The sequence below is a fragment of the Coptis chinensis genome, chromosome 1 (genome assembly GCF_015680905.1).
Source record: "Coptis chinensis isolate HL-2020 chromosome 1, ASM1568090v1, whole genome shotgun sequence".
NCBI lineage: Eukaryota > Viridiplantae > Streptophyta > Magnoliopsida > Ranunculales > Ranunculaceae > Coptis > Coptis chinensis.
In genome coordinates this window covers 68,259,716-68,403,894 of record NC_141456.1, presented here as the reverse complement: position 1 = coordinate 68,403,894, position 144,179 = coordinate 68,259,716, and the positions used below count along the sequence as shown (strand labels likewise).

The window sequence follows — 144,179 nt, the reverse complement described above, 5'->3', positions numbered from 1 at the left end:
CTGACGGGCTTGGGCTTCTCATGTTCGCCCAGAACACACCGCCCAAGTTCGTCAACAAATGGCTTATTCCACTAAAAGCCATTGTTGCACTACCGCCCTAATCCTAAATTATGTGTCAGCGTTCATGGGTTCCATATTATATGCTCGTTGGTATCCCCGTGTTTAAGATATCGAATGTCTGTTGATTAAGTCAAGTTACTGACAACTACATTAATCAACTTCTTATATCCTTGAGTAGTACCACTCAACCTTATTGTCATATTGGAATAAATCCACCTGCAGGGTTTACATGACAATCTTTTTGAGCTCCTCAAGGGGACATCATCAACCCGACTTCTTGCGGGACACAGATTCCTTCTATAATCAATAAAGACACCTTACATACAATGTCATTACCTAATCCATCGAGTTTGTTGATTCACAAATGAATCTCACTCATTGATGATTTAAAGCAATGTACAATGCATGTAAGTGCCCATTATTATATCCGGATTAGAGGACAAACATCCATAATAACAGAGGGCGCTTTGTTCTCTTATATAGTCAACATAAGGAGAAACAACCTCACTTGGTCCCTCGCTCAATACACACAAAGTGTACTAGTGTAATCCTATAGTCAAGATAGTCTAATACCAGATTATACTACAACCGCATTTCAATGGTTTGTCCAAATCCATCTAGGTTGTGAACGATTACTTATACTTTATAAAGGTAATCGATGATATGATCTTCTCGTGGTGTTCACACCATATCATCTACAACATAAAGTATTAGACACATGCATATAACTAATAACATATATAATATGCATAATAATTGCCCATATGATTCTCATTCAAAATATAAAGAATTAGAGTTAATACAAAAGTAATGCTTTTAGTATATAACCCTATCGAGGTTACTTTTTATTGCTTCAAGAAAATGTAAGTTTATCGTTAGATTTTTAAAACTTCCCTAATTTCACAAAAATTTGTATCCTTATTTAACATAGCTAATCTCGAGGAAACGGTGGTTTCTCTCTATATTTAGCATATTGATCAACGTGATGTTTAACCTTGGCTTTCTATTTCTTAGGTTGTGGTTTAACTAGCACTTCTACGTGTAGGATCTTCCTCGCTTCTATTTCGGGTATCTAGTTTAATATCCGTGTGTGGACTATCGGTGGGGTAACTATAGGCATAGTTACGGCATTATCAACCACTCTTCCGAACGAAGAGTGGTGATGGCATTTAGCTCACCCACGCTTGCATTTTCAAGTACTAGTATTACCGCTTTACCTCAAAGGCCGTGTTTGTTGTTTTATGATTAGGTATTGCTTGACCTGAAACACACCTTTGGGTTGTACTTTCTCTTGTGCTAACTGCTATAAGAAAAGTTGGATGGCTTGTAAAATCTGTTGTTGGGTTTGCATAGAGACGTCGAAACGATCTAGTTGTTGAGGAGTAGTTGTTACAGGTGGTGTGACAGGAACTATGTCACGTTGATCATTAATGGGTAGGTTTTGATAGTTATTATTTACCAGAACTATACCTCTATTAGCATTATAATTATTATTGTTATAATTATTATAATTCCCTTGTCTTTGTCCTTGCCTCGGTGGAGCTTGGTTGTAATTGTTTCTTGGCCTAACATTTTGGTTATTAAACCTTGGAGGTTGTTGATTATTTCGCCAACCGAGGTTGGGGTTTTGTCACCAAGGTTCGTTAGGTTCGCTATTAATGGAACAAACATTATCTTGTTGTGATTGTTGTTGTTCATAGGAGAGAGGACAATAGGAGTCAGGATGCTCTGGACTCAAACATAAATTACATTGATAGGTTTTGTTGAACGTAAATAACCTCTACCTTTTTAGTGAGATTCAAATAAATTTTAAGCTCGATCGGATTTCATCTCAAACATACCGGGCGCCTTAATCTGTTGTAGAAGAACTAGCTAAAACGGAAGATATCGTCATTACCCCCCGCCATTATTACGCTTTGTTTGATCTTCTAAAAATTTATAAGCCTCTCGAGGCTCCTTTTATTGAGGAAACTACCCCATTCATTATGTTAAGCACCTCTTTGTGGTGGTGTAAAAGTCCTTTGAAAAAGCCGCACCTAACTAACGTGTCTTTTTGAGAGGTTATGGTGTGGACACTCTATAAGAAGATCGGTGAAATGATTCCAAGCCTCTGAAAATGATTCATGAGGATTCTGTCGAAAGAAATGAATCTTGGAAAACATTTCATCTGTCTTCAATGGTGGGTAAAAATATTCCATAAATAGTTGAACAAGTTTAGCCCATGAGTCCACATAATTAGGCGCTTGGGCAGTTAACCAAGACGCCGCCTTATCGGCTAAGGTGAAAGGAAACACTCTCAGTTTAATTTGTTCAGCACCAACCGTAGGATGGTGGAATGTAGTAAGGACTTGGTCAATCCTACGCATGTGCTGATAAGGTTTTTCATGGTCTAACCAATGAAAAATGGGTAACAAATTAAATATATTTGGGGGGATTCGGAAATCCCCCACTGGGTCTGATAGAACAATACAAGATTTTGGGCTATCGTTCAAGGCTTTGTAAAATTCAGAGAGAGGAGACTCTTTTTCTTCAGCCATTATTTCAGGTGGAGTGTGTGGTCTATTAGCTAGAGGTGTAGTGAGTGGTATACTAGAAAGGCGTGTTTGTTGACATTGCCGGTTGATTACGTTAGGCGTTTTTCTTATGCCTGACCTTAATCTCATGCAAGGCTAAGACCAATCTTAACTAAACATGACAACACTCAAAACAATCCTATAATGTGACCTTGCCTCTTTTTTTGTGTAAATGAGATGGTATATGGATGATATAGGTATACGATGTAGATGGATGATGGTGGTTGAACAAAATAGAAGAATGATAGGATTGTATGTTTATATGAATGATAGGATTAGTAGGGTATCATTCCACTTTTAAGTGTATGTTTATATGAATGATAGGATTGGAAAGGGGGTTTGAGGGATTAAAAACTATGACTGTAGAGATTATAGATTCTTAAACTAAACTAAACTAAACTAAACTATTGAGAATTTATAAGAAAGGGAATTCAAGAGATTAGAATCCACCAATACTTTTGATTCAATGACCTTTTGCTTCATGGTTGTTCTCGACAAGTAGACTACAATTAGGTAATCGAAATGCGAGTGCTAATGCCCTCTTGGATGAAAACATCGTTAACAATTAACTCTACTTAAGGTTGTTCCTATGTTCATGTTACTAGTATCTTCTTTTCTTTTATGTGAGCTTGGGTAGCCATTCAATGAATCACCATCTAAGGCAAACACAAGGAATACTTCTCTTACTCTAAAACAATACACAACTAGAAGAAAAGTAGAGAATAATAGTATAATATTCAATTACAATAAATAAAACCCTATTCTAGCATGATATTCGACATAATAAATAAAAGCATGTCACTAGCAATAAATAAAACCCTAAACTAGCATGATATTCGATTGCAATAAATAAAAACCTTAATCTATACTTCCATCCCCCAGTGCAGGCGAAAGGGAACTAATAACTAAAAACATAAAGAACTAACCCCTGATTGAAGAACACCATGAACCGAAGAATCATTAAACCTTAAGCACCAGCTTTATCTTCTCCCTTGAAGGAGAAGATTAGCATTCCATAAAGAAGGAAAAACACGAAGAACGAGAAGAAGAATAGTCGAAGAACATAAGACTAGAAAGACTAATTTATTAAGACTCACCTAGTTAAAACCGATCTTTTATTATTAATCTCTCTGCCTTTTAAGTTCTCGAGACAAGAGTATTAGTGAATTGGCAAATTACATGAGGCACTTAGGTCCTCTATTTATAGAGGTTACAATGAGCTCTAGAAGCATTCCAAACCCGCCATTTGTTTTTCCTAATACAAATAGACTTTTTCGTGAGTACAACTTCATCTCCAAAACTGAGAAGAAATTGGCTACAAGAAAGTCGATCCATGCATCCGGACACACTATTCATGCGTCTCGGATGTGATCAATGCCTCCGGATGCTCGATCCATGTGTCCCAGACGCTTTTAAGCATATTTTGTCTCTTTCGCTCTATCTTTCTATCCTCTTTTAAGGGCATTGGTCTAAGCAACTAATCCTTTGGCCTCGGGCTTCCAAATAGGCTTTAAAATAGGTCCAAGTCGATCTTTTATAGCTCTAATTCCTGGCCTTCCCATGATTGTCCACGGCCTCCCATGTGATCCTCAATGCTCAATTGTCTCCGCTTTACTTCTTTTTTCTCTAATATTCTACAAAACTCTCTTTTTGACCTGTAGAATCATAAAACATAACTTACAAACAATATTAGTCCACAAAGATGGCTAAACAAGAGGCATAATCGAAGGTTAAATAGCACTTTTTGAGCACTTATCACAACTAGCCTTTTTGCTAGTCTCTTAGCAAATAAGATAAAAAATTAGATAAGTGATTAAAATCACATCCTAATAACAAAAAAAAAATCTAACTCATTTTCGCAGGCATTGCGACATTGCATTTACCATATGTAACAAGGCTTTTTAAACCTTTAAGTTCCCCAAACAAGACGAAGTTATAGTCTCGCGAGGGTTTTCAGGTGATATACCCACAAAATCAAACAATAGCATGTTCAAGAATGATAGTATTTTTTTAGAGAGAAATTCCTTACCCACTTAGTGTGCTTACTCCAACAGACGGTCTCCATTCTTGACTACATTGCTGCAAAGACTCATAGATTATGATGGAAGATAGTAAAAATTGATAAAATTTTCAATCAAGGCTTATGTGTGTACTTAGTCAATCTCCTATACTCTCCTATCCAAGAAACGAAATCCCTAGTTTACTATAGGTAGATAATCTCGACTTTTAATCCTCAATTTGGTCATATTCTCGGAAAATAATCTCTCGAAGATGGTCTACTATTTTACCTAATGTAATGTGGAGAAAAGAATAATGCATCACAACATCCCACATACTACCTTGAAAAATAGACTTCAATAAAAGTAGTCTCACCTGAAAGAATGTCAATCACATATGAAGTGTCGGGTCCTTCACTTTAGCATCTTCTCACCTATTCTAGACTTAAAATTTACCATCTTGAATGATAAGTCATGGGTTGTAAGTTGGCTTAGGTATTGGTTTATGAAGGAAAGGTAAAATGATTCAAATGTTGTTTCAAAAACTCTAAGGGTTTTGCTTCATTCTTTTCGAAATTCAAATTCAGATTGCAAAGAAAATTATTCCTTTGTCTTAGTTTTTCCATCCATTCTCGCTCAACTTAATTTTTTTATTTTTTTTTTAATTTTTTTTTTCTTTAGCTCAGTGGTATATCCTTGATTAGTACTGGATATGCCTTGTTTTCCACTAGCTTCTTTCACTTAGAACAAAATGATGGTATTCATTGTATCTCTCTAATATTTCCTTGTAATCTTCCTTTTGTGCTCTTTCTTCTTCCTTGTTCCCCTCATATTCTCAGAAACGTATGGGTATGGCTGATAAAGGTTTTTGGCTATACTCCTTGTCTGGAGTTGGGTAAAGGGTAAAGGGTTTTATGATAGAAAATGGCTTATTGTAAGGCTTAAAAGGGTTTAACATGATGGTCCTACTAGGTGGGATAAAGGCTAAATGGGTTCACTACTTGACTTATCAGTATGATATTCTGTTTCGAAAAGACTACAAGACCTAATGGCTATCTCCCCCAGTTGAGACTATATTACAAATCTAAATAAAGAACTAAAAGATGTTGAGTCACTAAGACTGGATTTTTCGTAAAGAACTCTCTAAAGAATGTGTATAAAGCTCAAGTCTTACAAGCTAAGTCTAAAAATTTTACTTCTAGTTTACTAGGGGTTTAAATCTCTCTTCTAGCAAAAGTACACAAAACTGACCAAATATTATAGTGGTGGTGCCTTGATAAAGAATTCTATCAACAAGAACTATGTCTGAGCATAATAAATAGTCTAAGCGGTAATGAAATCAATAATATCAACTATCTATCAAACTCAATACTAAATAATATAGAATATATATCCTAGACTCATCATTAAAATTCATTTTTCTCATGCTACTGATATAGAAACAAAAATATTTTGGTTTTTGAAAACTAGTTTTCGAAATTCATTTCTCAAGTACACCCTCCCCCAACTTAACATATGCATTGTCCTCAATGTATAGAAATTAAGTAAATGAAATGAATGAGAAAAAGGGAAGATGTTACCATTGATGCCGAATATCAAAATTAATCCAAAAAATAAGAACATTTCCTTTTACCAAGATTTTTTTTTTTTTTGTTAAAAATACTCCTTGATATGTCGAAAAGCTTACTGGTGAAGTTGCTTCTCTACCTTAAACTATTTTAGGTCTGATGATTGTGTGATAGGCTTTGTGGTTCCTCTGTGTAGAAGATTGACGAAAATCTTTTTTTTGAACAGGACAATAGTATCGATGTGCCTTTTACCACCACAATGATGATAATAGATGTCCGGCGACCAAGGCCAAGATGGGCTTATATAATCGGTTCACATACTTCTCTAGCTCGGACAATGATGGTGTAGAAGAGGCTTCATTAGTGCAATGCTTCTTATCAATATTGTCCACTTTCTACTTCAGAAGACTCGTTTCAGTTTCTAGATTCTGTTGTTTTTCCAAAACTTCTTTAAGCTGATTCTCTAGTAACTGATTTTTCTGGGCAGAAGTTTGTTGTTCATCCTGAAATGTAGAGTTAATTTTCTCAAGATATGATACTCTCTCAGTCAATTTTCCATTTTGCTCACTTAAATCCTGAATTTTTGCGAGATTCCAAGAACATGGCTAGCAACGCCTGTGGTGGTGGGGTTCTCGTGTTCATCACAGTTTTCTGTAGATTGAGCACTCTCAATTGTATCTTTGAATGGGAAGGATTCTTGTATCATGCTATATCAAGGAAGTACACCTCTTCACCTTCAGCGTCATCACAATCCTTATGCAATAGGTGAAAGATATTTATGTCCATGGACATCTTACCAAAGTTGATCTTCATTTCACCATTGTGACAATTTATCAAAGCTTTTGCGGTGGCGAGGAAAGGTCGGCCCTAGAATAATTTGAATTTTATCAAAGGCACCCGGTGTCTATCACAATGAAATCCACTGGATAGTAGAAATCGGCTACTTGAACAAGAACATCCTCAACTATGCCTCCGGGAATCTTGGTAGAAATGGGTCGTACTAACTTCAATTTGACTTGTGTAGGCTTTAGGTTCTCCAGTGCCCAATGCTTGGTACACATGATATGGCAAGAGATTAACACTAGCACCAAGGTTTAAAAGAGCATTACCCGTGAATTTTTCTCCTATCTTGCATGATATTGTAGGACTTCTTTGAACTTTGAGCTTGACCGGAGCTTGCCGATGGATAACAGATGTTGTTTGTCCAACTAGAAACGCTAAGCTTTGGAATGAGTACTTTCTTTATGTTGCATTCATCCTTCAAGAATTTGGCATATGATGGCAACTACTTAATCGCTTTAAGAAAGGGATATTGATGTTATCTTTCTCAAATGCCTCTTTCATCTCTAAAATTGCTTGCCCTTTTTGCTTTGAGTAAAACATAGGAAAAGGCGCTTTTTGGTACAAACACAACAAACATGTGTTTGCTCTTTAACTTTCTTTTGGCATTCTTGCATATCTTGTCTTGGTTATCTTGACAAATGAGAGTTGAAAGGATTTCTCCCACTTCCTTTCGTACTTCATTTGAAACTTGACCGATTGCTCTGTAACAATGTCATCATGAGAAGGTAAGTCAACCTTGTTGTCTATTTTCAATCCTGATCTGAGAGTAGTGATAACCGTAAAAATAGTAGAATCCTAAATATTAATGTTAACAACACTAATACGCATCTTTACCGTTCTTACGTTTAAATCAATTCTTCTTACTCTCAAAACATAATCATGCAATATAATGAGTAAGGATTCGTTCCACTCTTAACTGCCTAGACTTAAATTGAATTCAACTAATCAAACCCAAAAGGAACAATGGTGAGAGTAATGATTTGATGTAAAATTTCTATACTTGCCATTCCCAACACAAGAACAATAATAAGAACATGTCATTATGGAATAAGTAATTAACTTTATAAATCTAATAGAACAATAAGAACAAGATATGATTGAATGAATAACAACTACTTATTAATCTAATGAACAATAAAAACAATGATTCAATACTCAAGAAATAAACTAATTAATTAATGTAAAACTAAATAATGTAAAACTAGATCTGGATCTAAAAACTAATCTCTAATGGCTACTTTCTACCTAACCTAATTTAACTACCTAACCTCCTTTTTTTAACAAAGAGTCAAACTTTTGTTTTTATACTTTCAGATCCAAAAATCGTGCATGGGCTTGGAGCCATGTTTTGGGCCGGAAAATCGGGCCTAAAACCCAATTTCTTTAGTCCAAAATGGGCTCTTCAGCTGCAGTTGGCTTCGACAGATATTTCGTCCACTTTTGCTCCTCTGATTGGGTCAAGGCTAGGACCATTGGAAAGCTCTTTCCGAGCCGGTCCTTTTGACATAAGATACTCCCAATTCCGAGGTCTGAGTCCAAAGATACGGCCTTCGAAGTTCTTGTCGACTTGGCAATCGCTTTCAGCCCTCGCGGTTGACTTTTCAGCTTTTGACCGGGCTTTACAAAGGCTTTGTCTCCTTGAATCTTGGCCTTTATTCACAGAACTCCTTAGCAATGAACTTTGCTCCTTTATCTCGCTAAAGTGGCACATTTCTGCACATAATAGACTTTGAAGCCCGAAATGCATAAAACACATAATCAAGATAACTCTTAATTATTGCTCACATAATTGGTCTAAAAGTATGATGGTTAAGGGGTTAAAACTACAGTTTTGGGCTCTTATCAAACCACCCCCAAACAACATTTTGTTTGTCCTCAAGCTCAATATCTAATTCATTTTATTAGATTAAACCTTGAATCTTGTTCTTCATTTGATTAGATCAATAAAAGTAGTATTCTTTATCCATTTCATTTTTGTCATTCCAATTCTAGATCTAATTTCAATTCCTGGCCCTTATTTCAATTTAGTCATTAAATTAGATTTCATTATTGTTAAATTAAGTAAATTTCAATGCTTTATATTATGTTTAGTTTTAATCTAAATGGAAATGATTATGAATGATTCAAGGCTAAAACCTCCATTAGAGGGGGTTGTGAAGCCTTGATGAAAAGCTTGATTCCGATTATCATTAAGTTAAATTAGTATTTTCTATTCCACTCTGAAATGATTAGTTCACCATGAGAATGGGTTTAATTGTTCACATGCTAGTTATGAATTGGTAGCCATGTATAATTAGGGATTAGGAATAACCAATTGTTACGTGAAGGGAAGTTCAATTCGGGATTCTGACGATTATTCATGGTTAGTGGATTAGGTTGAGTTAAGGTAGAATCAATCCCCTCTAACTCCTTATCATAGAATCAACGTAGCATTCCCTTAGTATTCTGATAATCGACTAGTTGCATCTTGTGGGTAGTTGCATCGTGGTATAATTCCCTCGTAAAACTCTCATAGACTTAAAAGCGACTAGTTAGATTAGAAAACATCCATGCTAGGGAACTAGGAGTGGAAAACCGTGCTTCCATTTAGTGCAATTACCGTTGAGTAGAAGCTTTGATAATCAACCACGTAAAAGAATAGTTCTAGTTTACTTATGTTGTGAATTCATAGTTCATTTCGTAGGTAGACTACTCATTTAACTCTTATCAAATGGTGCCGCTGCCATCTTAGTTGCACTTTAGTATTGTTTTCATAATAGAATTAGTAATTTTTAAGTCACATTTCAACCACCCACCCTTGTTTGATTCATACCGTAGTTTGCCGTTTTCAGATTTTGGAAAATTTTGGCGAAAAAATACACCGAAGGCCAGCGCTTCAAAGAGAGCGACCAGCGCTATGTTACTGGAATTTGATCAATATAATTGCGCCAGCCAAAAGAGACCAGCTAAATTCTTACGGAATCTCGACTTTGCGACCGAAAGCGCCGCCCAAGATAGAAGCTGCTGTTTACCTGAAATTTCCGGATTTCCACAGTTGATTCAAACTTCGAGTTGTCAAGTTTTTCAGTGTTCTATTCTCTTATATACACTGAACACGCCACACAAAGACGCTATTCATAAAGCGAAAGGGACGCAATCGGTATTCCTTTCTTCCACACCTCGCATCTCCTCGGTAGAGGTTTATACTAGTACATCAAATTGTTTGGAGTGTTGCATGTTTAGTTAAGCTCGACTTAGTCTTGCATGAGATTAAGGTCCGGCGAACAAAACACCTAACGTAAATACACACCAACATCAACAAACAAGTCTATCTAGTATACCACAAACTACACCTCTAGCTACTATTCCACACCACCACCGATATAATGGGGGAAGAAAAGAGAGACTCCTCTCGAATTCTACAAAGCCTTGAGCGATAGCCCCAAATCTTGCATCGTTCTAGTAGACCCACCCGGGATTTCAGAATCCTCTCCAAATATTTTTAATTTGTTACCCGTTTTCATGGTTTAGACCATGAAAAACCTTACCGGCTACATCGTAGGGATTGAACAAGTCCTAACAACATTCCACCATCCTACGGTTGGTTGAACAAATTAAATTAAGGGTATTCCCTTTCACCTTAGCCGATAAAGGCGTCTTGGTTAACTGCCAAAGCGCCTAATTCTGTGGACTCGTGGGCTAAACTTGTTCAAATTTGTTTATGGAACATTTTTACCCACCCCCAAAACGGATGAGATGCTTTCCAAGATTGATTTCTTTTCGACAAAATCCTCATGAATCATTTTCAGAGGCTTGGAATCGTTCACCGATCTGCTTATAGAGTGTCCACACCATAACCTAGCAAAAGACACCGTTAGTTAGTTGCCTTTTCAAAGGACTTCAACATCACCATAAAGAAGTCCTTGACATTATGAATGGGGGTAGTTTCTTAAGTAAAGGAGCCTCGGAGGCTTATAAATTTTTAGAAGACCAAACTAAAGCGAAATAATAATTGGGGGTAGTGATGATATCCCCGCTCGCCTAGTTCTTCTTCAACAGTTAAGGCCCGGGTATGTTTGAAATTAAACACGATTCGAGCTTAGAACTCTAATTGAATCACTCACTAAAAAGGTAGAGGCCATTTCGTACAACAAAGCCAATCCCGTTATGAATGTAAATTCAAATCCATGTACTTTTCTGTTGGAGCCTCGAGCATCCCGATTCCCATCGTCCTATAGCCTATGAACGGGCTTGTTCCATTAATAGTGAACCTAACGCCCGCGGAGACAAAATCCCAACTTCGGTTGGAGAAATAACCAAAGCGTCACACCTCGAGGGTACAATAATCAATATGTTAGGCCCTCGCAAAGCTTTAACCAAGCCCCACTACGACAAGGGCGGTCGGGGTAATTTTAATAATTATAACAACCAAGTGCAACCTCGACAAGGTCAAGCACAAGGTCAAGGTAATTATAATAATTATAATGCTAATAGAGGTATCGTTAGGTAAATAATAACTATCAAAATCCACTGATAAATAATTCACGGAAATAGTTCCGGTAACACCACCCGTGAACACTACACCCACCCAACCGATCGTCTTGACACCTTTATACAAGTGAGCCAAAAACTTTTCCAAACCATGGCTCAATCCAACCAACGGCTTCTACAATCCGTAAATAATTTAACCCAACCCGGTTGGCTCAAGATAAAGCCCAACCCAAAGGTGTGTTTCAGTAACGCAATACCTAATCCTAAAACAACAAACCTGACCTTTGAGGTCACCGATAATATTAGTAATGAATATGAAAATGTAGGTGAGATAAATGCCATCACCACTCTCGGATTCGGCAGAGTGGTTGATAACAAGGTAACTATGCCTATAGTTACCCCACCAAGAGACTCTACACCCGCTATTTTACTAGATAATCGGAAATAGAAACTGAAGAGCCTACCATTTGTAGAGGTACCCGTTACAACACAACCTAAGAAACGAAAGCCACGGTTAAACATCCAAGTGATACCATTGCTAAATATAGACGCGAAACCACCGTTTCCACAAAAATTAGCCATGTTAACTAGGGATACAAATTACGAGGAGATTAGGGACGTTTTCAAGAATCTAACTATAAACCTTCCTTCCTCGAAGCTATTAAAAGCTACCATATCATGCTAAGTTTCTTAAGGAATTGTGTACTACTAGGCGTGAAGACAAATATACCAAAAGACGCCTTTTTAATGTAACAATTCCAACCTTATCCGAACATAATGGAATTGTTAAGTACAAAGGACCCCGGTAGATCCCTCTTGTCTGATGCACCTTAGGAGATTCCTATCTGACGACCAAGTATTATTAGACACGGGGGCTAGTGTTAACTTACTCCCATTTTATTTGTATAGACAAATAGGTCTAGACAAGCTGCAACCCACTAAAATGGCGTTGCAATTAGCTGATCGGTCTATTAAGTATCCTAAGGGTGTAGTCGAAAATGTGTTGGTAAAAGTTCGTGATTTCTACTATCCGGCTGATTTTGTAGTCCTCGATCTGAAGTCGCTAACGACTCATTCGATCATCATTCTAGGGCATCCTTTCTTGGCAACCGCCAATCGCCATTAATTGCGTGATGGTTCAATGTCCATGTCTTTTGGCCATCTTGCTTTGTTGAAGTCAATGTTTTAAAACAAGGACCACAGTTATCCGATTAGATCATGGATGGAGAGGTTAGCATGATCGAGAGCTTTGCTCGAGATTATTTCAACAACACGTTCCCGATAGTCATATGCCCAAAATTCTTTCCTTTGGAAAGTGAGACTCAATATTTCCATTCCTACACTAGTCGATACACATATTATTGATGAGGGGCGGGATAGATGACTTTCTCAAAGATGTAGAGGACTACCATAGTAATGTGGATATGACCAATCTAGATGAGGAATTTGATGAGTTTTTTTCGAGTAGGTGAAAATTCACCCTATCAAGAACTAACTTCCACAACATCCACCTCGACTCCCCTCCTTCCACCCTTTTCAAAGGAATCTTGAGTTTGCACTTTCGATCCTTTTGTTTCTCCTGTAGCTTCATAATTTTTTAAATCCTCCTAGCAAAAGGGATACTTGGAAGGACAAACTACTTGACACCTTCATTTTCAGAATTGAGGCAGTCCCTACACACACAATGAATGAGTTCGGTGCTAAAACCACATCCTCGGTATGTATGCAGGCTGTCTTTCTACAACTTATCCATATCCACCATATTCTCCACACCCATTCACTTTTCCACACTTATTTACTAGAACACCCACTCATTTCAAAAATTAAAAAGAAGGTGCATGATAGGTTACCTGATAGGGTAATCCGACTTCCCTTTCATATCACTAGGTTGAGGCATATAGGGAAAATTGGTGTTTGATTGTGTTTGGATATGTTTTACGGGATATTTATTTATGGAATGATCCACAACTATTTCGGTTGTTGATATATGATCAACTGCATGTTCATACATATGTTTTAGATAAAGTCTTGAGTATCGACTATAAATCGACTCAAATTTCTGTGTTGGTGCATTTCCTTTCATTCCAATATATTGGTGAGTGCACCATTAAGGTAACCGGCCCTCCCTATGGAGTGTGTGGTTTGTAAGTACGGATCCTAAGTCCACGGTTCACATAGTTCACGTTTTCCACTCTTGCATGTTTTCTCCGGATTTTTGAGTCATGTTTCTCTATGGTGTGAATTATGTCTTTATTGCTTATTGTTTTTCCTTCTAAAAATAAAATAAAAATAAAAAATAAAAAATAAACATAGTAATCTAGGAAGTCTCGGGAATCGACTTTAAAAGACCTTTGCTAAAACAAATTTTCTAAGCCGTTGTAAAAATTTGTTTGGGGGTGGGTGTTAAATGTTCCGTACTAAAATGTTTTATGTCCCATTAGAGTTGCTTAGGCCGTTTTATTGTATTACGATTCGGATTGACATAATCTATTAATTTAGATTTCATTCGTTTCGCGATAACTTACGTCATGCACGCATTTCGAGGCATTTTCCACTATCGTATGTCATCTGAAGTCGGAATAGAGTGTTTTATGGATCATTGGATAGGAAATTCTCTCCTGATCATTTCCATATCTCATTCAAGAAAAATCGGACCCGGTAACGGCGGGAATTTTGATTTGAAATTAGCGAAAAAATCGAAAAAATCAAAAATTTCGATTTTGGGCTTGGGCCAACCAGCCCCCGACCGGTACCACAAGGCTGCCTTACCTTCTCACGCGAACAGTTCATCGTTTTTCCTCCATTCCGCCATTAACAAGCTTCAAAACCTAAACAAAATAAAAAATTAAAAAGGAAATCCAATAAACCCCACGCCCCAATCAAATCCTAACCCAAATCTTCTTTACAACCAAACCACCACAAATCCCCCACCGATTTTAAGCACTACAAACCACCGAAGTTTATAAAATTTGGTGCTGCGCCGCCACCACACCACCACCACCACTGTTCCTTCAGTCGGTCAAGTTAAACCACCACTACCACACCCTCTACAAACCCCAAACCGTTATTCAAACTTCAAATGGCTCAACAACGCCCGATCATACAGAGCAAGTTTTCACTTGCCGACCATTTCGCCATTTTATTTTGGGTGTGAAATGGCTAGTAGAGACTGGAATAGTCTGCGGTACTTTCGACCGAAGCCTTCTACCACGAAGACTTGGTCCGGCGTTTCTACAACACTAGGGAGTTGGAGGGAGTAGGATTTTTGTGATGGTAAGGAAGAAGAGAGGGGAGTTGACTCTTTGGTTTGTTGGCTGAGATTCTAGGCATTCGCCTAGAATCTATCTGGAAGGCCACCACCTACGGAGAGCCTCGGTTTGACGGGGTAGAGCCGTTGATGGGCGTTCTTGTCATCAATGGGAGTTACAATCCAAACTCCCATTGTGTTAAGCCAGCATCCCTCGGGACCAACCAACCGCTACTGTTTCGGTGGATTGGTCGGAATGTCCCAGGTGGCAAGGACAAGGTCGATTGACATCGGTCGACCTGCCTCCACGTCCCTATGGGTACTCGGGAGCGGAAGTATGATTTCTGCATCCCGGAGTTTTTGCTGAACATTATTAGGGGTTCGAAGGTCTTTGGCACCTCTCCTCGTGTGCTTATTACTAAGATCATCTTGAAGATGAAAGCAACTCCCCATCGAGGAGGGATTTACATTACCCCGCGCACGTAACCAGCGTATCTATAGGGAGTGTGTCCAACAAGTTTGGAGGAGGGCTGAGGATAGAGAGGAAGAAGAAGAGGAGGCTGGGGGCGGGGATGCCTCCGAGGATGAGGAAGACTTGACTGCTTTGATCAGGATGCCTCTCGAGAGGTGTTGGTCGATCTGGAACGCATGGGTACTGCTTCATAGGGGCATCGCGTTCCCTAAACACTATCTGCAGATCTCCGAACTTCGACAGGCGACTATTCATCACAACCGAGATCCGCACCCGAGGAGGGAGGATGAGAGATGGGAAGCGGCGAGGGCTGAGATGGAAGCCAGCGCCAGTTTAGAGTGGATATGCTAGCGCGCTTCCCACCTCATACCCATTTCACTCTCACGAGGACCACAAACTCTACGAGACATGGCGTCGTCGGCGAAGGACGGACTATTTCTTCTTGGACCTTCGGAGCCCGGGAGCCACCACTAGAGATTGTGCCCTCCCTCCACCACCACCGGGCGAGGTGTTTAGAGGATGAGGAGTGATAGTCGAAGTTATTTTTTGTTTTATAAGTTGTTGTTTTATTTATTTTTGTTGTTTTATTGTAATGTAATTTTTTATTCTCGTAATTTGAATTTTGTAAGTGAAAGGACCTCCGGAATGAAAATTATAATATAAGGGTTATTTTCAAGATGTGTGCTTGTTTCATATTGATCCCACCTTCCCAACTTGTTTGGGGTGGTTTTATCATTTCAAGCTGTATTTTTATAAAACCCTAGTGTTAGAATTTCTTCATGGAGTAAGGTGAAAATATGGAGTTTAGGCCTATCTATGATTGAGAATCATTGTAGGATGAAATCTAGATTAAATAGGTACATTCAATCATAAAATCCAAATAAGAATCTTTGGTTTTGAATCGGAATCCGGGATATGAGTTGTTTCCGCTTTCGAGTTTGGAAATTTTAGGATTTTCGGAACCTGCCGTAATTAGTTTTGGCAACTTTCCGATCCATTCTAGCAACTTTAAACCTATATAAACTTGATACAATCTACCCTCACAACTCACACTACACCTAAACCCCATCACTCACCCTTCACACCCGCGATTCCCGTTTAGTGTCCATTTTCACAAAACTGCAACTTCGGGAGCGGCCAGCCCTAGTTGGTTGGCGCTCGCCAGCTACTACACTTCGGGTCGAAAAATTTGCTCGAGCGGCGCCAGCAATTCAATTCAAGCGACCCGCACTAAGTTACCGGAATTCTAAAATACAAAGAAGCCAGCGCCTCTATTCGCCCAATTCCACTTGACTTCTCCGGACCAGAAAAATTCCGGTTTTAGATGCGTTGTCTCCGGTCGTTTTGGAACTATTCCGACGTAGTTTTGAATGACATCTCCCATAATAATACCGAACAGTCCTTCAAGATTTGTTCCAAAGCACTACTTACGGTGCACGGTTTGTGCGAGGTGATCACATATGTTGGTTGGGAACCTCTTATGGTAAGACAGTTGAACTTTATTCTTCAAAGACTTGCATCTTATTTTTATAATAACTGCATTTTCTTTGAGAGACCGGATGGAGAACAAGTGTTCTCCATCAACATTGACGATGAACCAATGGAAATTACGGTGTTCTTGCTAGCATTTGTTCTTGGACTTGCTATGCCCGGCCGAGATACAAGACCCATGGTGCTATTGGGTCGATAATATGCATGTCTATACTTATGAGTCTTTGCCGCGAGGGCTTATGGGGCAGGCATTTTCCATTATTGAGGACCAAAGGGGACTATAACGTTGCCTTGGTAGCCCGTCCATGAACATAGGAACTGTATGTTTTGGATTATGCTAAACATTTTAGGGGAATGGCGTTTTTTCTTACGTGAATGGCGCCACTTGCAGCGTTTTTCCTTGCTTTAGCCAATGGACGCCCGGTTCTATGACCTTCCCAGACTTTGATGTCTAGTTTAGCACGAGCCCATACCATGAGGCATAAGTACCTTCTTATGCCTGTTCTAATTTCAATTATGCTATGTTTCTTTCCCGCTTTTTGTACACGTTTCACAGATTGGATTAAGGTAGACACGGTGCAACCCACCAATAGTATTATTCGATCTTTCCGTGCAATGACTTGGCATGGGTGGCGGATACAACCTCACCAGGTTGCACCCTACACCCCATCGGACCAAGTAGCACTTAATAGGTTAGCAACCATAGATGATAAATGGCGTGAAGCCCGCAAATTATCATAGCATGGCGGGGCCTTGATTTAAGGAACCTCACTTCTTTATAGAAGTAGAGGATGGCGAAGATGACGAATAACAACGGGAGTGGAGGTGCGTTTTAGTTACATTGAGTGTCCGCTTATGTCCCAAGCAATTTAATTATGTTAACCCCATAATGGGTGGAACTCTTCTAGAGTTCGTCGCTTTTATTTCCTATATTAGTAACGTTCTAACCTTGTTTTGCGGATGTTTCTAAATTTCCGCCAGCGTTTCAATGGTATTTTTCCTACCCTCTTTATTTACAATGCTTTGAGGACAAAGCATGCTTTTGTTTGGGGGCATAGAAACACGTGTAATTAAGGCATCCGCTAGGATATAAATATATAATATGCATTTGTTTTCTAGTTAAAAATTTCAAAAATTTAAAAAATATAAACAAATAAGTTATGCTATACATTTAGGAATATTGGTATTGTTTCTTTCTCCATGCTTTTAACAATCTAGAAGTCTCACATAGTCATTTGCATGATCGAATAATTGTTAGAAACTTAGGTTAATACGTAGGTAATAATCTTTGCATCTATCTATAAATATATTACATGAGTATCTATGATTGTTAGCGATAAAGTTTCTGAAATCTAGGCTAGAGTACTTATTCTACAAATCTGTGAGAATATGGCCTAAAGCCTTATATGAAATGAAACATTTGAGAAATGACACAAGGGAGAAGTAGAATCCGGATAGAGAAATCACACGTCCACTTGCTTGATCACTAAACCATATCCTAAGTGAGAATTTAGGCCGCTCTTTGGATCGATATAGCCGGAAATTCAAACCTATGAATTATTTTCCGCTAGTCGCCACTCGAGCCTTTCATTAGCCCTTCCATAAACCACAATTCCTTTACCTTCAAAAAAAAAAAAAATATATATATATATATATATATATATATATATATATATATATATATATATATATATATATATATATATAATATATCAAAATCAACCTACCCAATGAAGATAAGTCCGAGAATAGAATGAGTGAAGAAAGAAGAAGAGAAAAACCATTGTAAACAAAAATTAGTTAGTTGTTTGAGGAAAAGAAAAGAAGTTTCCATCCAAGAAGAAAAAAAAAAAAAAAAAAAAAAAAATAAAAATAGAAATAAAAAAACTCCAAAATAGAATAAAAAGGAGTCAAAAGCCAAAGAAAAAGGAAAAAAAAAAAATATGGCTAAGGATGGAAATAAAGTATAGAAGCAAAAAAGAAAATAACAAGGTTTTCTTTAAGTTACATATCTGAAGACTCTATTATCTCGGACTTGTCCTTTTGAATATCCATTTCCTTCCTTCTTAAACCATCTCCTAATCTCCGTGAAACACCTAATAAAGACCTCTAGCTCAATTAGGAATAGGTTAGTGTGATAGTAAGTGGCAGATATGTTTGATCGACCCCGACTTCCTTTTGTCATTGAGATTGTAAGGTAAAGTATGCCCATCGCATTAATCGGAGTAGCTTAAACTTGAGTGGAAAAATCAGAGTGTTGTTTCTTGACTATTATTGTGAGAACCTACTTAAGGACGCTATTCCGAAGTTCTCGAAAACAAACCCGCTAAACATTTTATAGTACTACTCATTGTATATATGTTTATTGTAGATGATTGATTATTATGCATATATTAATTTAGGGTTTTGACTGTAGTTATTCTTATGTAATTGCTAGAGATGTATTGATAGTTGAGCATGAATAAAGGAAACAATAGTTTTATTTTCTTAGTCGTTGTAGTATAGATGAAGTTTGTGAGTACCTTCATCGAAAACTCTCACGAGGCTATAACTTCGTCCACTAGGAATTCCTAGTGGTTTAAGGCCTTGTTGCATATGGTCAATGCAATCGCACTCAAAGAAAACGAGAATAGTTAGAACTCCATTTTTGGTCACTTATTCTAATTTCTCATATTTGCTTGAGGACAAGCAAAATGTTGTTTGGGGGTGGTTTGATAAGAGCCCAAAACTGTAGTTTTAACCCTTAATAATCATACTTTGTTAGACCAATTATGTGAATAATAAGTAAGAGTTAATACCGATTACGTGTTTTATGCATTTCGGGCTTCAAAGTCTATTATGTCTGCGAGAAATGTGCCATTTTAGCGAGATAAAGGAGCAAAAAGTCGTGAGAACTTCGAATGCCATATCTTTGGACTCAGACCTCGGAATTGGGCCTACCTTATGCCAAAACGACCGGCTCGGAAAGAGCTTTGCAATGGTCCAAGCCTTGACCCAATCAGAGGAGCAGAAGTGGACGAAAAGTCTGTGGAAGCCAACTGCAGCTGAAGAGGCCTTTCTTTAAATTTGAAAGAATTGGGTTTGGGCTGATTCTCTGGCCCAAACCATGGCTCCAAGCCCATGCACGATTTTTGGATCTGGATGTATAAAAACAAAAGCTTAGCTCTTTATTAATGGCAGTCAATAGTAGTTAGATAATAGTAGATAGCTTAGAATAGAAAGTAGCCATTAAAATAGCTTCTAGATCTAGTTTTATTTAATTGTTTTTGATTAAGTGTAGTTTCAATATCTAATTCATTTTATTAGATTAAACCTTGAATCTTGTTCTTCATTTGATTAGATCAATAAAGTAGTATTCTTTATCCATTTCGATTTTTGTCATTCCAATTCTAGATCTAATTTCAATTCCTCTCCTTATTTCAATTTAGTCATTAAATTAGATTTCATTATTGTTAAATTAAGTAAATTTCAATGCTTTATATTATATTTAGTTTTAATCTAAATGGAAATGATTGCGGAATGATTCAAGGCTAAAACCTCCATTAGAGGGGGTTGTGAAGCCTTGATGAAAGCTTGATTCCGATTATCGTAGAGTCGTCGTATTTTCTATTCCACTCTAGAAATGATTAGTTCACCATGAGAATGGGTTTAATTGTTCACATGCTAGTTATGAATTGGTAGAAATGCCATGTATAATTAGGGATTAGGAATAACCAATTGTTCTCGCAAGCGCAGTTCAATTCGGATTACGACGATTCGTCGTTAGTGGATTAGGTTGAGTTAAGGTGGAATCAATCCCCCTCTAACTCCTTATCATAGAATCAACGTAGCATTCCCTTAGTATTCTGATAATCGACTAGTTGCATCTTGTGGGTAGTTGCATCATAGTATAATTCCCCTCGTAAAACTCTCATAGACTTAAAAACGACTAGTTAGATTAGAAAACATCCATGCTAGGGAACTAGGAGTGGAACGAACTTCGTACTCCATTTAGTGCAATTCGCATTGAGAGTAGAAGCTTTGATAATCAACCACGTAAAAGAATAGTTCTAGTTTACTTACGTTGTGAATTCATAGTTCATTTCGTAGGTAGACTACTCATTTTACTCTTATCATCCACCTCTCTTCCCACCTTAGCTTGAGTCACAACAGCATAAGACTTTCAAGCTTGTTGGACTCCCGAAGTGTTAGTACTCTCTTTGTTATTGCTATTCCTTGGGTTTTGGAATTCGTAGAAGTCCATGCTTTGGTAGATTCCTTTCTGAACTCACACTGTGAACAATGGAGGATTTTACCATAAAAGGAAGAAAACACCAACTTGAGAAGATAAGAATTTCCACCCACCTTTTTTTTTAAAACTAAATTTGGTAAGTAAAGGGACTACAGGATCAATTGAGCAACTTAAGTTATTTCATACCCGGTCGCCCAAAAACTGGTCCCCATTGCTCAAGTCTTTGTTTAGTTGTTTAGCTGTTGTTTCAAACGTTAGTTGCAGTAAATAACAACCCACCTTTGAACCCTAATAATGTCCCCATACCGCCTGGATATATTACACTAAACAATCTAAGGCTCGAGCAATTGCTGAAACAAAGCTTGTCTAATAATCAAAATCAATACAAAAAACTAGCCATCAGAGTAATCGCCACGCCGCTGGCCCCACACATAATACACACTAAATGTCCTGACCTTGAATTCTATAACGAGATTAAAGGATACCCCTGCTTTGTGATAACTATAAAATGAATAGTCTACCTACGAAATGAACTATGAATTCACAACGTAAGTAAACTAGAACTATTCTTTTACGTGGTTGATTATCAAAGCTTCTACTCTCAATGCAATGAGATATAGTGGAGTAGAAGTTCGTTCCACTCCTAGTGCTCTAGCATTGATGTTTTCTAATCTAACTAGTCGTTTTTAAGTCTATGAGAGTTTTACGAAGGGAATTATACTACGATGCATCTACCCACAAGATACAACTAGTCGGTTATCAGAATACTAAGGGAATGCTACGTTGATTCTATGATAAGGAGTTAGAGGGGGATTGATTCCACCTTAACTCAACTTAATCCACTAACGACGAATCGTCGTAATCCGAATTGAACTGCTTTGCAGAACAATTGGTTATTCCTAATCCCTAATTATACATGGCATTTCTACCAATTCATAACTAGCATGTGAACAATTAAACCCATTCTCATGGTGAACTAATCATTTCTAGAGTGGAATAGAAAATACTGCGACTAATTTACGATAATCGGAATCAAGCTTTCATCAAGGCTTCACAACCCCCTCTAATGGAGGTTTTAGCCTTGAATCATTCCGCAATCATTTCCATTTAGATTAAAACTAAACATAATATAAAGCATTGAAATTTACTTAATTTAACAATAATGAAATCTAATTTAATGACTAAATTGAAATAAGGACAGGAATTGAAATTAGATCTAGAATTGGAAATGACAAAAATTGCAATGGATAGAAATACTACTTTATTGATCTAATCCAATGAAGAACAAGATTCAAGGTTTAATCTAATGAATGAATTAGATATTGAAACTACACTTAATCAAAACAATTAAATAAAACTAGATCTAGAAGCTATTTTAATGGCTACTTTCTATTCTAAGCTATCTACTATTATCTAACTACTATTGACTGCCATTAACACTGAGTCAAGCTTTTGTTTTTATACATCCAGATCCAAAATCGTGCATGGGCTTGGAGCCATGTTTTGGGCGTAGAATCGCCCAAAACCCAATTCTTTCAAATCAAAAGGCCTCTTCAGCTGCAGTTGGCTTCCACAGACTTTTCGTCCACTTCTGCTCCTCTTATTGGGTCAAGGCTTGGACCATTGCAAAGCTCTTTCCGAGCCGGTCGTTTTGACATAAGGTAGGCCTCATTCGAGGTCTGAGTCCAAAGATATGGCATTCGAAGTTCTCACGACTTTTGCTCCTTTATCTCGCGCGAAATGGCACATTTCACATATAATGGACTTTGAAGCCCTAAAATGCATAAAACACGTAATCGAGTATTAACTCTTACTTATTATTCACATAATTGGTCTAACAAGATGATTATTAAGGGGTTAAAACTACAGTTTTGGGCTTTTATCAAACCACCCCCAAACAAAGATTTTGCTTGTCCTCAGCAAAAGATGAGAAATTAGAATAAGTGACCAAAATGGAGTTCTACCTAATCTCGTTTCATTGAGTGCGATTGCATTGACCATATGCAACAAGGCCTTAAACCACTAGGAATTCCCTAGTGGACGAAGTTATAGCCTCGTGAGAGAGTTTTCCATGAAGGTACTCACAAACTTCATCTATACTACAACGACTAAGAAAATAAAACTATTGTTTCCTTATTCATGCTCTGCTATCTACTATCTATACATCTCTAGCAATTACATAAGAATAACCAGTCAAAACCCTAAGTTAATATATGCATAATAATCAATCATCTACAATAAACATATATACAATGAGTAGTACTATCAAATGTTTAGCGTGTTTGTTTCTCGAACTCGGAATAAGCGTCCTTAAGTAGGTTCTCACAATAATAGTCAAGAAACAACACTCATTTTTCCACTCAAGTTTCACTACTCCAAATGTACAAGTGGGCACACTTTACCTTACAATCTCAATGACAACAAGGAAGCCGGGTCGATCAAACACATCTGCCAATTTACTATCACACTAACCTATTCCTAATTGAGCTAGAGGTCTTTATTAGGTGTTACGGGGATTAGGAGATGGTTTAAGAAGGAAGGAAATGGATATTCTAAAGGACAAGTCCGAGATAATAGAGTCTTCATATTATGTAACTAGAAAAACCTTGTTATTTACTTTTGCTTCTACAATTTGTTTCCATCCTTAACATATATTTTTTTTTTTTTTTTTTTTTTTTTGGCTTTTGACTCCTTTTATTCTATTTTGGAGTTTTTATTTTATTTCTTTTTTTTTTTTTTTTTTTTTTTTTTGGAAACTTTTCTTTTTTTTTCTGAAGCAACTAACTAATTTTTGTTTACACGGGTTTTCTCTTCTTCTTTCTTCACTCATTTTATTCTCGGACTTATCTTCATTGGGTAGGTTGATTTATTTATATATATATATATATATATATATATATATATATATATATATATATATATATATATATATATATTTTATTTTTTTGTTTTGTTTTGTAACAGGGTAAAGGAATTGTGGTTTATGGAAGGGCTAATGAAAGGCTCAGTGGCGACTAGCGGAAAATAATTCATAGGTTTGAATTTCTCGCTATATCGATCCAAAGAAATGCCTAAATTCTCACTTAGGATATGGTTTAGTGATCAAGCAAATGGACGTGTGATTTCTCTATCCGGATTTTACTTCTCCCTTGTGTCATTTCTCAAATGTTTATTTCATATAAGGCTTTAGGCTATATTCTCACAGGATTTGTAGAATAAGTACTCTAGCCTAGATTTCGAAACTTATCAACTAACAATTATAGATACTCATGTAATATATTTATAGATAGATGCAAAGATTATTACCTACGTTATTAACCTAAGTTTCTAACAATTATTACGATGCAAATGACTATGTGAGACTTCTAGATTGTTAAAAGCATGGAGAAAGAAACAATACCAATATTCCTAAGTGTATAGCATAACTTATTTGTTTATATTTTTAAATTTTGAAATTTTTAACTAGAAAACAAATGCATATTATATATTTATATCCTATAGATGTCTTAATTACACGTGTTTCTATGCCCCCCCAAACAAAAAAGCATGCTTTGTCCTCAAAGCATTGTAAATAAAGAGGGTAGGAAAAATACCATTGAAACGCGTGAAATTTAGAAACATCTGCAAAACAAGGTTAGAACGTACTAATATAGGAAATAAAACCTGACGCAACTCTATAAGAGTTCCACCCATTATGGGGTTAACATAATTAAATTGCTTGGGACATAAGGACACTAACGAACTAAAACGTGCCTCCACTCCCCGTTGCTATTAATCATCTTCGTCATCCTCTACTTCTATAAAGAAGTGAGGTTCCTTCGCGTCCTGCCATGCTATGATAATTTGCCAGGCTTCACGCCATTTATCATCTATGGTTGCTAACCTATTAAGTGCCACTTGGTCTGATGGGGTGTAGGGTGCAACCTGGTGAGGTTGTATCCGCCACCCATGCCAAGTCATTGCACGGAAAGATCGAATAATACTATTGGTGGGTCGCACCGTGTCTACCTTAATCCAATCCGTGAAACGTGTACAAAAAACAGGAAAGAAACATAGCATAATACGTGAAATTAGAACAGGCATAAGAAGGTACTTATGCCTCATGGTATGGGCTCGTGCTAAACTAGACATCAAAGTTCTGGGAAGGTCATAGAACCGGCGTCCATTGGCTAAAGCAAGGAAAACGCTGCAAGTGGCGTCATTCACAGAAGAAAAACGCCATTCCCCTAAAATGTTTAGCATAATCCAAAACATAACAGTTCCTATGTTCATGGACAGGCTACCAAGGGCAACGTTATAGTCCCCTTGGTCCTCAATCTGAAAAAATGCCTGCCCCATAAGCCTCGTGCGGCAAAGACTCATAAGTATAGACATGCATATTATCGACCTAATAGCACCATGGGTCTTGTATCTCGGCCGGGCATAGCAAGTCCAAGAACAAATGCTAGCAAGAACACGGTAATTTCCATTGGTTCATCGTCAATGGTGATGGAGAACACTTGTTCTCCATCCGGTCTCTCAAAGAAAATGCAGTTATTATAAAAATAAGATGCAAGTCTTTGGAGAATAAAGTTCAGCCGGTCTTACCATAAGAGGTTCCAACCAACATATGTGATCACCTCGCAAAACCAAGCACCGTAAGTAGTGCTTTGGAACAAATCTTCGAAAGACTGTTCCGGTATTATTATGGGAGATGTCATCTCAAAACTACGCTCGAATAGTTGCAAAACGACCGGCATAACGCGAAAAAATGGAATTTTTCTGTCCGTAGAAGTCAGCGTGGCCGCCTTTGTATTTTAGAATTCCAATAACTTAGCGCTGTCGCTTGACTTGGGCGCGGCGCGGCCTGAAAGCAAATTTTTCTCGACAGAAGTGTAGAGGCTGGCTTCAACTAGAAGGCCGGCTCGAAGTTGTAGTTTTGTGAAAATGGAGACGAAAACGGGAATCGCGGGTGTGAAGGGTGAGTGATGGGGTTTAGGTGTAGTGTGAGTTGTGAGGGTAGATTGTATCAAGTTTATATAGGTTTAAAGTTGCTAGAATGGATCGGAAAGTTGCCAAAACTAATTACGGCAGGTTCCGGAAATCCTAAAATTTCCAAACTTCAGCGGAAACAACTCATATCCCCGGATTCCGATTCAAACCCAAGATCTCTTATTTGGATTTTATGATTGAATGTACCTATTTAATCTAGATTTCATCCTACAATGATTCTCAATCATAGATAGGCCTAAACTCCATATTTTCACCTTACTCATGCGATAGAAATTCTAACACTAGGGTTTTATAAAAATACAGCTTGAAATGATAAAACCACCCCAAACAAGTTGGGAAGGTGGGATCAATATGAAACAAGCACACATACTGAAAATAACCCTTATATTATAATTTTCATTCGAGGTCCTTTCACTTACAAAATTCAAATTACGAGAATAAAAATTACATTACAATAAAACAACAAAAATAAATAAAACAACAACTTATAAAACAAAAATAACTACGACTATCACTCCTCATCCTCTCTAAACACCTCGCCGATTGGTGGCTGAGGGCCACGATCTCTAGTGGTGGCTCCTGGGCTCCGAAAGTCCAAAGCGATGGAGTCCCTTCGTCGACACACTCATGGCTCGTGAGTTGTGTCCTCGAGGGCGAGTCCATATGAGGTGGGAAGCGTCTAGCATATCCACTCTAAACCGGGCTGGGCTTCCATCTCACCCTCGCCTGCTCCCCATCTCTCATCCTCCCTCACGGGTGCGGATCTCGGGTTGTGATGAATAGTCGCCTGTCGAGTCCGGAGGTCTCTTGCAGATAGTGTTTAGGGAACGATGCCCCTATGAAAACCGCGCCATGCGTTCCGCGTCGGACCAACACCTCGGAGGGCATCTGCATCAAAGCGGTCAAGTCTTCCTCATCCTCGGAGGCATCCTGCTGTCCCCGACCTCCTCTTCTTCTTCCTCTCTATCCTCAGCCCTCCTCCAAACTTGTTGGACACACTCCCTATAGATCTGGCGTGTTCGGTGCGGGGGTAATGCCGTAAATCCTCTCGCATTTGGAGCTGCTTTCATCTTCGGCATGATCTTGGTGATTAACACGGAAAGAGGTGCCAAAGACCTTCCGACCCCCTGATCATGCTTTCAAGAAAACTCCGGATACTGAAATCGTATTTCTGCTCCCCGAGTACCCATAACACGATGGAGGCAGGTCGGACCGATGTCAATCGACCTTGTCCTTCCCTAGGACATTCCGACCAATCCAATCGGGTCAGAAATTTGGTTGGTCCTCGATGATGCTGGCGAACACAATGGGAGTTTGTATTGTAGCTCCCATTGATGACGATAACGCCCCATCAATGGCTCTACCCGTCAAAACCGGGGCTCTGTAAAGTGGCCTCGGATGGATTCTAGGTGGAATGCCTAGAATCTCGGCCAACGATCGATGAGTCAACTCCGCTTCTTCTTCCTTACCATCACAAAAATCCTACTCCCTTCCAACTCCCCTCGGTGTTGTAGAACCGTCGGACCAAGTCTTCATGGTAGAAGTCTTGGTCGAAAGTACCGAGACTATTCCAGTCTCTACTAGCCATTTCGTCACCGTAAAACGGCGCGAAATGGTCGGCAGTGAAAACTTGCTCCGGTATGATTCGGCGTTGTTGAGCCATTTGAAGTTTGAATACGGTTTGGGGTTTGTAGAGGTGTGGTAGTGGTGGTTTAACTTGACCGACTGAAGGAACAGTGGGTGGTGGCGGTGTGGGGCGGCGCAAAGACCAATTTTTTTTTGATTTTTCGGTGGTTTTTCTTGGGTTAAATTGGTGGAGTTTGTTTTGATTGGTGTTTGAAGTCGATTGGGGTTGGGATTTGATTTTTGGTGTGGGTTGTTTTTAGTTTTCTTTTTATTTGATTTTTGTTTTAGGTTTAAGCTTTAAGCTTGGCGTTAATGGCGGTGGAAGATGAAAAACGCAATGAATTGTTCGTGAGAAGGTAAGAGCGCGAGCGCGCTCTCCATGGGCGCGGGTTGGGCCCAAGCCCAAAATCGAAATTTTTGATTTTTTCGATTTTTTCGAATTTCAAATCAAAATTCCCGCTTCGTTACCGGTCCGATTTTTGCGAATGAGATATGGAAATGATCAGGAGAGAATTTCCTATCCAATGATCCATAAAACACTCTATTCCGACTTCAGATGACATACGTGATAGTGGAAAACGCCTCGAAATGCGTGCATGACGTAAGTTATCTTAACGATCGAAATCTAAATTAATAGATTATGTCAATCCGGATCGTAATAATAAAATAAAACGCCTAAGCAACTCTAATGGGACATAAAACATTTTAGTATGCGAAACATTTAACACCCACCCCCCCAAACAAATTTTTACAACGGTTTAGAAAATTTGTTTTTAGCAATGGGTCTTTTAAAGTCGATTCGAGACTTCCTAGATTACTATGTTTATTTTTATTTTTTTATTTTTTATTTTATTTTTTAGGAAAAACAATAAGCAATAAAGACATAATTCACACCATAGAAAACATGACTCAAAAATCCGAAAAAACATGCAAGAGTGGAAAACGTGAACTATGTGAACCGTGGACTTAGGATCCGTACTTACAGCCACACACTCCATAGGGAGGGCCCGGTTACCTTTAATGGTGCACTCACCAATATATTGGAATGAAAGGAAATGCACCAACACAGAAATTTGAGTCGTTTATAGTCAGATACTCAAGACTTTATCTAAAACATATGTATGAACATGCAGTTGATCATATATCAACAACCGAAATAGTTGTGGATCATTCCATAAATAAATATCACAGAAAACATATCCAAACACAATGAAACACCAAGATTCCCTATGACTCAACCTAGTGAAATGAAAGCGAAGTCGGATAACCCTATTGTATAACCTATCATGCACCTTCTTTTTACTTTTTGAATGCGTGGGTGTTTTAGTAAATAAGTGTGGAAAAGTGAATGGTTGTGGAGAATATGGTGGATATGGAAAAGTTGTAGAAAGACAGCCTGTACACACTGAGGATGTGGTTTTAGCACTGAACTCATTCATTGTGTGTGTAGGGACTGTCTCAATTCTGAAAATGAAGGTGTCAAGTAGTTTGTCTTTCTGAAGTATCCGTTTGCTAGGAGGATTTAAAAAATTATGAAGCACAGGAGAAACAAAAGGATCGAGTGCAAACTCGAGATTCCTTTGAAAGGGTGGAAGGAGGGGAATCGAGGTGGATGTTGTGCAAGTTAGTTCTTGATAGGGTGAATTGTCACCTACTCGAAGAAACTCATCAAATTCCTCATCAAGATTGGTCATATCCACATTACTATGGTAGTCCTCTACATCTTTGAGAAAGTCATCTATCCCGGCCCTCATCACTAATATGTGTATTGACTAGTGTAGGAATGCAAATGTTGGAGTCCGACTTTCCAAAGGAAAGAATTTTGGGCATATGACTATCGGGGAACGTGTTGTTGAAATAATCTCGAAAAGCTCGATCATGCTAACCTCTCCATCCATGATCGAATCGGGTAATCGTGTCCTTGTTTTAAAAACATTGACTTCAACAGCAAGATGGCCAAAAGACATGGACATTGAACCATCACGGCAATTAATGAGCGATTGGCGGTTGCCGAAAGGGCGCCCTAAAATAATCGACAGAGTCGTTAATGACTTACTCAGATCGAGGACTACAAAATCAGCCGTATAGTAGAAATCCCGCACTTTTACCAACACATTTTCGACTACACCCTTAGGATACTTAATAGACCGATCACTAATTGCAACGTCATTTTAGTGGGTTGCATCTTGTCTAGACCTATTTGTTTATACAAATAAAATGGGAGTAAGTTAACACTAGCCCCCAGGTCTAATAAAGCGGTCGTCGTGATAGGAATCTCCTAAGGTGCATTGTCTGATGGGGCTAACCGTGGTCCTTGTACTTAACAATTCCATTATGTTCAGATAAGGTTGGGAATTGTTCTGTTAAAAAGGCATCTTTTGGTATATTTGTCTTACGCCTAATAGTACACAATTCCTTAAGAAACTTAGCATGGTGTGGTAGCTTTTTTATAGCTTCGAGGAAAGGAAGGTTTATAGTTAGATTCTTGAAAACGTCCCTAATCTCCTCGTAATTTGTATCTCTAGTTAACATGGCTAATTTTTGTGGAAACGGTGGTTTCTTTCTATATTTAGCAATGGTATCACCTGGATGTTTAACTGTGGCTTTATGTTTCTTAGGTTGTGTTGTAACTGGTACCTCTACAGTGGTAGGCTCTTCAGTTTCTATTTCGGTATCTAGTAAAATAGTAGGTGTAGGGGACTCTTGGTGGGTAACTATAGGTATAGTTACCTTGTTATCAACCACTCTGCCGTAATCCAGAGTGGTGATGGCATTTATCTCACCTACATTTTCATATTCATTACTAGTATTATCGGTTACCTCAAAGGCTGTGTTTTGTTGTTTTAGGATTAGGTATTGCGTTACACTGAAACACACCGCTGGGTTGGGCTTTATCTTGAGCCAACTGTTGGGTTAAATTATTAACGGATTGTAGAAAGCTGTTGGTTAGATTGAGCCATGGTTTGGAAAAGTTTTTGCTCACTTGTATGAAGGTGTCAAGGCGATCCGGTTGGGTGGGTGTAGTGTTCACGGGTGGTGTTACCGAACTATTTCCCCGTGAATTATTTATTAGGTGGATTTTGATAGTTATTATTTACCTAACGATACCTCTATTAGCATTATAATTATTCTAATTACCTTGACCTTGTGCTTGACCTTGTCGAGGTTGCACTTGGTTGTTATAATTATTAAAATTACCCCGACCACGTCCTTGTCGTGAGTGGAGCTTGGTTAAAAACTCTGCGTTAACTAACATATTGATGATTGTACCCTTGAGGTGTGACGTTTTGGTTATTCCGCCAACCGAAGTTGGGATTTTGTCTCCAAGGGCGTTAGGTTCACTATTAATGGAACAAGCCTATTCATAGGCTATAGGACCGATGGGAATCGGGATGCTCGGGGCTCCAACAGAAACTACATGGGTTTGAATTTACATTCATGACGGGGATAGGCTTTTGTTGTACGTAAATGGCCTCTACCTTTTTAGTGAGTGATTCGATTAGAGTTTTAAGCTCGAATCATGTTTAATTTCAAACATACCGGGCGGCCTTAACTGTTGAAGAAGAACTAGGCGAAATGGGGATATCATCACTACCCCCAATTATTATTTCGCTTTAGTTTGGTCTTCTAAAATTTATAAGCCTCGAGGGCTCCTTTACTTAAGAAACTACCCCCATTCATAATGTCAAGGACTTCTTTATGGTGATGTTGAAGTCCTTTGAAAAAGGCACCGAACTAACGTGTCTTTTGCTAGGTTATGGTGTGGACACTCTATAAGCAGATCGGTGAAACGATTCCAAGCCTCAAAATGATTCATGAGGATTTTGTCGAAAAGAAATGAATCTTGGAAAGCATCTCATCCTTCTTTAGGGGTGGGTAAAATGTTCCATAAACAAATGAACAAGTTTAGCCCACGAGTCCACGTAATTAGGCTTTGGGCAGTTAACCAAGACCAGCCTTTATCGGCTAAGGTGAAAGGGAATACCCTTAATTTAATTTGTTCAACCAACCGTAGGATGGTGGAATGTTGTTAGGACTTGTTCAATCCTACGCATGTCTTTGGTAAGGTTTTCATGGTCTAAACCATGAAAAGCGGGTAACAAATTAAAAATATTTGGAGGGATTCTCAAATCCCGGTGGAGTCTCCGCTAGAACGATGCAAGATTTGGGGATATCGCCAAGGCTTTGTAGAAGTCCGAGAGAGGAGTCTCTCTTTCTTCCCCCATTATATCAGGTGGTGTGTGTGGAATAGTAGCTAGAGGTGATAATGCATAGATAGTTATTTACTATGCAAGTAAAACACTAAATGAAGCTCAACGGAATTATACAACCACCGAAAAAGAATTTTTAGCCATTTTCTATGCTTTAGACAAATTTTGTCCTTATTTGGTAGGTTCAAAGACAATAATTTACACCGATCATGCAGCACTTAGGTACCTTCTCGCGAAGAAAGATGCTAAGTAGAGATTAATTTGATGGATCCTTCTCCTGCAAGAGTTCACGTTGGAGATTAAAGATAAAAAGGGAGTTGAAAACATAGTGGCTGACCACCTATCTAGATTAACCAATGATAGCAACAATGATTCCGATTCCATTTCAGATTCTTTTCCTGATGAGCACCTTTACGCTATCCTGTCCGCACCTTGGTATGCTGACATTGTTAACTATCTGGTGACTGAAGACACTCCACCCTTATGGAATAGAAATCAGTGGAAATTTTTTTAGCCCAAGTAAAGTACTATCATTGGGATGATCCTTACCTTTTCAAGTATTGTCCGGACCAGATTATCCAATGTTGCATTCCAGATTGGGAATAATCTGCAATTCTCTCTTTTTGTCATGAATAGTCTTGTGGACGACATTTTAGTGCAAACAAAACTGCATCTAAAGTATTGCAATGTGGATTCTATTAGTCAACACTCTTTCGTGATGCTTTTGATAATTGTAAAACTTGTCGTCGTCGCCAACATCTTGGTTGTATTTCTAAATGTAACATATGATGCCCTTAAATCCCATTCTCATAGTGGAGATTTTTGATATTTGGGGCATCGATTTCATGGGACCCTTTCCAAAATGTCATGGAATAGTCGCCGTAGACTATGTATCCAAATGGATTGAGACCATACCATGTCGTAACAATGATAACAAAACTGTTATGTGTTTCATAAAAGAAAACATTTTTACAAGATTTGGTGTTCCAAAAGGCATCATTAAAGATGGTGGGTCACATTTTTGCAATCGAGTCTTTGAACATATCATGAGAAAATATGGAGTAACCCACAAGGTTGCAACTCCATATCATCCCCAAACAAGTGGTCAAGTGGAAGTCTGTAATCAAGAGATTAAGCATATCTTGGAGAAAACAATTAATCCAAATAGGAAAGACTAGTCTCTCCGTCTAAATGATGCCTTATGGGCATATCGAACCGCTTTTAAAACACCTATAAGGATGTCACCCTATAGGCTTGTCTTTGGAAAACAATGTCATCTGCCAGTGGAACTAGAGCATCGCACCCTGAGGGCAATAAAAACATTAATTACAATCTCGATGTGGTAGGTGAAAAGCGTAAACTACAAATAAATGAACTTGAAGAAATTTGAAATGATGCTTATGATCTCTCAAAAGATTATAAAACCAACATGAAAAAAATTCATGACAAGCATATTTTACCAAAACATTTCAAAATTGGTCAAAATGTTTTGCCTTACAACTTAAGATTGCATCTATTTCCAAGAAAACTAAATACTCGATAGACTGGTCCTTACAAGATAACTGCAGTCACCTCTTATGGCGCTATCAATATGAAATATTAGAAGGATAACAACAATTCCAAGTAAATGGCCAGCTCCTAAAACACTACCATAAGTTACGGTCTACGGATGTAGAAGAAACCCTTCTTCATGATCCTATCTATGATGATTAAATCCTTTTTCCATGATGTATTTCCAATCCATTCATTCTCTTAGATTTGCTTCAATGGAATATATCATAAAAGGTAATCGGACCATTTACTTGGAGTGTGTGGTTGTAAGTGTCGGAGTCTTGAGTCCACGTATACCTTGTATATTTCTTGTTAGCACTTTTACTTATAGTTTGAGTAGTGTACCTCTATGAAGCAAGTATACATTTTTTATTTTTCTTTATTTTACATAATTTTTTAAAAATAGTTTTTTTTTAAAAAAAAACCCCAAAAATTTCATGTTAGAATAATTACATTTTTGCCTTTTAGTTAACCCATGTACATCTTGTTCTATATCTATCAACCCACACTCCAAACTTGTTTGGGGTGGTATATTCTAATCATGAAGAACAGAGTACAGGTTACTGCTGTTTTTGCTCATGTTCATATAGTAATCTCCTTCATTTTTTTTCTTCATACTTTGAGGACAAAACATATTTCTATTTGGGGGTGGTATAGTAACGTTCTACAAAAACTAAACATTTATTATATAGTGATAAGAGCCCAAAAATATAGTTTTAACCCCTTTACAATAATACTTTTAGACCGATTATATGAGTAATAAATAAGAGTTAATGCTGATTACGTGCTTTTATGTATTTCAGGCATTGGAGTCAATTATGTGCATAAATGTGTCATTTTTGTGAGATAATGGAGCAAGGGTTGGTTGTTAAGAAGTTCTTTGATTAAAGGCCAAGATCCAAGGAGAAAAAAGCCCATTTAAAGCCCGGTCAAAGCTAAAAAGTCAAAGTTAACGCAGGCAGAAATAGCGCACAAAAGTCAGTAGAACTTCTGAAAGCCGTATCTTTGGACTCAGACCTCGGAATTGGGACTACCTTAAGTCAAAACGACCATCTCGGAATGAGCTTTATAATGGTACAATCCTTGACCCATTCAAAGGAGTAGAAGTGGACGAAAAGGGAATTGAAGTCATTTCCAACTGAAAGCCCCTTTCTGGACTGAAGAAATGGGTTTTGGGCCGGATTTTCCAGCCCAAAACATAGCTCCAAGCCCATGCACGAAATTGGGGATCTCTTTCTACTCTTCAAAGGAAGAAAGGAGGAGACTCAAAAACTAGACCAAGATTAGAAAATAAATTTGTTTTAGACTCCATTAATTAGTTTTATTACCTTGTTATGAATTCAGTTTTGAATCAGTTTATTATTATTATTCATTAGATCAATAAAGTTAGTTAGCTATTGATAATTCTAGTTTCTTTTCATTAAATTATTTTAGCTTTAATTCATAGATTTAGTTAATAATCATTACTAGTTTTAATTCAATCTTGCATGATTAGACTTTCATTTTAAATCAAATAAGTAAATTTATATTCTTTTATCATGTCTTGTTATTGTTTTTATATAAATGATAGTTTAATGATTCAAGGCTAAAACCACCATTAGAGGGGTTTGAAGAAGCCTTGATGAAAACTTGATTATTGTTAGCGTAGAATAGTTCGTAATATTCTATTCCATTCTAGAAAGTAATTAGTTCACCATGAGAATGGGTTTGATTGCTTCATATGCTAGTTGTTAGTTGGTAGAGATTACCATAAACAATTAGGGATTAGAAACACCCAATTGTTATGCGGAAGAATTACAATTCGAATTACGAAAATTCCTTGCTAGTTGATTAAGTCAAATTAGGGTGGAATCAAATCCCCCTAATTCATTATCATATAGTCAATTTAGTATTTCCGTAGTTGAATTATCACATCTTGATTAGTATAATTTCCATCGTTACTCTCATCGACTTGATAGAACTAATAATCTTAGTTAACGTGAATTCTAAAGAACTAGGAGTGGAACGAATTCTCTACTCCAACCTATTGCAATGGCATTGAGAGTAGAAAACTTTGATACTTTAGAACGGAAATCAGTTTTAGTTTTACTTACGTTTGAGTCTCATAGCTTATTCGTAGGTAAAACTATCGTTTTTACATTTTATCAAATGGCGCTGCTGCCATCTTAGTTTCGTTTAGAATTGTTTCCATTAGTATTGTTAGTCTTCTCAAAGTCCCATTAAACTCACCCACCCTTGTTTGGTTCTAACCGTGTTTGTTTGGTTCAGAAACTAAAAATTTTCCCAGGAAAAACCTGAGCGCTCCCCGCGCCTATCCAAGGCTAAGTTTGAGCGCACCCTGCGCTGAAGCGCCTGGAACTCGAGTAAGACCTGAGTGCGACCTGCGCCCTAACAAGGCAAATTTCGAGCACCCCCTGAGCTGAAGTGCCTAGAACTCGAGTTAGACTTGAGCGCGACCCGTTCCCTATCTAGGCTATTTCTAAGCGCGACCCGCGCCCTCTTCTAGAGTAGCCCGATTTTCACAGGTCAGTTAAAACTTCCATTTCTTCAAGTTATTCAGTGTTTCTAACTTGTTAAATACACTGAGCACGCGAAGCAAGGAGGCATTCAGGTACTTCTTTCTTCCACTCCACGCAACCCCTGTTAGAGGATTTATACTAGCATATCAGGGTTGTTTTGACTGTTGTCATATTGTTTTTAATATTGGACTTAGCCTTGCATGAGATTAAGGTCAGGTAGAGAAAAAATGATTAATGTAATCTATCATGAACGTCAACACACAAACCTATCTAGTATACCATACAATACACCTGAAATAATGGCTGAAGAAAGAAAGTCTCCTCTCTCTGACTTTTACAAAGCCTTGAATGATAGCCCAAAATCTTGCATCGTTCTTGCAGACCCAGTGGAGGATTTCCGAATCCCCCCAAATATATTTAATTTGTTACCCGTCTTTCATGGGTTATACCATGAAAAACCTTATCAGCATATGCATAGGATTGAACAAGTCCTTACCACATTCCATCATCCTACGGTTGGTGCGGAACAAATTAAACTGAGGGTGCTTCCTTTCACCCTAGCCAACAAGGCGGCATCTTGGTTAACTGCCTAAACGCCTAATTTTGTGAACTCATGGGCCAAACTTGTTCAACTATTTATGAAACATTTTTACCCACCACTGAAGACAGATGAAATGCTTTCCAAGATTCATTTTTTTCGACAGAATCCTCATGAATCCTTTTCAGAGGCTTAGAATCGTTTCACTGACCTGGTTATAGAGTGTCAACATCATAACCTCGCCAAAGACACGTTAGTTCGAGCCTTTTTCAAGGGACTTTTACAACACCATAAAGAGGTCCTAGATATAATGAATGGGGGTAGTTTCCTCAGTAAAGGAGCCTCAGAGGCTTATAAGTTTTTAGAAGATCAAACAAAGCGTAATAATAACTGGGGGTAGTGACGATATTCCCCGCTCCGCTAGTTCTTCTTCAATAGTCAAGGTTGTCGGTATGTTTGAGATTAAACCCGATCCTGAGCTTAAAACTTTAATCGAATCTCTCACTATAAAGGTAGAAGCTATTTCTGTTCAACAAAAGCCTATCCCCGTCATGAATGTCAACTCTAATCCATGTAATTTATGTTTGAGTCCTGAGCATCCCAACTCCTATTGTCCTCTAGTCTTTGAACAACAATCCGCACAGCCGGACAATGTTTGTTCCATTAATAGCGAACCTAACACACCTTGGCACCAAAACCCCAACTACGGTTGGCAAAATAATCAACAAGTTACACCTCCAGGGTATAATAATCAAAATGTTAGGACAACAAACAATTACAATCAAGCTTCACCGACAAGGACAAGAACAAGGACAAGGTAATTATAATAATTATAACAATAATAATTATAATGCTAATAGAGGTTTCGATCCAGTTAATAATAACTATCACAACCCACATGTAAATAATCAACGTGAGATAGTTCTTGTCACACAACCTGTAACAAACACTCCTCCACAACCGGATCGTTTCGATTTATTTATGCAAACCTAACAACAGATTTTACATTCCATCCAACTTTCCTTACAGCAGTTAGCCCAAGAGAAAGTACAACCCAAAGGTATGTTTCCAAGTCAAGCAATACATAATCCTAAAACAACAAACACAGCCTTTGAAGTAAACGGTAATACTAGTAATGAAAATAGAAACGTAGGTGAGCTAAAGGCCATCACCACTCTTCGTTCTGGTAGAGTGGTTGATAACACCGTAACTATGTCTGTAGTTACCCCACCAATAGCCCCTACACAGGATATTGTACTAGATACCGAAGTAATAACTGAAGATCCTACCCCTATAGAGGTACCAGTTAAACCACAACCTAAGAAATAGAAAGCCAAGGTTAGTATAACACCCCGTGTTTTTATACGTATTTTTCTATTTAATTAATTAATTTAATTGTTTATTTTAAAAATTCGTCGGATTGGACTCGGGATACGTGGGCCTGGTTTTGGGCCCGAGTCGGTGTTGGGCTTGGGTTTCGGACCCAAGTATATAAACATATTGTTCTAGAGAATAGGGTTTGGAAGAGAAAAATAATATATTAAAAATGGAGGCAGAGAGAGAAGTTTCTTTGGGAGAGGGAGGAGCGACGATTACGACGAGGGATTTGTCGGGTTTTAATACAAGTGAGTAGAGTTAACTCTCACCACTACTAGAACTATGATTTTTTTTATCTGTTTAGAATTTATGAATTTACTGTCTATAGAAACTGATATTGTGTGTAGTTAGATTTTCTTTTCCCCGAACTTCGAAAGTACCGACTTTCGCATGAATCCTTTTATTGTCAAAGTTTTCTTCCCGTTAGATTTCTTTGATTAGTTCTGTTTTTTCTGTGTTGTTATTTTTCTTATAAATGGAAAAGCTCGTTGAACTGTTGGAGTGCTCGAACTCCGAGGTCGGCATGGGCGCTAGTGGAAGCTTGGAGCAAGCCGCCGATGGATGGAGGCCCAGTAAAATCGCTTCGATTTAAAATCGTCGAACAGTTTATACAACCGTTATTGTTGGTTTTCGTTTTTTATTGTGGATGATGGGGTTGAAGTGTTGTGGTATATTTGGTTGTGTAGTGGGTGATGTCGGCGCAGTGAAGCTTGGAGAAAGCTTGAGCCGTCGTTAATGGTGTTATTCGCCATTTATTCGGCCATCATCGCGGATTGGAACTTTTGTAATTTTGTGTGTTTGATTTTGTTGGTTTGAGGAATCGTGGTGGTGGTTGTTTGATTGAGTGTTGTAGAGTGGTGGGGGCTGTTGGAAGCTTGAAAGAAGCCATTAATGGCGTTAGAAAATTTGTAGATCTAGATTGATGAAGAGTTGGATTTAAATGATTGTAGGATTTTGGCTTTTGTAAAAGTCGGTTGGTTTTGATTTGGTGAAAAACGATTTGATGGAAAGAGGAGAATGGTGGCGGCGATTTGGTGGTCGGAAGGTGGTGGAGGAGAGAAGTTTGGGAGAGAAGATGAAACGAGAACCCATTTCGGGCTTGGGCTTGGTTCTTTGGGCGAAATTGGTTTATTTTGTTTGGTTGGGCGGATTAAACTTGGACCCTTTTGGTTTAGTTCGTGGACCGGTTTAAGTTAAAGCTTGGACCCGTTCTATTTTGTTTTGATTGGGCGGTTTTCTCTTATTTGTGGACCGGTTCAATTTAAAGATTTTTGGACCCGAACCACTTAACCTGCTTTTGGGCGGTTTTCTAATATAGCTTGGGACCATCCATTGGACTTAAAATAGATCTTTCCGGGTCTTTACATGTTTTAGACTTTCGGTTCTAAGGTTTGGGCTTGGCGATTAAGGTCCGAACCATTTCCTTAGTCACGAGCCCGTGAACCATGCACCTTTGACCTTAGCCATGAACCATGGCTATGACTCCTGAACAAACACCTAAACGCCGGTTTGACTTTGACTAGACGGTTTGACTTTGACCATCGACCGTTGCCTTTGACCTTTGACCATGGACGGTTGACTTTCACCTTTGACTTTGACTACGACAGTTTGACTTTGACCATCGACCGTTGACTTTGACCTTTGACCATGGACGGTTGACTTTCACCTTTGACTTTGACTTGGACAGTTTGACTTTGTCAGTTTGACTTTGACTAGGACAGTTTGACTTTGACCATGACATGTTGAGTTTGACCTTGACCATGAGGTGTTGACCTTTGACCGTTGACCGTTGACTTTGACTGTTGACCGTTGACTGTGAATGTTGACTTTTCCAGTTTTTCATATGTTTGCTTATATGGATATATATATAGTAATAAAATAATCGCCGGATATTGATAACTTGGTTGGTAAATTATCTAATTTAGATTTGATGTTAAACAAGAGAGTAAGTTCGTTCGGCGTCGGCTTTGCAACACAAAAAGCTTCATCGCTTTGGATACAATGGGAAAGAGTTGTTCCATTCGAAAGATATCCCGTCAGAAATCCCATTTGCTGAAATTAGGATTTTGACCGTTTTCAACCTAAATTTTCTTTTAGATGGGCTAAGGTTGGGACTTCGAGTTCTACATGAAAAAGTATATCTAAATACCTTAGTTTCTAAATAATTAAGTTACATGTCATTTGGATGAATGTAGGAAAACCTTAGCATTGATTATGTGGCTGATAAGAACTACCGAAGGCTTGATTCCAATCTTGAAAGATTTGGATACGTAGGCTGCTTTGAGCAAAAGTGCAGCCACTACACTATATCTATAATATATATATTAGTTTGTGTGATAACTATGTGGTTATGTTAGAAATTAATTGTTGTTTTGAGACTACATAAATATATATGTGGGAGATAGAAGTTGTATATGAATATAGACTTTAGTATATGTGGATATGTTTTAGACATTAGTGTGTGTGGACTTGAATTTGGGCTAATGAACTATTTGTTTACGATATTGTATATATGAGTATGGTTATATAAATTGTATTTGTTTGATTATAAGTCTGTTTACATTTAATGATATTTAAGTGCTTGATTTGCCTTGACGCGCGAAAGTGACTCTTTGCATGTGTGGTCTGTTTTGACATGAGTAATGCTAGTATAATTATAAGTGATAATAATGTTTTAATGGGTCGCCCACATCTTTAGAACTCTCCACGCCTCAGGATTTAGTAATGAGATATTATGACTTGTGATGTCATGTGATAGATGGGTATTCATTGAATGTGCCATGAATGACCCAATAGTTTGGACTACCCTAGAGAGGAACTAAGGTATTCGCCTTGCGGGTTGGTCGTATTCCTTGAATGTACGGGAATGTAGGTTTGGGTATTCCTTGAATGTGGCGGGAATGACTCAGGGCATTTATTGAATGTGCCATGAATGGCCCGTTAGTGTTATGATGGGTATTCCTTGAATGTGGCGGGAATGACCCAAGGTATTCATTGAATGTGCCATGAATGACCTGATATTTTGTTATGCCCAAAAGAGGCTTTGTGATTATGTGTATGGAAAGCCCAGAGATGGCTGTGACTCACAAGTTACGAGTTTACAAGATGAAAGTATGTTTCGAGGCGCGATATCTCGCTTGGGGCGATGTCTTGTAGTGGTACTTTCGGTGTGAGTGAAAGATGGATATGTGTGATTTGGCAAATGTGTGTAGTGCAAATCGTGGAGTAGGAACTAAAGGTTGGGCTGTGTCTTTGAATAAAGGAGTCAACAAGATAATTAATAAGCAAAGTAAAAATATTGATTTTACGTGTGATGGAGTTATTGTATGTGATGTATATGATTTCTTATGAGAAATATATACATGGTTTGTATAAGTTGATACTCACAAGGGATGAATGTACTCCTTGGTTGTGACTTTTTCTCGTTCTCATAAGTAGGCGAAAGTGATACTAAAATAAAAGTATATGAATTGTGTGATGTTATGGATATGAAGTGTGACGGTGAATAATACTAGTAAATGATTGTGAGTTCTATGTGATTGTGAATTGACTATAACTTGATATGTTATTACGAAACTATTAATGACTTGTGATAGTATGAGATCTATGATTATGCACGCAGAAACTTTATAACGTAATGATGTCATATGAATGACTACCCTTAATATAGGTATTATGATAAGTGGTATTCCCCGAATATGCGGGACGAACCAGGTTATATCAATTAGACTTAAATGTCTTAAAGGAGGTGTGGTCATGAATGAAATTTTGACTGGCTGAGATAAATCAATTTATTGTGATGTCTAACTCTGTTTTGCAGGAGGGTAGGATCTATTAATCTTTTCTGCAGGGAAGTAAATATCCTACCCTAAGACGACGTGTTGGCTTAAAGGTAAGGTATACCAAACTCATATTTAATTAGGTTATCATATGTGCAGTTAATAAATGAAATGTAAGTGGTATTGTATTGTGAGTTATTTTGGAAAGTGGGAATGACGAGTACTATTATATGAGATTCTTGGAATTTGTATGTTGGGGGTGAAATCTTACTTGGGAAGAAACTACACGCCGTTTTTGGAAAACGGAACTATATTGTCTTCCAAGTTGAAATTGTTTGTAATGTTATATTATTCATTTGAAAGATTATTATATATATTTGGTTGTTAGTCTACTCATACCAAAGAAATTCAATTTGTCAACCCATGTTTGCTTTATTTTGCAAACGTGGGTGTGTTCTTAGGGAACATAGATGGTGGAGTGCAGTGGATGAAGACACGTGACTTGGATTTGCTCTTGGAGTCTTCTGGTTTAAGTTTTTCGAAAGTGTATAGTTTTGAATTGAAACAAAGGTAATAGAGTTGGTTAGTAAAAAATTTTATTTGTAAATGAAGCGTTGTTCTTTCAGTTTTAATTTGATCTTAGATTTTAAATATTGTGGTTGATAATATGTTAGTGGGTTTTGTTTCACCCTGGGTTTCCAGATGATTGAATATCAGTTTTAATTTTTCTAGAAATTTGGGGTGTGACAGTTAGACATCCTGTTGATCCATACGCTAAATATAGAGAGAAACCACCATTTCTCCAGATATTAGCAATGTTAAACAAGGATACAAATTTCGATGAGATTAGGGAAGTTTTCAAAAATCTAACGATAAACCTACCTTTTCTTGAAGCAATTAAACAGTTATCTCACCATGCTAAGTTTCTTAAAAAGTTGTGCACTACTAGGCGTAAGAGAAATATTCCTAAAGACGCCCTTTTAACAGAATAGTTTCCGACTTTAATCGAACATAATGGAATCGTTAAGTACAAGGACCCTAGTCGTCCTACTGTACAATGCACCTTAGGAGATTCCCACACGACGACTGCGCTATTAGACCTGGGGGCAAGTGTTAACTTACTCCCGTATTATTTATATAAACAAATAGGTCTACAGGAGATGCAACCTACTAAAATGACGTTGCAATTAGTGGATCGGTCTATTAAGTATCCTAAGGGTGTGGTTGAAAATGTGCTTGTTAAGGTTAAGGATTTCGACTATCCTACTGATTTTGTCATCCTCGATATGAAAGTCGTTAACGACTCTGTTCTGATCATCTTAGGGCGTCCCTTCTTGGCAACTGCCAACGCGCTTATAAATTGTCGCGATGGTTCGATGTCCATATCTTTTGGCCATCTTTCTGTTGAGGTAAATGTTTTTAAAATGACGAAATAGTTCCCAGATATGACTTCGGATGGAGAGATTAGCATGATCGAGAGCTTAGCTCAAGATTATTTCAAAACCACATTTCCTGATAATAGATGCACAAATTCTTTTCCTTTGGAAGTTCCAACTTCGATGAGAACTCCCTGGAAGTCGAGGAAGATTTCCTTCGGCTCTTTTGCAACTCTTCCTTGCCACTTCGCGAGTCCTTCCCTGCCAACATCCATTCATCCCTTGACGCTATGACGGAAGATGAATTTTTCACCCTCTATCCTAGTGATTCTTTTGACCCACCTATTGAGGAATGTCTTACATATCTCAAGGCTTCTGATGATCTAGACCTCAGAGCTCTAGACGAGCCCCATTCATCCACCTCACATCATCCTGTCACTCATTCATCTTCCATCACCAATTTTCCCCACCTTCCAACTTTTCAAAGGAACCTTGAGTTTGTACTTGACCCTCTTGTTTCTCCTGTGCTTCATGATTTTCTAAATACTCCTAATATGAACATAATTCCCAAGGAAAAGGCACTTGACACCTTCATTTTTAGAATTGAGACAGTTCCTACCTACACTATGAATGAGTTCTGTGCTAAACCCACATTCCCATTCTTTCCATTCTTTCCTTCTAAAACTTATACATATCCAACATATCTTCCACAAACATCCATTTTCTCATGATCATTCACTTGGACACCCCCTCGTTCAAAGATGAAGAAGAAAATGTATGCTCGGTTATGTTCTAGGTCTATCAGTTTTTGCCTTCATTTCAGTAAGTTGCGTCGTAGAAAATCTTGGTGCTTGATTCTTTTTGGGGTGCATTCCATGTTAATTATTTATGGCAAGATCCATAACTATTTCGATTGTTGATATATGGTAAACTGCTTGTTCATTATATACATATGTTAGAGATGAAGTCTCGGAATCTGACTTTAAAAGACCCACGTTTAAAACAAATTTTCTCAACTCTGATCTATAAATCTTGTTTGGGGTGGGGCGTTAGTATTTACATCCTAAATTCTGTTCTATAAATTTGTTGTTTTGATGTTGTTTTTATTGTTTTTAGTAGATTGTATGTTAAGTTGTTAAATTCAGTAGTTAAATTTGAATTCGGTAGTTAATTGTTATTTAAATTTCGATTTTAATTTAATCTGGTTCTTTTCTATGCATGCGGTGATTTTTGCGTTAATCCCACCTTCCCGAATTGTTTTGAGGTGGTATTAATCTTTTTTTAGCATTGCTTTTATATGATCCACTATTTTAGAAGTAATTTTACGATAAGTTGTGGGAATGTTGCCGATATTGGCATGGCTAAGATCAGATATTATGGTAGGATAAAATTTCAATGAGTTAGGAAGTTGCTATTCTAAATTCAATCTAAAAGATATTAGGTTTGTTTTAGAATAATGTATATGGGTTGTTTCCATTTTAGGTTTTGGAAATATTTTGTTTCTGACAATTGCCTTAAATTTTTTTTTTGGCAACTTGTTAATTTGTTTTAGAAACTAAAACCCTATATAGACTTGCTTCATTCTACACTCAAACCTGAGCAGTCTTTCGAAGACTTGTTGGGAAGCGAGACCTACGGAGGTTGGTTTCGCGACAGGATCTTGCAGTTAGGATGGCGGCATCTACTGGTAAGTGACGACGACTCGTATTCACCTCGACTTCTTACTATTTCTACAATAATGTTAATTTCTATTATAACCAAGATGGAGAACAAAAATTCTCCATCGTAGTTGATGACACGCTACTAGAATTCAGTAAGTCTTTGGTAGCGCTGGTTTCGGGATTGCCTTTGCCTGATCCTATACACACGTGGGGATATATGACCGATAATGCATACCTCTATGACTATGCATATTTCCATGAGTATTATGGGGGAGGGGTGTTTCGTGTAATGGACCAAGGGCAATATAACATAGCCCTTGGTAGCCTGTCCTTGAATGTAAGCACCACCATGTTATTCATCCTGATGAATATTTTAGGGGAGTGGCAGTTTATTTTTGCAAATAGTACCGCTGGTGACGTTTTCCTTACTTTAGCTGAGGGACGTCGCCTATATGACATTCCCAGAGTTTTAGTGGCTAGTCTAAAGAGAGCCCATAGCATGAGGCATAAGTATCTTCTTATGCCTGTTTTGGTTTGCCGCATCATGCACGGTTGTTTACCTGTATTCTGTACCCAGTTCACGGATTGGGTTAGGATTGAAACCATGAGACCCATCAATTGCGTGGTTTGTTCATTTCACGTTATAACTTGGCCGGGATGGCAGGTGCAACCTCATTTGGTTGCTCCTTACACCCCATCAGATCAAGTAACACTCGACAGGTTAGCACGGGTTGATGATACACGGCGAAAGGCTTGGCAAGTTATCATAGCGTGGTAGGACGCAAAAGAACCGTGTTCCTATGAAGAGGAGGAGGATGACACTTAAACAATGGAGTTAAGGTAAGTTTTTAGTTTCAGTTCGTGTCTACTTATGTCCCAAGCAATTTGATTCTTATAACCCCATAACGGGTGGAACTCATATAGAGTTACATTTGTTTTTCTTTATCTATATTAATATATTTTAACCTTGTTTTGCAAATGCTCCAAAATTTCATGCGTTTCCATGGTATTTTTCTACCTTTTTTATTTCAATACTTTGAGGACAAAGCATGCTTCTTGTTTGGGGGTGGCATAGAAACACGCGTAATTTTAGACATCCGTTAGGATATATATATGTACAATATGCACTTGTTTTCTATAAAAAATTCAAAAATTCAAAAATAAAAAATAAAAAATAAAAAGTGATGCTATACACTTAGGAATATTGGTATTGTTTTCTTTCTCTCTGCTCTTAATAATCTAAAAGATTCACGTTAGCTTTTGCTTTAGAATAGTTTTTAGAAACTTAGGTTAATATGTAGGTAATAATTTTTGCATCTTTCTATAAATATATTACATGAGTATCTATGATTGTTTGGCAGTAAGTTTATGAAATCTAGGCTAGAGTACTTATTCTACAAATCCTGTGAGAATATAGCCTAAAGCCTTATATGAGTGAAACATTTAAGAAATGACAAAAAGGAGAAGTAAAATCTGGATAGAGAAATCACACGTCCACTTGATTGATCACTATACCATATCCTAAGCGAGAATTTAGGCCCTCTTTGGATCGATATAGCCAGAAATTCAAACCTTATGAAATTATTTGCCACTAGTCGCCCCTTTGAGCCTTTCCTTAGCCTTCCATGAACCGCAAATCCTTTACCCTTTTACAAAACAAAATAAAAATAAAAGTCAGCCTACCCACTCTTTGAATGAGTCTGAGAATAGAGATGAATAATAGAAAAGGAAAAGACCTTTGAAATCAAGAATTTGTTAGTCGCTTCAAATAAGAAAAGAAAGTTTCCATCCAAATAAAAATAAATAAATAAATAAAGAGATAGAACTCCAAAAACATAATCAAAAGAGTCAAAAGCCAAAGAAAAAGAAAAAATGGCTAAGGACGGAAACAAAGTGTAGAAGCAAAAGTAAAGAACAAGGTTTTCTCTAGTTACATAATATGAAGACTCTATTATCTTAGACTAGTTATTTTTGAATATCCATTTCCTTCATTCTTAAACCATCACCTAATCCCCGCAACACCTAAATAAGACCTCTAACTCAATTAGGAATAGGTTAGTGTGATAGTAAATGGCAGATGTGTTTGATCGACTTCGGCTTCCTTGTGTGTCATTGAGATTGTAAGGTAAATTGTGCCCACTGCACACTAGAGTAGTGATAAGAGCCCAAAACTGTAGTTTTAACCCCTTAATAATCATACTTTTAGACCAATTATGTGAATAATAAGTAAGAGTTAATACTGATTACGTGTTTTTATGCATTTCAGGCTTCAAAGTCCATTATGTGCAGAAATGTGCCACTTTAGTGAGATAAATGAGTAATGGTTGGTTCTAAGGAGTTCTGTGATTAAAGGCCAAGATTCAAGAAGACAAAGCCTTTCTAAAGCCCGGTCAAAGCTGAAAAGTCAAAGTCAACGCGGGCAGAAACAACACACAAAGTCAGTAGAACTTCCGAAGACCATATCTTTGGACTCAGACCTCGGAATTGGGCCTACCTTATGTCAAAACGACCGGCTCAGAAAGAGCTTTCCAATGGTCCAAGCCTTGGCCCAATCAAGGAGCAGAAGTGGACAAAACATATGTCGAAGCCAACTGTAGCTGAAGAGCCTATTTTGGACTAAAGAAATTGGGTTTTGGGCCTGATTCTCTGGCCCAAAACATGGCTCGAAGCCCATGCACGATTTTTGGATCTGAAAGTATAAAAACAAAAGCTTAGCTCTTTGTTAATGGTAGATAGTTAGACCTAGATTAGAATGAGATTAGTTAGCCTCCATTAATGAGTTTTAGAATTTCATTTCTTGTTTTAGATTAATTTCTTGAATCATTGAATATCATTCATTAGATAAATAAAATAGTTATTATTCTTGTCATTTCAATTTTTGTTATTTCAATCTATTAGATCTAGTTTTAATTATTGTTGGTTACCATTTCTTAGTTGTTAATTAGATTTTAATTATTGTTTAATTTAGATTAGTAAATTTTGAATCTTGATATTATGTTTAGTTTAGATTCATATGGAAATGATTGCATATGATTCTCGCTAAACCTCCATTAGAGGGGGTTGAGAAGCCTTGATGAAAGCTTGATTCCATTATCGTAGAGTCGTCGTAATTTCTATTCCACTCTAGAAATGATTAATTCGCCATGAGAATGGGTTTAATCGTTCACATGCTAGTTATGAATTGGTAGAAATGTCATGTGTAATTAGGGATTAGGAAGAACCAATTGTTCTGCGTAGCAGTTCAATTCGGATTATGACGATTCATCGTTAGTGAGTTAAGTTGAGTTAAGGTGGAATCAATCCCCCCCAATTCCTTATTATAGAATCAACGTAGTATTTCCGTAGTTGAATCAATTATAGTTTGTATCTTGTGGGTAGTTGCATCGTAGTATAATTCCCCCTCGTAAAACTCTCATTAGACTTAAGACCGATTAGTTAACTAGAAAACATCACATGCTAAAGAACTAGGAGTAGAATGAACTTCCTACTCCACTATATCTGTTCAATAGAAAGAGAGTAGAAACTTTGATAAATATAGACTCGTAATAAGTTTTAGTTTACTTACGTTTTGAGTTTCATCGTTCATTTCGTTGGTAAACCATCATTTTTATGTTTATCTTTTATGTTTTATCAAATGGTGCCGCTGCCATCTTAGTTACCTTTAACATTGTTTTCATAGTATAATTAGTCATTTTTAAGTCCCATTTCACCCACCCACCCTTGTTTGATTCATACTGTGATTGTCCGTTTCAGCATTGAAAAGTTCTGCAAAAAATTACACGGAGCGCGACCGCGCCCAAAGCGAGCGCACCTGCGCCCAAATGCCTGGAACCTTGAGCGCGACCCGCCCCCATATCGAGCTTGACCCGCCCTAAAACACTGTAACTTGAAGTTACACAGAGCGCGACCGCGCCCAAAAGGAGCGCGACCCGCGCTAAGTTACTGGAACTCTGAGCGCACCTGCGCCCAAGGAGAGGGCACCCGCGCCCTAAGCTGAAATTTGCCGGATTTCCACAGGTTTGTTTCGAACTTCGATTTTTCAAGTTTTTCAGTGTTTTAACTTGTTATAGGGTTTAGCGTAAACAAGACGTTATTCATAAGCAAAGCAAGGACGCAATCAGGTATTCCTTTCTTCCACACCTCGCATCTCCAGTTAGAGGTTTCTACTAGTATATCAGAATTGTTTGGAGTGTTGCATGTTTAGTTAAGTTCGACTTAGTCTTGCATGAGATTAAGGTCTGGTCGAAGAAAAACAACTAACGTAATTACACGGCAACGTTAACAAACAAGTCTATCTAGTTTCCCACCCACTACACCTCTAGCTACTATTTCACACACACCACCTGATATTATGGCTATAGAAAGAGAGACTCCTCTCTCTGACTTTTATAAAGCCTTGAGCGATAGCCCTAAATCTTGCATTGTTCTAGCAGACCCAGTGGGGGATTTCCGCATCCCCCCAAATATATTTAATTTGTTACCCGTTTTTCATGGTTTAGACCATGAAAAACCTTATCAGCACATGTGTAGGATTAAACAAGTCCTTACAACATTCCACCATCCTATGGTTGGTGCGGAACAAATTAAATTGAGGGTATTCCCTTTCACCTTAGCTGATAAGGCGGTGTCTTGGTTAATCGCCCAAGCCTAATTCGTGGACTCGTGGGCCAAACTTGTTCAAATTGTTTATGGAACATTTTACCCACCCCTAAAGACGGATGAAATGCTTTCCAAGATTTACTTCTTTCACGTAATCCTCATGAATCATTTTCGAGGCTTGGAATCGCTTCACCGATCTCCTTATAGAGTGTCCACACCATCACCTAGCAAAAGACACGTTAGTTCGTGCCTTTTTCAAAGGACTTCTACACCACCATAAAGAAGTCCTAGACATAACGAATGGGGTAGTTTCCTAAGTAAAGGAGCCTCGAGGGCATATAAATTTTGGAAGATCGGACTAAAGCGTAATAATAATCAGGGGTAGTGAGGATTACTCCCGCTCCGCTAGTTCTTCTTCAACAGTTAAGGCTACCAGTATGTTTAAGGTTAAATCAGATCTTGAGCTTAAAACTCTAATTGAATCCCTCACAAAAAAGGTAGAGGCCATTTATGTACAACAAAAGCCTATCCCCGCCATGAATGTAAATTCAAATCCATGTAGTTTACATTGAGTCCCGATCATCCCGACTCCCACCGTCCTATAGCCTATGAACATTCTTGTTCCATTAATAGTGAACCTAACGCCCCTTGGAGACAAAATCCCAACTTCGGTTGGATAAATAACCATCAAGTCACACCTATAGGGTACAATAATCAATATGTTAGGCCAACGCACAGTTATAAACAAGCTCCACCACAACAAGGACAGGATCAGGGTAATTATAATAATTATAATAAACCAAGCGCAACCTTGACAAGGTCAAGCACAAGGTCAATGTAGTTATAATAATTATAATGCTAATAGAGGTATCGTTCCGGTAAATAATAACTATCACAATCCTACCCATAAATAATCAACGCGAGATAGTTCCAAATACACCACTTTCGTGACTACTACACCCACACAACCGATCGTCTTGACACCTTCATACAAGTGAGCCAACAACTTTTCCAAACCATGGCTCAATCTAACCAACACATTCTGCAATCCGTTAATAATTTAAACCAACAATTAGCCCAAGAGAAAGCCCAACCAAAAGGTGTGTTTCCAGCCAAGCGATACCCAACCCTAGAACGAAGAAACACACCTTTGAGGTAAACGGTAATACTAGTACGGAAACTACAAACGTAGGTGAGCTAAATGCCATCACTACTCTCGCTTACGAAGAGTGGTTGATAACAAAGTAACTATGCCTATAGTTACCCCATCAAGATACTCCTCTACACCGGATATCGAACTAGATACCAAAATAGAAACTCAAGAACCTACCACCGTAGAGGTACCGCTTAAACCACAACCTAAGAAACAGAAAGCCAAGGTTACACATCAAGTCGAGCCATACGCTAAATATAGAGCGAAACCACCGCTCCCTCGAAAATTAGCCATGCTAACCCGGGGATACTAACTTTGAGGAGATTAGGAACGTTTTCAAAAATCTAACGATAAACCTTCCTTTTCTCGAGCTATAAAAAAGCTACCTACCCACGCTAAGTTTCTTAAGGAGTTGTGCACTACTAGGCGTAAGACCAACATACCTAAAGACGCCTTTCTAACTAAACAGTTCCCAACTTTATTCGAAAATAATGGAATTGTTAAGTACAAAGACCCTGGTCGTCCTACTATACAATGCACCTTAGGAGATTCTCACACGACGACCGCACTACTAGACCTGGGGGCTAGTGTTAACTTACTCCTGTTTTATTTGTATAAACAAATAGGTCTAGAGGAGATGCAACCTACTAAAATGACATTGCAATTAGCTGATCAGTCTATTAAGTATCCTAAGGGTGTGGTTGAAAACGTCTTTGGTTAAAGTCCAAAATTTTACTATCCAAACCGACTTCGTTATCCTCGACCGCGAAGTCACTAACGACTCTGTACCTATCATTTTAGGGCCCTTATTGGCTACTACCAACGCTCATAAACCGCCGTGATGGTTCGATGTCCTTGTCCTTTGGCCATCTTTCTCTCGCTGAGGTAAATGTTTTCAAAACGAGGACACAGATCCCGATTCATGTACAAATGGAGAGGTTAGCATGATCGAGAGCTTAGCTCAAGATTACTTCAAAACATGTTTTCGAGAAACAGATTAATAAATTCCTTTCCTTCGAAATTCGACTTTAACAATGACTCCACGGTAGTAGAAGCGAAATCGAAGAAGAATTCTGCAACTCTTTTGCACCGCTTTTTACCACTTTATGAGTCCCCTTGCCAACAACCATTCATCCCGTGATGCTATGACGGAAGATGAATTTTTCAATCTCTATCCCAGTGATCCTTTTGACCCACCTATTGAGGAATGTCTTGCATATATCAAGATTTCGATGATATGGACTTGAGAGCTCTAGCTGAGAATCATTCACCTTCCATCACTAATATTCCCCACCCTCCACCTTTTCAAAGGAACCTCGAGTTTGCACTTTCGATCCTTTAGTTTCTCCCCGTGCTTCATGATTTTTAAATCCACCTAGTAAACAAATACTTCCCAAGGATAAACCACTTGACACCTTCATTTTCAGACTTGAGACAGTCCCTAACTACACCATGAATGAGTTTTGTGCTAAACCCACATCCTCATTTTTTCCATGTTTTCCCTCTAAAACTTATCCCAATCCACCATATCTTCCACAACCATTCACTTTTCCACACTTATTCACTAGGACACCCTCTCATTCAAAGATGAAACATAAGGTGCATGCTCGATTATGTTGTAGGTCTATCCGACTTCGCTTTCCTTCCACTAGGCTGCGTCGTATGAAATCTTGGTGCTTGATTGTGTTTGGATATGCTTTCTGTGATATTTATTTATGGAATGATCCACAACTATTTCGGTTGTTGATATATGATAAACTGCATACTCATATATGTTTAGATAAAGTCTCGAGTATCTGACTATAAACGACTCAATTTTTGTGTTTGGTTCATTTCCTTTCATTTCCATATATTGGTGAATGCACCATTCAGGTAACCGGGCCCTCCCTATGGAGTGTGTGGTTGTAAGTACCGGATCCTAAGTCCACGTTTCACATAATTCACGTTTTCCACTCTTGTATGTTTTCTTGGTTTTTGAGTCATGTTTCTCTATGGTGTGAATTATGACTTTACTGCTTATTGTTTTCCTTTATATTAAACCTAATTCATAAAAAGCAAAAAAGTTTAAAGCTATAAAAATAGTAATCTAGCAAGTCTCGGGAATCTGACTTTAAAAGACCCACATTTTAAAACAAATTTTTACAAACCTGTTTTCAAAAATTTGTTTGAGGCTGGGGTGTTGGTTTTTCCATTCTTGATCACTCAAATTCCTATTCTTACGCCCACCTCGCTCCCTTGAAGAGTAGCTAGATTTCTTCTTGTTTGTTGTTTTGATGTTGTTTTTTATTATATTTAGTAGATAGGATGTTACGTTGTTAAATTCCGTAGTTAATTTTGACTTTTGTAGTGAAATGTTGTTTGAATGACAATATTAATATAATGTGGTTATTTTCATTGTGAGTGGTTGTTTAATGTTGATCCCACTTTCCCAAATTGTTTGGGGGTGGTATTATGTAGTCCAGCATGATTTTTATATGACCTCCTTTTTTTTAGAAGTTATTTCGGAGTCAGGGTGAGAATATTGCCGAATAGGCATATCTATGAATAAATATCATGGTAGGATGAAATCTCGATAAAATAGGTAGGTTCTATCCTAAATTCAACCTAAAAGATATTAGGGTTGTTTTAGAATCAAGAATATGGGTTGTTTCCGTTTTCAGGTTCGGAAATTTTAATATTTCTGGAAATTGCCGGAAAAACATTTTGGCAACTTCCTGATTCATTTTAGCAACTTAAAACCTATATAAACTTCATTCATTCTACACTCACAACCCACACTACACCTAACTTCCATCACTCACCTTTCACTCCCACGTTTCCCGTTGTTCGTCTCAATTTTCAACCATTTAGCATTGAGCGCACTCAAGCTTGTTGAGCGCCACCTGGCAAAACACAAAAAAAAAAAAAAAAAAAAAAAAACTCGCTTCAAGTGGAAGCGCGCTGCTACGACTTCCGTAGACCAGAAAATTTCCAGTTTTCTGGGTTGTTCCCGGGTCATTTGCAGCTATTCCAGAGCATAGTTTCGAGATGACATCTCCTACAATAATACCGAATAGTCTTTCAAGATTTGTTCCAAAGCACTACTTATGGTGCTTGGTCTCATGAGGTGATCACACACGTAGGCTTTGGGAACCGCTTATGGTTCTTGCTAGCATTTGTTTTGGACTTGCCATGCCCAATGAAATACAAGACCCATGGTGCTATTGGGTAGATAATATGCATGTCCGAGATAAGGTAAGTTTTAATTCCATTTAGTGTCCGCTTATGTCCCAAGCAATTTAATTCTGTTAACCCCATAATGGGTGGAACTCTTATAGAGTTGGGTTAGTTTTTATATTAGTATGTTTTAACCTTGTTTTGCAGATGTTCTAGAATTTCACGCGTTTCCATGGTATTTTTCTACCCTCTTTATTTAAATGCTTTGAGGACAAAGCATGCTTCTTGTTTGGGGGTGGGCATAGAAACATGTGTAATTAAGGCATCTGTTAGGATATAGATATGTATAATATGCACTTGTTTTCTAGTTAAAATTTTAAAAATTCAAAAATATAAATAAATAAGTTATGCTCTATACTTAGGAATATTGGTATTGTTTTCTTTCTCTATGCTCTTAACAATCTAGAAGTCTCATGTAGCTTTTGTATTAGAATAATTTTTAGAAACTTAGGTTAATATGTAGGTAATAATCTTTGCATCTATCTATAAATATATTACATGAGTATCTATGATTGTTAGCAGTAAGTTTCTGAAATCTAGGCTAGAGTACTTATTCTACAAATCCCGTGAGAATATAGCCTAAAAAGCTTTATAAGAGTGAAACATTTGAGAAATGACACAAGGGAGAAGTAAAATCCGGATAGAGAAATCACACGCCCACTTGCTTGATCACTATACCATATCCTAAGCGAGAATTTAGGCCCTCTTTGGATCGATATAGCCAGAAATTCAAACCTATGAATTATTTTCCGCTAGTCCCTCTCGAGCCTTTCTTTAGCCTTTCATAAACCACAAATCCTTTACCCTGCTACAAAAAACAAAACAAAATAAAAAAAAAAAATCACCTACCCAATTTAGAATAAGTCCGAGAATAGAATGAGGAAGAAAGAAGAAGAGAAAACCCAGTGTAAACAAAAATTAGTTAGTTGTTTCAGAAAATAAAGAAAAGAAGTTTCCATCCAAAGAAAAGAAAAATAAAAATAGAAATAAAATAAAAACTCTAAAAAATAGAATAAAAGGAGTCAAAAGCCAAAGAAAAAGAAAAAAAAATATGGCTAAGGATGGAAACAAAGTGTAGAAGCAAAAGTAAATAACAAGGTTTTCTCTAGTTACATAATATGAAGACTCTATTATCTTAGACTTGTCCTTTTTGAATATCCATTTCCTTCCTTCTTAAACCATTTCCTAATCCCCGAAACACCTAATAAAGACCTCTAGCTCAATTAGGAATATGTTAGTGTGATAGTAAGTGGCAGATGTGTTTGATCGACTTCGGCTTCCTTGTGTGTCATTGAGATTGTAAGGTAAAGTGTGCCCACTGCGCATTAGAGTAGCGAAACTTGAGTGGAAAAATCAGAGTGTTGTATCTTGACTATTATTGTGAGAACCTACTTAAGGACGCTTATTCCGAAGTTTGAAACGGACCTCGCTATTGCATTTCATAGTATTACTCATTGTATATATGTTTATTGTAGATGATTGATTATTATGCATATATTAGCTTAGGTTTTTGACTTGGTTATTCTTGTTCATAGCTAGTGAGATGTATAGATAATTTGGAGCATGAATAAGAAAACAATAGTTTTCTTTCTTAGTCGTTGTAGTATAGATGAAGTTTGTGAGTACCTTCATCGAAAAACTCACGAGGCTATAACTCGTCCACTAGGGAATTCCTAGTTGTTTAAGGCCTTGTTGCATATGGTCAATGCAAGCGCACTCAGCGGAATGAGAGTAGATAGAACTCCATTTTTGGTCACTTATGCTAATTTCCCATATTTGCTTGAGGACCCGAACTCCATTTTTGGTCACTTATGCTAATTTCTCATATTTGCTTGAGGACAAGCAAAATGCTGTTTGGGGGTGGTTGATAAGAGCCCAAAACTGTAGTTTTAACCCCTTAATAATCATACTTTTAGACCAATTATATGAATAATAAGTAAAAGTTAATACTGATTACGTGTTTTTATGCATTTCAGGCTTTAAAGTCCATTATGTGCAGAAATGTGCCACTTTAGCGAGATAAAAGAGCAATGGTTGGTTGCTAAGGAGTTCTGTGATTAAAGGCCAAGATTCAAGAAGATAAAGCCTTTCTAAAGCCCGATCAAAGCTGAAAAGTCAAAGTCAACGCGGGTAGAAACAGCACATAAAGTCAGCAGAACTTTCGAAGACCATATCTTTGGACTCAGACCTCGGAATTGGGCCTACCTTATGTCAAAACGACCGGCTCGGAAATAGATTTCTAATGGTCCAAGCCTTGACTCAATCAGAGGAGCAGAAGTGGACGAAACATTTGTCGAAGCCAACTGCAGCTGAAGAGCCCATTTTAGACTAAAGAAATTGGGTTTTGGGCCTGATTCTCTGGCCCAAAACATGGCTCCAAGCCCATGCACGATTTTTGGATCTGAAAGTATAAAAACAAAAGCTTAGCTCTTTGTTAATGGTAGATAGTTAGACCTAGATTAGAATGAGATTAGTTAGCCTCCATTAATGAGTTTTAGAACTTAGTTTTAGAATTTCATTTCTTGTTTTAGATTAATTTCTTGAATCATTGAATATCATTTATTAGATAAATAAAATAGTTATTATTCTTGTCATTTCGATTTTTGTTATTTCAATCTATTAGATCTAGTTTTAATTATTGTTGGTTACCATTTTTTAGTTGTTAATTAGATTTTAATTATTTTTTAATTTAGATTAGTAAATTTCGAATCTTGATATTATGCTTAGTTTAGATTCATATGGAAATGATTACGGAATGATTCTCGGCTAAACCTCCATTAAAGGGGGTTGAGAAGCTTTGATGAAAGCTTGATTCCAATTATCGTAGAGTCGTCGTAATTTCTATTCCACTCTAGAAACGATTAATTCGCCATGAGAATGGGTTTAATCGTTCACATGCTAGTTATGAATTAATAGAAATGTCATGTGTAACTAGGGATTAGGAAGAACCAATTGTTCTGCGTAGCAGTTCAATTCGGATTACGACGATTCATCGTTAGTGAGTTAAGTTGAGTTAAGGTGAAATCAATTCCCCCTAATTCCTTATTATAGAATCAACGTAGTATTTTCGTAGTTGAATCAATTATAGTTTGTATCTTGTGGGTAGTTGCATCGTAGTATAATTCCCCCTCGTAAAACTCTCATTAGACTTAAGACCGATTAGTTAACTAGAAAACATCATATGCTAAAGAACTAGGAGTGGAACGAACTTCCTACTCCACTATATTTGTTCAATAGAAAGAGAGTAGAAACTTTGATAAATATAGACTCGTAATAAGTTTTAGTTTACTTACGTTTTGAGTTTCATCGTTCATTTCGTAGGTAAACCATCATTTTTATGTTTATCTTTTATGTTTTATCAAGTAGCAAATCTTGAGCGGAAAAATCAGAGTTTTTTTGTCTTGACATTTATGTGAGGACCTACTTAAGGACGCTATTCCAAAATTTCAGAAATGGACATGTTAGTGCATTTCATAGTATTACTCATTGTATATATGTTTAGTCATAGATGATTGATTATTATGTATATATTAGGTTAGGTTTCGACTTGATTATTCTGTATTCATTGCTAATGAGATGTATAGATAATTGAGACAATAAATAAATAAACAATAGTTTTATTTCTTAGTCGTTGTAGTATAGATGAAGTTTGTGGGTACCTTCACTGGAAAACTCTCATGAGGCTATAACTCGTCCACTAGGGAATTCCTAGTGGTTTAAGGCATTGTTGCATATGGTCAATACAATCGCACTCGGTGAAACGAGATTAGTTAGAACTCCATTTTTGGTCACTTGTTCTAATTTCTTATATTTGCTTAAGGACAAGAAAAAATGCTATTTTGGGGTGGTTCGATAAGAGCCTAAAAATGTAGTTTTAACCCCTTAACAATAATACTTTTAGACCGATTATGCGAGTAACAAATAACAGTTAATATTGATTACGTGTTTTTATGTATTTAAGGTATTGGAGTCAATTATGTACAGAAATGTGTCACTTTTGCGAGATAATAGAGCAAGGGTTGGTTGCTAAGAAGTTCTTTGATTAAAGGCCAAGATCCAAGGAGAAAAAACCCATTTAAAGCTAAAAAATCAAAGTTAACACGGGCAGAAATAGCGCACAAAAGTCAGTAGAACTTTCAAAAGCCGTATCTTTCGACTCAAACCTAGGTCAAAACGACCAGCTCAGAACGAGCTTTCTAATGGTCCAAGCCTTGAGTCATTCAGAGGAGCATAAGTGGATGAAGAGGGCGTTGAAGTCATTTCCAACTGAAAGCCCTTTTTTGGACTGAAGAAATTATGTTTTGGCCCAAAACATGGCTCTAGGCCCATGCACAAAATTGGGGATCTCTTTCTCCTCTTTAAAGGAAGAAAGGAGGAGACTCAAAAAACTAGACCTAGATTAGAAAATAAATTAGTTTTAGATTCCATTAATTAGTTTTATTACCTTGTTTTGAATTAAGTTTTGAATCAGTGTAGTGTTATTATTCATTAGATCAATAAAGTTAGTTAGCTATTGATAATTCTAGTTTCATTTCATTAAATTATTTTAGCTTTTATTCATAGATTTAGTTAATAATCATTACTAGTTTTAATTCAATCTTGCATGATTAGACTTTCATTTTAAATCAAATAAGTAAATTTATATTCTTTTATCATGTTTTGTTATTGTTTATATATAAATGATAGTTTAATGATTCAAGGCTAAAACCTCCATTAGAAGGGTTTGAAGAAGTCTTGATGAAAACTTGATTGTTGTTAGCGTAGAATAGTTCGTAATATTCTATTCAATTCTAGAAAGTAATTAGTTCACCATGAGAATGGGTTTGATTGCTTCACATGTTAGTTGTTAGTTGGTAGAAATTACCATGAACAATTAGGGATTAGAAACACCTAATTATTATGCGGAAGCATTACAATTCGGATTACAACAATTCCTCGCTAGTTGATTAAGTCGAATTAAGGTGGAATCAAATCCCCCTAATTCATTATCATATTGTCAATTTAGTATTTTCGTAGTTGAATTATCGCATCTTGATTAGTATAATTTCCATCGTTACTCTCATCGACTTGATAGTACTGATAATCTTAGTTAACGTGAATTCTAAAAAACTAGGAGTGGAACGAATTCTCTACTCCAACTTATTGCAATATCATCGAGAGTAGAAAACTTTGATACTTTAGAACGAAAATCAGTTTAGTTTTACTTGTGTATAGTTTCGTAGATTATGGGTAGGTAAAACTATCATTTTACATTTTATCATATAACAATTCTTATATTAGATATATGAAATATATTTCTATAATTCTTTCTTTCTATAATTTTGTTTTTTGAAAAGACAAAAACTATTTTTCTGTTTAGTACTAAAAGTCTTGTTTTCCTTTTTCTAAGATGAACAAATGGTTTAGAAGTCTCATTATAGCAATAGAGTAAATATTCGTTCTTCGAACTCAGACTAATATACATACAATAGTTTCTGCATCTTTTCATGAATGGCATGCTCTTTTTTGCACGTTGATAGGGTTATATACGAAAATTATTACTTTTGTATTAACTCTAATTCATCATTTTTTGAATGAGAATCATATGGGCAAATGTTATGCATATTATATATGTTATTAGTTATATGCATATGTATAATACTTTATGTTGTAGATGATATGGTGTGAACACACATAAGTGATAGGATTATATAATAAAAACATTACTTTTGCATTAACTCTAATTCTTTATATTTTGAATGAGAATCATATGGGCAAATATTATGCATATTATATATGTTATTAGTTATATGCATGTGTCTAATACTTTATGTTATAGATGATATGGTGTGAACACACAGAAGATCATATCATCAGTACCTTATAAAGTATAAGTAATCGTTCACAACCTAAATGGATTTGGACAAACCATTGGTATGGTTATAGTATAATCTGGTATTAGTCTATCTTGACTATAAGATTACACTAGTACACTTTGTGTGTATTGAACAGGACCAGTGAGGTTGTTTCTCCTTATACTGACTATATAAGAGAACAAATGCCTCTGTTATTATGGATGCTTGTCCTCCTAATCCGGATATAATAACGGGCACTTACATGCATTATACATTAATTTAAATCATCAATGAGTGATATTCATTTATGAATCAACAAACTCGATGGATTGGGTAATGACATTATATGTAAGATGTGCTGTTGATTATAGAAGGAATTTGTGCTCCGCAAGAAGTCGGTTGATGATGTCCCCTTGAGGAGCTCAAAAAGATTGTCATGTAAACCCTGTAGGTGGATTTAATCCGACATGACAATGAGGTTGAGTGGTACTACTCAAGGACATAAGAAGTTGATTAATGTAGTTGTCAGTAACTTGACTTAATCAACGGACATTCGATATCTTAAATACTGGGAGATCAACGAGCATATAATATGGAGCCTATAAACGCTGACACGTAATTTGGGATTAGGGCGGTAGTGCAACAATGACCTTTAGTGGAATAAACCATTTGTTGACGGACTTGGGCCATGTGTTCGGGGCGAACATGGGATGCCCAAGCCCGTCAGGAGGCCCAACTGCAATTCCTCCTCATGGTCCCTGTTGTAGCCTATAAATAGAATACTCTTTCTCTCTGGTTGAAATACACTATTCACTGGTTCTGAAAAAGAGGCAAGAAAAGTAGATCTGAATTCGTTTTTGATCTTGAGAGAAAGAAGGGGGTTGGTAGATCGTTGTCCACATAACGTCCAATCTATTCTAAAGGAATACAACAGAAGATCAAGAGGTTGATTTCGGATTTCATAAAGCTTGGATTCTCAGAGTTATCTAAACTGATTCTCAAAGGTATGTTTTCCAATCACAAATCGTGGACACCTATTAAGTCCGCTGCGCGTGGTGTTCGCGGTTTGTAGAAATATTCATTCTAAAAAAACGGTTCCTACAATAAGATCATATCATCAGTACCTCATAAAGTATAAGTAATCGTTCACAACCTAGATAGATTTGGACAAACCATTGGTATGGTTATAGTATAATCTGGTATTAGTCTATCTTGACTATAGGATTACACTAGTACACTTTGTGTGTATTGAACAGGACCAAGTGAGGTTGTTTCTCTTTATACTGACTGTATAAGAGAGCAAATGCCTATGTTATTATGGATGCTTGTCCTCCTAATCCGGATATAATAACGGGCACTTACATGCATTGTACATTGCTTTAAATCATCAATGAGTGAGATTCATTTGTGAATCAACAAACTCGATGGATTGGGTAATGAAATTGTATGTAAGGTGTGCTATTGATTATAAAAGGAATCTGTGTCCCGCAAGAAGTCGGGTTGATGATGTCCCCTTGAGGAGCTCAAAAAGATTGTCATGTAAACCCTGCATGTTGATTTATTCTAACATGACAATGAGGTTGAGTGGTACTACTCAAGGATATAAGAAGTTGATTATTATAGTTGTCAGTAACTTGACTTAATCAACGGACATTCAATATCTTAAACATGGGGAGATCAACGAGCATATATTATGGAGCCCATAAATGCTGACACATAATTTGGGATTAGGGCGGTAGTGCAACAATGGCCTTTAGTGGAATAAGCCATTTGTTAACGGACTTGGGCCGTCTGTTCAAGGCGAACATGGGAAGCCCAAGCCCGTCAGGAGGCCCAACCCTAATTTCTCCTCATGGTCCCTGTTGTAGCCTATAAATAGAATACTCTCTCTCTCTGTCCGAAAATCACTATTCACTGGATTAGAAAAAGAGGCAAGGAAAGATAGATCCAAAATTGGATCTAGCTTTGTGAGAAAGAAGGGGATTAGTAGATCGTTGCCCACACAATGTCCAATCTGTTCTAAAGGAATACAACAGAAGATCAAGGGGTTCATTTCGGATTTGATAAAGCTTTGATTCTCAGAGATTACATCTTAGCCGATTCTAAAAGGTATGATTTCTATCCAAAACCGTGAACCCCATTAATTCTGTTGTGCGTGGGTTCTCGCTATTTGTAGACATATTAATTCTAAAAATAACGGTTCCTACAGTTGGTATCGGAGCATGTAGATGTTGGTAGATGTAGAACTATTCTAACATGGTTTTGCAGACATCTAGACCAACTATTATGGTCAGAATGATTTTTGGAAAGAAATGCATCGTTTTTGATTTTATGAAAAATTGATCATTTTTACAAGTTTTGATTATCAATGGATGTAATTTAAATCATGGTATGTATCGTGTTATTGTTTTTATCATTGATGTAATCTATTGTAAAGATCAAAATATCAAAAAGATCAAGATTTGGATTGGTCGAAATCTGTATCTGAATTTTTTCTGCTCGAGCGCGGGTCGCGCCTTTAACGCCAAAGAGAGAAATTGGAAGTGAGCGCCCTATACAGGTATATTTGGAGCGCAGGTTGCGCCCTTCAAGGCAGAAAGAGAAATTTTTTTTTTTCTCTAAGATGAGATAATTTTTATTTGCTGTTTGGGGGTCTATGAAGTGATTTCGTGAGGTTTCCAGTGAAGGAAACAGGTTGAACCCCGTCGGACTTTGCGAAAGCAACTAAAATAGTTCGGCGAACAGGATGGAGCAATGAATATGGGCCATAACAGTTGGGAATTTGTTTTCCATTTTATTGTTCATATTTGCTTATTCTATATGCATGTTTTTATTTGTGGATGTTTTCTAAAAACTAAGCCCACATGAATAATAGATAACATGAACATAGACCTGACTAGTAAACAGAAAGATCCTCAGTTCTAAATAACTAAGTGGGAGCGGGAATTTAGTTTCGTATAAATCCCACGTTCTCCATTACTGGTTTGTTGGTGATGTAATTATACTTGCGCGTCGGTTTTAGTGCCTTCCTCCATATTGGATGAGTCTAATTATGGATTACCAGAACAAACTTCTAAATGACAACTATATAAAGTTATTAATGTATGGATTCACTTCTCCATCTGAAAAGATTCATTACAAATAATGGACTAAGAAGTTGAGTAATGGTATACACTTAGATGCAAGTAATGGTATCCTCCCCATCGGAGTCACTGCTATTATTTGTAGGACCAAAGAAGGTCAGCATTTTAGTTTTACTTGTCTAGATGGCATGTGTCCACTTTAAAGAGTGGTGTGCTGTTAAGTTGACGAGAAGTAGAACTAATAAGAAAAACCTTTCTACACAAATGAAGATAGGGTAAACGTCCACACTATCGTGGCTTACTACATCTAGGTGTGTAGGGTGCTGACTGGTTAATTAATTGATTTTTAAGTTAACTCCATAAGTATTTCCACGAATGAAGAATGGTAAACGTCCACACTATCGTGACTGACTACTTCTCGGTGTGGAGGGTACAAGTGATGGGTTGATTAATTAATTAATTTTTGTTATTAACTCAAACAGTTTTTGCCCTACATAATAGTTATTTTATGTGATTCTTAGGTTTTCAAAATAGTTACTTTCAACCCCCTAGCAACTATTCTTAAGGAAAACAAACTTCTTGGCCCTAATTACATAGATTGGAAACGCAACTTGGATATCGTGTTGACTGCTGAAGAGTACAAATATGTACTCAATGAGGAATGCCTACCTAAGCCTAAAGATATTGCTGGAGAAGAGGAGAAAGAAGCATTTAAGAAGTGGAACAAGGCAGATGAGATGTCGCAGTGTTACATTCTGGCATCTATGTCAGGTGTGCTGCAACATCAGCATCAGGCCATGACAATGACTTATGATATGATGCTCAATCTCAAGGAACTCTTCTGACACCAGAATAGGGCTGCTAGGCAAACTGCCATGAAAAACTTGATGACCACAACTATGACTGAAGGGACTCCTGTAAGGGATCATATACTCAGGATGATGGCTATCTAAATGAATTGGAGATCCTTGGAGCTAATATTGATGCGGAAACGTAGGTCGATATCATTCTCATGACGCTGTCTGAGAGATTTGAACCATTCCGCCTTAACTACAACATGAACAAAAGGTTGTATTCTTTGGCGGAACTGATAACAGAACATCAGTCAGCTGAGAGTCTCTTTAAGCAGAGTTCTGTTCAGGTTTATGCTACTGAGAAGGTTTCTACTTCTACGCCTAATAGCGGAAAGAAGAAGAATAATGTTCAGAAGCATAAGAATATGGCAAAGAAGGGAATGGGACCTCAAGGAGCTGTGAAAAAGCCTAAGGGCAAATGCTACAAGTGCAAGCAGTCAGGACATTGGAAGCTAGATTGTCCTCTTCTCAACAAAGAGAATAATGGAGGCATGTCTCATGCACTAGTAGTTTAAACATGTTTAGCGGTGTTATCTACCAGAACCTGGTGTGTAGATATGGGAACCACTAACCATGTCTACATTTTGTTGCAGAGGTTCCAGGAAACCAAAAAACTTAGTGCTGGAGAGATTACCTTATCTTTGGGGATGCTACCAGAGTAGTAGCTGTTGCAGTGGGAGATGTTTGTTTATCTTTTGGTAGAAATAAGACTAAGGTGTTAAAGAATTGTCTTTATGTGCCTAATTTTAGAAAGAACTTGATTTCAGTTTCTATGTTAATTAAGGATGGATATTCTGTTTCTTTTAAATGACAAGATTGTCATTAAGAAAAATAAACTTTTTATCTATTCTGGTACATTAGAAGGCAATTTATACATCATTAATCTTATTCCACCCACAGTGCATTAAATTTTACCCAGAGTAGTATTATTCTAGAAGTATTGAAAGGAGAGACATTAAACTACTTCAGTATCAATTGTACAAGAATAGGAACCACAACGTGTCACAAATGACGTAGAAGAACAAGAGGTGCTTCATCATAGTGGGAGGGTTATTAGACAACCAGATAGGTGATTGGTTTGGGAATGTCTTTAGACATAACCACTGATAACCAAGATCCTGATCCCTGGACCTATAATGAAGCACTCTAAGATAAAGATGTAATATCTTGGCAAAAGGCAATGAATTCTAAGATGGAATCTATGGATTCCAATCAGATTTGGGAGCTTATCAAGCCACCCAATGGTGTAAAACCCATTGGATGCAAGTGGGTCTATAAAATGGATGTCAAGATAGCTTTCCTTAATGGAAGTCTTGAGGAAACCATCTATATGGAGCAACCAGAAGGATTCATTGAAAAAGGTCAAGAGCATCTTGTTTTGTACAAGAAATTTGATGGAAACATAGTGGTAATTCTTGTGCTTTATGTAGATGACATCTTACTCATTGGAAACAATGTGACAGTGTTGACAGACATAAGGATATGGTTATCCAAACTATTTGATATGAAGGACTTGGGAGAAGCGGGTCACGTCCTTGGGATCAAAATTATAAGAGATTGCAAGAAAAGGATGTTGTGCTTATCTCAAGCTACCTATATTGATACTGTGTTGACTCGTTCTAACATGCAAAACTCCAAGAAAGGTTTTTGCCTTTCAGGCATGGAGTTCCTCTATCAAAGGATATGTGTCCCAAGACACCAAAAGAGATAGAGGATATGAAAGCGGTTCCTTATGCTTCGGCTGTAGGAAGCTTAATGTACGCCATGCTATGCATGAGGATAGACATCTGCCTTACCGTTGGCATGGTTAGCAGATATCAGAAGAACCCAAGACAAGGGCACTGGACTACGGTAAAACATATATTGAAGTACCTGAAAAGGAATAAGGATTATATGTTAGTATACCATGCAGATAGTTTGGTTCCCTTAGGGTATACAGTCTACACTATCGTGAACTCCTAAAAGTATTTCCACAAATGAAGAATGGTAAACGTTCACACTATCGTGGCTTACTACTTCTCGGTGTGGAGGGTGTTGGAAGGTCAGATAGGGACAAGACTAAGTCTACCTCAGGTTGTGTGTTTACCTTGTGAGGTGGAACCATAGTATGGAGGAGTGTCAAGCAGAAATGCTTGTCTGACTCCACCATGGAAGCTGAATATGTGGCAGCCACTGAGGCAGCCAAAGAATCAGTTTTGGGTCCGGAACTTCTTATAAGCAAGTAAACACATTGAGCGCAAGTACCACCTAGAAAAGAGGAGATGTTTATGTTACCAAGATAGCATCGAAAGATAACCTAGTCAATTCCCTTGACAAAGATGTTGAGGGGATAGGAATCAGATGCTTGGCAGCATATCTTTAAGTATAAGTGGGAGATTTGTTAGTAGTATACTAAAAAGCAATGCTTTGAGTATAAGTGGGAGATTTGTTAGTAGTATACTAAAAAGCAATGCTTTGAGTATAAGTGGGAGATTGATAGGGTTATATACTAAAAACATTACTTTTGTATTAACTCTAATTCTTCATTTTTTGAATGAGAATCATATAGGCAAATGTTATGCATATTATATATGTTATTAGTTATATGCATGTGTCTAATACTTTATGTTGTAGATAATATGGTGTGAACACATATAAGATCATATCATTAGTACCTCATAAAGTATAAGTAATCGTTCCCAACCTAAATGGATTTGGACAAACCATTGGTACAGTTGTAGTATAATCTGGTATTAGTCTATCTTGACTATAGGAACACACTAGTACACTTTGTGTGTATTGAATAGGACCAACCCTAATTTCTCCTCATGGTGCCTGTTGTAGCCTATAAATAGAATACTCTCTCTCTAGCCGAAAATCACTATTCACTAGATTAGAAAAAGAGGCAAGGAAAGATAGATCCAAAATTGGATCTAACTTTGTGAGAAAGAAGGGGATTGGTAGATCATTGCCCACACAACGTCCAATCTGTTCTAAAAGAATACAACAGAAGATCAAGGGGTTGATTTCGGATTTGATAAAGCTTTGATTCTTAGAGATTACATCTTAGCCGATTCTAAAAGGTATGATTTCTATCCAAAACCGTGAACCCTATTAATTCCGCTGCGCGTGGGTTCTCGCGGTTTGTAGAAATATTGATTCTGAAAATAACGGTTCCTACACACGCAAGTAGGGATATTTTATTAATCTAATAAAGAATGTTACATCGAGAGTAGAAAGCTTACATCCAAATTAAGGTGAAAAAAGTAGTACTTCCAAGTTTAGTTAAACCGGTAGTAAGTCCTATAGGGGCTTTCTAGTCTAGTGACAAAACTTGGTCTGGTAGAGCTCCACTGCTCGTCACCTTGGTTAAGAGTTGATCCCATCATGAATGGCATGCATCAGCATCATTGATTGTATATAGCAGTAAGTTTCCGAAGCCGAGGTTAGAACAATTAAGATCCATATCCTGTGAGAATCTAGCCAAAAGCCTCATCTGAATGATTATTGAGTGATGACACAAAGGATGTCCGGATAGAAAGACCACACGTCCACTTACTTGATCACCATGGCATATCCTAGGAGAGAATTTAGGCCCTTTTTGTATCGATATAGCCAAATAAACGTTAAAAATCCAAAAAGATAGTTTTTCCTCTAGTTACCCCCCCTTGAGCCTTCACTAATTTGTAAAAGCCTTTTTATTCTTCGCCATCAATCCCTGAACCGTTACTACACACAATAAAAAGCGTACCCAACTGACAAGTTGAGAATTGGATGAATAGTAAAAAGAGAAGAGAAGGCCTGATACAAAAACATAATAGTTATAAGCTTCGAAAAGAAAATAAAGAAAAAAATTCAAAAATCGAAATCTCCCAAAAGTTCAAAATTAAAAGGAGTCAATTTCAAAAGAAATAAAAGAAAAGTTAGAACTCCCAAAAATCAACATCATATGGAGTCACAAAGCCAAAGGGCTAAAAAGTGAATCACAAATTCGAAAGCAAAGCACAAAACGAGGTTCTTCTCTAATTACAAATATCTTGAAGACCCGATTTCTCAAATTATCAGAGTTTTTTTTCCCTTTTTATTTCTAAACCACTACCTTAGCCCCGTAATTCCTAATAAAATACCTCTAGCTCAATTAGGAAAAAGATGGTGTGATAGTAAGTGGATATTGTGATCAATCGACCCCAGTTTCTTCGGACGTCATTTGTGTATGTGAATAATATAAATGCCCATTGCATTAGAGAGACATCATTCGTGTATGTGAATAATATAAATGCCCACTGCATTAGAGAGAATGAAACTTAAGTGAATCTATCAGAGAGTTTGTGTTTTAACATACCCCTGTGAGAATCCCCTTAAGGACGCTCTCCAAAAGTTTTGGAAACGACTCTACTTTTGCATTTCACCGCTCATGTTTTGCACGCTTATCTTTAGATGATTAAATTATTGTGTATATGTTATTCTGAGTTCAAAGGAGCTTTTCTTTATTCCCCCGCTAATGAGATGTATAGACTTTTGAGAATAAATAGGGAAACAAGAAGACCCTTTGTACTAGATAGAGGAAGTTTGTGAGTACCTTCTATAGAAAACTCTCACGAGGCTTAAGCTCGTCCATTAGGGAATTCCTAGTGGTTTAAGGCCTTGTTGCATATGGTCAATGCAATTGCACTCCGCGAAATGAGACTAGTATAATAAATAACACATTTGTGATCTTAGTTTTTTCTCTCATCTTTGATTGAGGACAAGCAAAATATTTTTTTTTGAAGAAGCTTAGGCCGACCCCAACCTATATTAATCAAAATCTCAAGTACACTTTTCCTTGCACATCCTCCATTACAATTTTAGTTAGAGCCCTGTCTAAAGGAGGAAGAAAATAGGAAACAAAATCCTTATGAGACTTACATAACTTAGAGAAGCAATCATCTACCTTATTTGTTTCCCTATACACATGCTTGAAATCAACCTATTCAAATTGTTGTTTCAAGAGCTAAATGGAAGCAATAATGTTAAGACAATACCAAGGAGGTTCCTCTCATCCAGTTATCGCTCCTACTGCATGTTTAGAGTCCGAACAAACTATAATTCGTCGAGCTCCAATACAAATAGCTCCCTTCATACCCGCTTCAACAGCCAAGAGTTCCTGGATAATGACTAACCTCTTTATAGAGCTCCCAGTATATGCCAGCTGAACAACTCCAGCTTCATCTCTTATCGCACCTCCAAACCCATAAATTCTTCAGTGATCGATCCGTCTGTATTGACTACAAACTCACCTGGTTCATGCTTAAACCATTTACACCAGATTGGGACTCATACCATGAAAGAAGCTTGTATCCCTAACCTGTGAAGAAGAACTCTAGCTGCCACCGTGTTAGGGACTTCTTTCAACACTGCTTGCAGGTATAATTTCATTTCCCGCTTCACCTTTCCGCAGACTCGATCTTCAATTTTCTATTTCTGCTGAAACTTCCTCAAGTTCCTTTCAACCCAGATGGTATATATAGTGGCGCATACAACATCTCTGACAATTTTAGATTCCATAGTAGCATCTCTACAAATCAGCATAATGTTATACCACTCGGTAGTTGATGACTTAACTTTAGTGCTCAAGCCCAACCATCTTTTCACTCTCGCCCAGACACCTTTAGTATATGGACAATCAAAAAATAGATGCTTAGAGTGCTCCTTGGAAGAGTTGCAGAAACTACAAGTAGATTGGGTAATAATTTTCTTCCTAACCAATCTATCCCGCATAGGTACAATTAACAAACAATTGCCAACCAGTGAAGGAGTGTTTAGGAACAACTAGCTTACCCCAAACCACTCTATACCATTTGACTTTTATTCTAGTCTGCTTGAGTACCATGTATGCTGACTTGGCTGTTAAACGTCCTGAGACTGTTGGAGTCCAGATGACCTGGTCTTGCCTTAGTATAGTGTTCAACTCAGTATCCTCTATGCTCTTTTTTAGTTCACTAGTAGGCAGATGATAAGAGTAAAATGAATAGTCTACCTACGAAATGAACTATGAATTCACAACGTAAGTAAACTAGAACTATTCTTTTACGTGGTTGATTATCAAAGCTTCTACTCTCAATGCAATGAGATATAGTGGAGTAGAAGTTCGTTCCACTCCTAGTGCTTTAGCATTGATGTTTTCTAATCTAACTAGTCGTTTTTAAGTCTATGAGAGTTTTACGAAGGGAATTATACTACGATGCAACTACCCACAAGATGCAACTAGTCGATTATCAGACAACTAAGGGAATGCTACGTTGATTCGATGATAAGGAGTTAGAGGGGGATTGATTCCTCCTTAACTCAACTTAATCCACTAGCGACTAGTCGTCGTAATCCGAATTGAACTGCTTCGCAGAACAATTGGTTATTCCTAATCCCTAATTATACATGGAATTTCTACCAATTCATAACTAGCATGTGAACAATTAAACCCATTCTCATGGTGAACTAATCATTTCTAGAGTGGAATAGAAAATACGACGACTCTACGATAATCGGAATCAAGCTTTCATCAAGGCTTCACAACCCCCTCTAATGGAGGTTTTAGCCTTGAATCATTCCGCAATCATTTCCATTTAGATTAAAACTAAACATAATATAAAGCATTGAAATTTACTTAATTAAACAATAATGAAATCTAATTTAATGACTAAATTGAAATAAGGACATGAATTGAAATTAGATCTAGAATTGGAAATTACAAAAAATCGAAATGGATAGAAATACTACTTTATTGATCTAATCCAATGAAGAACAAGATTCAAGGTTTAATCTAATGAAATGAATTAGATATTGAAACTACACTGAATCAAAAACAATTAAATAAAACTAGATCTAGAAGCTATTTTAATGGCTACTTTCTATTCTAAGCTATCTACTATTATCTAACTACTCTTCTGCCATTAACACTGAGTCAAGCTTTTGTTTTTATACATCCAGATCCAAAAATCGTGCATGGGCTTGGAGCCATATTTTGGGCCAGAGAATCAGGCCCAAAACCCAATTCTTTCAGTCCAAAAAGGCCTCTTCAGCTGCAGTTGGCTTCCATAGACTTTTCGTCCACTTCTGCTCCTCTGATTGGGTCAAGGCTTGGACCATTGCAAAGCTCTTTCCGAGCCGGTCGTTTTGACATAAGGTAGGCCTCATTCCAAGGTCTGAGTCCAAAGATTTGGTATTCGGAAGTTCTGTTGACTTTTGCTCCTTTATCTCGCTAAAATGGCACATTTCTGCACATAATGGACTTTGAAGCCTGAAATGCATAAAAACACGTAATCAGTATTAACTCTTACTTATTATTCACATAATTGGTCTAACAATATGATTATTAAGGGGTTAAAACTACAGTTTTGGGCTCTTATCAAACCACCCCCAAACAGCATTTTGCTTGTCCTCAAGCAAAGATGAGAAATTAGAATAAGTGACCAAAAATGGAGTTCTACCTAATCTCGTTTCGCTGAGTGCGATTGCATTGACCATATGCAACAAGGCCTTAAACCACTAGGAATTCCCTAGTGGACGAGTTATAGCCTCGTGAGAGTTTTCCAGTGAAGGTACTCACAAACTTCATCTATACTACAACGACTAAGAAAATAAAACTATTGTTTCCTTATTCATGCTCAACTATCTATACATCTCTCTAGCAATTACATAAGAATAACCAGTCAAAACCCTAAGTTAATATATGCATAATAATCAATCATCTACAATAAACATATATACAATGAGTAGTACTATCAAATGTTTAGCAGGTTTGTTTCTGAGAACTCGGAATAGCGTCCTTAAGTAGGTTCTCACAATAATAGTCAAGAAACAACACTCTGATTTTTCCACTCAAGTTTCACTACTCCAGTGTACAGTGGGCACACTTTACCTTACAATCTCAATGACAACAAGGAAGCCGGGGTCGATCAAACACATCTGCCACTTACTATCACACTAACCTATTCCTAATTGAGCTAGAGGTCTTTATTAGGTGTTACGGGATTAGGAGATGGTTTAAGAAGGAAGGAAATGGATATTCAAAAAGACAAGTCCGAGATAATAGAGTCTTCATATTATGTAACTAGAGAAAACCTTGTTATTTACTTTTTTGCTTCTACACTTTGTTTCCATCCTTAGCCATATTTTTCTTTTTCTTTTCTTTGGCTTTTGACTCCCTTTTATTCTATTTTTGGAGTTTTTATTTATTTCTATTTTTTTTTTTTTTTCTTGGATGGAAACTTCTTTTCTTTTTCTGAAGCAACTGCTAATTTTTGTTTACACAGGTTTTTCTCTTCTTCTTTCTTCACTCATTCTATTCTCAGACTTATTCTAAATTGGGTAGGTTGCTTTATTCTCTTTTTTTTTTTTTTTTTTTTTTATTTTGTTTTTGTTTTTGTAACAGGGTAAAGGAATTGTGGTGTATGGAAGGCTTAAAGAAAAGGCTCAGAGTGGCGACTAGCGGAAAATAATTCATAGGTTTGAATTTCTGGCTATATCGATCCAAAGAGCGGCCTAAATTCTCACTTAGGATATGGTTTAGTGATCAAGCAAGTGGACGTGTGATTTCTCTATCCGGATTTTACTTCTCCCTTGTGTCATTTCTCAAATGTTTAACTCATATAAGGCTTTTTAGGCTATATTCTCACAGGATTTGTTGAATAAGTACTCTAGCCTAGATTTCAAAACTTCTTACCGCTAACAATCATAGATACTCATGTAATATATTTATAGATAGATGCAAAGATTATTACCTACGATTAACCTAAGTTTCTAACAATTATTCTGATGCAACAGACTATGTGAGACTTCTAGATTGTTAAAAGCATGGAGAAAGAAACAATACCAATATTCCTAAGTGTATAGCATAACTTATTTGTTTATATTTTTAAATTTTTGAAATTTTTAACTAGAAAACAAATGCATATTATATATTTATATCCTAGCAGATGTCTTAATTACACGTGTTTCTATGCCCCCAAAAAAAGCATGCTTTGTCCTCAAAGCATTGTAAATAAAGAGGGTAGGAAAAATACCATTGAAACGCTTGAAATTTAGAAACATCTGCAAAACAAGGTTAGAAACGCACTAATATAGGAAATAAAAACTGACGCAACTCTATAAGAGTTCCACCCATTATGGGGTTAACATAATTAAATTGCTTGGGACATAAGCAGACACTAACAGAACTAAAACGTACCTCCACTCCCGTTGTTATTCGTCATCTTCGTCATCCTCTACTTCTATAAAGAAGTGAGGTTCCTTCGCGTCCTGCCATGCTATGATAATTTGCCAGGCTTCACGCCATTTATCATCTATGGTTGCTAACCTATTAAGTGCTACTTGGTCTGATGGGGTGTAGGGTGCAACCTGGTGAGGTTGTATCCGCCACCCATGCCAAGTCATTGCACGGAAAGATCGAATAATACTATTGGTGGGTCGCACCGTGTCTACCTTAATCCAATCTGTTAAACGTGTACAAAAAACAGGAAAGAAACATAGCATAATACGTGAAATTAGAACAGGCATAAGAAGGTACTTATGCCTCATGGTATGGGCTCGTGCTAAACTAGACATCAAAGTCCTGGGAAGGTCATAGAACCGGCGTCCATTGGCTAAAGCAAGGAAAACGCTGCAAGTGGCGTCATTCACAGAAGAAAAACGCCATTCCCCTAAAATGTTTAGCATAATCCAAAATATAACAGTTCCTATGTTCATGGACAAAGCTACCAAGGCAACGTTATAGTCCCCTTGGTCCTCAATCTGGAAAATGCCCGCCCCCATAAGCCTCGTGCAAAGACTCATAAGTATAGACATGCATATTATCGACCCAATAGCACCATGGGTCTTGTATCTCAGTGAGGGCATAGCAAGTCCAAGAACAAATGCTAGCAAGAACACGGTAATTTCCATTGGTTCATCGTCAATGTTGATGGAGAACACTTGTTCTCCATCCGGTCTCTCAAAGAAAATGCAGTTTATTATAAAAATAAGATGCAAGTGTCTTTGAAGAATAAAGTTCAGCGGTCTTACCATAAGAGGTTCCTGCCCAACATATGTGACCACCTCGCACAAAACCAGGCAATCGTAAGTAGTGCTTTGGAACAAATCTTGAAGGACTGTTCCGTATTATTATGGGAGATGTCATCTCAAAACTACGCTCGAATAGTTGCAAAACGACCGGCACAACGCTAAAAACCGGAATTTTTCTGGTCCGAGATGTCGATGCTGGCGCTGGCACGCTTTTGTATTTTAAATTCCAAGAACTTAGCGGGTCGCTTTGACTTGGGCGCAGGCGCGCTCGAAAGCAAATTTTTCTCGACGAAGTGTAGGCGCTGAAAGCGCCAACTATACTAGCTGGCGCCGCCCCGAAGTTGCGCTTTTGTGAAAATGGAGACGAAACGCGGGAATCGCGGGTGTGAAGGGTGAGTGATGGGGTTTAGGTGTAGTGTGAGTTGTGAGGGTAGATTGTATCAAGTTTATATAGGTTTAAAGTTGCTAGAATGGATCGGAAAGTTTCCAAAACTAATTACGGCAGTTCGGAAATCCTAAAATTTCCAAACTCGAAACGGAAACAACTCATATCCTAGATTCTCGATTCAAACCCAAGATTCTCTTATTTGGATTTTATGATTGAATGTACCTATTTAATCTAGATTTCATCCTACAATGATTCTCAATCATAGATAGGCCTTAACTCCATATTTTCACCTTACTCCGCATAAATTCTAACACTAGGGTTTTATAAAAATACAGCTTGAAATGATAAAACCACCCCCAAAACAAGTTGGGAAGGTGGGATCAATATGAAACAAGCACACATACTGAAAAAACCCTTTATATTATAATTTTCATTCGGAGGTCCTTTCACTTACAAAATTCAAATTACGAGAATAAAAAAATTACATTACAATAAAACAAGAAAAATAAATAAAACAACAACTTATAAAACAAAAATAACTACGACTATCACTCCTCATCCTCTCTAAACACCTCGCCAAATTGATGGCCGAGGGCACACGATCTCTAGTGGTGGCTCCTGGGCTCCGGAAGGTCCAAAGAGCCGCCCCTTCGTCGATGGCGCTCATGTCTCAGAGTCGGTCCTCTCGAGGCGAGTCCAGATGAGGTGGGAAGCGTCTAGCATATCCACTCTAAACCGGCGTTGGGCTTCCATCTCACCCCGCTCCCCCATCTCATCATCCTCCTCCTCCGGGTGCGGATCTCGGTTGTGATGAATAGTCGCCGTCGAGTCCGTCCGGAGGTCCGCGGCAGATAGTGTTTAGGAACGATGCCCCTATGAAGCACACCATGCGTTCGCGATCGACCAACACCTTCGAGGGCATCCGCGATCAAAGCGGGTCAAGTTTTCCTCATCCTCGAGGCATCCTGCCGTCCCCCGACCTCCTCTTCATTCCCAAATTCCACCATCCTCTTCTTCTTCCTCTCTATCCTCAGCCCTCCTCCAAACTTGTTGGACACACTCCCTATAGATACGGCGTGTTCCGTGCGGTAATGTAAATCCTCCTCGCCGGAGTCTGCTTTTCATCTTTAGCATGATCTTGGTGATTAACACAGGAAGAGGTGCCAAAGACCTTCCGACCCCCCTGATCATGCTCAGCAAAAACTCCAGGATACAGAAATTATACTTCTGCTCCTGGAGTACCCATAACACGTGGAGGCAGGTCAGACCGATGTCACTGACCTTGTCCTTACCTAGGACATTCCGACCAATCCACCGAAATAGCCGTTGGTTTGGTCCCGGGGATGCTGGCGAACACAATGGGAGTTTGGATTGTAACTCCCATTGATGACAATGCGCCCATCAACGGCTCTACCCCGTCAAACTAAGGATCCTGTAAAGTGGCATCGAGATGGATTCTAGGCGGAATGCCTAGAATCTCAGCCAACAGTCCCGTAGTCAACTCCCTCCTCTTCTTCCTTACCAACACAAAAATCCTACTCCCTTCCAACTCCCTGGTGTTGTAGAACCGTCGGACCAAGTCTTCATGGTAGAAGTCTTCGGTCGAAAGTACCGAAGACTATTCCAGTCTCTACTAGCCATTTCATCACCGTAAAACGGCGAAATGGTCGGCAGTGAAAACTTGCTCCGGTATGATTCGGCGTTGTTGAGCCATTTGAAGTTTGAATACGGTTTGGGGTTTGTAGAGGTGTGGTAGTGGTGGTTTAACTTGACCGACTGAAGGAACAGTGGTGGTGGCGGTGTGGTGGCGGCAAAGACCAATTTTTTTTTATTTTTCGGTGGTTTTCTTGGGTTAAATTGGTGGAGTTTGTTTTGATTGGTGTTTGAAGTCGATTGGGGTTGGGATTTGATTTTTTAGCGGGTTGTTTTAGTTTTCTTTTTATTTGATTTTTGTTTTAGGTTTAAGCTTTAAGCTTGGCGTTAATGGCGGTGGAAGATGAAAACGCGATGAACTGTTCGTGAGAAGGTAAGAGCACGAAGCCGGTGTGGGCTGGTTGGGCCAAGCCCAAAATCGAAATTTTTTTATTTTTTCGATTTTTCGCTAATTTCAAATCAAAATTCCCGCGTTACGGTCCGATTTTTAATGAGATATGGAAATGATCAGGAGAGAATTTCCTATCCAATGATCCATAAAACACTCTATTCCGACTTCAGATGACATACGTGATAGTGGAAAACGCCTCGAAATGCGTGCATGACGTAAGTTATCTTAACGAATGAAATCTAAATTAATAGATTATGTCAATCCGAATCGTAATACAATAAAACGGCCTAAGCAACTCTAATGGGACATAAAGTATTTTAGTATGCGGAAACATTTAACACCTTTGACCCCCAAACAAATTTTTTACAAGAATTTTAGAAAATTTGTTTTAGCAATGGGTCTTTTAAAGTCGATTCCCGACTTCCCTAGATTACTATGTTTATTTTATTTTTTATTTTTAGAAGGAAAAACAATAAGCAATAAAGACATAATTCACACCATAGAGAAACATGACTCAAAAAATCCGAGAAAAACATGCAAGAGTGGAAAACGTGAACTATGTGAACCGTGGACTTAGGATCCGTACTTTCACAGCCACACACTCCATAGGAAGGGCCGGTTACCTTAATGGTGCACTCACCAATATATTGGAATGAAAGGAAATGCACCAACATAGAAATTTGAGTCGCTTATAGTCGATACTCAAGACTTTATCTAAAACATATGTATGAACATGCAGTTGATCATATATCAACAACCAAAATAGTTGTGGATCATTCCATAAATAAATATCACGAAAAACATATCCAAACACAATGAAACACCAAGATTCCCTATGACTCAACCTAGTGAAATGAAAGCTAAGTCGGATAACCCTATTGTATAACCTATCATGCACATTCTTTTTACTTTTTGAATGCGGGTGTTTTAGTAAATAAGTGTGGAAAAGTGAATGGTTGTGGAGAATATGGTGGATATGGAAAAGTTGTAGAAAGACGACCTGCATAATAATCGAGGATGTGGTTTTAGCACGGAACTCATTCATTGTGTGTGTAGGGACTGTCTCAATTCTGAAAATGAAGGTGTCAAGTAGTTTGTCCTTCTGAAGTATCCGTTTGCTAGGAGGATTTAAAAAATTATGAAGCACAGGAGAAACAAAAAGATCGAGTGCAAACTCGAGATTCCTTTGAAAGGGTGGAAGGAGGGGAGTCGAGGTGGATGTTGTGCAAGTTAGTTCTTGATAGGGTGAATTGTCACCTACTCGAAGAAACTCATCAAATTCCTTATCAAGATTGGTCATATCCACATTACTATGGTAGTCCTCTACATCTTTGAGAAAGTCATCTATCCCGTCCTCATCACTAATATGTGTATTGACTAGTGTAGGAATGCAAATGTTGGAGTCTGACTTTCCAAAGGAAAGAATTTTGGGCATATGACTATCGGGGAACGTGTTGTTGAAATAATCTCGAGCAAAACTCTCGATCATGCTAACCTCTCCATCCATAGACGAATCGGGTAATCGTGTCCTTGTTTTAAAAACATTGACTTCAACAAAGAAGATGGCCAAAAGACATGGACATTGAACCATCACGGCAATTAATGAGCGCGTTGGCGGTTGCCAAGAAAGGGCGCCCTAGAATGATTGGGACGAGTCGTTAGCGACTTACGTATCGAGGACTACAAAATCAGCCGGATAGTAGAAATCCCGAACTTTTACCAAAGACATTTTCGACTACACCCTTAGGGTACTTAATAGACCGATCATTTCATTGCAACGCCATTTTAGTGGGTTGCATTTTGTCTAGACCTATTTGTCTATACAAATAAAATGGGAGTAAGTTAACACTAGCCCCCAGGTCTAATAACGCGGTCGTCGTATAGGAATCTCCTAAGGTGCATTGTACAGTAGGACGACCAGGGTCCTTGTACTTAACAATTCCATTATGTTCAGATAAGGTTGGGAATTGTTCTGTTAAAAGGCGTCTTTTGGTATATTTGTCTTACGCCTAGTAGTACACAATTCCTTAAGAAACTTAGCATGGTGTGGTAGCTTTTTTATAGCTTCGAGGAAAGGAAGGTTTATAGTTAGATTCTTGAAAACGTCCCTAATCTCCTCGTAATTTGTATCTCTAGTTAACATGGCTAATTTTTGTGGAAACGGGTGGTTTCGTCTATATTTAGCAATGGTATCACCGGATGTTTAACGTGGCTTTATGTTTCTTAGGTTGTGTTGAATCGGGTACCTCTACGGTGGTAGGCTCTTCAGTTTCTATTTCGGTATCTAGTAAAATAGTAGGTGTAGGGTTATCGGTGGGGTAACTATAGGCATAGTTACCTTGTTATCAACCACTCTGCCGAACGGAGAGTGGTGATGGCATTTATCTCACCTACATTTTCATATTCATTACTAGTATTATCGATTACCTCAAAGGCTGTGTTTTGTTGTTTTAGGATTAGGTATTGCGTTACACTGAAACACACCTTTGGGTTGGGCTTTATCTTGAGCCAACCGTTGGGTTAAATTATTAACGGATTGTAGAAGCCGTTGGTTAGATTGAGCCATGGTTTGGAAAAGTTTTGGCTCACTTGTATGAAGGTGTCAAGACGATCCGGTTGGGTGGGTGTAGTGTTCACGGGTGTTGTTCTTCGGAACTATTTCCCGTGAATTATTTATTAGTGGATTTTGATAGTTATTATTTACCGAACGATACCTCTATTAGCATTATAATTATTATAATTACCTTGACATTGTGCTTGACCTTGTCGAGGTTGCACTTGGTTGTTATAATTATTAAAATTACCCCTCTGTCCTTGTCGTAGTGGAGCTTGGTTAAAGCCGTGCGTTGGCCTAACATATTGATTATTGTACCCTTGAGAGGTGTGACTTGTTGGTTATTCCTCCAACCGAAGTTGGGATTTTGTCTCCAAGGGCGTTAGGTTCACTATTAATGGAACAAGCCTGTTCATAGGCTATAGGGCCGATGGGAGTCGGGATGCTTTCGGGACTCCAACAGAAACTACATGGGTTTGAATTTACATTCATGACGGGGATAGGCTTTTGTTGTACAGAAATGGCCTCTACCTTTTAGTGAGTGATTCGATTAGAGTTTTAAGCTCGAATCGTGTTTAATTTCAAACATACCGGCGGCCTTAATCTGTTGAAGAAGAACTAGGCTGGGGGGATATCATCACTACCCCCAATTATTATTTAAGCTTTAGTTTGGTCTTCTAAAAATTTATAAGCCTCCGAGGCTCCTTTACTTAAGAAACTACCCCCATTCATAATGTCAAGGACTTCTTTATGGTGATGTTGAAGTCCTTTGAAAAAGGCACGAACTAACGTGTCTTTTGCTAGGTTATGGTGTTTGAAAACTATTCTGTTGGCATAGAAACACGTGTAATTAAGACATCTGTTAGGCTATAGATAGGTATAATATGCACTTGTTTTCTAGTTAAAATTTCAAGACAACCTCTCCTGGTACCATTCGGTTCATTTCGGTTTCTTTGGTTGTGATTCTAATTGGTACCATTCGGTTGTTTTTGTTCGGCCAGACCTTAATCTCATGCAAGACTAAGTCGAGCTTAACTAAACATGCAACACTCCAAACAATTCTGATGTACTAGTATAAACCTCTAACAGAGATCGCGAGGTGTGGAAGAAAGGAATACGATTGCGTCCTTGCTTTCGCTTATGAATAGCGTCTTGTGGTATGCGCGTGTTCAGTGTATATAAGAGAATAGAACACTGAAAAACTTGACAACTCGAAGTTCGAATCAAACCGTGGAAATCCGAAATTTCAGCTAAGCTATCTTCTTAGCGCTTCGGTAAAAGTCGAGATTCCGATAACTTAGCGTGGTCGGCTCTCTTTGAAGCGGCGCGGCAAAGGTGTATTGATCAAATTCCAAGAATATCATCGGCGGGGCTCTCTTTGAAGCTGGCTGGCGCTCGGTGTATTTTTCTCGAATTTTTCCCAAAACTGAAACGGCAACCACGGTATGAATCAAACAAGGGTGGGTGGTTGAAATGGGACTTAAAATTACTAATTCTATTATGAAAACAATGCTAAAGTGCAACTAAGATGGCGGTAGCGTATTTTGATAAGAGTAAAATGAATAGTCTACCTACGAAATGAACTATGAATTCACAACGTAAGTAAACTAGAACTATTCTTTTACGTGATTGATTATCAAAGCTTCTACTCTCAATGCAATGAGATATAGTGGAGTAGAAGTTCGTTCCACTCCTAGTGCTCTAGCATTGATGTTTTCTAATCTAACTAGTCGTTTTTAAGTCTATGAGAGTTTTACGAAGGGAATTATACTACGATGCAACTACCCACAAGATGCAACTAGTCGATTATCAGACAACTAAGGGAATGCTACGTTGATTCGATGATAAGGAGTTAGAGGGGGATTGATTCCTCCTTAACTCAACTTAATCCACTAGCGGCGAAGTCGTCGTAATCGAATTGAATCGCCCAAGAGAACAATTGGTTATTCCTAATCCCTAATTATACATGGCATTTCTACCAATTCATAACTAGCATGTGAACAATTAAACCCATTCTCATGGTGAACTAATCATTTCTAGAGTGGAATAGAAAATACGACGACTCTACGATAATCGGAATCAAGCTTTCATCAAGGCTTCACAACCCCTCTAATGGAGGTTTTAGCCTTGAATCATTCATAATCATTTCCATTTAGATTAAAACTAAACATAATATAAAGCATTGAAATTTACTTAATTAAACAATAATGAAATCTAATTTAATGACTAAATTGAAATAAGGACATGAATTGAAATTAGATCTAGAATTGGAAATGACAAAAATCGAAATGGATAGAAATACTACTTTATTGATCTAATCCAATGAAGAACAAGATTCAAGGTTTATTCTAATGAAATGAATTAGATATTGAAACTACACTGAATCAAAAACAATTAAATAAAACTAGATCTAGAAGCTATTTTAATGGCTACTTTCTATTCTAAGCTATCTACTATTATCTAACTACTCTTCTGCCATTAACACTGAGTCAAGCTTTTGTTTTTATACATCCAGATCCAAAAATCGTGCATGGGCTTGGAGCCATGTTTTGGGCCAGAGAATCAGGCCCAAAACCCAATTCTTTCAGTCCAAAAAGGCCTCTTCAGCTGCAGTTGGCTTCCACAGACTTTTCGTCTACTTCTGCTCCTCTGATTGGGTCAAGGCTTGGACCATTGCAAATCTCTTTCCGAGACGGTCGTTTTGACATAAAGTAGGCCTCATTCGAGGTCTGAGTCCAAAGATATGGCATTCGAAGTTCTGCGACTTTTGCTCCTTTATCTCGCTAAAATGGCACATTTCTCATAATGGACTTTGAAGCCCTGAAATGCATAAAAACACGTAATCAGTATTAACTCTTACTTATTATTCACATAATTGGTCTAACAGTATGATTATTAAGGGGTTAAAACTACAGTTTTGGGCTCTTATCAGCAGACTAGTAACTAGGTGGTTCCATCTCCCATCAGTAATAAGATCACTAACTGGAGCATTCTCCGGTACCTATAAGAGTTGGACTGCTTCAGGCCACTGAAGTAAAGGAGTATCATGGCACCAAGGATCATGCCATACATAAGTTTGCTCTCCTTTTGCTATCTGGTGTCTTACTAACTTCTGGGCAGCCTTCCGATGCTTTAAGACATTCCTCCAGATCTATGAGCAATCAGCCAGACTTTTCATAGTCCAGAGGTGTTGTTTTTTGACATGATGCTCAACTGACCACTTAACCCATAAAGAGTCTTCGTAGCTTGCAATCTTAAAAATGAGGCCACAGTAGGCAGCCTTATTCCATGTCTTCGGGTCTACTATCCCCAGCCCACCCTGATCTTTCCCTAGACGAATGAGAGAGTGACTAGCATGATGCATTTTGGGTGTCATCTCCAGACCAGCCCAAAGGAATCTATTGCAAATCTTTCCAATGTCGCTCAATGTTTTCTTGGGTAAAATGAAAGTTCTAGCCCAATAAATATGGAAAGAGGATAAGACTGACTGAATCAACTGGAGCCTACCTGCATGTGTGAGAGACTTATTCTTCCAATTTGAAATTCTCTTGGTAACCATTTCTGTCAAAGGAAGACATTCTTTGATCCCTATTCTAGACGCAGTGAGTTGGAGCCCAAGATAAGTAATGGGGGGGGGCTGTACCAGTTGCACTTCCATAATGTCCACCAATTCCTTTGCTTCATGATAGCTTATACTTCTAGCCAGGAGTGTTGTCTTCTGTATACTCAACTTGAGCCCAGTATACTCAGTGAATTAATCAAGGATTTTCTTCACTGCCCTCATAGTTGTTTCATCACCATTACATAATAGCAAGATGTCATCTGCAAAGCAAAGATGTGTGAGATTTAACTTCTTACACATTGGATGGTACGAAATTTCTTTCGCCAGCACATTACATTTCAGCATACTACCAAGCACCTCCATGACCAGGATAAATAAGTACGGGGAGATGGGGTCCCCTTGCCTGAGCCTTCTACTACCAGCAAAATAGCCTTGGGGTGTACCATTGACTAAAACAGAATAGTTTGGTGTGGAATAGCACATCTTAGTCCACTCTACAAATTTCTTTAGGAATCTAAATCTTACCAGCACTTTCTCAATAGTTTGCCAACTAACTGTATCATATGCTTTGTTAATATCAATCTTTAAAGAACATCTTTTAGTCCCATGAGATCTATTGTAGCTTTTGACCAGTTCATGAGCCACCAGGAGGTTGTCTTGGATTGATCTGCTGGGGATGAAAGCAGATTGTTGCATGGAAGTGATTTATGACATGTAAGGCTTCATTTTATTAGTGAGTTTTTTTTATACACACTTATAGATAACATTGCAGCAGGCAATAGGTCTGAACTCTTCAACTCTGGAAGGATTTGCACATTTCAGAATGAGACTTAAGTGTGTTGAGTTAACACCTCGATGAGTAGACTTCATGGAAAAAACAGAGATAATTGCCTTTACAAACTCATCTTTCACATACAGCCAGTTCTTCTTGAAAAAGTGAGCATTAAAACCATCCGACCCTGGTGCTTTATTATCATCCATCTCAAACAGAGCTCTCTGAATTTCCGCCTCTGAAAAATCTTGGATCACAGAATCAGCCTAATATATTGTGAGGACTCTCAGAAAATGGAGAGTCTCAAGGAATTCAGTTTCACAGCTAGCTGGTGAAGGTTGTCCCAACAACCCCTTGTAATATTCAACAAAGGCTTCTGAAACTTCCTCTTGACCTTCCCTTCGAATTCCACCAGCATCTTGTAATACCCATATTAGATTTCTACCCTTTCTCTCCTTGAGTATCTTATGAAAAAACTCAGTGCATTTATCCCCATATTTCATCCAATCATATTTGGTTCTATGCCTGAGATCCTCCCATTCCATTATCATAAGCTGACAGAGAGTAGTTCTAGCTTCCTTTTCCCTTGAACATAAAAGAACATCCATGGGATTACTCTGCTGGGCCATTTATATGCTTTTGAGTTCTTTCCTTGCTACCTCTATCTGCTTAGATAAGTTTGAGCAATAAAATTTGGCCCAGTCCTTTAGTTTGCTCTTCAGTAGCCTTAATTTCTGGGTAAGTATGTACATGGGATTGCCATACACTAATACATTCTAGCAAGTCAGAAACATAGCCAAGAATTATGGATGAAGAATCCAGAAATTACTGAACCTGAACAGAAGACTAGCAGAAACTTTAGTCATAATGGAGACGATTATTGGGGAATGATCAGAGATTCCAGGAGGAAGGAATTCAGCATAAGAGAACGAGAATGTAGCACTCCAGCTACTGTTGACTATGCATCTGTCAATTTTAGACCACTTTCGGGCAAAGTTGGTCCATGTATAGAACCCCCCAGAAGCTTTCAGATCATAAAGTTCAGGTTGAACAAGACAATCAGAAAAATCCCTAGGATGCACAGCCTCGCCCCCAATTCTTTTAAAAGAATACAGAACATTATTGAAGTCCCCTGCCACACACCATTCACCTTGGAGCCTTGTGCAAATATTACAGATAACACTCCATAATATTAGTCTATCTGCACTCGAGTTACTAGCGTAGACAACTGTAAAGAAAAACGATTTCATTGTAGGTAGTAAATCCACTTTCCAGTGAATAAGCTGGTCAGTTTCCATTATTTTCACTAACGAAATTATTCCAGGATCCCTTGATAACCAAACTCTCCCACTATCACTGCTGTCATGGTGGACAACAAAGGTTGCTGATGTATTGGAACTTCTCTATCTTCACCTTAGTCTCCAACATTCCAAAAAGACATAATTTATTCTCGACCCTAAATTTACTCATGTACCTAGCTTTATTGAGGTCATTCAGTCCCCTAACATTCCATATTGCTAGCTTCAACATGATTATGTTTTGCGCTTCCCTTTCCTTCCAGAACCCTTGCTATTTTCTTTCCCTATTTTATTGGAATTGCATCCCTTAGTCTGAGACCTAGTTGTCACTTGCAGTGGAAGAAAGGCTGGTGAGACTTCATGTTGCAGTTGCTCATCATTAAAGAAGTCCTTCTCCTGCTCGGATAGATCATCCTCAATAACACTATCCTCAAGGGCTACTACTTCATAAAGTGTTTGTTCCCCATGATATTGAGGTTCTTCATCAGCTGCTGGGACTTCAGAGTACACTACCACTTCCCCTCTGTTTGTGTAGTCTTCCTTAACAAATTGAAGTACTTCATATCTTCCACCACTCACTACTAGAGTATCACCCTCCTCATTTCCAGACCCAACTATGTTAGTAGCCTCATCACTGTATTCAGTAGCTCCTAGTGACTGACCCTCAGAAGTATGATCTCAAAGGAAGCTCTCTACTCATCCAGGAGAGCCTAAACTAATGTTACTTACAGCAGAAATGGCATTGCGACTCTGTTGGGCCTGAGGCCCATTACCTTCCAAGTTGCAGAAACTTGTCTCTCTGACTACAGTAGTACTAGGAACCTCCTCTGGGACAGTAATTACAACTGCTAGTGGACCTATACCATCCCTTTGATTCCCTTGTACAGTTTCATCTCCTTGCCCCTCTTGGCTGTTACTTGTACCAGTGAGTGAGCACTCCTCTCTGTTTACTCTTGGACCATTAGTCTGCCCATGTTGCCTTCGTACTCACACCCTTCAGACCCCTTCTACTTCACTGGACTGCCCATTATCCCTTCGTGCCCTCACCCTCGTGGTCCTGATACCACATTGCTGTATAGTGCCCAAACCAGTTACACTTTTCACAAGATTGAAGTTTCCATGGGTATTCAAGTGGTATCAATTTCTCGATCCCCCACCTTGATTTTTATGACATCCTTGTTCTCATGGTTAACTAGGAATTAAATACAGAAGCGAGCGAACGACAACCTTTTCCTCTTCGTAGTCGCATCATCCATAAATTTTGGTATTCCTCCTACCAAGCTAGCTAGGTAGGACAAGCCATCTAGCATCCACATCTCTTTTGGAACCTCCAACAGCTTAACCCATATTGGAATTGTATTCTCTTTGTTCCTATAGTTGTTGACGTCAACTGTCCAAGGCTTTATTACGAACACCCTACCCACAATAAAAACTGGCCTTTCATCTAAGATCATCTGCCTATCCTCTGCACAGGTAAAATTCATGTAAAACAAATCCTTATCAGTTGTGATATCAAATTCACCCTCCAGTTTCCATTTCTTTCCCAAAAAATCCTTCACCATCGAAAACGATAGCCGTTTGTCCAAAAAATATTCCACCAAGTATTCATCCCATTGCTTAATCCCCTGTTGCACAAGATACTCTACAACTTGGGCCACACCATCTATGATAATAGGAGTGAACGTAGAGAAGGCAACATAAGAATCCTGATTTCCATTTCTACCAAACAGCGAACTCCACCTTGAACCACCCCCGATATTATGGTCAGCAGGTCGTTGTTGATCAGAGTTTGTTGCCTGAGAGGGAAGGTTACTAGAAGAGGGCATAAGAAACTTAGCTTACCTTTTCAAAACTCACATTGTGAATTAATGGAGGATTTTACCCAAAAAGGCAAGAGAAAAGAGGATTGAGAAGATAAGAGTTGTTCTCTAAGCTAGAATTTAACCAAAAGCGGCAAAAAAAAGGAACATAGGATCACTGCAGCAGCTTAAGTAAACTCGCACCCTATCACCCAACCCCTGGTCCCCATTTACGCAATGGAGTTGATGTAGGACAAGCAAAATGTTGTTTGGGGGTAGTTGTCTGTTCATTAAGCATAAGAAGGGCATATTTGAAGCATTGCAGAGGTAATTAAACATACATTTGGGGACTGATCAATGTGCATTTAATTACCTTTATAATGCTTCAAATATGCTCTTCTTATACTTAATGAACATATAACGTATAACTTTCGCTACCTTTTGTAGGATACAAGCCATTTATGACTTATACTCCTAATGCATGCATTTTAGCGCAAAAAGGATCATTATCGATGCTGCTTGGGAAGATTCCAGCTTAGGAGAAAAAATGCTAAAAAGTTAAAGTCAAAGTCAATGGTCAACAGTTAGGGACTCAAAATAAAAAGACGGAAGATCATGTCCTTAACCCAAAAGACCAAAGATTATGTCATCAACTATAAAGTGGGCATCCTTAGCAAGCTTGTTCAAGAAGATACCTAAAGCATAAAAGAACCCTAATGAGGTGTCTTATTTTTAGAGGATGAGGGCAAAGTTATAAAAGTGTAAAAGGTATAGTATATAAGCCAAAGTGAGAGGAGAGCGAACTTATCCTAGAATTAATCTTTGGTCATTAAGAGTAGTTTAATATGTTTTAAATTAATAGTTTAATTGTTATTTACCTTGTTTTCCATTTTTATGTTCTTCAAGCTTTTAGTTAATGAATCATGTTCTTGTTTGTCTTCAATACAAAGTTTCAATCTTGTTTCCCACTACTTTTATCTCATTACATCTTTCTAATCTTGCATTCACAACCCCAAACACAAGTTCACTCATTTGACAAGTTCAAATGAGTGTTACTTGGTGACTAAGCAATCTTAACAAATCTCTTTCCATACATGTTTTCATTTTAACAATCGTAAAAGTCTAGTTTTTCAACTCCCTTTCAAACAACAATAGTTTTTATTTAGAAAAAACCAACACAACCCATAGTTTGATTAGAAAAACTTAGAGAGTGAGAGTTTCTATCATCAAAACCATCATTCTTTACATAAATTCAAGATGAACAACAACACCCTTACTCACCCAACCTCTAATAACTACTAGCCTACACAGACCATGCAGCATTTAGGCACCTTCTCGCGAAGAAGGATGCTAAACAGAGATTGATTCGTTGGATTCTTCTCCTGCAAGAGTTTACCTTAGAAGTTAAGGATAAGAAAATGGCTTAAAATGTAGTTGCAGATAATTTATCTAGGTTAACTAATGAGGATGATAGTGATTCTGAATCGATATCTAACTATTTTTCGGATGAGCACCTTTATTTAATTTTTTATGCACGATGGTATGCAGACACTGTTAATTTTTTAGTGTCCGAGATCATTCCTGATACATGGTCCAAGAGTGAATGTAAGAGACTTTTGGACAAAGCTAAGTTATACTACTGGGATGAACCCTACATTTTTAAATATTGTGCGGATCAGATAATTCATCGTTATATTCCCCAGTGGGAGCACAATGAAGTCTTATCCGTCTGCCACGAATAATCATGTTGGGATTTTAGTGGAAAGAAAACTGCTGCCAAAGTTCTTCAATGCGGTTTTTATTGGCCTACATTTTTTCATGATGCCCATGCACATTGTAAAACGTGTATTAGATGTCAACAACTTGGGCATATTACTCAACGTAATATGATGCCCCTAAATCCCATTCTCGTAGTGGAGATTTTTTATCTCTGGGGTATTGATTTCATGGGTCCCTTTCCCATCTCGCATGGTTTTATTTATATCCTCGTAACGGTAGACTACGTTTCTAAATGGATTGAAGCCATGACTTGTTGTAGCAATGACCATATGACTGTAGTATTTTTTTATGAAGGCATATATCTTCTCCTGTTTCGGCGTCCCTAAGGCCATCAGAAGTGATGGGCGAAAACATTTTTGTAACAGAGTTATTGAAGCTTTAGTAAAGAAATATGGAGTTATCCATAAGGTGGGGACTCAGTATCATCCTCAAACTAGTGGTCAAGTCGAGGTGTCCAATAGAGAAATCAAAAAGATTTTAGAGATGACTGCTAATCCTGATAGGAAATACTAGTCTAGATGCCTAATAGATGCTTTATGGGCATATAGAACGGCTTTTAAAACACCTATTGGTATGTCACCCTACTGCTTGGTTTTTGGAAAACCTTGTCACTTGCCTGTTATATTGGAATACCGGCCCTATGGGCTATCAAGTGTCTAAATTTAAACATTAACGCCACTGGTATCAAACACAAATTATAATTGAATGAGCTTGAAGAAATCCGAAGTGATTCTAACGATCTAGTGAAGGATTATAAAGTTAACATGAAATATATTCATGATAAACACAGTTTGCATAAAGATTTTGACCTTGGCCAAAAGGTTTTGCTTTACAACTCATGTTTGAATATTTCTCTTGGGAAATTAAAAACACGTTGGTCAGGTCCTTTTATGGTTACTGATGTCACCCCTCACGGGGCAATCACCTTGGTAAATCCTAAGGATAACAGTACTTTCCAAGTAAATGGACAATGTTATTTAAAACATTTCCACGAGTTACGTTCGCCAGCTGTAAAAGAAACATTTCTACAAGACCCTGTCTATCAGGACTAACCCTCTCTTATTGGTGTACTTCCTATCCAAATTCCATATTTTGGGAGTGCACCATTAAGGTAATCAGACCCTCCTTTCGGAGTGTGTGGTTGTAAGTGTTGGATCCTTAGTCCACGTTCATGTAATTCATGCATTCCAATCTTGCATTTTTTCTTGTCATTTTGAGTAACGTTTCTCTATGGAGTGAGTTACATATTTAATTGCTTTATTCTTTTATTTTCAAAAATCCAATTTCATAAAAACTAGAAAACTTTAAAACCTATAACAATTAGATAAATTAGGAAGTCTAGGGAATCTGACTTTAACCACAACAATATTTTTTTTCACCCTATTCCAAAAAAATTGTTTGGGGGTGGATAATCACCCCACCTTGTTATCTTAATTTCCTATCTTTGTTTATGCTGCCAATTAAGTCGTATAGATTCGTGTTGACACAATCTAGTCATCTAGATTTTCTACGCCCACATAGGTTATGCGATCTATGCATTTTGAGGCATTCTTCTATCGTCTCATGTGTCACCTATGGTTATATTTAAGTGTTTCCTAGATCTTTAGATAGAATTATTCATGCTGATCATTTTCATAGTTCCTTAGCAAAAATCGGACTGCTAACGAATCGAGAATCTTAGTTTTACGTTTATGAGGCAGCAGGACATGATGGGTATTTCAGGAAAGATTTGGGCTTAGTCCAAAAATTACTATTTCACCAAAGCCCACACCCGCACACCCCACCGACCATCCCACTTCACTTCGTGGACTGCCCCTCTTTCCTTTTCTTCACCAAACAAAATTAGATATGAAATATTCACCTAGCTTGAGCGCCACCCTCACCTTACCCAAGCTAAACTAGAGCGTGCCCCGCACCCGCCCTTTCACTGCAACCAATCTCTTCCAGTTTTCTACCACACCTTCCCCTCATCCTGCCCTTCCTATTCCCCTACTCGTATTTCCATTTCAACCTCATGATGGCTAGACCAGCAAAAATCAAGTTGAAGTTCACATTCAATGCGGAGCTATTCCAACCATTATATGGTACAGAGATGCGTGCTAGAGGGTGGGATAGAATGTGGTACTCTACTGATGAGTATTACCGTGAGGATTTGGTTTTGAAATTTTATTGGTTTAAGAGGAAAACTCCGACAGGGAGGCTGTTTGTGAACTTGGACGGAGTGCAAAGGGATGTGACGCACGAGTTGCTCGCATCCATCACTTGGATAGCCGTGAAATAGGTCACCTTGACCTTACAAGGATCTCAGTGTGACGGAGTCCATCAGTTGATGATGGAGACATGATTAGCTCCCAAATGTACATTTTATTACCCTTACATTACTGCATTATGATCAGTCCCCAAATGTGTGTTTTATTACCTTTACAATGCTTCATATATGCCCTTCTTGTGCTTAATGAACAGTCAACTTATATCTTTTGCTACCATTTGCAGGATATAGGCCATTTAGGACGTATATTCCTAATACGTGCAGGTTAGCACAAAAAGGATGGCTATTCACGCTGCTTGGGAAGATTCCAGCTTCAGAGCAAAGTTTTCGGAAAGTCAAATTCAAAAGTCAAGTCAACTGTCAAAGTCAAAGACTCAAGGACTCAAGGATGAAAGCTACAGACGTAGGGACCTAAAGCAAAAATCAAGACTTCTCTTATGTGGGCGTAGGTCAAGGGCCCATAAGTTTGTTTCTAGAAGGAAGGGTATAATTGTGAAGGTGTCATATATAAACCAAAGTTGTAGAGAGAAACCATTACCTTAGATCTAATCTTTGGTTATTAGGAGTAGGTTAAATGCTTTTAAATTAAATTGTTATTTTCTTATTTTCCATTTTCATGTTCTTCAAGCTTTAGTGCAAACCAAGTTCTGAATCAATTCAATACAAGTTTTCTAATCATTTCAATACAAATTTCTAAATCATTTCAATACAAGTTTAAGATTGAGAGTAATTCTAAATAGCCAAGTAGGAGGGAAGAGTTACAAAAGTTAGTTATTTATCCATAAAAAACCATCCTCCAAACAAAGAGTCCAAGATGAACAACAAAACCCTTTTCACCATTATCAAATCCTCTTCTTCACATTACACTCCTTCTTACGCTTAATGAAGAGACAACTCATAGCTTTTATTGTTTTTTTCAGGTTACAGAGAAATTCAGACCACTTATCATAAAAGCTGCGTCTTAGCACCAAAATGAGCCTTAATTATGCTTATTATGGAAAGTAGAAGCTACTGTGAAAATGTGCTGGAAAAATCAAAGTCAAAGGTCAAAAGTCAAGGACTCAGAACCAAAGAGCTGAAAGTCAAGTCCTCAACTCAGAATATCAGAGATAGATGTCCTTAACTCAAAAGTTGGCTTTCTCTAAAGCCTATCTTGATCAAGAAAAAATAAAAAATCAGAAGGAAAAAACAAAAGCATAAAGCAAGTGGTGAGGTGTCTCAAATGTAATGGAGAAGGGCAAATCAGTCAATTGTATAAAGTAGGGGTACAAGAACTAAAAGTTAGGGAGAGAGAATGCACCTAGACTTAATCTAATGTCATATAGGATTTAATTTCTAGTCTTTTTTTCATTCAAGTCATTTACTTTATTGTTCTTCATTTTCAATCTTGTTATTTGCTTTTGTTATTCAACCAATCAATAAACTTTCTTTGTTGTTCTTCTTTGCAATCATTTCATTTCATTTCTTTCAAGTTTGTGTTATTTCAATCTTTACAACTTAAGCTTTTCAATGTTCTCCATAACTAGTTAACCAATACAAGTCTTAGACTAAGATTCTACCTTCCTTTCTTCTAAAAAACCTCCCAACCATTCAAACTCTAAACAATCTGTGGTGAACCACGTCAATAACTTTGAGATATACACAACTATACTACTTCAAATGGCACTGCCGTAATAGATTGAAGGAGCAAGAATGCTTGGTTGAGCTCGGATTTTGTAATAAAGTAGTATAAATAAGTGGAACTTGTTTGTAATAGATAGAGATATAAAGAAAAAATGAAAAATGAAAAAAAAAAATAGAAAATATGAATTTTTGATTGATTATGTGGATGAATATGAGTGAACACTTGGTTGAAGTTCTAAACTTACCAAAAGATTAGAGTTTTCATTGCCTTGAGAAGTTCAAGTGTGCGAGGCGAGTCATGAATCATATGCTCGCACACTTTGAATCAACTTGGTAATTAACACTCTAACTAAGTTTATCTCTAGTTAATCTAGGTAATATATCTAAACTAGTTAATCTACTAAATTAGTTTTAGTATTAGTTTACTTTTATGTTTTGGGCCCTTGAAGGCAAAGTTGTTTAATTATCAAAAACCCAAACTGTAGGCTTTTTAAGTGGACTTTCCCTCGAACGGTTGGGCCTAATTCTCAGATTACACTCCAACCAACGTCGCTTTCTCCTCAAGTAGCGTGTAAGCACGGCTTGAGAGGTAAATTCTAAACCTCCTCGAACCCACGTAAGAGCGAGGATACCTTGTGTGTTCAAGCATGCTTACGTGACTGTTTGAAATTTAATTTCCGCACTGTAATTTACATTCAAGCATAAGGCTGAACCCGAGCCACATAACAACTATTGGGAAGTCATTCCCCAATGTAGATAAATCGGACGTTACTTGATTCTTGAAGCCCTAAACCAAAAAAATGAACTAAAATCAACTAACTAGAGCCCAAAGTAGTCACGCTCCTCCATAAAAGGACAAAAATATAGCCACGAGGATTTAGAGTAATCAGTTAGCAGATTCTAGTGGACTAACTACCTTCCTTAGTCCCCCTCCCCCAGATTCATCATGAGTGAGATTCTTGGTAGCACACCACTTGGTGAAGTGACTGCCTACTCTTCTGAGACGTGTAGTAGAGCCATCCTAGTCTCGCGCCAAATTATTGTTCAAAACTCCATACTTGCAAAAACAAATTTTGATTGCTTGAGCATACTTTGCATCATTTGCGCATGTTAGGATAGTTTTGTTGTCTTGCTAAAAGTGGATGATACTGCATTCAGGCACTATAGGTATTAGCAAGAATAAAACTTACTCATGTAGGAGAGCACGTCTTCCTAGACAATCTCTTTTTTCTAGTCTTCCATCTACTAAGATGGCCGACGAAGTAGTGCAAGCTGAAGAGCCTCTCCCCAACTTCTACACACCGTTGCAAAATGGGCCTCCATCTTGTATACGACTCACACTGCTCACAAACGATTTTCGCATTCCACCAAATGTGTTAAATCTTCTACCCATCTTTCACAAGTTTGAATACGAGTTACTGTACAAGCATCTACGCCATATACATAAAGTATGCAATACTTTCCACCATTCGGGCATCACCGACGATCAAGTGAAGTTACAAGTGTTTCCTTTCACTCTAGCTGGTAAGAGTCACGCTTGGCTTCTTTCTCAGAAGCCCGATTCTTTCGATACACTTCATGAAGAAGTACTTTCCGCTGAAGAAAACAGAAGAGATAAGTAGCAAGATACAGTTCTTCAGACAGAGTTCGGGTCAGACATTTTTCGAAGCATGGGATAGATTCTCTGACCTACTCCATTCATGTCTTCACCAAACAATAGAAGAATCCACTCTTGTCCAATGTTTCTTCAAAGGTCTTCTCCAAGAACACAAAGTCACCCTCGACATCATGAGTAAGGGTAATTTTTTAAATAGAGGTGCAACCGAAGCCTTAACCTTTCTTGAAAACCAAGCTAAAAAGAGTACCCATTGGGGTGCCATAAACAATTACAGAACAGCCCAACCCAATACATTAAAGGCTAGTGGTACTTTTGAGTTGAAATCTGATCTAGAAATCAAAACTTTAATCGAAATCCTCACAAGAAAGATAGATGCCTTCACACCCAAACAAAAATACCAAACCCCTCATCCTGTCATGAACATAAATACCTCACCATGGATTTTTTGTTTAAGCTTAAATCATATAGATACCACCTCTCCCTTGATCAGAAACCTATCATCACTTCAACTAGAAGAAGTGTGTGCTTTCAATGTATCAAATACACCATGGAGACAACATCCAAACTTTGCATGGACTAACATTCCACAAAACCAACCACCTACAAGTTTCAACAAACCATCAAAATACATTTAGATTAGGACAAGGACAAGGCACCCATAACAATCAGAACAGAGCATTAGTTCCATCCCATTTTAACCAAAACTACCAAAACCCACCTATTAACATCTAACGAGACCTAGTTCCCATTACACCATCAACTAGTGTCCAAACAGATAAGCTCACTGAAATAATGTTATCTGTCATGCAACAACAAACCCAAATCCTAGCATCCATGCAACAATCTCTAAACTTGTTAGCCTAAAAAAAACCTAAAAAGGTGTGTTTCCAGGTCAAGCTATTACAAACCCTAAACCAACAAATACAGCCTTTGAAGCAACAAGTGACATGAACGAAGCTAGAGCGCTAAAAACTCTTTCATGATCATCCTATCTATGAGGATTAAATCCTCCCTTCCGCGATGTATTCCTTTCCCATTCCATTCCATCTTTTGCTTTAAGGGAATACATCAATAAGGTAACCGGACCCTCCATTTGGAGTGTGTGGTTGTAAGTGTCGGACCCTTAGTCCATATATATCTCGTATAATTTTTGTAAAACACTTTTTACTCATCGTTTGAGTAAGTGTGAACTTGTGGAGTAAGTATACAATTTTCCTTTTCTTTTTTTTTCAAAACAATTGTTTTCTTTGTTCTGTTAATTCTAGATTCTCAATACATCAATAGTTATGTGATTTTACAAAAACAAAATGGGCAATGCATTTTACACAGACCAACCCCTAGAACAACGCAATCTAGGGGCGGTTTGAGACTAGTTTTGCTTACTAAGGGTCGCCTATATCACCGAGCTATTCGCCCGAGTCATGACATTCCATATCTTGCGCAGTAAATCCCCCAACTCACATAGCTAAAGCTCTGTCTGTCTAGATTGGGTTCGCCACAGACCGACCACGAAAGTTGCCTGAGATTTCCTGTTATGGTTTGTTTTTCATCATAGCTTTTTGATTACGAGTTTCTTAATACATCTCTCCATAGTTTTCAAAACTAGAAGATATATAAATGAAAGTTATACGCCCCAGAGTAACCAAAATGATACCGGATTCACGTATAATTTTATCTTCGTGTCAAAACCTTTATATCGATATCTTTTGCTTGAGAAAACCAACTAAAAAAAAATGAGGCTTCTCCAAATGAGAATTAAACAAATAGAGTAACCCAAAGTGGTATTATTCTCTGTTTAATTCTATCTTTTGCCTCCACCTCTCTATTTGTCTTGTGAAGCTGATGTTAAAAGACTCAAAATTTTACAAATTTTCAAAAATTCTTCCTTTCTTAAAAATCTTTCCCCCTTCTCAGTCTCTCTTTCTAAAAACTGCTAAAAACTTTCAAAAATGTCTTCTGTAATGAACAAAAACCTTCCACCTAGCAAGACTAGAGGGATAAGTTTCAATGATCGTGTGCAACCACTTCCTAGAGAACTGCAGCTGATAATATGGACACATATACCGAAAATCATTCTTGGTTTAGGTAAGAGTTCATACACACGTAAAAGACAAGCTATGAGAGAAGGTTGGTGCTCTAACTGTCAAACACCAACTTGCCCCAGTCTTCAACCTTATAGTAAAAATTCAGTTTTCAAAGTTTTCATGTGCCAGCCACCTGCTCATCGAGCACACCTGAGGAGAGTAATCCAACCATCTGGTTGTGATTGACTCAAGTTTTCAAAAACTTCTAATTCTTGGGAATCTGATTTAAAACGACCCACATTTTAAAATTTTCAGTCAAACTTATTCAAAACCCAAAAAAATTAATTAAAATTTTCCTTATGTTGTTTGTACATATTTCCCTAAAGTTTCTTTTCGTTTCTTTCCCTTATTTGTTTTTCGTCCACCGTTAGATATGAGGGTACCCTATATCAATGCGTAGCATTTTCGATGCTGATCGTTTGGTACCTCATAGGTCAAGATCGGAGTAACGAAGTGCGGATCATCTCTTGAAGTCGGCAAGGCACTGAAGACAAGATCGGAATTTCCTGATTACATTTGGGCTTGGGCCAAAATTTCTTTTAAACTTAAAATGCACGTGCCATCAACCCTATTTAACCCACGCGACCGTCCAACCTACAATCATCTTCCTTACAATTCACAAACCCTGGCAGCCCTAAGCCAGCTCGTGACCGCCCCTCTTCAACTCGCAACTATCCGCTCACCGCAAACACCACCACTCCAAATTTTCACAGCCTCCTCCATTTTCAACCCCCATTCCAACTAAAAACCCATATTGTATTAATTCATACTCCAAATGGCCCGACTTCTTAAAATCGTGCTAGAACAAAATTTTGAACCCATCTTCAATTCCGATCTATTTGAAGTGCACTTCAAGGCTGAGGTTAGAAGAAAAAGATGGGAGGCTTTGGTTTTGTTGGAAGGTGCGGCTTATTCTCCCTCTCTTGCTGTTTCTTTTTGTATTCACATGCTTAGAGAGGAGGATGACCATATCACGGTTGTCAAGGATGGTCGCATGCTTGAGCTCACCATGGAAGTGGTGAGTGAGGTCTTGGGGATTCCTCTGAAGGCTTATGTTTAGACGGAACAGTCCCCAGACAACAACACCATCGACGTGATGATGGTAGAGATGCTTCTAGAGGGGGTGAAAAACCCCAAGTCTCAATATGCATTTCAGAGTTTGCTATGAAAGAATCAGTTGGCAATATCTCAGTGGAAAGCTTACAACCTACTAGGCTCAGCCAAGCTTTTTGATATTAGTAAGGCGGATCTCCATATTCTATGGATTCTTCAGGAGCAGAAGAATAGCTTCTGCATCATCACCTTCGTTTAAGAGCAACTCTGCAAACATAGGAGGTCCACTGCTCCTTTACTAGTGTTGTTCACCAGGATCATGCAGCACTGGGGGTTCAAGGCTACAGACGCCCTAATGTAGGTTAAGGACGCTACCACAGGCCCAATCTATGCCCACTGCGACCAGAAATTTTGGCTTCCACTTGCAGCCAGAGCCGCCGAGCAAGCATGCCCTACTGAATTTTGGCTTCCACTTGATAGTTTACTCAGCCCATGGACAGAATTCACTTCCTCCATGTAGGTTAGAGGATTCTGCACCAGCATATCCACCAACCCAAACACACAGTGAGTCATTTTAGCGGAACAGTAGACCCTTAGAGAGAAGTAGCGGTCTTTCCAGCAAGGGAAATGTCGTTTCTAGCACAGTGTCACTAGAACACTACTGAGCGTTAGAGATGTGCTCCCGCGGAGTGATAGACACGCTAGGACCCGATGTCATTAAGGAGAAGGATCTTCTAGATGTTGAGACGAGTCACGCAAAAAATTTTGACTAGAAATTTCCCTAGTGTCCGTATAGTTGGATATTTTTATTTTTATTTTTCTTTCTGACGTATATGACGTTTAGTATAAGTTTAATTAGATGTTTAATTAGATGTTTAATATTATATCTGCTTGTTTTATTTGTTTATTTGTGGAATTTGGTATATGAGTAGAAGGTAATACAAATACATCGTGCCAAAAATATACACTTTTCTTTTCTGCATATTTTCAAAAACCCAAAAAATCAAAAAAAAAATCATAGTAGAATAATTATCCTTAGTACAATAAACCATGTATTTCTCGTTCTATATCAAATAACCCACACCCCAAACTTATTTGGGAGTGGCGTTTTTTCATCATGAAGAACAGAATACAGGTGTGTCGCCGTTTTTGCTCATGTTATATGGTAATCGCTTTCCTTATCTCTTCATACTTTGATGACAAAACATATTTCTATTTGGGGGTGGTATAGTAACATTTTGCAAAAACTAGTCATTGTCTATATTAGATATAGTAGTATAATTCTTCCTTTCTGAATTTTTTTTCGAAAAAGACCAAAAATATTTTTCTGTTTAGTATTAAAAAATCTTGTTTCCTTTTTTATGATGAATAAAAAGTTTTAAAAGTCTCATTATAGCAGTAGAATAAGGATTCATTCTTCGAACTTAGACTAATATATGTACAATAGTTTCTACATATTTTCATGAATGGCATGCATCATCATTTGATCGTATATAGTAGTGAGTTTTCGAGACTAAGGTTAGAACAATTAAGTTCCATATCTTGTGAGAATCTAACGATGGATTTAGGGCCCGAGAGGGTGGTGCCCATAGCAAAGCAGTGGGTTATGCTTATTTTGACATTTCCAATCAAATATGACCTCGTTCATGTCTTTCCGAATTTGTAGCTTTTCCAGTTCATTGACATATGCATTGGCAACCTGTACTGCATCATCTTCCCCCTGCTGAAGAGAGTTTGTCCTTGAATTCAAAGCATCATCATCATCAGAACTATCACCATGATAAAGAACAAGGTGTTTAACATTAAACACATCAAAAGTACGAATATGACTTGGCAACTTTAATTGATAAACATTTGCATTAATTTTCTCTAGAATCTCTAATGGACTAATCTTCCTTGTAGATAGCTTGACAAATTCACCAACTAGAAATTGGTCTCTAGTCAAAACAGCCCAGACAAAATCATCAACCTCAACCTCAACAAAATGACGCTTCTTATCAACAACCAATTTATACTTTGCAACATAATCTAACAAGTGCTTCTCATTTTCACCATGAACACGCTTCAATTCTGTAATGAAATCCTCTGCTTTACCATGAACACGTTTGAGATCAGGCACAATAGCCAAATCCAAAGGAAAACGATGATTACTGCCAAACACCACATGGAACAAACTGAAACTAGTGCTCCTATTCACAGAACGATTAAAGGCAAATTCAGCTTGGAAAAGTTTTTGATCCCATGACTTCAAATTGGTACCCACTAAACTACGCAACAAAGCTCCCAAAGAACGATTAACAACTTCAGTCTGGGGATGGTAAACACTACTGATATCAAGCTTTGTATTAGCAAGTCTCCACAAACACCTCCAAAAATGGCTAAGGAAACGAGTGTCTCGATCGGAGAAAGTAAACATAGGAAGTCCATGAAGACGATAAACCTCACGAAAGTATAATTGTGCCACACGAAGAACGTCAGTCGTCTTCTTGCAAGGAATGAAGTGAGCCATTTTTGAAAACCGATCAACCACTACAAAGATAGAATCAACACCTCTTTGTGTATGGGGAAAACCTAAGATGAAATCTATGCTAACATCTGCCCAAGGCTGAGATGGAACTGGCAAAGGCAAGTATAAACCTGCATTATTGGATGCGCCTTTAGAAACTTGACAAATATGACATCTCTCCACAAACTTTGCCACTTCACATTGTAATGATGGCCAATAATAGGAATCAGACATAAGAGCAAATGTCTTATCTTACCCAACATGCCCCTCACCATGAAGCTCTTGAATAATATTTAGTCCAAGGCTAGACATAGGCACACATAATTGATTTCCTTTAAATAGGAAGCCATCATGCATAAGAAAATCAGAACGCTTGCCGCCTAGGACATCATCTACCACAGGTGCAAAAAAGGGATCAGTAGCCAATAATTCATGAAAGGAATCAAAACCAAGTACCTTACTGTGCATAGTTGTGAGAAGGCAACTACGACGACAAAGAGCATCAACAACCTTGTTCTGAACACCAGCTTTATGTTTAAGAACAAAAGTATATTGCTGGGCATAAGAAGACCATCTATTATTCCAAGAACTAATATTGTGTTGACTATTAAGATGTTTCAAAGCCTCATGATCAGAATACAACACGAACTCCTGATGGATTAGGTAATGCCGCCAATGCTGTAAGGCCCGTAATATTGTATAAAATTCAACATCATAGGTACTATAATTTTTTCTTTCCCCATTCAATTTCTCACTAAAGAATGCTACTGGCTTGCCATGCTGACTCAAAACTATGCCAATACCAACTTTAGAGGAGTCACAATGCAACTCAAATGGCTGAGCAAAATTAGGCAAAGTAAGAACAGGCGCGGTATGTCCATGTATAATTTCCACATGAAAACTTGTTCCCTAGTAGCCACCCTAGCTCTCCATATTCTTCTTATTATTTTTGCTTGAAAAGTAGAGTCACAACTCTCCCAATCCTTTGCTTTGAGCATATGAAAGGCATATTTGACAGAGAATTTTCCATTAGTAGTAGGCCACCAAGTTAACTCATCCTCCCCTCCATCCTGTGGTTTGTTGTGTGTTCCCTTGATAAGTCCTACTACTATAGGATCAAAAACTTCATCAATAAGGTGATTATTCCAAGCTGATCCTTCCTGATTCATAAGATTTTTCACTTTCCAGTATTTTTGGATCCCTACTGCTGGGTGCAAATCCCTTATCAGTATAGGATGATCTTGGAACATAAGCCAAGGATCATTAAAAATAGAGGTATGAGCACCATCCCAAATGGTCCAGATAGACCCTTTATGTACTAAATCAAAACTTTTATTGACCCCTCTCCAGAAGTAAGAGGCATTAGATGATAACTTTTGTTCTGTCCCCATACCTTTTTTTCCATAAGCAACATGAAAATTTTTTAAACCAGATGGCATTCTTATCTTTTAAAGCTCTCCAGCTCTGTTTGGTCAACAGAGCTTTGTTCATATCAAAAAATTTCCTGAACCCAAGACCTCCAAAGGATTTAGGCTTGTAGAGTTTATCCCACTCAATAGTATGGATACTCTTAGATTCATCATGTCCATGCCACCAAAACTCCCTACACACTTTATCCATATGGTCACAAACAGATATAGGGAGGGAGTATGAAGTCATGACATAAAGGGGTGTAGCTTGAGCTACAGTTTGTATTAAAACTGTTCTGCCAGCTTGAGATAAAAGCCTAGCGCTCCACCCTTTTATTTTATTATGTACAATATCCACCAAGTAATCAAAATCAGCTGTCTTGCTGTCAGTGAGTAAAATAGGTACCCCCAGATACTTATCTTTATATGAAAATTCTCTCATATTCCAATATTTTATCAAAATTTTCTTATGTTTAGCATGTACATTCCTACTAAAATAGATACTAGATTTATCGAAATTGATCTTTTGACCAGAGGCCAAGCAGTACTCATGCATAATATCTTTAAGAACACATGCCTCACTTAAGGAAGCTTTAGTGAAAATGAGTAAATCATCAGCATATAGTAAATGAGCAATGGGAGAAGCATATTTTCTAATTTTAATATCATGTATAACATTATCATTTTTAGCTTTATTAATCATGCGAGATAGAGCTTCAGAAATAAGAATAAATAGATAAGGGGATAAAGGATGTCCTTGTCTCAATCCCCTCTGAGGGAAGAACTGTTCCAAGGGAGATCCATTTAGGAGCACTTGAAAAGAAACAGATGATAAGCATTGATTAATAAAAGTTATCCATTTTTCACAGAAACCAAGCTTTCCAAAAATATTATTTAGAAAAGACCACTCTGCTATATCATAAGCCTTTGCCATATCAAGTTTTAAAGAGACCCAACCATTCTTTTTCTTATGCATGTTCTTCATATTATGAAACACTTCACTAGCAAGGCCTATGTTATCCCCTATAATCCTACCTTTAACAAAAGCCCCTTGAAAAGGGGACACTATTTTATGTATATGACACTTTAATCTATTAGCTAAAAGTTTTGAAATAAATTTATAAACAAAATTGCATAGACTGATGGGTTTAAATTTTGAAATATGTTCAGGAGAGGAAATTTTAGGAATTAAAGAAATAAAAGTTTCGTTGAATTCGGGATTTAAGACACCATTACAGAAGAAATCCTTGACACAATCAATAACTGCTGGTCCAACCACATCCCACGCATTTTGGAAGAAAACCCCCTAGAAACCATCAGGTCCAGGGGCTTTAAGAGAGCCCATTTTTTAACTACCATCCAGATATCTTCACTAGAAGGAATTTTAACAAGCATATCATTTTCAAAATCAGTGATGCATGGCATAAAAAGAGAATCTATATTAGCATTATTCACAAGCATATCAGATTTAAATAAGTCTTGAAAGAACGAGTTAATATTCTTACCAATCTTGTCCCTACCTTCCAGCCAGTTGCCATTATCATCTTTCAACTTATCAATGCAATTTTTTCTCCTTCTATAGATAGTAGAAGTATGAAAAAACTTGGTATTTCTGCCCTATTCTTTCAGCCAGAGCGCCCCAAATTTCTGGCGCCAAAGGTCTTCTTCCTTATCAAGCCACTCATTAAGTTGGCTTTTAAGCGTTCTTATCTCTTCACATATGACCTCAGAGAGTTTATTTTCCATAAGCTCCTCGAGCCGATTTTGAATCTTTCTAATGTTTGAAAAAACATTCCTAAACACATCTTTATTCCATTTTTAAGTTTTATTATAGTTTTTGTAAGTTTAGTTAAAACATTACAATCAGGTTTATCATGATTGGCAGCATTCCATGCTTCCTTAATAGTAGGCAAACAAGAAGAATCTTTAAACCACATATTAAAAAATCTAAAAGGTTTATACACTTTATCACTATGTCCTTTCAGGTTGATGTTCAAAGCCAGGTGATCAGATGTAGCATAAACAACAGATTTAACAGAAACATGTGGAAACAATTCAAGCCAATTAGGGGTAACCAGAACTCTATCCAATCTTTTCATAATATGATCTTTAAATCTACGATTGTTAGACCAAGTAAATTTAGGCCCAGAAAAACCCAAATCAATCAAACCCAAATCGTTAATAAAAGCATTGAAATCGAGCATGCATTTAGAAAAAATGGATTTACCACCAACTTTTTCATGCAGAGATGTTATGGCATTGAAATCCCCCATAAAACCCAAGGACCAGGGATTCTAGGAGCCAAATCCCTAAGCTCATTCCAAACTCTAAGCCTATTACTTGAAACAGGTTCACCGTATACTAAAGTAAAACACCAAGAATGTAAATCAGGGTAGTTTGTGATGTTACCTATCACATGATTGTGTGTTGCTCCTAAGATATCCAGTTGCACTCCGTCCTTCAAAAAGATTTCTAAGCCTCCACTAGCCCCAACAGTAGGTAAACAGAACCTACCCTTATAATTAATCTCATAACCTACTTTTTCTATCCTCTTCTCCTTAGCCTTAGTTTCCAAAAGACATATAATATCCCGCTGATGTAGCTGGATTAGGTCCTTTAGATTCTGAACCACCATGGATGTACCTAGTCCACGGCAATTCTAAGTAATCATCGGGAAAGAGACAGTTGTTTGGGGACTCCCACCGTGAGCCCTTAAGACATCATAAATGATGGAGCTGAGAGCCTAGGGCGGCACTACCGCAAGCAGTGCTAAACAAAGGCACCCAAACCCAAAAAGACAAGAAGAAAGGCATCAAACTATTGATACTTGTATAGTCGAGTAACTGAACATGAGCCGATGGTACTGGATTGGAGCCCCGTCAAAAGATAAGCTCAAGGAACAACAGAAAAACAACACCACACCAAAAACGTTTCAAAGCGCGCGCTACAAATGTTAAAGTCACATATACTACAGTATGCTAATAAGCAAAAAGAATATGCAAAATAGAAGAAGCTATCAGATGTAAAAGAGGTGAACACCATGCAAGTTTATTGCAAGTAAATATAAACAAGCTGAATGTCACGGCAATAACTAAAGACGATATCAACACAAGCAAAAAATAATAATAATCAAAAGATATAGGGAAATGAAAGGGGAGTTGAGAATAAGTTATCTGGTTTGTTGTGCATATCAAATCATAAAGAGCTGAATTTGTTTCGCCTATTATTAGTACAAGACCAATTCAAGATTGTCGGGCTCGAGGATTTGCTCTGTAGTCGCCTCAATAGATTATAACCGATGATGATGGCCTTTTCCCAGCCAGCTAATACTAGGATATTCTAAAGAAATAGAACGAGGCGGACCACCAGTGCTAAACAGAGAGGTGTGGCGATCTGAAACTGAGAATAATTCTCCTATGACGTAAGCAAAGTGTGGAGTTAAAGATCCGGTGATGTGCCGACTAGCGGTGTTGAAGTAGCCGTTGGATGTGCAAAGTGTTGCTCCAGGATCGCTGTTGGGGTTTCTCTAAAAAAAAAGGATTTTTTTTTTGAGGATTCCGCTGGAGAAGAAGAGAGAGGAGAAGTGCCACAAGGGTAGTGGAATATGATTCTGGGATGGTGGTATGACACCACTAGGTAGTGCTCCAAAGAGCGTTGGCGAGCACAACTGCTCTAAATTAGATCGTTAAGGTCAGATGTAGTTGGAAACTCAGAGTCGCTAGGAAAATCGCATGTGACTTCACGGGAGCTCTTCATGAGCAAACTTTTTTAGTGAATAGCCCCCGTGAAGCTTAAAATTACTAAGTAGTTTCTCAAACTACCCACTGCCTCAAAATATTTCATCTTCTTTGTTGAAAACTATTCACTCACTTGGGGCACGAAAGTGCAGAAGCTGTAATTGTCGCCGGCCATTAAAGGTCTCTCTCTCTCTCTCTTCTCGAAACTTCAATTCCACATACCGAATTCTACTTTCTACCCATGCCTTGTTTCTTCAATTCATATTTTCTTCAAATTTATTGTCAAACTAGCATGGCCATTACTTAATTTGGATCTTGATGAGCCTTTAGGGAATATAACACTACCTTATCTGTCTAATTTCTCCTTTGATTTGAATAGTGCAAATTTTGTTTAAGTTCTCAAGGCTCTCCGACCACTTTTGTTACAGGTTAGTTCTTTACTTAGTGGTTAGTATTTCAATTCAATATACATCTAAAGCTATTCACTTTTTTTCCCCAGTATTTATGGTAATTTATAAGAAGCTTGATTCACTGAATTATTACTTAACCTACAATTTGCTTATGTACGCATTTTGTTAAACTTAATTAATCTGTGCAGTTACCATCTTTTTATTCTTATTTCCAATTTTTCCTCGATAAACAACCAATTCAATTCATCACAAAATATGTTTTCAATGCATTTCTTTTATTATATAAGCTACTTGATCTTGTTATAAGAGTAATAGATTCATAAGAGCAAATAACTCTGTTATTGAGCTTTCTCATAAGGGTTATTTGTCCTTCACTTCATTTCACATTACTTTTGTCATAACAGCAATCGCGGTTACCTTGTACACAAAGTTTTATGAGTGCTCATGTCTAAGAATTTGTGAAATTGTTCATTGCAAAATACGCCTAAATGGGCGCAACAATTTTTGGGTTTCGTATCAATGATTTTCTTGTCAAAGTTTCTCTTATATCATGTCCAATATGCCAAAGAACACAACAGAAATTCAGATTGTATAGTGCAATGGTTGTAGTATTGCATTTGTTTAATTTGCAACTTTTTGACTATAAGCATTTCTTGCAACAATTTATAATAATTTGCTTAAGGAAATGAGGTATCAAAGTGGGTGATACTATTTTTTAGTAAGAAGAAGATTTGTTGTATTAGTAGTGACTTGCTAAAGGTGTATATTCATTGCATTTCTCTCAGCCACTTAAAAATTACTTTTTGTTTAGGCTATAACTGGAAATTTGCACTTGTTAATTGGTTTGATTCAAACAAGAATCATTTAAACTTGCAGTAATTTATAACTTGTCTGAAAGAATGGTTATATGCCTTCGTAGGATACACAATATAGAATAGTCTAATTTTTGTTCATAGTTATAGACTTGCAAGTTTAAAGTACAACCACCCACGAATTTTGGCTGACCTAGACCCTGTAGGCATTCTCATATGACTCGCGTTTTCTGTGGTACAGTGCGTGACATTATAGGACTACTCTTGTGAATGTTGTTGTATGTTTTTCCAGTAGTTACTCTTTGGATGTTCATACCTAATCTTATTCGTTCCATTATAATTGTCCATACAATAAACCTTGTGTGTTTTTTTGGTGTTGATTGTTATCTACAGTAGTATGCAGCCAGTAAGATCAACACGTCTGCGTTATAATTTTGAATGAATTTGTTGAGGTGAACAAAACTTCAAAGTTAGCTCCTTAAGGTATGAAAGCATATGTGTTTTCTATGGTATTGTGACTGCTGGTATGTAGTAACTCTTTTGGGTCCTTAAAGTATAGCTGGGAACCAACCTTTATATTGTTGACTACATGCTTAGTATGTATTTCATTTGTGAGCTTAGTTGTTGTGTATATTCCACTTCTTGTAGTTTGATGTTGGGAGGTTTACGCGGTGCCCAACACTTATTTGTTTTTACAGGATTCGGCATCTACATCCCAGCTTATAGGCTCGTGTTTACAGGGCAACAATTGCTTAGAGAGAACTTCTTTCTATTTTTGTGACACTCAGGTAAATATCTTTGTTTATAGAATCTTTATTCATCTATTGAGCTAATCTATAATTTTATAATGTGTTATGTGACACTGCATCTATTGAGACGCTCCTAGTTGGCTCTCTTTGTTACAAATAAGTTAGTAAAACTTCTGGCAGTGACCTTCTATGGTTATATTATCAATACCACTTGATATATATACACTTTGACATCATTTTAGCATCTTTGTGGATTTTATACTTGCATTATAAAATGAACGATAATCAGGTTGACAAATAGGGAATTCTTTTAAGAAAACCTGAAAATGCTTGCATTGTTTTACGATAAATAATTGCCCAAACGTATGTGTGTACATCCATCTTTGAATTTTGTGCCTATAGTTTTCTTCTAATACTTTTTTCACTGATGTCATGGGGGACATTCCATGTTTAGGCAATCCTAAAGACCTACATGTGCGTGCCTTAGTTAGCATGTAGGTACTGCAGACCTCCACTTGTCCCTAATTATGATGCCTCACATTCATTTATGTTGTGTTATTTATTGCAAATTCCCTTGACTAAACTAGTTCGATAGTACCTCTAAACTTTGTTTATATATTTTGCATTCGAACTTAGAAAGAAGCACACCCATTGCACCTTAAGCAAATGACTCAAATTTAAGCAGTGAAATGCTTCACTTCACACCTTATTGTTTAGAGAAATTACTTTAGAAATGAATTTTCTGATGATATGAATTAGTAATCTCAATTATCCTCAATTATATCTTTGGACAAAAGCCTCTATATCTAATTGCATCTAAGTGCTTGTGATAGTTTTCTCTTCTGACAGTGAGCACTGAGCACATTCTAAGCGCGTCATCCTAGGAATTAGGGGTATTTGGAATTTGTTTCTGTAGGTATAGGGATTTATGGGGCTATGGGATTAATAGGACATTAGTTTATTTCTAATGGTTTATGTATTGATGTAGCCTTATTTGGTTATATAAATGAATACCATTTATTTATTAAGTAAAGAAGGTATCCTTATGTGTTATTTGTTCTCTACTCCGAAAGGAACCACAAAAGATCTCAATATTTGTTGATATTTCAGAAATCAGTGTTCCAGTATCAAAGTTTTCGTTGTCGAAAAATATTGTCCTTGTACGATGCCTACCAAAGAGAAGAAAAACACTCTCTTTCAACATATTGATTGAAATATCTACGCCATACACTGAGTTTCAGTCTCATAATTACATTGTATCGGTACTTCATTTTGTTTTCTCAAGTACTTATTTTACAAGATGATGATGATGAGCTTCGACGATCTCCTGGGACTCTTGTTACTACACCTAAATGTTACTTAGGTGAGCTACTTATCTTTGACATTTAGATTGCAGAATTGCACAAATTGGAGATGGTATTTATTCCACTTGGATTTTCTTTTGCAATGAACAGGTTTAACTTACCATAATAAGGCTGCGGATACATGGGCTGTAGGAGTCACCTTGTACCATATGTTGTTTTGTACATACCCATTTCTTGGATATACATTACAAGATACATATGACAAGGTGTGCTAGTTGCTACTTTTTGATTATGTTATTCTCTCTCACTACTTGTAATTGTTTGTTTTAACATTGATAAATAACTGTTGTTACTGTAACAAATTGTACGTAACACATTATCAATTCCAAAAGGCATCAGCCTAATTCTGAAGAACTTGCACTACTAAAAAAAATACATATTATGACGCATGTTTTTCATCTATTTTGACGGCTTTATTGAAAACCGTCAAGATAGGTATTTTGGTATAATTTTTATGACGGCTGTTGCAACATTATGTCAGGTATAACACAAGCGTCAAGCAAATATGATGGTTTTATGACGGCTGTTACAATATTATGTCACGTATAACACGAGCGTCAAGAAAATATGATGGTTTTATGACGGTTGTTACAACATTATGTCGTGTCTAACACAAGCGTCAAGAAAATTTGATAATTTGATGACGGGTGTCCTAAAACAGTCAAGTCAGAAATATAATAAACCAAAGTACTTAAAAATTTCTTGACGGTTTTGTCCAATTTTGACGTAACCAAAACAGGTGTCATTATAATTTATGACTTACTAGCAAAACCATCAGCTGGTATAATTCTATTTCTGACGAGAGTAAGATAGGCCCATCAAGAATTATTTTGACGGTTCTAGCACAACCGATAACCCCCATAGTTCCTAAACCGTCAATACATTTGGTAGGTTAACATTTTATTCAGAGACCCTTAAATTAGTGTTTCTATTTTATAGTCAAGCGTCAAAAGTGGTCAACGAGTCGAGAGAAATACCCAAGAAGAAAAAGTGAAAAACTTACGGGTTGCTGGTGCGTTTAATATAAGCGTCAACAACTCAAGGCTTGAGTCCTTAGAAGAAAACCCTTACTCAGTAAAAACCAAACCAAACAAAAAATCAAAGAAAGCCCTTAATTATTCGCCGCCTTCTTCTTGAGATTAAAAGGGATTGAGAAGAAGCCCAACCCTCCAACCCCCGACTCCACCTCTGTAACAACAAAACCACCTTTTCTGCTACTTGAAACCCTAGCTAAGATCTCTCTCTATCTAAATCACACTTGTCTTGAAACAATCGAGAAGAAGGGGATTTGCACTCGAACTTAAAATGGGAAGAGGCAATTTTGAGAAGAACGACTCGGTTTTTGCCTGAAGGGGTTTTCAAGCGTAGGAGTGGAAAACAGAAAAACGAGAGGTAAAGATGCAGAGAATAATCAAAAGGCAAAAAGATCTCAACTTCAAGCTAATTGTTGCTTTCATAATTATTTTCCCTAAATTCTAAGGTACCCACCGCGAAACCCCAACTGAAATCTCACCCTTTTTCTGTGCTCGTTTGTTATTTGATGTTTTTTATTTCTTTACACCTTTTATCAACATGAATTTCGTATTACACTAACACCATACTGATCAAATACTGATATGAATTATTGATTTCTATGGTATTTAGATGGACAAATCGAAAATTAGATCTTGGTTGGTACGGGCATGGGGGCTTATCGACTTTTCAAAGAGTGGAGTTGAATCTCTTACACTAAAAGGGTTCAAAAAGATCAGTCCTTTCTTCATTCCCTACTCTATCACCAACATGGGATCAGCGCTAATAGCCATTGACACAGGACTAATGGGTCCTAATTAGTCCATCTCAACAGCTTGTGCAACTGCAAATTACTGATTTTATGCAGCTACAAATCACATTAGAAGAGGGGAAGCTGATATCATGGTAACAGGGGGGACTGAGGCTGCAGTCATTGCTACTGCAGTTAATGGGTTCATAGGATGTAGGGCTTTGCCTCAAAGGAATGATGTGCCCCAAAGAGCTTCAATGCCTTGGGATAAAGATTGCGATGGTTTTGTCATTGGTGAAGGTGCTGGTGTGCTGGTAATAGAATACTCTTATTCTCTGTCTTGAATAATACTGCATACTAGTGTTGTTTCTATATTTTCTTATGATGGTAATAGCTAGCCCTCTGTTTATCAATTTGTGTTCTAATAGTCACAATATGATTAAATTACGTCCACCTAGAACTTCCCCCTCGCCCAAATTAGAGGCTCTAGTATAGTTGCCAATACACTAGATTATGTATCATCGATTCCAGCTTTATAACTTTATAATAGTTATGACATGAAACATGAGATATAAAAGAATAATTGGGATATGTATGAGGTTCACCTTGGTGGCACTAGTCAGACTAACAGATATAAAGCCCTTAGGAATGCATTTCAGGTTTGTGCTCAAAGGTCTCTTCCTATTTAGCTTTCATCATGTCCTAATATTTTATATTCACTTGGGCATAAAACAAATGCAGGTTGACACAGTGGCGTACCATTTCTCTGTTTTAAAAAGTTTTTCCCCCAATGGAATCACGTTATTATCTCTTTTTTCTGGGGTTGGAGGTGCGGAAGTTGCGCTACATAGACTCTGTATACTATTGAAGACTGTTGTTTCTGTAGAAATATCGGAGGGCAACGACTATTGTTTTAGCTAGCATTGTTTTTGGATTCTTATATATTTACATTTTTAGTATACTTATTAAACAAGCTAACATATAATTACATTTTTAGTTTAATAATTCTTCTTCACATTGTTTTTTAGGTTATGAATCAATGGCGTTCGAGAAAGGAAAGAGTTATAAGGAAACACCAGCTTGGTATCTCGCTTAAGTTTGTTTGAGGTGGATCAGTATCATCAGTTGCTTTGTATTTAGTTGGATGAATTATTTAAATTGAATTATTAGGATTATGCGACTTTGTTTGAGTTATTTATTATTTTCTTTGTGAATATATCATGTAATTTGAACAAGTTGTTGGAGTGATTTATGTTGGTAATAAAAGTATATATGATTCTAGTTTCTGTAATGGAGTTTGATTTGTTAGGGTGTATGTATGCATGGGTTTACTAGGTATCTCCAGATTTGTATGAAAATTTGTGGTGCAAAAACATTTGCAGGATATATGCACTATGGGTGCGGAAAAAAAAAGAAAAAGGAGACAAGATTATGACAGTTTTGAAAGAACTGTTGTTACGCATGCTAGTTCTTGACATTTTTTAGTGTTTAGTTCTTGATGTTTTCCTTAAAACTATCATAATCCGATTTACTTCTTGACGGTTTTCCTAGTAAAATTATGGCAGTTGAGTAAAAGTTGTCATTGAAACAGACCAAGTTATGACATTTGGAATTGAATTTATGTCATGTAAGTAGGAGTTCTTATGTCAGCTTCTCGAGAACCGTCATCAAACTAATGACTGTTTTTGTAAACTTTTATGATAGGCTCTATAATGACGATTGTTTTTTTAATGAAAAAAAGTTGTTAAACCTAATTTATGACAGCTTTTAGCTATCATTATAAGTGATTTTTTTAGTAGTGTTTGTAGAAGGACTTCTTTGCTTTAAATGTAAGGAAGCACCATATAACTTTTCAAATTATTTTATACAAGTGCTTGCAGACCTACAATATTTTATATCATGCATGCATTGAATGTTTAGTCATTATTGTTAGCGCTGCCAGTTCCATTCACTTTAATTTTTTACAAAAAATAATTGCCCAAACGTAGTACTGTAAGTGGTTTTGGCTTGTTCATTACTTTGGAAATGTACTATTCATTTATTTCACAAGGTGGTTCTTGCTCTTAGCTAGTTTAAATACGGAAAGCATTCACTTTAGGATACAGAAGTATTGACTTAAACTTGCTAATTGTTTTGCATGCAGGATGCATATGAAAAGCAAGTTGTAGATGAAGCTATGCTGAGGATAGTCCTCGCCTTGTTGGGTACTATGGAATATTGTAGCCGTGCTAGAGGTGTAGCCTATTAGCAACGATACAAGTTTGTTGGCTTGATCCAAAAATGTGTTGTGCTTTGGCTGGCTAGGATGATTACTTTTCTAATTGTACTGGATGTTTAATTTCGATTTATATTCAAATACATATATCGGTTATCCAAGTATGTCTTGGTTTATTTGTAAAGTCTCAAAAGAATTAGTGTTTGTGAATAATATTTTGAAACTTAATGTATTATGTTTGTTTAGGAAACTTTTATCAGTACAAGTCCAATTCAATATGGAATGCCGGTTTATGTTTTTATGCGTGTATTCATTATTATTTTTTTTTGAAAAAACAAATATATTCATCACGGTTTTAACCAAACTGTCTTGTATAGTTGTCCTTTTTGTGACGGTTACAACATGATTACATTATTGTTTTGTCAAAACAGTCACAAAAATAATGATTTTTTGTGACGGTTTTAAGTATTGGTAACTGTTTTATGTGGTGGAAATAGGTATATCTGGAAAGGAATATTTGTGACGGTTTTAGGAAAAAAAAAAGACTCACTTTGTCACGGTTTTGGAAAAAAAAAACAGTGACAAAAGACTTTTTATCACTGTTTTTAACAGTGATTTTTTGCCACGGTCAGTTGTGATGGCAAAAAGCCCAAAAGTCGTGGTAACATGTGTTTTGCCACGGAAAAACTTTTAGCCTCGCTCGAGGCAAAAAAGGGTGTGGAAAGAAGTTTGTTGCCACGACTTTTGCCACTGCTACAAGAGAGTGAACATTTAGCCGCGACCATGTCGTGGCAAAACATTGTTTTTTATTTGAATTAATTTAATTGTCAAAATAAATTAATTTCTTTTTGTCACGAACACGACCCATTTGAAAAGTATTTATTGCCACAAGTCGTGGGCAATAAATGTTTCTCCCGCCATTATATTTTGTTCTTTTTTGCAGCAAATGGCTGTGGCAAGACATTCTTTTGGTTTTTTTTTTGCAACAAATGGCCGCGGCAAGACATTATTTTTGGTTTTTTTTTTGTTAAATGGCGGCGGCAAAACATTACTTTTGGGTTTTTTTTTATAGCAAATGGCCGTGGCAAAAAGTGTTGTATATATAATAATAATAATAATAATAATAATAATAATAATAATTTTGTACTAAAACCACATAGAACTATGAATGAGAATCTAAAGTGAAATTTCATTTCACATGGAAGCTACATAAACCAATTCCAATCACTACCAAAAATAAGAGAAATAACAATCCATCTTTCGAGTATTTCGGTATCACACACAAAAGTATCAAACTATCTACACAAAAAATTCTTGTGATGAAAGTCCAAAATCCAACATTACACATACGCAATAGTACCATATTCCGCCTATTAGCGCCAAAATCGCAAAAACTATGAAGTTTCAAAATCAATCATGCATGTACAATAAGCCATCGTTGTGCATTTATTTTCTGCGTAAACAAACAACAAGAAAAGTTTAGAAATAACAAGAAAGACATAAACCGAAGACAATAATTAAAGGTTTATCACTCCAATAGTGCTTAGTCATCTACCAAGCTTAGCATATGCTTCATTAGTGTCGACTCTATAAACCGAAATGTTCACTATAAGTTTTGTAGCTATTTCATACCTAAGACCCGAAAGACCAAGGATGATAGCCACTCCCTGCCCTTTTTTTCTCACCTGCCCAAAAGAAAAGGAACAAGTCAAGACCGATCACTACTTGTAACATATCTAGAATTCTAGATTCTAGACAAAACAGAGTAGATGTAGATGCAATTCCATTATTAGAAACTGAATAATATAGATAGATAATATAATAATGTAGCAAACACATGGATTATGACGTAGTTGACAATACCCAATAATCGGCCTTAAACCCCATCAGTTATTCTACTTTAAGTAGTTGAAAACAAGATGCTACACAAATAATCACCGCAAATGAAACAAGATACTCTTTTTGCATGCGACTTCCGTAAATGAAAAACAAAAAGGTAATTTATACAAAAAAGATCAAACTTCTTCTTTAGCCAAAACACTTTCAAATCGAAACAAAACTTAGGAGGTTACCCAATCTCATTATCAGTCTCTGCATCAGTTATAAAGGTGATCATTTCAGTAAAAGAATATATATTACTTTGCTTCTTTGTATTATTGTAAACTATAATAAAAGTATTTCTCCATCCCCCCTTTCTTAAAACCAAGATCAACCAGACATTGCAAACAATGCCTACTTATTAATCAGTCTACCCAATAACTTTTCAAATTACCAAAAGTTTTTTCAATAAGATAGGTCAATTGATGAACAAAACAATAACCGCACTTCAAAGTAAATCCCTCAAAGTTCAATAGCTCAAAGGAATACCTAGACTAGAGAGAGCGAAAGGGTAGTGTGGTCTTTTCCAATCTTTTAACTACTTATAGTTCGAAAGTACAGCTTGGAGGGAAAGCTGCCACTTTTGGCAAACTTTGACTGATGCTTCCCGGCGAAGATCGCCGTTGACTGAGGATGGAAACGTCTTTGGAGCCAGGTGAAACTCCAAATCTATTACCCCCATCCCCAGCTGATGAGGGGATGACAAATCGGGATGAGGCTCAAATCCAGAACCTTAGCTCCACCGGAATGCAAACATGGAGCTCACTTTTTACTAAGAGTAAGAATTCTAAACTTCAGCCTAACCTTACTAAGGTGTATCCTTCGTTTTAAGATGGAATTGCTAAGGTTCCAAAAGAAATCAGAACTGAAGGAATAGATCTATGGAATGAATACGTAGTAGGCTTCTTTGTGGAAAAGAGGCTGTCGTACCTTTTTGTTAAGGATGCTGTCTAGAAACAATGGAAGTTAACAGGCGATTTTACTATGATGGCATATAAAAATCTTTTCTACTTTAAATTTGTCAATGATGAGGATAAACAGCGTGTTATAGACCATGAACCCCTGTTCCTTCTGGGTAGAATATTTGTTGTGAGACCATGGACTCCATCAATTGACAAATACAGAAATGGGATCAAAGCTCTTCCCATTTGGATTCGAGTCGATCTCCCAAAACATCTATGGACTAAAAATGGTATAGATTTCATATCTAGCATCATTGGAGAGCCCATCTACATGGATGATGCTACAGCAAGAAGAACCCGAATATCATATGCAAGAATCTGCGTAGTTGTCGACATAGAGTTTAAGTTTCCGTCCTTTATTCCTATCAAGATTGGTGAGGGGGATATAGTAGACATTGGGCTAGATTATGAATGGGTTCCTGACTTATGCACTAGTTGCAAGATTTTTGGTCATTCTAATTCAAAATGCATAAAAAACAAAGAAGTGAGTGCACGAAATCCAAATCATACAACCACGGATGGCTAGAACCACGGGTTGAAACAAACCAAGGAAACAACATATGAGATGGACGCCAAAAAAGAATACTCTCACAGGCCAGACAAGCTGCTTAAGGGATAAAAATGGAACAACTATCACTAATGATGGTCAGACTGAGGATACTCCAGTTATTATAATAGAAGAAGTTGGCCAAACACAAGAGAGAACTTACAGAGAAGTGATTGAAGCCCTTGAACCTACAGTTAGAGGTTCACAAGTCGTAGTTCATTCTGAGGTACAAGCTTCAAACAGATTTGCAGTACTCATGCCAGCAAAGGATGAAGGTGTGCAGGAATCTGAAACTGAGATTGAAAAGCAAAATAACATGGAAATAGTTCCATATGTGGCAGCCATTTCCAGAAATGAACAAGAACTATTACAGGAGGACAAATTTGAGGAGGTCAGAACTGAATTTGAGCCATCAGAAGTGGGTTCTCTGAATACAGAAGGAGAAGAAGGAAATTCTGAAGATTCTAAAGAAAAGAAAGTTTACTCAATCAAGAGAGGAGAAATTCGGCACGAGGATAGCTACTCGGTAAGTGAAGAGGAATTCGAGAAAGAATATTTTTCAGACCACCTTGATGCTGAAGAAGATTCAGAGGTAGCTGGAATGTTAGAATCTCCACCAATAAATGGTATTAGTGTCAAAACTAAACAGCTAATAGAAACCACTGGCCTCTCTAGTCAGACAGGATGGCATAAGGCCAAGAGGAAGTCTAGAAACAAGGCCAAAGGGGCAGCCAAAGTCAGAAAAGATAATAATGAAGAAAAGGAAGAGAATGCAATAGGAGAGAGTATCAACGCCATTGCAAGTACACAACACATGCGTAAGAGCAACAGAGCTGGTGCAGAAAAAGGGACCAAGAGTGGGTCAGGAATACAACCCCAACTATCTTAATGATTAATTTAGCATGTTGGAACATGAGAGGGTTTAACCAACCCTTCAAACACATTGAGGTAAGGGATTTGATATGCAACTATGATATAAGTCTGATGGGGTTGATCGAAACAAGAGTGAAGAACAGCAAGATGGATGAAGTCCCACGGGAAACTCTTAACAAGAAACAAAAACGACAAAAATGCATAATGGATCAGGTGAACTATCTCTAATCATCATCTGCTCCTGCAGTAGAGTTCAACGCATTCAATCCCTTTCTGCTGGACAACTCTATCTTGATTCCACTTCAAGTATGGATCCCGTTGACTGCTTTTTCTCTAAGATCTGTTTTGACAAATCGATGCTCTGGTGTATGGGCAGAATTGGGCATTGAGACATCAGATCACTGAGATTTGTTTCATGACAGCTGTGCTAATAAGTCAAATCGCTTTCTACCCACAAAAAGACGGGGTTTGATAAACATAGGTGCTTTTGAAACAGCGGTCCATTCAACAAAGAAAGTAGATGTCCCGGGTTGAATAAACTTCTTGCTTATTCGATCCTACGATCTCACAAGAAGGCAATGCAGCAGCCCGTATTCACTTACTTCCCTCCTGTGAAGAAGAGCGGGCTTGATAATCAGTCAGCGGCTTCGATCAGAAGGTCTCCTCTCATCATATGTCAGCTTCTTCAAGTTGAACCTCTTGTGTGCCTTCGAAGCCTCTTTCTCCGATTTCTATGTCTTTGTTGGATCGGCGACGAATACCAAAGATGTACCTTTCAAATGCGGTTCTTCTATCCCATCAGCTTCAATGCCTTTCTTGATGTACTCAGAGAAATGGGTCTGGTACTTCTCTGGCTCATCCTCTATTAGCGTCATCATATAAGCAACAACATGGCCACCATAGACATACTTTCGGTGAACCCTTGCATCCAACTACTTATTCTCTTTCTTAAATCCAGCAAATCTCTTGTCACTGTGAGGAATGTCAAGCCCACCATCCAATGCACCCTTAAGTGCACCAGTTGTTGTTCTAATAAGGCCTACATCAAGCAATGCACGGAAAGGCCTCCTGGAATCAGTGAGCTCAATAGAAAAATCTTCCCCAGTTGCCTCAACATTTCCTCCTACTCCTCATCCATCTCGAAAGTTTTTTCGGGACCACGGCGAGGCAAAGAAGAAGGGTCGCGATGTAAGCTGCAGAGTAATTGGTGAGAGACCAACATCAAGCCCATATCGGGCAGTTCATGGGCATAAGCGATGTAAGTATCATATCACCAAAGAATACTAGTAGATACAATCTGAGTAATTATATCTTTGTTGGTAAACCGCACAACAAAACGATATTTGGGTGTCCCGTACTTGTTCTTGTCCTGGTTGATAAGACGGATACGAGCCCTGTAATCCATCTTTCCAGCTCTCCTTCTCCTGAACTTGACTTGATAACGCTTAAAGTAAGCCCTCGACTTTGTGGGTTTGATGAACACCATGGTTGGGTTTTCGGATATGCTCTTCCTTCTGCTGCCGAGAAGAGAATGAGAGTGAGAGAAAACCAATACAAGTTGAGTGTAGGAACACCCAGCGTCCCCAATTTCTTATAGCTGATCAGAATAAAACAGAACCATGGCAACAGACTGATATGTGTGGCACATGAATATCTAGAAGTCAAAGACTCTACGACGAGAGTTTTACAAGGCCAGTTTTTGTTCCCGATATACCCAGTTCGTATCCTGTTATTCCTGATGTTATTGAAATTGGGTCATCATTTTCTTCATGAAGAAAGCCAGCAAGTAGCTTAAACGAGACTGTGATAGCAGTTCAAGCACAACCCTGCTCTAGCACCTCTTCCCAATTGAGTAGGAGTACTGAAACTTCAATCCAGAAAAATGGGTTTATTGAGGCTCAGCAGCATCTCACTAGCCATCCAAGATTAAACTCAAGTTTCGGAAGTGAAATATCCTACAGAAATGGTTTCTTACATGGATCACGGTTAGAATCTAACGCAATGCAGGATCGATCATCCTACTACTAAAACGTGACAACCTCGTTTTCACATTTCTGAACAAAGACACCAGAGTAGACAATATCTCAAAAGTCAAAACATAGACAACACTCAAAAGGCACCAAGAGTCAAAACAAGAAGCACACAGTTGAATACAATCAAGCTTAGGAAATTAAAGGTCTATTATTTAGAACAACACTTCCATAGTTCCCTTCTTGTCTCATAATAATCTATCAAAATGAACAGAAAAAAGGACAATCAGCATTTAAAATGATTTGGGTATCTTTTCTTTTAATCCTAATATATATTCAACAACTCTGATAGTTTAAGTTTGTGCAGCACTCTGGTGGGATGGTAAGAACCTGAGCTCAAGCTATTAGAATGTTTAAGTAGTTACACTATTATAACATAATAACCACAATGTATGTAGAAAGAAAAAACAAACAACAACAGCCAACAATAATAGGTTTGTTTCCTACAAGAAACTGTTAGATTCAGTAGAAATTTTTACAACAGTTGTTAAGTAGTAGCACTAATATAACCAACCCTTGTAAAGATCAAAAGATCAAATAGGAACTCTAGCTTGCTCTAGACTTGGACACCAGTGTATATCGGGTTCCTGACTTGAACTCTAAGGAACTACTTAAATATTATTTGGACTTAAAGTTGCAAGTACTTGATATTAAGCTCAAAACCACTTCCAGAACTAACCAAGTTGCCATGAAATCTAAGCTAACTACTTAAACAAATATTTGGACTCAATGGCTTAACAATATGCATCCAGGAAGGTTTTTTAACAGGGTGAAGATAACTACAGACTCTAAGAGACCAGCTCAGATTATAAAGAAAAAGAACATTCATAGACAAGAAACTAAGCATGTTTACGTACCTATGTGATACCATTTGGGCAAAATTAGCCACCTATTGCATAAGTCGTGTTTCCATGTCCGCATCTCGTGCATCCAACTGCCTCTTCATCTCATCTATTTCATGTCGCCTTTGCTCATCTTTCTCTTGTGCTTACCTCTTAATCTCTTCAATCTCAAGTCGTCTTTCCTCCTCCTTCTCTTGTGCTACTCTTTGCATTTCAGCCAACTGGCTTTCCAGGTCATTCACACGATTGTCTGAAGATAGTCGAGAGCCAAAGTAGCTGGTTGGGGTTACACCTCGTCCCTTTAACCTCACACGTCCATACCGCTCTGGAGGCATCACTTCCCTATAGATCTCATCTGAGAGAGGTAGTTGTGTCCCATGTTCATCTATACCTGCTAGGTCTTTCATTTTGTGCTTTGTATTCCAAAAAAAAAATTACACACAGGATATTAAATACAACTGAGTATGATATTTAAACTGAAGCTATTACTAAGATGAAATTGTTACATACAATGTATTCTCTTGATTGATCATCAAGAGCGTCATGCGTTTGTGAACTTGTGTGAGTCCTCACAAAAAGATCTCGTAGGGAAGGGGGTGCTCCAGCCTCCTGACTCTAACCAAATATAAAGAAATTTATTAATTGTTAATCACTAGTCAAATTCAATGCCGCAGTAGGAAAATAAAAATAATAAGCATATGCACCATTATCTCTTCAAACTGGGGAAAACTTATTCTTCCAGCAGCATGCTTCACTATTTGCTTAGCACGGTTAGCCCTATTACGTTTAGAAATTGCCTATACAAAAAGATCTCCTAGTTAGTATTGTACCCTATAAAAATACTTAAGCTAAACATTACACTTTTTCTTACTTGATGCTCCGGAGTATCCCAAAACTCCATAAGTTGAACCCACTCCTGTTGCGATTGTTGCTCTGGCCTATGGCTTATACGTTCTTCATATGTGGCATAGCGGGTATAAAAGTTCCTTTTCCATTTACTCCTTTTGTTTCTGAATTCGTCCCCGAAAATCAGAGCCAAAGTGGGCTCCTTCCGGGTCTCATCAAGTTCCCATTTATCCTAAAACGAGACAAAAAAGATCTACTAAGAAATGAAATAGACAGTTTTTTTTAAATTAGTGCAAGTGTGTGCAGATCCAAATGTCCATACCTTAATGTTATCCCATAACCACTCTTTGTCGCCTACATCTTGGAGCTCCCAATTTTTTGTCCAATCAAATCGACGTGACGTTGCCATTAATACTCCAAGAGATTCAGAGAACAAGCTTGGATGTTTCCGAGGTCCCACTAGTTGTCTGCCTTTCCATACAAATTCCAACTTTGAGCCATTTGGTTGGTCAAATACCTTAGGAAGGGTAGAAGTGCCCCTTACCCACTTTCCAGTTGTACACAAGCCCAAAGCTTCATTAATTAAACATAAGACAATAATGAACTAGAATGTTTAGTTAAACTTACCGCTCTCGTCACCATTAGGATCCTCTTGAAATCGTTTGACCATTGCACCTGTCTAAATCGTCACATAAAGCAATTCATCAAGTAAATCCATCAAGGAAGACACTAGATAATAACCACTCCCAAACCATAAAAAAAAAAATAGCACAAAAAACGAGTTTGTTCCCACAAAAAAAAAACAGCACAAAAAATGAGTTTGTTCCCACAAAAAAATAGCACAAAAACTACATATAATCATCGTCAATTTGTCATTGTCTTCATCACAATCATTATCAATGTCTTCGTCACAATCACTATCATTGATGAAGTCTTCATCACATTCGACACCGTCAATGATATCTTCATCAATAGTATCCGAAACAACTTCTACTCCATCAATCTCACTCCTAGTCCAACCGTTAATGTCGTGTGTGCTGTCAACTATGTTATCCACATCTTGCTTTGCATGCAAGGCGTGTTATCTTCAGTCGACTCAACTACTGAACCCATATCATACAAGTCCCTTTGGAAGCATCTTTAACATAACTTCGCCAATTATCATCCAAATTATCTTGGAGATAAAAACTTGTTCAGCTTTTGAGATGCTAAAATAAACGGTTCACTTTCGTAGCTAAGGTTAGTGTAAAGTTCACAGTAGTGAACCCATATTCATCTATTTTCATTCCTGCACGAGTCATAACATCCCACCAATCACACTTGAACAGAAACACTCTATTCTCCTTGCAATAACGCAACTCAACTATGTCATTCAACACACCATAATAACCCACACTACCGTCACCGGGTTCATGTCTTTCAAGCTTCAAAAGCTTGACGTTTCTGCCGATACAAAAACTCCACTATTTTGAGTTTTCCTTCGTGACTCATGAGCTTTTGTGTGAAATCTGTATCCATTTGCAATACAGCCCTTGAAACAAGAAGCAAATCGATTAGGACCATATGCTAAACTCTGAAGTTGCTCGCTGACCAACTCCCCATCCTTTTTCATTTCTTTGGACCTATTCAGGATAAGGAGAAAAAAATAATGTTGAACTTCAGTAAACATAAGCAATCAGTAGCAAGTAGCTCCAATCAAAAAGAAAGAAGACAAAAAAATGGCTTCTTTTGCAACAAACAACATGGCAGAATATTGGACTTTTATTACAAGGTTTGAGGCTCAGACCTCAGAACACTCTATTTGAAGCAGAATATAAATTGTTGTACATGAGTAATTATTATAAGGTTTGAAATTTTGAATAGCCCTAATAACTTTACCACTATTGATAACACAACTAGATCAAGTAAAGTCATTATAGTAGATCGACATTAGATCAAGATATACTCTGAAGCAAAGAAAAAAAGCTATTACAACTAATTACTCGATAATGAAGAGAGACATTCTCTGTCTTCCACTCTCTAGGACCCAAAAGAAAAGGAAACAACTAATGCAGGAGGGAGGGGGAGAGAGATTTACTAACATCTTCCTATTTTTTCCTTGTTCTTTGTGTTGGACAGACTAATTACCAATGCTCTAGGAACCTGCAGCTAAATTCCAAGTAGAACAAACATCCCTAAATAAGAAACTAAATCTAAACTGTAATAAACATCCTCTAAATATCCCTAAATCAGCTAAACATAAATATAAATTAAACAAGTAGAATCTTTCTTGAGGCATGTTACTAAACAGTGAAATCATATTGCTATCTACAAAACTACTTTGGAGAAAAGTAAATAGAGTACATAAACTGATATACATAATCTAACTGCATACAATTAACACTTACTTGGTTTTCAAACCATTTACCAAATCGTTCATTATGAATACGGTCCACATTCCTAGCACTTCCCCGCCGCCCGAGCTCATCCCTAATCACTTGTTTGTGTTTCCTGTACAAAACATTATTGCATTTACGACATAGGTTTATAAATAATATTTCTTTTAACTAAGGCACAATTTCAATAAAGTGGACTTACTTAATAAATGGTACCACTTCCTCACAATTGATTAGCACATACAAACGAGCTTGTTCCCACTCATCGTCTGTTAAAGTCCTAAACGTTCCTTTCCCTAAAGCACGACTGTATCCTGAAAAAATAGAAAACTGTTCATCCAATCCAACAACTCGGAACTCTTCATTCCTCCCTGTCCGGTTGAACTTAGTCTCCATCCCATCATCTAAGTATCTTAAGCAGAAAGTCAAGCATTCATCAGCAAGATACCCTTCGGCAATGGATCCCTCAATCTACTCTTATTACTTAACATACTTCTTCAAAGTGTACAAGTACTGAATAAATATAAAAGATGACAAAATTTAAGTTCAAATTTTAACAAAATACAAACAAAAGTAACCATTACTATTATCTTTACTTTCATCGACCTTTCGATTGGGTACATCCATCGATAGTACACTCGGTCCAAATGAGCTTAGCTTGACCAGCTAAATGAATAGGCAAGTGCACCATAACATCAAAAAATGATGGAGGAAATATCATTTCCATTTTGCATAGTGTGACAGCAATCTGGTACTCAAGACGTTCCAACTCTGCAACCCATAATACTTTTGAACATAACTTCTTGTAGAAATTAGAGAGTTCAACAAGAACTAATGTAACTTCCTTAGGTAAGATTCCACGTATTGCAACTGGAAGCAGTTGCTGCACTAGAACATGCCAATCATGGCTTTTTTAGGCCAGGTATTTTGCATTCTTTCACCCTAACATGACGCGATATATTTGATGAAAAATTATCCGAACTTTAATACCTTTCAAGAATTGACAAAGCTTCCTCTTCTCAGTCAAGGACAAGGTAAAGGGAGCAGGGGGGATATAGTATTTGTTACCCTCTTTAGCTATCGGATGAAGTGACTTTCACATACCCATTAACACCAAATCTTGTCTTGACTTCAGGTTATCCTTTGATTTCTTCTCTAAATTCAGCAGTGTCCCAAGCCAACTTTCACCGTTGTTCTTTTCAATGTGCATGACATCTAGATTATGGAGTAAACAAAGGTATTTCCAATATGGGAGCTCAAAAAATACACTAATCTTCTTCTAATTATGTGGCAAAGAATTATCCTCTCGACTTCTCTTTTGTCCAATAACCTTATCACTATTCACCTTACCAAATGTGATTTGGTCGAATCCATTTAATTGAGCAAGTACATCACTTCCAGTAAAGGGGCTTGGGGCAACTCCCATTTCTATCTTGTTATCAAAAGAACTCTTATTCTTTCGATATTTATGATCAAGTGGCAGGAATTTACGACTTCCCATATAACAGAACTTTTTCCCATTTTGCAACCATTTTGAGCAAGTCTTCTCATGGCAAGAGGGACAGGCAAGTTGTCCTTTAGTGCTCCATCTGGACAAATTAGCAAATGCTGGGAAGTCATTAATAGTCCACAAAACAGCTGCATGCATTTTAAAATTCTGTTTTGAAGAGGCACCATACGTCTCAACTCCCTTCTCCCACAACTTCTTTAACTCATCAATCAATGGCTGCAAGTACACGTCAATGTTATTTCCAGGACTGCTAGGGCCAAGAATTAGCAATGACATGATGAGAAAAGGTTGTTTCATACACATCCAAGGCGGCAGATTATACGGAACTAGAATAACGGGCCAAGTGATATGAATAGAACTAAGACTACCAAAAGGATTGAAGCCATCACTAGCCATTCCGAGTCTGACATTGTGAGATTCTAAACCAAATGAAGGATATCTTTGGTCTAAGCTTTTCCATTCCTTGGAGTCAGCTTGATGCCTCAAAGCACCATCTTTCGTCATGCGATCATCGATACCATCTCATATCTTTTAGAAGTTTTGAGCACATAAATAATCTTTGGAGTCTTGGCTTTATAGGAAAGTATCGCAAAACCTTAGCAGCCTTTTCTTAGGTTTTGCGATGAACTAACTCTATTTTTCTGTACACTCCAAAGTCGTGATCCATCTTGACTCACCACATACATCACAGTTATCCTTGTCCATGACTGGTTTATTATCCTTCCAATACAACATACAATCATTAGGACATCGTCTATCTTAATGCACTCCATCCCAAGATCCCGAAGTTGTTTTTTATTCATAATGATTCTTGGGCATATTGATGTCATTTGGAAGTGAATCATTTAATACCTCAAGCAACATGTCAAACGAATGATTACTCCAAAATTGTTAAGACACTTTACATGAAGCAATCGTACTAGAAAAGACAATTTTGAACTCTTAGTACAGCCCGGTACAAAGGGGTGTGTCCGCTTCCTTCAACAACTTGTAAAACTTATGTGCTTCTTCATTTGGCTCATCCGCTCGAAAGTGTCACTGAACTAGACTCATTTGTATTCGAACTAGGTGGTATGTCATTGTCTATACCAACAATGTTTTGAAATCCTAATGCATCTTGCAACATTGTATGCATATCATCACCCTGATTAGACTTGGTATTTACCTCCACACTCTCCCCATGCTTTGTCCAATGGACATAACTCCGTAGTATACCACGATTCTTTATATGATGTTCCACTATATGTTTAGGCAATAACATTAGATTAAGGCATCCTACACATGGGCAGTAAATCTCACCACCAAGTTCCTTAATTCGATTATTCCAAGCAAACTCGATAAATTTCTCACAACCAAGTATATACTTACGACTTTGCATCTTCCTAGAGTCGGATCCATCTAACTTTTATCCATTTAAAAACTGAACTACAACTACATAAAAATAAATAAGACAATCTTGTTCAAAGAAGAATATCATATCCTACATCAAGTTCAAAAATTAATATATTTACTAACATATCCTAACATAACATAGGAGAACCAATAAAAAAAATCGACAAGGCCATATTAACTCGGTCCAAATGTGGGATTTACCACCAAATATTGGTCTCACATAATTGAAGAAGAAGCAATAGCCATGAAAACATAACTAGAACTCAATACTGAGGGAAAGCTAAAGCTTTAAATTTGAAAAGTCGAACTTTTTATCCAAAAATAACATAAATTGGATTAAAACCTCATATATATATACAATATTCTAACAATAGAAAAGTCGAATCAATTGATCAAATATTCTTACGATATTTAGATTTAAATAAAATAATGAAGTACTTGACTTAGTCACCGGATCGTTGAAATTTAGAGCTAACTTGAGAAGCTCCCACTTTGAGAGCGCCCACAGAGCGCTTATATATACTAGTAATTTTACTAATTAATGAAGTACTGAGTAACAAATGCTAGTTATCATACTTGATTTTTTCTTGTGTGTTCTCAAAGTAATTAATAAAGGATTAATAAATCAAATGTTTGATAACAAAGTTACAAATGATTCTAACCAAAAAAAAAAATTACGATGGATTGAAAAAGAAGTAGAATTAGGAGAAAGGACAAAAACATAATTAGCTATTGAGTTGGCTGTAAAACTGAGAAAAATAAGTTATACTACACTAGTGCTACTATGAGATGGGGAGTATAGTATAGTGGTACAGGTCTTCTTCCTTAAACCTTCTTCACACTTCAGAGACCCAAAAATTTCATGAACGACAACATCTCGATAAAAACCCATTTCATCAATTATGAGAAACAAAACTTGCTAGTTCGATAAAATTGTCATATTCTCATCTCTTCCAAATTTTTTTTTGTTTTTGGATTTTGATTAATTCATCTTCAATATTTTGATTTAAAGTTGAGAATCTATTAAAGTTCTTCAAATTAGTGAATGGTTTGTATAGATAATTAGATTTGTGTTTTACTCTAGCAGAAAACTCATCTAAATGGATGATTAGAAATGAATTAACTGATTCTTTAGTGCAAAGAGCGGTTCCTTAAATCCAAAGCGCGGTTTTGAATAGCTTTTGATCTAAATCCGCCAAACCGCGGTTTGAGTGCGGGAGCTCTGATAAGAGCCCAAAACTGTAGTTTTAACCCCTTAATAATCATACTGTTAGACCAATTATGTGAATAATAAGTAAGAGTTAATACTGATTACGTGTTTTTATGCATTTCAGGCTTCAAAGTCCATTATGTGCAGAAATGTGCCATTTTAGCGAGATAAAGGAGCAAAAGTCAAAGAGAACTTCCGAATGCCATATCTTTGGACTCAGACCTCGGAATGAGGCCTACCTTATGTCAAAACTACCGGCTCGGAAAGAGATTTGCAATGGTCCAAGCCTTGACCCAATCAGAGGAGCAGAAGTGGACGAAAAGTCTGTGGAAGCCAACTGCAGCTGAAGAGGCCTTTTGGATTTGAAAAGAATTGGGTTTTGGGCCTGATTCTCGGCCCAAAAATATGGCTCCAAGCCCATGCACGATTTTTGGATCTGAATGTATAAGAACAAAAGCTTAACTCAGTGTTAATGGCAGAAGAGTAGTTAGATAATAGTAGATAGCTTAGAATAGAAAGTAGCCATTAAAATAGCTTCTCGATCTAGTTTTATTTAATTGTTTTTGATTCAAAGGTAGTTTTCAATATCTAATTCATTTCATTAGATTAAACCTTGAATCTTGTTCTTCATTGGATTAGATCAATAAAGTAGTATTTCTATCCATTTCGATTTTTGTCATTTCCAATTCTAGATCTAATTTCAATTCATGTCCTTATTTCAATTTAGTCATTAAATTAGATTTCATTATTGTTTAATTAAGTAAATTTCAATGCTTTATATTATGTTTAGTTTTAATCTAAATGGAAATGATTATGAATGATTCAAGGCTAAAACCTCCATTAGAGGGGGTTGTGAAGCCTTGATGAAAGCTTGATTCCGATTATCGTAGAGTCGTCGTATTTTCTATTCCACTCTAGAAATGATTAGTTCACCATGAGAATGGGTTTAATTGTTCACATGCTAGTTATGAATTGGTAGAAATGCCATGTATAATTAGGGATTAGGAATAACCAATTGTTCTCAGGCGATTCAATTCGGATTACTTACGACTTCATTAAGCTAGTGGATTAAGTTGAGTTAAGGTGGAATCAATCCCCCTCTAATCCTTATCATCGAATCAACGTAACATTCCCTTTAGTTGTCGATAATCGACTAGTTGCATCTTGTGGGTAGTTGCATCGTAGTATAATTCCCTTCGTAAAACTCTCATAGACTTAAAAACGACTAGTTAGATTAGAAAACATCCATGCTAGGGAACTAGGAGTGGAACGAACTTCGTACTCCATTTAGTGCAATTCGCATTGAGAGTAGAAGCTTTGATAATCAACCACGTAAAAGAATAGTTCTAGTTTACTTACGTTGTGATTCATAGTTCATTCATTTAGAGGGTAGACTACTCATTTCACTCTTATCAAATGGCATTTATATCTTAGTTGCACTTTAGCATTGTTTTCATAATAGAATTAGTAATTTTAAGTCCCATTTCAACCACCCACCCTTGTTTGATTCATACCGTGGTTGCCGCCGTTTGGAAAAATTCCGCGAGAAAATATTCGAAAAAAATACTTCGCTTCAAAGAGAGCGACCAGCGCTATGTTCTTGGAATTTGATCAATACACCGCCAAAAGAAAGAGCGCGACCAGCTAAGTTACCATCGAATCTCGACTTTGCGATCGAAGGCCACCGCAAGATAAGATAGATAGAGCGCCCGCGCCCTTACCTGAAATTTCCGGATTTCCACAGGTTGATTCAAACTTCGAGTTGTCAAGTTTTTCAGTGTTCTATTCTCTTATATACACTGAACACGCGTACACAAGACGCTATTCATAAGCGAAGCAAGGACCTTGTCGGTATTCCTTTCTTCCACACCTCGCATCTCCCATTTAGAGGTTTATACTAGTACATCAGAATTGTTTGGAGTGTTGCATGTTTAGTTAAGCTCGACTTAGTCTTGCATGAGATTAAGGTCTGGCCGAACAAAAACACCTAACGTAAATACACACCAACATCAACAAACAAGTCTATCTAGTATACCACAAACTACACCTCTAGCTACTATTCCACACACACCACCTGATATAATGGGGGAAGAAAGAGAGACTCCTCTCTCGGACTTCTACAAAGCCTTGAGCGATAGCCCCAAATCTTGCATCGTTCTAGCAGACCCACCGGGGGATTTCAGAATCCCTCCAAATATTTTTAATTTGTTACCCGTTTTTCATGGTTTAGACCATGAAAAAACCTTACCAAAGACATGTGTAGGATTGAACAAGTCCTAACAACATTCCACCATCCTACGGTTGGTTCGAACAAATTAAATTAAGGGTATTCCCTTTCACCTTAGCCGAAGGCGGCGTCTTGGTTAAGCGCCCAAGCGCTAATTACTCATGGACTCGTGGGCTAAACTTGTTCAAATTTGTTTATGGAACATTTTTACCCACCCCTAAAGACGGATGAGATGCTTTCCAAGATTCATTTCTTTCGACAAAATCCTCATGAATCATTTTCAGAGGCTTGGAATCGCTTTCACCGATCCGCTTATAGAGTGTCCACACCATAACCTAGCAAAAGACACGTTAGTTCGTGCCTTTTCAAAGGACTTCAACATCACCATAAAGAAGTCCTTGACATTATGAATGGGGGTAGTTTCTTAAGTAAAGGAGCCTCGGAGGCTTATAAATTTTAGAAGACCAAACTAAGCGAAATAATAATTGGGGGTAGTGATGATATCCCCGGCCAGCTAGTTCTTCTTCAACAGCTAAAGCCGCCCGGTATGTTTGAAATTAAACACGATTCGAGCTTAAAACTCTAATCGAATCACTCACTAAAAAGGTAGAGGCCATTTCTGTACAACAAAAGCCTATCCCCCGCATGAATGTAAATTCAAACCCATGTAGTTTCGTTGAGTCCCGAGCATCCCGACTCCCATCGTCCTATAGCCTATGAACATGCTTGTTCCATTAATAGTGAACCTAACGCCCTTGGAGACAAAATCCCAACTTCGGTTGGAGGAATAACCAACAAGTCACACCTCAAGGGTACAATAATCAATATGTTAGGCCAAACGACAACTTTAACCAAGCTCCACTACGACAAGGACGAGTCGTGGTAATTTTAATAATTATAACAACCAAGTGCAACCTCGACAAGGTCAAGCACAAGGTCAAGGTAATTATAATAATTATAATGCTAATAGAGGTATCGTTCCGTAAATAATAACTATCAAAATCCACCAATAAATAATTCACGGAAATAGTTCGATAACAACACCCGTGAACACTACACCCACCCAACCGGATCGCCTTGACATCTTCATACAAGTGAGCCAAAAACTTTTCCAAACCATGGCTCAATCTAACCAACAAATTTCTACAATCCGTTAATAATTTAACCCAACAGTTGGCTCAAGATAAAGCCCAACCCAAAGGTGTGTTTCCGTGTAACGAATACCTAATCCTAAAACAACAAACACAAAATTTGAGGTAACCGATAATACTAGTAATGAATATGAAAATGTAGGTGAGATAAATGCCATCACCACTCTCTGCTCGGGCAGAGTGGTTGATAACAAGGTAACTATGCCTATAGTTACCCCACCAAGAGTCCCTACACCTACTATTTTACTAGATACCGAAATAGAAACTGAAGAGCCTACCACTGTAGAGGTACCAGTTACAACACAACCTAAGAAACATAAAGCCACAGTTTCCACACCATTGCTAAATATAGACAGAAACCACCGTTTCCACAAAAATTAGCCATGTTAACTAGAGATACAAATTACGAGGAGATTAGGGACGTTTTCAAGAATCTAACTATAAACCTTCCTTTCCTCGAAGCTATAAAAAAGCTACCACACCATGCTAAGTTTCTTAAGGAATTGTGTACTACTAGGCGTAAGACAAATATACCAAAAGACGCCTTTTTAACAGAACAATTCCCAACCTTATCTGAACATAATGGAATTGTTAAGTACAAGGACCCCGGGTCGCCCTCATCGCATAATGCACCTTAGGAGATTCCTATACGACGACCGCGTTATTAGACCTGGGGGCTAGTGTTAACTTACTCCCATTTTATTTGTATAGACAAATAGGTCTAGACAAAATGCAACCCACTAAAATGACGTTGCAATTAGCTGATCGGTCTATTAAGTACCCTAAGGGTGTAGTCGAAAATGTCTTTGGTAAAAGTTCGGGATTTCTACTATCCGGCTGATTTTGTAGTCCTCGATACGTAAAATCGCTAACGACTCTGTCCCGATCATTCTAGGGCGTCCTTTCTTGGCAACTGCCAATGCGCTCATTAATTGCCGTGATGGTTCAATGTCCATGTCTTTTGGCCATCTTGTTGTTGAAGTCAATGTTTTTAAAACAAGGACACGATTACCCGATTAGATTCATGGATGGAGAGGTTAACATGATCGAGAGCTTTGCTCGAGATTATTTCAACAACACGCGTTCCACGATAGTCATATGCCCAAAATTCTTTCCTTTGGAAAGTCGACTCCAACATTTTCATCCCTACACTAGTCGATACACACGATATTGATGAGGAAGGGATAGAGGATTTTCTCAAAGATGTAGAGGACTACCATAGTAATGTGGATATGACCAATCTTGATGAGGAATTTGATGAGTTTCTTCGAAAGCAGGTGACAATTCACCCTATCAAGAACTAACTTGCACAACATCCACCTCGATTCCCTCCTTCCACCCTTTCAAAGGAATCTCGAGTTTGCACTCGATCCTTTTGTTTCTCCCCAGGCTTCATAATTTTTTAAATCCTCCTAGCAAACGGATACTTGAAAGGACAAACTACTTGACACCTTCATTTTCAGAATTGAGATGCCCCTACACACACAAATGAATGAGTTCGGTGCTAAAACCACATCCTCGGTGTTAATGCAGGCTGTCTTTCTACAACTTATCCATATCCACCATATTCTCCACACCCATTCACTTTTCCACACTTATTTACTAGAACACCCACTCATTCAAAAATTAAAAAAGAAGGTGCATGATAGGTTACACAATAGGGTAATCCGACTTCCCTTTCATATCACTAGGTTGAGTCATAGGGAAAATTGGTGTTTGATTGTGTTTGGATATGTTTTCTGGGATATTTATTTATGGAATGATCCACAACTATTTCGGTTGTTGATATATGATCAACTGCATGTTCATACATATGTTTTAGATAAAGTCTTGAGTATCTGACTATAAACGAGTCAAATTTCTGTGTTGGTGCATTTCCTTTCATTCCAATATATTGGTGAGTGCACCATTAAGGTAACCGGCCCTCCCTATGGAGTGTGTGGGGTGTAAGTACCGGATCCTAAGTCCACGGTTCACATAGTTCACGTTTTCCACTCTTGCATGTTTTCTCGGATTTTTGAGTCATGTTTCTCTATGGTGTGAATTATGTCTTTATTGCTTATTGTTTTTTCTTCTAAAACTAAAATAAAAAATAATAAAAATAAAATAAACATAGTAATCTAGGAAGTCTCGGGAATCTGACTTTAAAAGACCCACTGCTAAAAACAAATTTTCTAAAATTCTTGTAAAAAATTTGTTTGGGGGTGGGGTGTTCGTGTTTCCGTACTAAATGTTTTATGTCCCATTAGAGTTGCTTAGGCCGTGTTATTGTAGTACGATTCGGATTGACATATACTATTCATTTAGATTTCATTCGTTCGCATAACTTACGTCATGTACGCACTTCGAGGTGTTTTCCACTATCACGTATGTCATCCGAAGTCGGAATAGAGTGTTTTATGGATCATTGGATAGGAAATTCTCTCCTGATCATTTCCATATCTCATTCGCAAAAATCGGACCGGTAACGAAGCGGGAATTTTGATTTGAAATTCGCAAAAAATCGAAAAAATCAAAAATTTCGATTTTGGGCTTGGGCCCAACCCGCGCCCACGACCAGCGCGCTCGCGCTCTTACATTCTCAAGAACAGTTCATCGTTTTTCCTCCATTCCGCCATTAACAAGCTTCAAAACCTAAACAAAATAAAAATTAAAAAGGAAATCCAATAAACCCACGCCCAAAATCAAATCCTAACCCAAATCTTCTCTACAACCAAACCACCACAACCCCCACCGATTTTAAGCACTACAAACCACCGAAATTTATAAAATTTGGTGTCATACGCGCCACCATGCCACCACCACCATTGTTCTTCCAGTCGGTAAGTTAATCCACCACCACCACATCATATTTAGACCCTCACTCCATTCCAAACACTAGATGGCTCAACGAATTATACCGAGCAAGTTTTCATCGCTGACCATTTCGCCGCCATTTTACAAAGGACGAAATGGCTAGTAGAGACTGAATAGTCTTCGGTACTTTCGACCAAGCCTTCTACCACGAAGACTTGGTCCGTCGGTTCTACAACACCAGGGAGTTGGAGGAGAGTAGGATTTTTGTGATGGTAAGGAAGAAGAGAAGGGAGTTGACTACTGGACTGTTGGCTGAGATTCTAGGCATTCCGCCTAGAATCCATCTGGAGGCCACCTTACAGGAGCCCCAGTTTGACGGGGTAGAGCCATTGATGGGCGTTACTGTCATCAATGGGAGCTACAATACAAACTCCCATTGTGTTCGCCAGGCATCACTGAGGACCAACCAAATACCTCTGACCCGATGGATTGGGTCGGAATGTCCTAGGGAAGGACAAGGTCAGTGACATCGGTCTGACCTGCCTCCACGTGTTATGGGTACTCCAGGAGCAGAAGTACGATTTCTGTATCCTGGAGTTTTTGCTGAGTGATAAATATAAAATGAATAGTCTACCTACGAAATGAACTATGAATTCACAACGTAAGTAAACTAAACTTATACTTTTACGTGCTTGAGTTATCAAAGATTTCTACTCTCAATCCTATGAGATATAGTGGAGTAGATAAGTTCGTTCCACTCCTAGTGCTCTAGCATGGATGTTTTCTAATCTAACTAGTCGTTTTTAAGTCTATGAGAGTTTTACGAAGGGAATTATACTACGATGCAACTACCCACAAGATGCAACTAGTCGATTATCTAAATAATTATGGGAAGGCTACGTTGATTCTATGATAAGGAGTTAGAGGGGGATTGATTCCACCTTAACTCAACTTAATCCACTAACGACGAATCGTCGTAATCCGAATTGAACTGCTTCGCAGAACAATTGGTTATTCCTAATCCCTAATTATACATGGCATTTCTACCAATCATAACTAGCATGTGAACAATTAAACCCATTCTCATGGTGAACTAATCATTTCTAGAGTGGAATAGAAAATACGACGACTCTACGATAATCGGACTCAAGCTTTCATCAAGGCTTCACAACCCCCTCTAATGGAGGTTTAGCCTTGAATCATTCCGCAATCATTTCCATTTAGATTAAAACTAAACATAATATAAAGCATTGAAATTTACTTAATTTAACAATAATGAAATCTAATTTAATGACTAAATTGAAATAAGGACATGAATTGAAATTAGATCTAGAATTGGATTTGACAAAAATCGAAATTGATAAGAAATACTACTTTATTGATCTAATTAATTTGAAGAACAAGATCCAAAGGTTTAATCTAATAAGGGATTTGAAACTAATTAAAGAAAACAATTAAATCTAGATCTAGAAGCTATTTTAATGGCTACTTTCTATTCTAAGCTATCTACCCTAATTCTCTACTATTTAATCTACCATTAACAAAGAATTAAGCTTTTGTTTTTATACATTCAGATCCAAAAATCGTGCATGGGCTTGGAGCCATGGTTTGGGCCAGAGAATCAGGCCCAAAACCCAATTCTTTCAGTCCAAAAAGGCCTCTTCAGCTGCAGTTGGCTTCCACAGACTTTTCGTCCACTTCTGCTCCTCTGATTGGGTCAAGGCTTGGACCATTGCAAAACTCTTTCCGAGCCAGTCGTTTTGACATAAGGTAGGCCTCAATCCGAGGTCTGAGTCCAAAGATATGGCATTCGGAAGTTCTGCTGACTTTTGCTCCTTTATCTCGCTAAAGTGGCACATTTCTGCACATAATGGACTTTGAAGCCTGAAATGCATAAAAAACACTTAATCAGTATTAACTCTTACTTATTATTCACATAATTGGTCTAACAGTATGATTATTAAGGGGTTAAAACTACAGTTTTGGGCTCTTATCAAACCACCCCCAAACAGCATTTTGCTTGTCCTCAAGCAAAGATGAGAAATTAGAATAAGTGACCAAAAATGGAGTTCTACCTAATCTCGTTTCGCTGAGTGCGATTGCATTGACCATATGCAACAAGGCCTTAAACCACTAGGAATTCCCTAGTGGACGAGTTATAGCCTCGTGAGAGTTTTCCAATGAAGGTACTCTCACAAACTTCATCTATACTACAACGACTAAGAAAATAAAACTATTGTTTCCTTATTCATGCTCAACTATCTATACATCTCTCTAGCAATTACATAAGAATAACCAGTCAAAACCCTAAGTTAATATATGCATAATAATCAATCATCTACAATAAACATATATACAATGAGTAGTACTATCAAATGTTTAGCGGGTTTGTTTCGAGAACTTCGGAATAGCGTCCTTAAGTAGGTTCTCACAATAATAGTCAAGAAACAACACTCTGATTTTTCCACTCAAGTTTAAGCTACTCCGATTAATACGAGTGGGTACACTTTTACCTTACAATCTCAATGACAACAAGGAAAGCCGGGTCGATCAAACACATCTGCCACTTACTATCACACTAACCTATTCCTAATTGAGCTAGAGGTCTTTATTAGGTGTTACGGGATTAGGAGGTGGTTTAAGAAGGAAGGAAATGGATATTCAAAAGGACAAGTCCGAGATAATAGAGTCTTCAGATTATGTAACTTAGAGAAAACCTTGTTATTTTCTTTTTTCTTCTATACTTTGTTTCCATCCTTAGCCATATTTTTTCTTTTTTCTTTTCTTTGGCTTTTGACTCCTTTTATTCTATTTTTTTGAGTTTTTATTTTATTTCTATTTTTCTTTTCTTTGGATGGAAACTTCTTTTCTTTATTTTCTGAAGCAACTAACAATTTTTTGTTTACATGTGTTTTTCTCTTCTTCTTCTTTCTTCACTCATTCTATTCTCGGACTTATTCTAAATTGGGTAGGTTGATTTATTCTCTTTTTTTTTTTTTTTTTTTTTTTTGTAACAGGGGTAAAGGAATTGTGGTTTATGGAAGGGCTAATGAAAGGCTCGAGTGGCGACTAGCGGAAAATAATTCATAGGTTTGAATTTCTGGCTATATCGATCCAAAGAGCGGCCTAAATTCTCACTTAGGATATGGTTTAGTGATCAAGCAAGTGGACGTGATTTCTCTATCCGATTTTACTTCTCCCTTGTGTCATTTCTCAAATGTTTCGGCTTCATATAAGGCTTTAGGCTATATTCTCACAGGATTTGTAGAATAAGTACTCTATCCTAGATTTCAGAAACTTATCGCTAACAATCATAGATACTCATGTAATATATTTATAGATAGATGCAAAGATTATTACCTACGATTAACCTAAGTTTCTAACAATTATTCGATGCAAATGCCTATGTGAGACTTCTAGATTGTTAAAAGCATGGAGAAAGAAACAATACCAATATTCCTAAGTGTATAGCATAACTTATTTATTTATATTTTTAAATTTTTTGAAATTTTTAACTAGAAAACAAATGCATATTATATATTTATATCCTAGCGGATGTCTTAATTAGACGTGTTTCTATGCCCCCCCAAACAAAAGCATGCTTTGTCCTCAAAGCATTTAAATAAAGAGGGTAGGAAAAATACCATTGAAACGCGTGGAAATTCGGGAACATCCGCAAAACAAAGTTAAACGCATTAATATAGGAAATAAAACATACACAACTCTATAAGAGTTCTACCCATTATGGGGTTAACATAATTAAATTGCTTGGGACATAAGGTAACTAAAACTTACCTCCACTCCCGCTGTTATTCGTTATCTTCGTTACTTCTATAAAGAAGTGAGGTTCCTTCGCCTTGCCATGCTATGATAATTTGCCGGGCTTCACGCCATTTATCATCTATAGGAACCTATTAAAAGGTCTGATGGGGTGTACAACAATGCCAAGTCATTGCATCGAATAATACTATTGTTCTACCGTGTCCCTTAATCCAATCCGTTACAAAAAACAGAAAGAAACATAGCATAATACGCGAATTGAACAGGCATAAGAAGGTACTTATGCCTCATGGTATATAAACTAGACATCAAAGTCCCCGAAGGTCATTGGCTAAAGCAAACCAAGTGGCGCCATTCATTCACGCGAGAAAACGCCATTCCCCTAAAATGTTTAGCATCCAAAACATAACAGGGTGTTCATGGACTTACCAAGTATCTCTTGGTCTCTCACGGAAAATGCCCCGCCCCATAAGCCTCGTGCAAAAGAAGTCCAAGAACAAATGCTAGGTCTTGAACCACGGGCATATAGCAAGTTTCCAAATTGGTTCACCCGTAATTTCCATTGGTTCATCGATGGTGATGGAGAACACTTGTTCTCCATCCGGTCTCTCAAAGAAAATGCAGTTATTATAAAAATAAGATGCAAGTTTTTGGAGAATAAAGTTCAGCCGGTCTTACCATAAGAGGTTCCCAAAACAATGTGATCACCTCACAAACCAAGCACCGAAGTTGGGAACAAATCTTCAAAGATCTGCTCCGGTATTTTATGGGAGATGTCATCTCAAAACTGGAGTTGCAAAACGAAGCGGCACAACGCTAAAAAACCGGAATTTTTCTGGTCCGGTGTGAAGGGTGAGTGATGGAGTTTTTTTCCGACGAGGTGTAGTGTGAAAATGGAGACGAAACGCGGGAATCGAGGATGGGGTTTAGGTTGTTGTGAGGATAGATTGTATCAAGTTTATATAGGTTTAAAGTTGCTAGAATGGATCGGAAAGTTGCCAAAACTAATTACGGCAGCTTCCGGAAATCCTAAAATTTCCAAACTTCAGCGGAAACAACTCATATCCCGGATTCTAATTCAAACCCAAAGATCTCTTATTTGGATTTTATGATTGAATGTACCTATTTAGTGTAGATTTCATCCTACAATGATTCTCAATCATAGATATGCCTAAACGCCATATTTTCACCTTACTCCTCATGAAATTCTAACACTAGGGTTTTTTTTTTAAAAAAAATACAGCTTGAAATGATAAAACCACCCCCAAACAAGTTGGGAAGGTGGGGTCAAAATGAAACAAGCACACAAACTGAAAATAACCCCTTATATTAAAATTTTCATTCGAGGTCCTTTCACTTACAAAATTCAAATTATGAGAATAAAAATTACATTACAATAAAACAACAAAAATAAATAAAACAACAACTTATAAAACAAAAAATAACTACCACTATCACTCCTCATCCTCTCTAAACTCCTCGCCAGTGTGGTGGCCGAGGGCACAGATCTCTAGTGGTGGCTCCCGGGCTCCGTAGGTCCAAAGAGCAGTCCGCCCTTCGTCGACGACGCCATGCCTCAGAGCTGTGTCCTCGAGGCGTAGGCAGAGTCAGATGAGGTGGGAAGCGTGCTAGCATATCCACTCTAAATTGGGCGGGCTTCCATCTCAGCCCCCGCTCCCCCATCTCTCATCCTCCTCCGGGTGCGGATCTCGGTTGTGATGAATGGTCGCCTGTCGAGTCCGGAGGTCCGCGACAGAGTGTTGAGTGAATGCATGCCCCTATGAAGCATAGTCATGCGCCAAAGATCGTAACCAACACCTCCTCGAAGGCATCCGTATCAAAGCAAGTCCCATCCTCCTCATCCTCCTCCGAATCATCCTGCTGTCCCCGGCCTCCTCTTCTTCTTCCTCTCTATCCTCAGCCCTCCTCCATACTTGTTGGGCACACTCCCTATAGATACGCGGGTTACGGTGCGGGTAATGTAAATCCTCTCGGATGCGGGGAGTTGCTTTCATCTTCAAAGATGATCTTAGTAATAAGCACGGGGAGAGGTGCCAAAGACCTTCCGAACCCCTAATAATGTTCAAGAAAACTCGGGATGCAGAAATCATACTTCCCCTGGAGTACCCATAGACGCGAGGGAGGCAGTCGGACCGATGTCATCGACCTTGTCCTTGCCTAGGACATTCCGACCAATCCACCGAAATGTAGCCCGGTTGGTTGGTCCTGAGGGATGCCTGGCGAACACAATGAGAGTTTGGATTGTAACTCCCATTGATGATAGTAACGCCCATCAACGGCTCTACCCCGTCAAACTGAGGATCCTGTAAAGTGGCATCCAGATTGATTCTAGGCGGAATGCCTAGAATCTCAGCCAACAGGCCCGTAGTCAACTCCCTTCTCTTCTTCCTGACCATCACAAAAATCCTACTCCCCTCCAACTCCCTAGTGTTGTAGAATCGTCGGACCAAGTCTTCATGGTAGAAGTCTTCGGTCGAGTACCAGAGACTATTCCAGTTTCTACTAGCCATTTCGTCACCGTAAAACGGCGCGAAATGGTCGGCAGTGAAAACTTGCTCCGGTATGATTCGCGTTGAGCCATCTAGTGTTTGAAATGGAGTGAGGGTCTAAATATGATGTGGTGGTGGTGGATTAGCTTGACCGACCTAAAGAACAGTGGGTGGTGATGGAGTGGTGGCGGCGCAAAGACCAATTTTATATAAATTTTGGTGGTTTTAGTGCTTAAAATCGGTGGGGTTGGGGTTGGGTGGTTTGGTTGTAGAAGATTTGGGTTAGGATTTGATATTGGGTTTATTGGATTTTCTTTTAAATTTTATTTTTGCTAGGGTTTTGAACTTTAAGCTTGGCGTTAATGGCGGTGGAAGATGAAGAACGCGATGAACTGTTCGTGAGAAGGTAAGAGCGAAGCCTTCTCCATGGGCGCTGGTGGCGCTGGTTGGGCCAAGCCCAAAATCGAAATTTTGATTTTTTCGATTTTTTTTCGCTAATTTCAAATCAAAATTCCCGCTTCGTTACATGTCCGATTTTTTTTGAATGAGATATGGAAATGATCAGGAGAGAATTTCCTATCCAATGATCCATAAAACACTCTATTCCGACTTCGGATGACATACGAGATAGTGGAAAACGCCTCGAAGTCGCGCATGACGTAAGTTATGCTAACGAATGAAATCTAAATGAATAGATCATGTCAATCCAATCGTAATACAATAAAACGCCTAAGCAACTCTAATGGGACATAAAACATTTTAGTACGGAAACATTTAACACCCACCCCCAAACAAATTTTTTACAACGGCTTTAGAAAATTTGTTTTTAGCAGTGGGTCTTTTAAAGTCAGATTCCCGAGACTTCATAGATTACTATGTTTATTTTTATTTTTTATTTTTTATTTTAGTTTTAGAAGGAAAAACAATAAGCAATAAAGACATAATTCACACCATAGAGAAACATGACTCAAAAATCCGAGAAAAACATGCAAGAGTGGAAAACGTGAACTATGTGAACCGTGGACTTAGGATCCGGTACTTACAGCCACACACTCCATAGGGAGGGCCCGGTTACCTTAATGGTGCACTCACCAATATATTGGAATGAAAGGAAATGCACCAACATAGAAATTTGAGTCGCTTATAGTCGATACTCAAGACTTTATCTAAAACATATGTATGAACATGCAGCTTGATCATATATCAACAACCTAAATAGTTGTGGATCATTCCATAAATAAATATCACAGAAAAACATATCCAAACACAATGAAGCACCAAGATTTCCTACGACACACGCCTAGTGGAATCCAAACGGTCGGATAACCCTATTGGTAACCTATCATGCACCTTCTTTTTCATTTTGAATGCGTGGGTGTTTTAGTAAATAAGTGTGGAAAAGTGAATGGTTGTGGAGGATATGGTGGATATGGATAAGTTTTAGAAAGACAGCCCGCGGCACAATGAGGGATGTGGTTTTAGCAATCAACTCATTCATCAGGTGTGTAGGGACTGCCTCAATTCTGAAAATGAAGGTGTCAAATAGTTTGTCCTTCCAAGTATCCGCTTGCTAGGAGGATTTAAAAATTATGAAGCACAGAGAGAAACAAAAGGATCGAAAGTGCAAACTCGAGATTCCTTTGAAAGGGTGGAAGGAGGGGAATCGAGGTGGATGTTGTGCAAGTTAGTTCTTGATAGGGTGAAATTTCACCTACTCAAAAAAACTCATCAAATTCCTCATCTAGATTGGTCATATCCACATTACTATGGTAGTCCTTCTACATTTTGAAAGTCATCTATCCCGGCCCTCATCAATAATATGTGTATCGACTAGTGTAGGAATGGAAATATTGAGTCCGACTTTCCAAAGGAAAGAATTTTGGGCATATGACTATCGGGAACGTGTTGTTGAAATAATCTCGAGCAAAGCTCTCGATCATGCTAACCTCTCCATCCATAGATCGATCGGGTAACTGTGTCCTTGTTTTAAAACATTGACTTCAACAAAGAAGATGGCCAAAAGACATGGACATTGAACCATCACGGCAATTAATGAGCGCATTGGCGGTTGCCGAAAAGGACGCTCTAAAATAATCGGGACAGAGTCGTTAGCGAATTTCCTCAGACGAGGACTACAAAATCAGCCGGATAGTAGAAATCCCGAACTTTTACCAACACATTTTCGACTACACCCTTAGGATACTTAATAGACCGATCAGCTAATTGCAACGCCATTTTAGTGGGTTGCATCTTGTCTAGACCTATTTGTCTATACAAATAAAATGGGAGTAAGTTAACACTAGCCCCCCGTGTCTAATAACGCCGTGGTCGATATAGGAATCTCCTAAGGTGCATTGTCTGATAAAGAGGATCTACCGAGGTCCTTGTACTTAACAATTCCATTATGTTCAGATAAGGTTGGGAATTGTTCCATCGCTAAAAGGCGCCTTTTGGTATATTTGTCTTACGCCTAGTAGTACACAATTCCTTAAGAAACTTAGCATGGTGTGGTAGCTTTTTATAGCTTCGAGGAAAGGAAGGTTTATAGTTAGATTCTTGAAAACGCCCCTAATCTCCTCGTAATTTGTATCTCTAGTTAACATGGCTAATTTTTGTGGAAACGGTGGTTTCGCCTATATTTAGCAATGGTATCACCCGGATGTTTAACCGTGGCTTTATGTTTCTTAGGTTGTGTTGTAACCGGTACCTCTACGCTGGTAGGCTCTTCAGTTTCTATTTCGCATCTAGTAAAATAGCAGGTGTAGGGTTCGGTGGGGTAACTATAGGCATAGTTACCTTGTTATCAACCACTCTGCCGTAACGGAGAGTGGTGATGGCATTTATCTCACCTACATTTTCATATTCATTACTAGTATTATCGGTGACCTCAAAGGCTGTGGTTTGTTGTTTTTTAGATTAGGTATTATGCTACCGAAACACACCTTTGGGTTGGGCTTTATCTTGAGCCAACCGTTGGGTTAAATTATTAACGGATTGTAGAAGCCGGGTTGGTTAGATTGAGCCATGGTTTGGAAAAGTTTTGGCTCACTTGTATGAAGGTGTCAAGACGATCCGGTTGGGTGGGTGTAGTGTTCACGGGTTGTTATTCGAACTATTTCCCGAATTATTATTTATCAGGGATTTTGATAGTTATTATTTACCGAACGATACCTCTATTAGCATTATAATTATTATAATTACCTTGACCTTGTGCTTGACCTTGTCGAGGTTGCACTTGGTTGTTATAATTATTAAAATTACCCCGACCAATCGTCCTTGTCTTGAGTGGAGCTTGGTTAAAGCTTTGCATTAGGCCTAACATATTGATTATTGTACCCTCGAGGTGTGACGCTTTTGGTTATTCCCCAACCGGTTGGGATTTTGTCTCCAAGGGCGCTTAGGTTCACTATTAATGGAACAAACCTGCTCATAGGCTATAGGACAAAATGGGAATCGGGATGCTCGTGACTCCAAATGAAACTACATGGATTTGAATTTACATTCATAACGGGATTGGCTTTTTTGTTGTACGTAAATGGCATCTACCTTTTTAGTGAGGGATTCAATCGAGTTTTAAGCTCGATCCGATTTAACCTCAAACATACCGGTAGCCTTTTAACGTGGAAGAAAGAACTAGCGAGCCGGGGATATCATCACTACCCCCAGTTGTTATTTCGCTTTAGTTTGATCCTCTAAAAATTTATAAGCCTCGAGGCTCCTTTACTTAAGAAACTACCCCATTCATTATGTCAAGGACTTCTTTATGGTGATGTTGAAGTCCTTTGAAAAGGCACGAACTAACGTGTCTTTTGCTAAGTTATGGTGTGGACACTCTATAAGCGGTCGGTGAAACGATTCCAAGCCTCTGAAAATGATTCATGAGGATTTTGTCGAAAAGAAATGAATCTTGGAAAGCATCTCATCCGTTTTTAGGGGTGGGTAAAAATGTTCCATAAACAAACAAACAAGTTTAGCCCACGAAGTCCACGCAATTAGGCCAAGCGGCGTTAACCAAGACGCCTTTATCGGCTAAGGTGAAAGGGAATACCCTTAATTTAATTTGTTCAACCAACCGTAGGATGGTGGAATGTTGTTAGACTTGTTCAATCCCACGCGATGTGTTGGTAAGGTTTTTCATGGTCTAAACCATGAAACACGGGTAACAAATTAAAAATATTTGGAGGGATTCTCAAATCCCCGGTGGTCCGCTAGAACGATGCAAGATTTGGGGCTATCGCCAAGGCTTTGTAGAAGTCCGAGAGGAGTCTCTTTCTTCCCCATTATATCGGGTGGTGTGTGATATATATAGTAGCTAGAGGTGTAGTTTGTGGTATACTAGATAGACTTGTTTGTTGATGTTGTTGTGTATTTACGCTAGGTGTTTTGTTCGCCGCACCTTAATCTCATGCAAGGCTAAGTCGAGCTTAACTAAACATGCAACACTCCAAACAATTCGATGTACTAGTATAAACCTCTAACAGAGATGCGAGGTGTGGAAGAAAGGAATACCTGATTGCATCCTTGCTTCGCTTTTGAATAGCGCCTTGTGTAATACTGTTCAGTTCGTGTATATAAGAGAATAAAACACTGAAAAACTTGACAACTCGAAGTTCAAGCAAACCGTGGAAACTGAAATTTCAAATAAAGACGCCATGGCCGCTTATATCTTGAGGCGCCTCTATGTAAATTCGAAAGTCCAAGAACTTAGCGCTGGTCGCTCTTTCTTTGGCTGGCGCTCGCCATTAAATTGATCAAATTCCAAAATATAGCTGGTCGCTCTCTTTGGAGCCATGGCCAGATTTTATTTTCTCGCGAATTTTTCCAAAACTGAAACGGCAACCACAAAGATGACAAACAAGGGTGGGTGGGTGAAATGGGACTTAAAAATTACTAATTCTATTATGAAAACAATGCTAAAGTGCAACTAAGATGGCAGCGGCGCCATTTGATAACTAATAAAATTGGTTATCAAATGTAATGAATAGTCTACCTACGAAATGAACTATGAATTCACAACGTAAGTAAACTAAACTTATACTTTTACGTGCTTGAGTTATCAAAGATTTCTACTCTCAATCCTATGAGATATAGTGGAGTAGATAAGTTCGTTCCACTCCTAGTGCTCTAGCATGGATGTTTTCTAATCTAACTAGTCGTTTTTAAGTCTATGAGAGTTTTACGAAGGGGATTATACTACGATGCAACTACCCACAAGATGCAAATAGTCGATTATCTAAATAATTATGGGAAGGCTACGTTGATTCTATGATAAGGAGTTAGAGGGGATTGATTCCACCTTTAACTCAACTTAATCCACTAACGGCACTTAATCGTCAATCCGAATTGAATCGCTTCGAGAACAATTGGTTATTCCTAATCCCTAATTATACATGGCATTTCTACCAATCATAACTAGCATGTGAACAATTAAACCCATTCTCATGGTGAACTAATCATTTCTAGAGTGGAATAGAAAATACGGCGACTCTACGATAATCGGGACTCAAGCTTTCATCAAGGCTTCACAACCCCTCTAATGGAGGTTTAGCCTTGAATCATTCCTAATCATTTCCATTTAGATTAAAACTAAACATAATATAAAGCATTGAAATTTACTTAATTTAACAATAATGAAATCTAATTTAATGACTAAATTGAAATAAGGACATGAATTGAAATTAGATCTAGAATTGGATTTGACAAAAATCGAAATTGATAAGAAATACTACTTTATTGATCTAATTAATTTGAAGAACAAGATCCAAAGGTTTAATCTAATAAGGGATTTGAAACTAATTAAAGAAAAAATTAAATCTAGATCTAGAAGCTATTTTAATGGCTACTTTCTATTCTAAGCTATCTACCCTAATTCTCTACTATTTTATCTACCATTAACAAAGAATTAAGCTTTTGTTTTTATACATTCAGATCCAAAAATCGTGCATGGGCTTGGAGCCATGGTTTGGGCCAAGAATCGGGCCCAAACCCAATTCTTTTCAAATCAAAAGGCCTCTTCAGCTGCAGTTGGCTTCCACAGACTTTTCGTCCACTTCTGCTCCTCTGATTGGGTCAAGGCTTGGACCATTGCAAAGCTCTTTCCGAGCCGGT

General features: G+C 37.7%; 3 protein-coding genes and 1 pseudogene across 3 annotated transcripts; 2 read left to right on the top strand and 2 right to left on the bottom strand.

The window, feature by feature from the left end:
- Positions 1-83,458: 83,458 nt before the first annotated feature.
- Positions 83,459-83,953, bottom strand: LOC147525057 (uncharacterized). Its single transcript, XM_086577940.1, has one exon. It carries the CDS (start codon positions 83,951-83,953, stop codon positions 83,459-83,461), a length of 495 nt encoding a protein of 164 aa, XP_086434066.1.
- A 24,925-nt stretch (positions 83,954-108,878) lies between these two features.
- Positions 108,879-110,213, top strand: LOC147525056 (3-oxoacyl-[acyl-carrier-protein] synthase II, chloroplastic-like). The gene is made up of 3 exons (XM_086564446.1): positions 108,879-109,241; positions 109,669-109,783; positions 109,956-110,213. The coding sequence occupies exons 1-3, from the start codon at positions 109,080-109,082 to the stop codon at positions 110,021-110,023; spliced, it is 345 nt and encodes a 114-aa protein (XP_086420572.1). The 5' UTR covers positions 108,879-109,079; the 3' UTR covers positions 110,024-110,213.
- A 3,794-nt stretch (positions 110,214-114,007) lies between these two features.
- On the top strand, positions 114,008-114,508 carry LOC147525055 (uncharacterized). The gene has a single exon (XM_086577925.1). The coding sequence runs from the start codon at positions 114,008-114,010 to the stop codon at positions 114,506-114,508; it is 501 nt and encodes a 166-aa protein (XP_086434051.1).
- Positions 114,509-116,040: 1,532 nt separating this feature from the next.
- LOC147525054 (large ribosomal subunit protein uL18y pseudogene) lies at positions 116,041-116,941 on the bottom strand (annotated as a pseudogene).
- Between the last annotated feature and the right edge of the window lie 27,238 nt (positions 116,942-144,179).

Excerpts from the sequence above, each read along its gene's own strand:
- LOC147525057 (XM_086577940.1), bottom strand. The coding sequence starts at position 83,953 with ATGGAAACTGACCAGCTTATTCACTGGAAAGTGGATTTACTACCTACA.
- LOC147525056 (XM_086564446.1), top strand. The coding sequence starts at position 109,080 with ATGGTAACAGGGGGGACTGAGGCTGCAGTCATTGCTACTGCAGTTAAT. Across the intron at positions 109,242-109,668 it reads GTGAAGGTGCTGGTGTGCTG|GTTGACACAGTGGCGTACCA; the intron begins GTAATAGAATAC and ends AAACAAATGCAG. Across the intron at positions 109,784-109,955 it reads AGTTGCGCTACATAGACTCT|GTTATGAATCAATGGCGTTC; the intron begins GTATACTATTGA and ends ATTGTTTTTTAG.
- LOC147525055 (XM_086577925.1), top strand. The coding sequence starts at position 114,008 with ATGGCATATAAAAATCTTTTCTACTTTAAATTTGTCAATGATGAGGAT.